The following is a 116,718-nucleotide window of genomic DNA, read 5'->3' on the forward strand; positions in this document are numbered from 1 at the left end:
TGGCCCTCACATCTACAGTTCAGGCTACAGGGCTACGGTGTGGCCCTCACATCTACAGTTCAGGCTACGGGGCTACGGTGTGGCCCTCACATCTACAGTTCAGGCTACAGGGCTACGGTGTGGCCCTCACATCTACAGTTCAGGCTACAGGGCTACGGTGTGGCCCTCACATCTACAGTTCAGGCTACAGGGCTACGGTGTGGCCCTCACATCTACAGTTCAGGCTACGGGGCTACGGTGCGGCCCTCACACCTACAGTTCAGGCTACGGGGCTACGGTGTGGCCCTCACATCTACAGTTCAGGCTACGGGGCTACGGTGTGGCCCTCACATCTACAGTTCAGGCTACAGGGCTACGGTGTGGCCCTCACATCTACAGTTCAGGCTACGGTGAGGCCCTCACATCTACAGTTCAGGCTACGGTGTGGCCCTCACATCTACAGTTCAGGCTACGGTGTGGCCCTCACATCTACAGTTCAGGCTACGGGGCTACGGTGTGGCCCTCACATCTACAGTTCAGGCTACGGTGTGGCCCTCACATCTACAGTTCAGGCTACAGGGCTACGGTGTGGCCCTCACATCTACAGTTCAGGCTACAGGGCTACGGTGTGGCCCTCACATCTACAGTTCAGGCTACGGGGCTACGGTGTGGCCCTCACATCTACAGTTCAGGCTACAGGGCTACGGTGTGGCCCTCACATCTACAGTTCAGGCTACGGGGCTACGGTGTGGCCCTCACATCTACAGTTCAGGCTACAGGGCTACGGTGTGGCCCTCACATCTACAGTTCAGGCTACGGGGCTACGGTGTGGCCCTCACATCTACAGTTCAGGCTACGGGGCTACGGTGTGGCCCTCACATCTACAGTTCAGGCTACGGTGTGGCCCTCACATCTACAGTTCAGGCTACAGGGCTACGGTGTGGCCCTCACATCTACAGTTCAGGCTACAGGGCTACGGTGTGGCCCTCACATCTACAGTTCAGGCTACGGGGCTACGGTGTGGCCCTCACATCTACAGTTCAGGCTACGGGGCTACGGTGTGGCCCTCACATCTACAGTTCAGGCTACGGGGCTGCGGTGTGGCCCTCACATCTACAGTATGTCTCACTCATAGACTGTAGAAAAATATGGACGAAGCGAAGCCATTGGTTTCTATGCAGCGCAAATGGCCCTTTCTACCCCTTGGAATGGGACGTCGCCGTCATAGAATTGTAAAGGCTGCCAACGGTCACGTGCAACGCAGGGATACATGGGAGAATGTGGTCGGAGCCTCCCGAAATACAGCACACGAAGAAGAACACAGCCGGCTGGTATCAGTTTAGTTGGCCACGCCCCCCCCCGCAACTTTTTCATTTATTTTAAAATACATTGGACCACATTTCGACCGAATATGATGGTGATTGAAAGGCAATTTTTAACTAGCGATAGGAACCATACAGTATTCATGAAAATGTTAATTAAGGTTAGAAAACGAAAGGGGAAAATGAATGGGATCCAATGGAGGGCAATTCTTTTTGCGATCGGCCGGGGGGGGGGGAAACGGCGCAACTAGCGGCCAATCATAGGATGTTTTAGTTCCGTATTGGAGTCATTTTAAATCGGCAGAACTATGCCCCTGGTCTCACTGCAGATCCAACCAATATGTCTGAGTCATAGTGTCGGAGACTTAGTCAGTATACCCGTTGTACCCGTCTGTCTGTCTGTGTCCCTGTTATGCCCATATATGAAGATATCTGTATCTGTCAGGCCTTGTCCATTTTATGCCCCTAAATGGCGATTGCTGAGGTCATCAGTATATACCCATATATGGGTTTCTGTGCCCATATATGGAGCTGACTGATTTGTTTGCGCATGATGGCACATTGAGAATACACTCCATATTTGGGTGCAGTTGCATTGGAAACCCCTTATATGGTTATGGCTGAGTCATATAGTGACATGAGGAAACCCCTTATATGGTTATGGCTGAGTCATATAGTGACATGAGGAAACCCCTTATATGGTTATGGCTGAGTCATATAGTGACACATTGGAAACCCCTTATATGGTTATGGCTGAGTCATATAGTGACATGAAACCCCTTATATGGTTATGGCTGAGTCATATAGTGACATGAAACCCCTTATATGGTTATGGCTGAGTCATATAGTGACTGACATGAGCGTGACAACGTTATAAATCCTTAACAAAATATTATCTTTATAATTTAGTGAATGTTGACTAAACATATTTAAACTGATAATAATGATTCATGAACATCCTTTTCTCCAGGGACTATTTTTGGCTCGACTTTTCAAATCAGTCCGCATTTCCGTAGCTGCAAAGGTGATACACCATGAAATTTCACTTTTCCAATTTTAAAACCTTTTTTTGGGGTCCCACTAGCACCTTCTATCCTCACAAAGTCCCATTTCTGACCGTTGTGTCTTTCTCTGGTTTTGAGAAGGCGAAGGTTAAAAGTATCCCACGGGTTCTCAAAACAGGCTGTCCAGATTTGCTGCCGATTGTGACGTCATCACAAAAAAAAAAAATCAAAAAATATTTAAAAAAAAAAAAAATCTTTTTTTCAAAAAGATTTTGGGGGGGGGGGGGGGGGGGGCGCAGTTCAGGCCAAAGGTGGTACTGCAGCTGAAATGCTCTGAGAGCCATTCAAAAATGAGAGAGGCTCTCTATTCAGGAGTGGTAATTTAGCCTCAAACCTTTTGAAAAAAGTTTTTGGGACATAAACAATATGACATAAATACTTTTTAAATGCATGGTGTATCACCTTTAACCACTCATACCCGGTGTCCCTATTTTGGGTACGTCATTACAGACAGGCAGAGAGACAGACAGACAGACAGACAGACAGACAGACAGACAGACAGACAGACAGACAGACGGATCCAATCATTTTGATCCCTATAGATTTCTGATCTTTAGGAGGAGACTAGCAATTTCTGAAGTACATTTTAGATGACTTTTGTGTTTTCCACCCCTGTCAGCCTTCTCACAGCACACTGTGAATCTGTCTTAGTCATGTGCGTAATAGATTTGTGAATTATAGATCCGTTTTCCACACTTAATAATTCATAAAGTGCTGGGCTGGCTGACACACTAAAAGCCAAGAGAAAGTTCAGAAGGTTCAGATCAGAAACTGCAATGTGTGTGTGTGTGTGTGTGTGTGTGTGTGTGTGTGTGTGTGTGTGTGTGTGTCTCAGCAGAGGTGCTCGCAATTTGTGTTACAGGCAGGGACGTGCTGGGCCCCTGATTCAGCCCGGGGAAAAGAGTTGGAGAGGCCCTCATTGCGTGCTATAGAGAGAGATCTCTCTCTGTAGCGCTGCTGCTACTCAAAGATTTGCCAATTCAGATCATGACAAGTGACAAGCCAGTGGGCCAATTACATGAGTTATATTTCGTCGTTGTCGGGTGGAAACCTTGTATGTCCAAAACCGTTCGTTCCTATTTATCATTTAAAAAATGATTTAAACTAGTGAAAACAGACGATCTACAAGCACACAACGCCTCGCGGTGCGAGGCGTTGTGTGCTTGTAGATCTGCTGTTTTCACTACTTTTGTGCAACGGCCTTGTATGATGAAGCAGGGCTTTGCTTTGCGAAAAAAAAAAAACTTGGAGATACAAGGTTTCTGACGGACAGTGACAATTTACTTTGTTGGCCGCCCAGCCCCCAAAATTGAACGAAGGCCGACATTTTATTTTTAATTTTGTCCTAATGGCCGGCCTGGAACGGCCGGGAATGAATTCCCGGCCGTTCGGGAGTTGTCCCGCTTTTCCCAATGGCCAGCACGTCCCTGGTTACAGGCACTGACCACACCTAGACTGAACTAATATGTTGCCTGCACTGCCTTTGGTTTAAGAGATGACTTCCACCTGTGGCCATTGTACAGCAGCAACTTTCTGCACCTCATGGCTTTAGATTGAAATCACCTGGGGGTACAAATGAGACATTCTTCCTTCAAACATCTCTCTCTCTCTCTCTCCCTCTCTCTCTCTCTCTCTCTCTCTCTCTAAATTGTTGTCATGTTATACAGGTTTATGACACAACATGTTGTACATTGTCAGAGTTAGATTAATACTCTGAACTCATGTATATACTTATTTTCTGTGTGTAGGACAATGGCTGCCAACGCAGGGTCCATGCGTATCCTCATCAAGGGAGGGAAGGTGGTTAATGATGACTTCACCCAGGAAGCTGATGTGTACATAGAGAATGGCATCATTCAGCAGGTAGGTGATGCATGCATGCACTGAAACACATGCATGTGCATATTGTACACTAGCATAGATATCGTTACTGTCGGGTGGAAACATCATATGTCCAAAACTGTTACTTCAAATTCAAAAGTAGCAAAAATCTACAAGCTCAAAACGAGTCACGATGCGACGTGTTTTGATCTTGTAGAACTGCTTATTTGTGCTTCTTATCTTTTGTGTGGCATTAATTTACGAAAAAAGTAACATATTTTAAACATGGAGATGAACTTTTTCGGCCCGACCGCGACAATATGCACTGCACACCACACATAAATTTGTGCACACACACACACACGCTCGCATGCACACGCACGCACACACGCTCAAGTTTTCAAAGGCAAGAAAAGTTTATTTATAGCATATTTCAACGAGGCAATTCAGAGTGCTTCACATAAAACATTAAACAATAAGACATGAAGACACATCATAAAATGACATTGGAATACGATCATGATTTAATACAAAACAGAAGAACAAGAGAATAAAACGACACTGAATGGCATTCTCTTTATTCTTCTACAGCACTTAACACACACTATGATATATTTATGTCACTTACATAAAAGAAAAGAAAAGTCATGACACTACGTCATATTAACCTTTCCTTGGGGGTGGACAGATAGTAACGTAACATGCCCATATAAGGGGATAGAGTACATCGCAGTTCAATGATAATGCAAGCAGATCCGAGTGCATTTTCAATACAAAATTCTATCCACAAATCTTGAATGCTCACCACTGTGTATTTACTGTATCAAACGAACAACGTTTCGACCTATGAGGTCTTCAGGTTCATGAAAGGACTTCATGAAGACCTCTTAGTCAGGGCCGTATTAACCATTGGGCCGATGGGGCCCTTGGCTCTCAGGGGCCCTTAGAGGAACTGGGCCACGTGGTCATTGACAACTTCCTAAAGTTAAATGTATAGGTTCATTAAAAATCTAATGTGTGGGCCCCTCCTCTGTTGTCTACAGGTGCTTTCTTTTCCCACAGATGATCATCATGGCTGGGCAGTGCGTGTCGGGAGGGAGGGGAGGTTATGGTGGAGGGTGGGGGGGCCCTAATAGATTATCGTCCAGGGGCCCTCGCAGGGGTTAATCCGTCCCTGCTCTTAGTAGATAATTGCGACCGTAGGTCGCTACTTACTGTAGAAACCACCACAAAGTGTAACTCCCTCCGTCTGTCTGTCACACCTCACACGTCACACTCTTGCCCTGCTCATATCTCCGCAACCGTTGCCCCGATTCATGCCAAATTTTGCACACCCCCGGAGCTCCAGGGACCCCCATGTCCCTGGGGGACCCCCAGATGAAAAAAAATTCCAAAATGTGCAAAAATGACCAAATGACCACCCCAACCGGCCTGCTCACGGGGAATTCCCGGGGACCACCAACTCCTGCTGCTCCACAACGGATGCAAAAGTGGTGGCGCCCCCAGTGGAGGACCCCCTACACTGCAGCTCACATAAAATGCCGTAACTCCGGCTAGGAGCGACCGGGACAGCCGGGGCCGGTACCTATTCGTTCGCCTTGCCGGCGCGGAGACCCCACCCCTCATTTCTCACATGGCCCTCTTCTAGCGCCACCATGAGGCCGATTCTTGCAAAACACTTTTTTGGACACTGCTCCTACAATTTTTGCCCTAAAATCACGCAAATCGGTACACAGTATGTCTCCACTCATCCCATCAACATGAATCTCTCCCATATAGCGCCACCTCCAGGCCGATTTTTAAAAACACATTTTTGGACACTGCTCCTACAGATTTTGCCCTAAAATCACGAAAATCACTACACAGTATGTCTACACTCATGTCATCAACATGGATCAGGAAGATTTTGGCAAAACACATTTTTGCCCTATTTGTGGAGATAAGTGACCTACGGTCGCTTATCTCCCGATTAGGGAGCCTTACTGGTGTGTTGTATTTTGATACCATGCGTGGTGCCCACTTCACAACCGTGCCACTTGTTTGTAAATGAATGTCCTACTTGATCATACCCCCTCATTGATTACGGAGTCCTTGTCTGGTATCGCGACGCCCCAGCCGCCTTAAAGTTAAAGCTTCAAACAGCCCAAAACAAACTAATTAGGGTTGTGCTTGGTCTCCCTCCTCTGACCCACCTTACCGATCATCACCACGAAAGCGTGGGATGGCTCAAAGTAGCTGACAGAGTACAGCATCTTGCAATGGGCCTGGTGTACAAGATACACTACACCTCCAAGATTCCCATGTACCTGACAAACTACTTCATAAAGGTCAAGGATGTTCACGACCACAACACCAGAGGCAGCTCCACGAATCATCATCAACGTAGATTTAACACTAAACAAGGCTCTAACTCGTTCTCCTGCTACACCATCAACATGTGGAACGCCCTTCCTCAAGCCCTAAAGGAGAGCAAATCCCTAGCCTCCTTCAAAATTGGTATGAAAAGTCACCTTCAGACAGCTGCTACCCGTGACTTGTAAATAGACTAAGCCCCCATGCCCCCCCCCCCCCCCTTTTTTTATTATTCTTTTTTCTGCCTTTGTATTTGATGTTATGCTTTTGAAACTGATATTATCCTAGATAAAGTACTATGTTCTATCCGTCTGTCTTTCAATGTTATATGAGATACTTAAAGTGTGGTTCCTGTGGAAATAAGCCTCAGCTTTCTAGGATCTCCTTTTAGTTGACCTTGTACCAGTGATTTGTACTGTCATGAAACTGTACTTTTTTCTATTGCAAACTTCTAATAAATTCTTCAATCAATCAATCAAAAACAGTGTCACACAAAAGCATCAAAGGTAGCAGATAGCTCCAAACAAGCTTGTACATGTGATACTTGTGATACTTCTGCTACATTTGAAATTGAATCCTGAAGCGACGCGTTAGTTTATGCATGACACGGGAGTCGCCCCGCTCAGCTCTGTTCTCATGCCGCCTCATTCTCATATCTGCTGGTCATTACGTCACATGACTGTCATACTCCAATCAAAGCTCTCAATCAGTAGGGAAGGCTCCTTTAAATACGGCTTGCTTTCTCTACCTATGCTTGGTTTCTTTCTTTCAATCTTTTTATTTTTTCATTTTTCAAAAACTGACATGACATGACTCACTTGACTCACCACAATCAACAGTTGACTTTCACATTTGGACTCACATACATATAAACACATAAACAAACATCATCTTCTTTTTACACTCATTGCCTCCCAAAAATTAGATACACAGTCTTTAGGTAAGGGGTTAGAATTTTCGTCCCCCCTTTCATAGTTTCTTAGTTTGCGAAACCCCTCCATATAATATCAGAAGCTTGGTTTCTGAGGCTTCGGAACATTCGCTGCTAGCTGCCTCCTCCACCCCAGCCTCCACCTTGAACGATCAGTCTGGCTAAGCTCAAATACTTGTGATTGTCTGACTATAAGTTACATGTCAATGTATTTTTAAGCTCAAATACTTGTGATTGTCTGACTATAAGTTACATGTCAATGTATTTTTAAGCTCAAATACTGTGATTTTGACTAAGTTACATGTCAATGTATTTTTAAGCTCAAATACTGTGATTTTGACTAAGTTACTTGTCAATGTATTGCTATTATTCTGCTATTGTATCCCTATGGGGGGGGGTATTGCTTTGCGTTCCCTGGTTTTGCTTAGCAAGCTCAAAAAGCTTGCACAACATTCAGGGAACATCTCCGAACGCGGAGCCCTTCAAACGCCAAGATTAACTGTATCCCATTTATGCAATAAATGGTAAAATCTTGACGTGAGTGTTCCTGACTAAAATAATGCTTTCCACGAGACAGAGACGATGTGTAGACCTTTTTGCAGAGCGCTGATGTGTAGCTGCCATAAGGAACACAGAGGATGATTGTGTGTGGCACACCTACAGTAAAGCCCCTATCAGAGTCGGTACCAGCGGTGAAGAGCTATCCACCGCGGTGTAGTCTTTTTGAGTCATAAAACTACAACGTTGCGTCATTCCTCGCGGTGAAGAGATTTCCACCGCGAGTCCCGACACATCTCTCTGTTTTTACTTTCAGACAGATAGGCTCTTCACCCCGTTCACTGATTGGTCGATCTAGACCAGTCAGTCACGGTGAATAGGACTCCACCGTGACTGACTATGATGGACTTCACTTATTTTCTCACTTGGGGTGGAAAGCTTTCCACCTAAAATTTGCGGTGGATAGCTCTTCACCCTGGACTCTGATAGAGGCTTTAGATGGCTGATAATGCATCGTCATGGAAACTCTACTACGCGTGTCATCCGTGGACGGCGTGTGAGAGAGCAGGAAATGAATGGAAGTTCATCTCCGCTGCCGCGCCAATCATTTTGCATTCGCCATGGCAACACGTCCTGCTTTCCCACACTTGTCTCCATGGCAACGGTATCAAATCGTCGTTGTCGGGTGAAAGACCTCGTATGTCCAAAACCGTTCGCTTTGCATTTATCATTTTACAAATGATTTAAACTAGTGAAAACAGCCGATCTATAAGCACACAACGCCTCGCGGCGCGAGGCGTTGTGTGCTTGTAGATCGGCTGTTTTCACTACTCTTGTGCGACAGCCTTTTGGAACTTGGAGATACAAGGTTTCCACCCGACAACGAGGAAATGTTCCATGGCAGGCACATTAAGTGCCGTGTTAAGTACCTCATCAGCCAGCCATTCAGAAAGGATTACTTGAATGGAGGCTGCGGGTTACAATTTCACAATTTACAGTTTACAACTGAAGCATTTAGCGGATACTCTTATCCAGAGCAAATGACATTTAGTGCAAGATTGGAGTAAACCAGTATGTGTCCCAAGCACAGGGTCTGTGACCCATTTTGGGTCGTGGACCACTTTTTGTGGGTGCCAAGTAAATGGCCGTCGAAAGAGATTTTGAAAATATTTTGTGCCAGGGACCCCCATAAGAGAAATTAAAGGTAAAGAGAAAAAAAAGAACTATATTCTGAGAGTACCCATTTTTCATCTTCAATTTTATAGTGTTCCAGTTACAAATCACTTCCAATTGCACTTGTTTAATCTGTATTCTGTGCAAGTTCTCTCTCCTGATTTAAAATAGGTATCCCTACCTGAAAATGCACTTTCTGTTAGCAGGAGAGACATGAAGACTCCTGTTACTGAGCACTCTATAGCAATGATAAAACTATTTAACACTTAGTTTAAGAAGAAAATATGACTTGCCCTACGTTCAAGGCAATACATGCTCCTTCTGACATCCAAACGTCCCAAACCTTCGGGAAGGGAGGTGATATAACTATAAATTCCGAACTTCTGATGGCCAGTCTCAGAACTTTGTCTCAGAAGTCTTCCATCCCCAGATGTCCTGACTCTGCGCTACTGTAGTTCAGAAAGCCTGTCTGAATTGTATTGGCTTTTATGCTGTTCCTCATTTTGTTGGGGATCCCTGGAACCCTCTCAAGGACCCCTGGGTGTCCCCGGGCCCCACGTTGAGAAACAGTGCTTTAAATAACTGTTCACTGTATCACTGACAAATTAACAACTGTCTGTGTTGACATTTGATTATTGAATTGAAACTGAATTGAGCCACTACAGGAATCTCCATTCTGTTCTTTGTACATGTACGTGTGCTGAGTGTGCTCAGCGGCATAGCCACGGGTGGGCCTGACTAGGCCTAGGCCCACCCATTTAATTTTTGTGCCCACCCAAAAATAACAAAAACATTCGCGGTGCGGCACGGCTATCTAGGAAGCAAAGAAAGACACCACAGTTTGATTTGATCATAGCTTAGTCAATTACGAAGCGATTTTCTAAAATTAAGACATCTCCATATTGCTTGGAAAGTCCACTTCCATGGCAAATGACTGTAATATGTCCCCTGTAAACATTTAAATGTTTGCTATTTAAAATAGCTGATGTACAAGCTCACATCTGTGCCCACCCACATGGTGCCAGGCCTCGCCAGTTGCGTGTGCTTCAGATACATACTGTAGATCAGACACATAGATGAGTAGGGCTCGCTGGGTGCTTCAGATACATAGATCAGACACATAGATGAGTAGGGCTCGCTGGGTGCTTCAGATACATAGATCAGACACATAGATGAGTAGGGCTCGCTGGGTGCTTCAGATACATAGATCAGACACATAGATGAGTAGGGCTCGCTGGGTGCTTCAGATACATAGATCAGACACATAGATGAGTAGGGCTCGCTGGGTGCTTCAGATACATAGATCAGACACATATTGGTGCTTCAGATACATAGATCAGATCAGACACATATTGGGTAGGGCTGCTGGGTAACGTGTGCTTCAGATACATAGATCAGACTTCATACTTCATACTTCAGATACATAGATCATACTTCATACTTCATACTTCAGATACATAGATCAGACACATATTGATCAGATACATAGATCAGACACATATTGATCAGATACATAGATCAGACACATATTGATCAGATACATAGATCAGACACATATTGATCAGATACATAGATCAGACACATATTGATCAGATACATAGATCAGACACATATTGATCAGATACATGGATCAGACACATATTGATCAGATACATAGATCAGACACATATTGATCAGATACATAGATCAGACACATATTGATCAGATACATAGATCAGACACATATTGATCAGATACATAGATCAGACACATATTGATCAGATACATAGATCAGACACATATTGATCAGATACATAGATCAGACACATATTGGGTAGGGCTGCTGGGTAACGTGTGCTTCAGATACATAGATCAGACACATATTGATCAGATACATAGATCAGACACATATTGGGTAGGGCTCGCTGGGTAACGTGTGCTTCAGATACATAGATCAGACACATATTGGGTAGGGGCTCGCTGGGTAACGTGTGCTTCAGATACATAGATCAGACACATAGATGAGTAGGGCTCGCTGGGTGCTTCAGATACATAGATCAGACACATATTGGGGTAGGGCTCGCTGGGTGCTTCAGATACATAGATCAGACACATATTGGGTAGGGCTGCTGGTGCTTCAGATACATAGATCAGACACATATTGGGTAGGGCTGCTGGGTAACGGTTTGTTTTTCCAATCCCTGACAGGTGGGGAAAGAGCTGATGATTCCGGGCGGGCGCCAAGGTGATTGACGCGTCGGAAAGCTGGTGTTGCCGGGCGGAATAGACACCAGCGTTCATCTGGAGGACAGCTTCATGAACGCAGCCATTCCAGGAGGACTTCTACAGCGGCACCAAGGTACACGTGTACACACGCACGCACACACACATGCACACACACACACACACACACACACACACACACACACAACCACAGCACACACACGCACAGCACGCAGCGCACGCACGCACGCACACACACACACACACACACACACACACACACACACACACACACACACACACACACACACACACACTGGGAGACAGTGGTCTGTGTTGTGACTGGAGCAGTCAACATGCCTGTGTTAATGTTACTGCATGATAGGAATCCAGAGACAGCTGTCATACACAGAAACACAATCCTCTCCGACCCTCTGCCTCTCTGTCTCTCTGTCTCTCTGTCTCTCTGTCCTCTGTCTCTCTGCCTCTCTGTCGCTCTGTCTTTCTCTCTCTGCTTCTTTCCTCTCTAATGGTTCTAAATGGTACAAGAACTAAGTGGACTACGCCGTGCCATAAAATGATTTTCACCGCTTCTGGATTTGTTTCCATATCGTCGTTGTCGGGTGGAAACCTTGTATGTCCAAAACCGTTTGTTTTGTATTTACCCTTGCGGTGCGAGGCGTTGTGTGCTTGTAGATCGGCTGTTTTCACTACTGTTGTGCGATGGCCATATGATGAAGCAGCCGCAGGGCTTTACTTTGCGAAAAAATGTTCAAATTTGAAACTTAGAGATACAAGGTTTCTGCCGACAGTGACTATATGCTACGGTTTCAGTTAAAGTTCTCCGAACCTAATTTGGGCCCTGCAGAGGGTGGTGTTTCAGATAGAAGAACTCTACATGCACACACACACACACACACACACACACACACACACACACACACACACACACACACACACACACACACACACACACACACACACACACACACACACACACACACACACACACACACACACACACAAACCAATGATCTGATATCATCCTTTTTTTGCCACTTCTTACGCTGGGTGCACAGAGAGCAATACTCTACACTACAGCTGTCACTGCAGTTCTGAATGGGTCACAAAGTGCTTGCTTCCCTCCGAGTCCTAACACACAGTTGTTCCATGTTCGTTTGTCGTGAGGCTATTAGTTAATATCCTGGACTTTGTGTCCCTCGCGACTCAGAGGTGTGGTGTGCGTGTACTCTGTTTGTGTGCATGTGCGTGCATGTGTGTGTACTGTATGTGTGGTCAGTCATTAGCAGAGTTAGAAGGCAGGGTGGTTTCTCGCAGAGGGTCTTGTGTGCTGATGGGGAAGATGTTTTTAGGAAATGTCTTCTGGCACGGGTGTTGACATACAGGCTTTGGTGTAATGGAATGGTTCTCAAAGTGGGGGTCCATGGGAACGCCAGGGTTCCTGTGAGGGGCAGGGCAGGAATTTCAGGGAGGCCATGAAGGCCATGGCCGTCGTTGCCCCTCAGTTTGGCCTTGTGCCCCTCCAAAATATGGCATGCCCTGAGGCCACAGTGGCCTTAATGCCCCAGCCCAGCTGACTGTACCACTTTCTCCTCTGTCTCTGTCTTTTCAATATGTAGACACCAGTGTCTTTCTGGTCATGTAGACACCAGTTGTCTTGTTGAGTCTCCATTTTTTAACCAAATCCAGTATCTTTGATTTGTGCAGGGCTGAGCATCAGATTGTAAATACCCATTTATTTATTTCACAGCAGATATTCTACATACTGTATTAAATGTAACAATTAAATTCAATTAATTCTTTCAATGGACCAATCTAAAAATGGACAACCCTTACAGGTCTGTAACTCTGAGAGTGAACGAAGGGAACCAAATGGACCCGTTACGGGTCCATTTGGTTCCCTTCATTCGTAAGCTCTCAGACTTATTGGGGTCCTTGAAATGAAAAAGCTTTGAGGACAGTGGTGTGACGGAATGCCCAACACAAGAGGGGGTGAGAGAGATGGGGGATGGAGTTCTCTCCATATGCCAGCTACCCCCATCTTCCCTCTACCCCCACCCCCACCCCCACCCCCACCCGCTGACCCCGCTGCCATGACAACTACACCCCCCCACCCCCACCTACACCCCCGACATCCCCCCACTTTCTCAATGTGGAAATCAGAAAGCCCTCTGGTGTGTTGTGGATGTATATGTGTGTGCGTGTGTTGTGTGTGTGTGTGTGTGTGTGCGTGTGTGTGTGCGTGTGCGTTGCGCGTGCATGTGTGTTGTGTGTGTGCGTGTGCGTGCGTGCGTGCTGTGCATGTGCGTGTTTGTGTGTGTGTCTTTGTGGATGCACGCTCCCCATAGACTGTGGTGGTATTGTGCGGTCTCTGTGGCGACCGGGGTTACCGTGGCGATGGCTAATGTGCAATTGTGACAAACTCCTGCCATTCGCATCCTTTCTCTCTCTCTCTCTTTCTCTCTCTCTCTCTCTCTCCATCATTTTGAACACTTTGTTCCCTCTACCAGCTCTCTCCCTCCCTCCCTCCCTCTCTCCCTCCCTCCCTCCCTCCTCCCTCCATCACGGTATAGAGTCCCTGCTGTTCTGTGTCTTCTGGGGCTCCACCATACACCGTACATGCAAACAACCACGTACGTAACATCGGGGGCACATTTTATGTAACGAGATCAAACGGAGCATCGTTGAACCCTGGGCAAAGGAGAGAAGAGAGATGGTGTTGTTTGTCCCACATCATTAGCCCTCCCTCGCCGTGGTATTTATAAGTAATATCACTGGCGAAATGAGTGAATAATGGAATATACTGTAGGTGGAATATTGCTTTTCTTTGCTTTGAGGCTGAAGGTTTGCCTTGTTGTGAAAGATTCGTCTCCCCCTCTGCTTCCCTAGGAGCTCTTGGCACCAAAGACAAAAAACACAATGGTGAATAGAATGGACTCGTTCATTAAAACAAAAACAAAGCAAAACAAAAAGAGCGTTGGTGCTGCTGAACTGTGAACATGTTGTCTTGGCTGAGAGAGGAGAGGCAGTGAGGTGGGGGGGCAGGGGCGTCACAAGGGGGGGGGGGGGGGGGGTGAGACTGAGTTACTAGGGCCCAAGGTGGAGGGGCCCTAGTAACTCTCTTGACATGAAAACGTTTGAGCACCACTGACATAGAAACAAAGGGTGTCTTGCACACATTTTCACCATTTTTCAAAAATAGCAGATCTACAAGCTCGCAGCGCGGCACTCGGTGCTGCAATAGGATGTATGAGAGTGTCTGATAGACTGTAATACAATCAGAGGAGAGTTGCAGAGTAAGCCGTCAGACACAGACATTCACAGGCCTCTCTCTCTCTCTCTCTCTCTCTCTCTCTCTCTCTCTCTCTCTCTCTATCTCTCTATCTCTCTCTCTCTCTCTCTCTCTCTCTCTCTCTCTCTCTCTCTCTCTCTCTCTCTCTATCTATCTCTCTCTCTCTCTCTCTCTCTCTCTCTCTCTCTATCTCTCTATCTCTCTCTCTCTCTCTCTCTCTCTCTCTCTCTCTCTCTCTCTCTCTCTCTCTCTTCTCTCTCTCTCTCTCTCTCCGGCCCTTAGCATACATTTTAGGCCCTACCCGGTCCTAAATGTCGGGTCGGGTTCGGGCATGGTCAGGTTCGGGCAGAATTTGAGAACTCTACTGCTAATTAGACAATTAACAATGCTCCTCTCCCTCTAATTTATGGGATGTACCTAGCGGTACTACTAGCTAATCGCAGACATGCAAAGATTTCAGATATATTCATCTAATGTGACAACAAACCCCAACACCCCAAATCAATCATCATAATCAGTCTGAGCTGTCCTAAGTCAGTCTTTAGCCCCTATGACACAGTTTAGAGTGCCAATATTTGCCAACTATGCACCAAAACTAATATAGCATATAATATAATATATAATATATAATAATATAATATAATATACTGTAACTAATACAGCGCTGTCTTGCAATCACAGTTGCAAGAACAGGTTGCTGAACAAGCATGCTGGGTTTGAAAATACCATGTTTTGGGTGATTTTGGGTACTGAATTGTATTTGTAGGTTCCATCTCATGCAGATGTCACACATGCACACATACAGTAGGTCTGAGGTGTCATTCCTGAGATTACACTGGCACAATCTGCCACCTTTCAGATAGGCATAGCTGTGCACATCTCATCCTAGGCCATCCATTGCTTTTCCGTTTCATGTAGAATGACTGTCAACTTGTGTAGCCATGATGGGACATTACGCCTACCTCTCGAGAGTGAAGGACTTGTAAATTCTAAACTTTGTTCTGTTTTTGGTAAGTTCACAATCTTGTATTTCTGTTTGGCATTATTGTATTTTTTTGTGATTTTTGTTCTGTGTTCCATGCAATAGTTCAGCTATTCAGAAGATGGTCTCAGTGGAGACGCTAGGAGAGGAAGGAGTTTCAGTGGAGACATACGGGTGGGGTCTCGGTGGAAACATTAGGAGGGAAGGAGTCTCATTGGAGACAGAGTGAGGTCTTGGTAGAGACATTAGGAGATAATTCACCAAATTTTGTTCATTACTTGACTTGTGAAGATGGAATCAAATGTGTGTGTGTGTGTGTGTGTGTGTGTGTGTGTGTGTGTGTGTGTGTGTGTGTGTGTGTGTGTGTGTGTGTGTGTGTGTGTGTGTGTGTGTGTGTGTGTGTGTGTGTGTGTGTGTGTGTGTGTGTGTGTGTGTGTGTGTGTGTGTGTGTGTGTGTGTGTGTGTGTGTGTGTGTGTAGTGATTGGGTGTGTGGTTACCAGCTGGTGTGAGTGGACTAAGTGGAGTATGAATGTGAGTGGTGCCAGAATCTTTTCCAATTCTCGCCCTTAGGACGTCTTACTGGTCTATTGATATACTACTGATTCATTCAGAGACCCAATGCAGATATAATGCTATATTATGGGTATGACACCTGAATTCCCGTCCTGGGACCAGAAAGGTTTATTTGATCTTATCTTAAACATTTTCTGCCAGACTATTAATGAAATGTATTCTTGCCCTGGCTGTGACCCCAGGGTCCGTCAAAGGTACCATTATTGTGCCTGGTGGTATAAGAGCTCCTGTCTCCAGATCCAACAGGGCCTCGCTTCATAGCCTGTGTACAGAAAAATAAGAGTTTAATTTAACTCTAAAGCTTCGTACACACCGCCGGCGAATTGGCGAATAGCGAATTAGCGTATAATTCGCCTTTTTTTAAAAACCTTATAAAGTCAATGGAAGCATCCACACCAAACGCGAATTTCGAAAAAGCGAAAAGGCGTCTGTTTTTTATTCGCCCTTGTGTCGAATTTAGCTTACGTTCAAAGGCGAATTCCTCTCTCTCTCTGTATCAAAGTAAGCTCACTCTACTCTATTTCAAGAGAGAGAGAGAGAATGGTGGAGGGACCTTCACGTTACATTGAGGCCGAGGGGAACAGTGTCTTTCTCCTTTTCCGTGTCTCGTCTGCGTGGCTGCTTGGGAAAAGTAGCCTACTCGAATGTCTTATTACTGGTAAAAGCATGGTTTATGTGTTTGTTATTGTAGGCTACTGTATATCTGCAAAAAGACTAATGTTTTAAAATAAATCGCTGGGTATTAAATAGCCTACAATAGGATCCGAAATGAGTGGATTAGAAGGAAAGTACTGGAAATTCGACTCAAGTACAAATACCTACAAGACAAGTACAGGCTACTCAAGTAAATGTAGGCTACTTTTAGTTACTTTACACTGACTTTCTTTTTTTACAGACCGAAACCTGTGACATGTTGTCCCGAAATCCTTTTATTTCCGAGAGACCCGACTATTTAATCATTATTAAAACCCTCTTTCATGTAACTCACTGCAGCCGTGCAGCGTGCGCTGTTAACTGATTGACAGGCAGAAGGAGGCTACCAAGGAATCTATAATATTAAGATCGAAACAAAAGCCAGAGATTAAAAGGAATACTTTTAGGCTATTTTCTAACTACAGAGAGTAAAGTCATGGTTTAACTTGTACGCGGTCGCGGCTGCTTTCTCATCATCCTGGCAGCAGGCTACGCATCACGCATGCATTACGCACGCACCATCTTTTCCCCCTGCTGTTTAAACTGATCCCAGACCAGCATTATCATCTCTCTGTTACACAGCCATTCATCTCGCTGCCTCACGGCTTACAGACCATGATCCTAGGTCAGGCCAGCCTAAACACAGCACACACGTTAAACAGAACTCCAGTTCGTTCCTTATAGCGCACGCCAGCGCGCGCACACACATTGATTGATTGCTTTACAGTTTGCATAAAAAAGCAGAAAGTACACACACAGTACGGGTCCTCTTGGGTCCTCTCGGGTAATACACATAATGATTGACAGCCCCGTATTCCGAGGGTGATGCGGTCATTCCGACCCGGCTATGATAAAACACTGACCGACCCTGTCTACTCTGCCCCGGCCGGAGCTGAGGGGAGGGGAACGGAGAACGCGTGTTGTCCTTTCTCCTGTGGGTATGCACTATGCAGGGCTGCAGGCAGATATCGCCCCCTCGTTTTTAGGCGAATTAAGCGTATATTATACGCATATTCGCGTCGCTTTTTGGTGTGTATGGAAAAGGGCGAATGGCGAATTCTTCGCCTTTTTGGTTCGCTTTTTCACGTCGCTTTCGCTAATTCGCCGGTCTGGACAGAGCTTAAGAGTGTAAAAACAGATATGTGAGGGTCAGAGTTCCAACAGAACAGATCGTTGACTAAGCGTTCTCCCTCTAGGCTCTCTCTCTTCCAGTATACTGCTGTTGCTGTCACCACTGTTACCAATTATGCTGCTGCTGTCACCACCACTGGTACCAGTTAAATCCAACAGATCTCATTGCTCTTATTGTCTCCACCAGCCGAAGGCTTGGGGGAGAGTATGTTTTCCCCTTCGTCCGTCCGTGTGTGCGTCCGTGCGTCCGTCCGTCCTTCCGTGTGTCCTCGCAGTTTGTGTGCAGCTAATCTCAGTCGCCGTTGGCCCGGTCACTGCCAAAGTGAGCACACACATTCCCTGGATGCCAGTCTAGAACCTCTGCCCTAAATTTTTCAAATGGGCCTTTTCTAGCGCCACCTAGTGGCCGATGTTCGCAAAACACATTTCTGTGCACTAATCTTACAGATTTTGTCCAAAAATCCTACAAATTGGTAGGCAGTATCTCGACAGTCATGTGATCAACACAGATCTGTCCGATTTTGCATATTCCTTCCTGATTGGCTAAAATTGGCTTCCAAAGTTTGTAGGATTGAGACGTTTTGAACAAAATGCCTCAAATCCCAAACGCAAAGTGCAATTATCATGAAATCACGCACACACGTTCCCACTAGACTGAGGAAGAAATGCCACTTAATTTTTGAGCGGTGGTCACAACGCTCCTATACGTGGCCGTGTGTGTGGGTCTGTCTGTCTGTTTGTCTGTTTGTCTGTCTGTCTCCGGGTATGTAGCCTGCAGTAACCTTTTCTGACCACACATGTTAAGGGAGGGGCGCTGTTGTTCAGGATAGGCCAGGCATAGGCCAGGCACACTCACACACAAACACACACAGGGGGCACACACACACACACACACACACACACACACACACACACACACACCACCGCTCAGTTCACAAGAGTGTGATTTTTTTTAAATCAGCCTCATGGTGGCGCTATAACAGGCCGATTTGTGGTTTTACCTATAACTCCATCGATCAGTTTCAAACTTTGTAAGCGCACTCCCTAGAGGCTAAGGATAAACCTTTGCCCTGCATTTTTCACATCAGCCTTTTATAGCGCCACCTTTGGGCAGACTTATGTAAAACACATTTTTGGATATTACTCCTTGAGATTTTATCCAAAAATCACGCAAATCGGTACACAGTATCTCTATAGTCATGTGATCAAGTCCGATCCGTCTGATATTTCATATTCCATCCTGATTGGCTAATATTAGCTTCCAAAGTTTGCAGGATTGCTCCGTTTTTGAACAAAATGCTTCAAATCATCAACGCAGCTTGCGATTACCGTGACATTTGCCACACATATTCCCACTACGTCAAGGAACAAATGCTACCTTTTTTCACATTGGCCTGTTATAGCGCCACCAGCAGGTAGAGTTTAGCAAAACACATTTTTGGAACACAATGCTTCAAATCATGCATGCAGCGTCCGATTTCCATGAAAGATCTATGGTGAAGAACACATGCCACCCTTTTTACATTGGCCTATTATACAGTAGCACCACCAGGACACACGGCCTGGTGGAGACCTGTGCTCGGAAGAGCACTGCTTCTAGTTTGGCATCTGTATTCAGCTGCTTGTGTCGATGTTCCTATAATAGTATTGATTGATTGAAGATTTTATTAGAAGTTTGCATAGAAAAAGGTACAGTTTCATGACGGTACAGTTCACTGGTACAAGGTCAACTAAAAGGAGATCCTAGAAAAGACTAAGCTTATTTCCATAGGAAACCATTGAAGTATCTCATATAACATTGAATGACAGACGGATAGAACACAGTACTATGCAGTAGATATAGTAAAAGTAGGTAAATACAGAGAAGGGTCAGGGGAGGCTGGGCTAGGTTTGTTATTGCCAGTTGTGAATGGCTGCCGCATGTAAGTGGTTTTTCAGGGCGATTTTAAAGGATGCTTGGGAACCACACTCCTTTAAGGCCTTCGGTAGGGCATTCCACATTTTGGTGGTATAGCAGAAGAACAAGTTTGACCCTTTGTTTGAGTTTACTTTGGGTTGAGCGTGATCTGTGGCGCTGCCTCTGGTGTTGTAATTGTGGACGTCCTTTACGTTTATAAAGTATTTTGCCAGGTACATGGGTATCTTAGTGGTTTAGTGTATCTAGTACACCAGGCCCATTGCAAGCGTACAAGAAAATATGCTAAGAACACGCTCGTTGCAGTCTAACGGCAATGATTGATCTCCAAAGAGGCCTCCATGATCTGTACAGTTTCATGATGGCAGATTTTTTTAAATGATTGTTTATCACACATGTCTTCAACAGGGGGTCCGGGACCCCTAGGGGTTCCTCAGAGTTACTACAAGGGGTCCTCCAAATCTTTGTCTTTTTTATATTAACCACTTGAAACCTATAGCATCTATATTCTACAAGCTCACAACGCGAGGCGTTGTGAGCTTGTAGATCGTCTATTTTTAGCCAAAGAGCTTTGGTGAAGGGGGAAAAAGAGCAGACTAAGTACAGAATGAAATGTCAAGTTTATTAAGTATTGACGGTTCAAGTAGTTAAATATCTGAAAACCAAAATACACTGATGATTGTGCTGACAAACGATGAAACTATAAGGTTTTGTGTGTCCCTGCTACATCTGTCTCTCAACTAAGGGGTCCCTGGCCTGAAAACGTTGAAGACCCTTGGTTTATCACAATTCGAAGCCTCTTAGTTCTCACTGGGAGGGAGAGCGAGACAGAGACAGAGAGAGTTGCAGATGCAGGGAAGGGAAGGGAAGGGAAGGGAAGGGAAGGGAAGGGAAGGGAAGGGAAGGGAAGGGAAGGGAAGGGAAGGGAAGGGACACGACGGCATGGATGAAAGATGTTCCAGGCAGCTGACAGCTCCTTGCTTCCAGCTTGGCACAGCAAAGCACAGCCTGGCCTCACATCTCCTCTCCTCTCCTCTCCTCTCCTCTCCTCTCCTCTCCTCTCCTCTCTGAGACGTGCACGGAAACAGACGGATGTACCGTGTCCCCACAGCCAGAAAGAAGACTATACTGTCTGTCTGTCTGACTGACTGACTGACTGACTGACTGACTGACTGACTGACTGACTGACTGACTGACTGACTGACCGACTGTCTTTTCACATTGATCTTTATGTCAGTCTTTCCGTGCTTTCAGACTGCTCGCCTGGCAGTATACATTTTAATTAAAGACATGCAGGTAGACAGTGTAAGTTGAGTCAGTAAATTCTCATCACGGCATGTCAGCTGGGTCCATGCACTCAGGGCCGTCACAAGCCATTTTGGTGCCTGACTCACAACAACCCCCCCCCCCCCGCGCGCGAAATGGCCGCGCAATTCGCGGGGTTAGCTGCTCTGCCAAGTTGATATTCCATAGTTGTTGAGCTGGGGAGGGATAAGTTAATCCACATGAGGTGGAAAAATGTTTGATTCTTACTTTGTGAGTGAGTGTCTGTCTGTGAGTGAGTGCAGACTCAGAGTGCATCGCGCCCCCAGATCAAATGGATTGGCTTGGCTCTTCTTTTTATCTGGTGGAAACCAGATCTGTAATCAGGTCATTTTCTTAGACGACCATTGATTACCTCTTCTGGATAGGCTATCCATGTCACATGGTACTGAGCTAAGGGCCAATCGCAGGACAGTACCCCAGGAGCGCCCTTCCAGACAATGGGGGGAAAGAACTGGGCCAATAGCAGTTACCGCTCCTCCAGGCTATGGGGGAAATTAGCTGTTGGAAAAAGTACTCAAATGTTTTACTTAAGTAAAAGTATCGTAAAAGTATCAATACTGCACTGTAGATGTACTCAGTTATAAGTAAAAGTCCAGAATTCTAAATGTACTTGAGTAAAAGTATGAAACTATTGTCATCAAAATGTACTTAAAGTAGCAAAAGTACAGATGCGACAGCAGCGACACGTTGTGAGCTTGTAGATCGGCTATTTTCAAACAGCCTAGGTATGAATTAGGGCTAAAGTGGTTTATGTATGTTTTATAATATGTGTCCGAGGCTGGAGTTTTGTCTTTGTTTTTCGTTTTTTTTTAATTTATACGTCGTGATCTGACTCTCTGAGTCGCTCTCGGGCACACAAAGAAAGACGCAGCAGCAATGATGTCTTCTCGTAATGGAACAGCCGGCGCTAACGCTATACAGCGTATCTCACATCTCAGCCTCTCGTCTGTGGTAAAAAAATAAAACCCCGCCGCTCACGAACGCTTCTTACCTTTTGTGAACATTCTGTCCAAAAAGTAAAGGTCCTATACACTTCTCTCAACTGTTTACCTTTCAAGCGTGGAAGAAAATCCAATCAGCGTGTTGAAATAAAGAGTTTATATCGCTCATTTTGTCAGCCGGTGCATTATTTTCCCCACTATTATTCGTTGTGTCTATACCACGTGACCAGGGGAGGTAGCGTGTCTAAAAACAAAGGACCGGCTGACAAAATGAGCGATATAAACTTTATTTCAACAAGCTGCTTCGATTTTCTTCCACGCTTATGAAGTAAACAGATGAGAGACCGGCATAGGACCTTTACTTTTTGGATATAATGTTCACAAAAGGCAAGAAGCGTTCGAGAACGGCGAGGCTTTATGTTTTACTACAGACGAGAGGCTGAGATGTGAGATACGCTATAGCGTTAGCTTCGCGCTAGCGCTGGCTGTTTATTATGAGAAGCTGCAGCCCATGAACGGACACGTTTCTCCGTTCTGTGTCCGAGCTCCGTTCTGTGTCCGAGCTAGAGTGCCCTAAAAAGTGTGTTTTGCAAGCCCGCCCGCCGCTTCCCACGTTCTTACTACAAAACGTGCTGCAAAAGTGCTCTGTGTTGCTAATGCTCCCAAGAAAGAAAACGTGTAAATCCATTGATCCAAACTGTAGAAGACCGTGCTTCTGCTTTAGCTGTCTGCTTTATAGTCCAGTAATTTTAGGCCAAAATTAGGCTAAACCTAAAACAAATTGCAATAGTAGCAAACTCAACTGATTTTGTATCCTCAATATGTCCTTAGTGAGAGAAAAAAAGTCCCAAGGAATCCCATCAGGGGAAAGTTTTGAAAACGACCTACCTACCTTCACTTACTAAACACTACAGTGTAGTGTATAGTAAGTACTATTGCAATTTGTTTTAGGTTTTTTTCATATAATGACTGGACTATTAGCTGTGTACAGCAGATGCTCCGCAAGCTTCGTAGCCGACGTTAAAGAGTACACTGTAAACACTTTCTTTTGTAATAGACTTTCTTTTACACTGTAAAAACGTTTTCTTTTGTAATACACTATTTTAGTGAAAAATAAAAACTACAAAAAGGAGAAAATGACAGGATGAGCATATACGGAGGGGAGGAGGTAGAAAAGACCACTGGCCACTATTTCTGACATGGCTGCAAGCACTATAGCACAATATATTACCACAGGTCTACTACTAAATTTAGTTTTAAATAATTGTAGTGGAATAAAAGTACATTTGAAGTTGACAGCTATACCACTGTGGGTGTGGTTTGACTTGGGGGGAGTGATTTAGGGGTGTAGGTAAGTACCTATTGTCCCTCCCATGGTAGAATTTTTGAGATATTCAAGTTATAGTTTTGCTGAGCCTTGCACCCCCAATGTTTTGGCTCCAAATCATGGAAAAAGCGTCTCATGCTTTAGTGCTGGATGTGCTGTAATTTGTGCAATGGTGTTTTTATATATATTTATATATATAAATATTTATATGGTTATGAATTAGCAGATTTAGCAGCATTATAGTGGTATGGCCAGCAGAGGGCGATAGAGATAATGGTAGAACATAGGAGCACAACAGTGGTGTTTTGTAGAATAACTAAAAAGTGATACCAGCACAAATTTTAAACTTTCAGCACCAAAGAATGACACCATTTTTATATATGTTTTCAACATATGGGGTGCCAACGTCACAGAGGTGTTCATTGACCCTCTGTCTTACTTTTTATATGTAGCTGTGTTGTGAACACAAAAGCAGAGGGGTACACACAACATGTTTTGTTTCACCCCTAACCCTAACGAATTTATTTGAGAACTATATAGATACTATTTGGCAGACATAAACTAGAATATTCTAAAACATGCATTAAAGACTGTATCCTTATTGCAACTTTATAGTGTTTTTGACCAGCTCTTGCCATTCTCTATCCCACGTTTCCTCACAAGGTGGGAAACGCCACCCGTGTATTACAGTAAACATTAGCCGTGGAGCACGGGCCACGTATGTTGTAAATGGTAAATACTTATCAATTTATTGAAAAGGTTTAGCTACAGTACTTTCACATAAAGCCGACAGTGAATTCTAATATTATGCAACATCGATGATAGGAAACACCACCAGTAACTTCAAATGTGCAATTTATTACAAAGGAACAAATCACCCAAAATACTTCAATAAAAGGCTGAGTGAATCTAAGCAAACAATGTATCGCACAGTTATTTGTAGGCTAGATAAAACCCAACTATGAAAAACAACTATGCAACATTACTTGTCGTCTCTTTCATAATATTGCTCCGTTCACGCCCCACTCATTATCATTATGGATAGACTGTTCAAAGTCCCCGACTTTTCACCACACCATTCCACCAGATTTTATATTGACTGTGTCAATTCTTGTTTCTTTTCTCTCTCATTTTTTGGTGCCCTTTGGCAGCGTCATAGTAGCGGCGGCGCTGCATGCACTCCATTGCTATCTCACCTTGACACACATGCACACGCACACGTGCGAGCATGCACACACACACACACACACACACACGCACGCACGCACGCACGCACGCACGCACGCACGCACACGCACACAATGGCTGATAATCTGCCCTTCTTCACATTTAGGCTACAGACACACATACACATACTGCTCACATGACTGTAGTATCTATGGAAACAGTTAATAGTCAGTCAATCAAACCCAGAGGCAACACCCTGTCTGGAGGAATGACACCGTCTCAGTGACATCACAACTACAGAAGATAAAGGGTGGAATCTACTCACATGTACATTTTCATCCAAAATGTGAATATTTAAATATATTCTATCATGAAAAAAGGCCTTTTAAAGTCTTACAAACCAGTATTTGAGTATATTAGAGAGAGAGAGAGAGAGAGAGATGAAATAAGGCAGAAACAGGCACAACAAGTCATTTCTCAATCTCCCTGTCCTCACATTCAACAAAAGTGTAAAAGATTTCTCCTCTCGATTTCTTCTAAAAAATCTTTATAACACTCAATTCTTGTGACTTTTGCAACGTGTAAACGGGTGCTTGGCCATGTGATTTTAGAGCGAGGGAGAGAGATGGAAGATGGAAGGAGGAATAGGAGGCTTGGGAGGTACGGCAGGCATGTATGAGCAGTAGTCATGGTTACACGCAGTCGCAAGTGCCATCTACCATTTGTGTAAAGCCACGCAGAGGCAACCAGGGGCGTCACACCAAAGTCTGGGCCCTGGGTACAAGGATTCACTGCGGGCCCCCCATGAATGTTAACTATTGAAAAATAGCAGATATACAAGCTCACAGCGCGGCACCGAGTGCCGCGCTGCGAGCTTGTATATCTGCTATTTTTGAAAAATCGTGAAAATGTGTGCAGGAAACTTATGTTTCCATGTCAGTGGTGCTCAAACCTTTTCATGTCAAGGACCCCAAGATGATATGTATTTGGCCACGGGCCCCCATCTAAAAAATGTTCGTTCCAGGGTCCCCCCCAGAAGCAAATGTTCGCTTAAAAAATACATTATATTCAAAGATTTGCACATATTTTCACGACTTTTAAAAAATAGCAGATCTACAAGCTCGCAGCGCGGCACCGAGTGCCACGCTGTGAGCTTGTATATCTGCTATTTTTCAATAGCTAAAGTTACTAGGGCCCCTCCACCTTGGGCCCTAGTAACTCAGTCCCACTTTCCCCCCCTTGTGACGCCCCTGGAGGCAACCACTCCCTCCCTCCCTCTTCATCCATTTTACCTCTCTGTCCTCCTCCTCTCCCTCCTTCTCCTCACTCCTTGTTTCCCCCCCTATGATCCTCCCAGTGTTGATTTCGTCGACTAAAACTGGCGGAAAATGTCCGTCGACTACCTTTTTTCACTGACGGAAACTAAATAGAAACTGAATAAAAACTAAGCTATGATGACTAAAACTAGGACTAAATATATTGACTATTTTGTCAACAAATAAAAACTAGACTAAAATGTTACGGTAGAGACTAGTGGAGAAGAGATCCAGTAGAACTAAAAAGACAAGTCATTTTATGTATGGTTGTACTCGGGTGTTGCACTGCGACGCGTTGTGAGCTTGTAGATCGGCTATTTTGAGAGTTCATCCTAGTGTCTAAAATCTTCCATTACGACGCCATCAAGGCCCGCCAAAAATGTTTTGGCGACAAAATCAACTGTACATTTAGTCGACTAAAATATTATGATATTTAGTCGACTAAAACTAGACTAAAACTAAAACATTTCAGATGACTAAAATATGACTAAAACTAAGTTGCATTTTATTCAAACGACTGCAACTAAAACTAAGTCAAAGATTTCCCTGTCTCAGCTGGCTCATGATCGGTAGATTCTCCCATAGATCTCCGGCTCCCCCTGGCTTAGTGTCCTTTAGCTATAAACACATAAAGTTTATTTTAAACAACTATGAATTGTGCAAATATCTGTGTGCATATCTCAAGAACTATTGCGACCGATTGACTTCAAACTATCACACAGGACCCGGAAGAGTGCGATGCCCGGCGGAAAGCGATTTTCCAGAGCCAGCAATCTGACCAGCATCACCATATACGGGCATATCAGTACTGATGCCCATATATCAGCCTATCGTTGTTGTCGGGTGGAAACCTTGTATGTCCAAGACCGTTTGTTTTGCATTTATCATTTTTAAAATGATTTAAACTAGTGAAAACAGCCGATCTACAAACACACAACGCCTCACACCGCGAGACGTTGTGTGCTTGTAGATCGGCTGTTTTCACTACTTTTGTGCGACGGCCTTGTACGATGAAGCAGGGCTTTACTTTGCGAAAGAACGTACATATTTGAAACTTGGAGATACGAGGTTTCCACCCGACAAACGACGATATACTGATGAGGGATCTTCATATACCACAGGGATCTTCTAACTTGCATCGTTCCCAATTAGGTCTAGTACAAGTAGCACCAGTCTAGTAGTGAAAATGCAATGTGGTGTGTATACCTCATTCTTGAGATCTATTTTAGAACATTTCTAAATGTTCTTTCTTCTCCCTTCTTTCCCTTCCTCCAAACCTTCCTCCCTGCCTCCTTTTTCCTTTAATCCTACCTTCATTCTTGCATTCCTTCCTCCTTCCTTGCTCGTCTATCTATGGTCACTTGGTCAGCATGGAAAATCTAATGCAAATCAACCTCATCTTTGCAAATGATGCCAAGTTGCAGCTTAAGAAATGCTGTCTGTCTTGTGCCATTGGTAACATATTTTATACTGCAAAAGAGTGTGCATAGTAGTATCTCCAATTCATTGTACACTGGACCAGGACACTTCTACAAACTCACTTCACTTCCCTGTATTGTAGCGACACTGTATGTCATGATACTGAATGAGCGCACATAGGAAAGGTATGCAGATGTGTGTATACTGTAAGTGTATTTGTCTATCACATGTCTATCTGTTGCCCTTGTACTTTCTATACAATATGTGTTGGTGGTGCAGTGTAAAATGCAATCGAATAATGGAGTAGTGCGTTTGTTTTAAAAATATATGTACTGTATATTTAAAATGTATACATCAACGACTAGACGCAAACAATTAGATTTTTTTTATAATCAACTGAATCTGATTAATCACATATGCTTATACTTATGCATGTAGATCAGCTATTTGTAGATCTGCTATTCTCGATTAGTTCAGTTAAGTATTGCACCTGTTCTTCAGATGGATTAGTGTGTAATATGGGCTGTGTGTAGGGACTGGAGGGGTGGGACGTGAATAAAGCTGAGAGGGCAAAGATGTATCACTCAATATACAGTATTTTCCGGACTATAAGGCGCACCGGACTATAAGGCGCACTGTCAATGAATGGTCTATTTTCGAACTGTTTTCATATATAAGGCGCACCGGACTATAAGGCGCACATAATAGACGCTACCATTGTGTTATGCATCCAACAGATGGAGCTGTGCTAAAGGGAATGTCAATGAATGATCCATATATAAGGCGCACTAGACTATAAGGCGCACTGTAGTTTTTTGAGAAAATGAAAGGCTTTTAAGTGCGCCTTATAGTCCGGAAAATACGGGTATGTCAACATGAACGCTAGTGGTTCTCCTGACTGTGGCGTGGACACAATCACAAATCCTTGCAGGTCTCATTTGCATGCGATACACACACAACAAGTGCACACTCCCTTCTCTCTGTTATGTTCTCTAATAATCAATCATTCTGTCCCCCCCTCTTTTTCCTCTCGCACACTTCCTTTCCCTCATTCTTCTCTGGCTTGCTAACTTAGAGAATGCAGGGAATGTTAGAGAGGCAGGGCCAGGAATTTCTAAAAGGGCCTTTTGGTGGAAATATTGAAAATAGCCGACCTCCAAGCTCACAACGCGTCGCACTGCGACGCGTTGTGAGCTTGGAGGTCGGCTATTTTCTGTGCTTGACACCACACTGAACTAAGCATGATCAAGTCAATACTGGAGATGTGGCGTAACAGCATGGATTTCTACACAGAGAGGGCAATTCTTTCAACATAAGATGCTGCATTCAAGAGGCATGGAAAGATGAATTTCTTTCACCATAGTAAAAATCAAACCTCGGTTCGAAGTGAAGCGGTGAACTTTTATTCTATGTGTTCTAGAGTTATGAACTCTGTGATCTATACATCTATACAGTTATGGACTCTGTGATCTATTCATTCTTTATATATTCTGAATTCTACATTCTTTATATATTCTGAATGAATATATAAAGAATGAGGGCCAAATTATCATGTGAAGCTTGACCAATCCTCAAAGTATCCATTCATCAGACCGGGAGGGACACTACACACATATTCTGGACATACAGGACAGATAAAACCTGTTTTTTGAAACCTGCTTGAAAACCTGCTTTTTGAAAAAGCCTATTCATTCTGGACTGATATTTTGCACGTACGGGACAGGAAAAACCTGTTCATTCTGGCCTGGAGTGACCATATATGGACATGAGGTGACATGCATTGTGTTTTTGAAAAACCCTGTTCATTCTGGACTGAGATCACCATATATGGTAATTAAACGGACATTCTGTTTTTGAAAAAGCCTGTTCATTCTGGACTAAAATGACCATATATGGGCGTGATACACAGTACACACAAAGCCACTCATTGGAAGCGGTTTTCACCGCTTCAAAAACTGCATCCATGGTCTGGAGAGGGCACTTTTTACAGATGGATGTCGTGCACGTGCCTGATTCTCTTTCTCTCTCTCTCTCTCTCTCTCTCTCTCTCTCTCTCTCTCTCTCTCTCTCTCTCTCTCTCTCTCTCTCTCTCTCTCTCTCATGTCTCTCCTCTCCAGGCGGCTCTGATGGGTGGAACTACCATGGTGGTGTCCCTTGTCCTGCCTGAGCAGCACTGCTCCCTGGTGGACGCCTATGAGCATTGCCGCGCCATGGCTGACGCCAAGGCCTGCTGCGACTACGCTCTGCACGTGGGGGTGACCTGGTGGGGACCCAAGGTAAGGCACGTGGGGGTGACCTGGTGGGGACCCAAGGTAAGGCAGAGGCTACACCTGAATACTAAGCAGGGGAGACAGCAGGCGCTGTGCAGAGGGTAGACAGGCCTGGCAGACTGGAGTGCGCCTGCCTCAAGATTCAGGATTCAGAATATCACAACATAATATCGTCACTGTCGGGCAGAAACCTTGTATCTCCATGTTTCAAATTTGTATGTTTTTTTTTCATAAAGTAATGCCCTGCTTCATATACAAGACTAGTGAAAACAGCAGATCTACAAGCACACAACGCCTCGCACCGCAAGGCGGTGTGTGCTTGTAGATCGGCTGTTTTCACAAGTTTAAATCGTTTTTTAAATGATAAATACAAAACGAACGGTTTTGGAGATTCAAGGTTTCCACACGACAACGACGAGATATACTGCAATATTCATAAAACTGGATATAATACAAATACAAAAAAAAAAGTAGAGAATAGACGGATATGGGTAATAACCATTTGTCCTTGCATTTCAGGCTTGCCTGTCCATATCGGCATAAATTCTCCATTGTTGGGGTGATGTTTTTTCCTTCAGAATCATTTTCTGTGTGCTCAAACACAACAACTGCTGTAATTATGCACTGAACCACCTTCTGAGCTAGTCCCCTATACCAGCAGCAAACAGAAAGGCATTTAGCTTTGATTTATAACAACTGGCAGTTGTAGGTGCATAAAAACGGAACACTGGTACTCTGAGAATGTGACCCATAACACCTAGGATTGTGCAGTGCATCGACTGGTCCCTACACATTATAATTCACTTTGGATAAAAATGCTACTATACAGTATATAAACGCTCCATTTATCATGTATACACAAGCCTCATATGCCAGTTTATTCCTTTGTCCTCTGTACCATTTAGACCTAAGGCCGATTCCTTTGTCCTCTGTACCATTTAGACCTAAGGCCGATTCCTTTGTCCTCTGTACCATTTAGACCTAAGGCCGATTCCTTTGTCCTCTGTACCATTTAGACCTAAGGCTGATTCCTTTGTCCTCTGTACCATTTAGACCTAAGGCCGATTCCTTTGTCCTCTGTACCATTTAGACCTAAGGCTGATTCCTTTGTCCTCTGTACCATTTAGACCTAAGGCCGATTCCTTTGTCCTCTGTACCATTTAGACCTAAGGCCGATTCCTTTGTCCTCTGTACCATTTAGACCTAAGGCCGATTCCTTTGTCCTCTGTACCATTTAGACCTAAGGCCGATTCCTTTGTCCTCTGTGCCATTTAGACCTAAGGCCGATTCCTTTGTCCTCTGTACCATTTAGACCTAAGGCTGATTCCTTTGTCCTCTGTGCCATTTAGACCTAAGGCCGATTCCTTTGTCCTCTGTACCATTTAGACCTAAGGCCCATTCCTTTGTCCTCTGTACCATTTAGACCTAAGGCTGATTCCTTTGTCCTCTGTACCATTTAGACCTAAGGCCCATTCCTTTGTCCTCTGTACCATTTAGACCTAAGGCCGATTCCTTTGTCCTCTGTACCATTTAGACCTAAGGCTGATTCCTTTGTCCTCTGTACCATTTAGACCTAAGGCCGATTCCTTTGTCCTCTGTACCATTTAGACCTAAGGCTGATTCCTTTGTCCTCTGTACCATTTAGACCTAAGGCCGATTCCTTTGTCCTCTGTACCATTTAGACCTAAGGCCGATTCCTTTGTCCTCTGTGCCATTTAGACCTAAGGCTGATTCCTTTGTCCTCTGTACCATTTAGACCTAAGGCCGATTCCTTTGTCCTCTGTACCATTTAGACCTAAGGCTGATTCCTTTGTCCTCTGTACCATTTAGACCTAAGGCCGATTCCTTTGTCCTCTGTACCATTTAGACCTAAGGCCGATTCCTTTGTCCTCTGTGCCATTTAGACCTAAGGCCGATTCCTTTGTCCTCTGTACCATTTAGACCTAAGGCCTTTGTCCTCTGTACCATTTAGACCTAAGGCCGATTCCTTTGTCCTCTGTGCCATTTAGACCTAAGGCTGATTCCTTTGTCCTCTGTACCATTTAGACCTAAGGCTGATTCCTTTGTCCTCTGTACCATTTAGACCTAAGGCCGATTCCTTTGTCCTCTGTACCATTTAGACCTAAGGCCGATTCCTTTGTCCTCTGTGCCATTTAGACCTAAGGCCGATTCCTTTGTCCTCTGTACCATTTAGACCTAAGGCCGATTCCTTTGTCCTCTGTGCCATTTAGACCTAAGGCCGATTCCTTTGTCCTCTGTACCATTTAGACCTAAGGCCGATTCCTTTGTCCTCTGTACCATTTAGACCTAAGGCCGATTCCTTTGTCCTCTGTACCATTTAGACCTAAGGCCGATTCCTTTGTCCTCTGTACCATTTAGACCTAAGGCCGATTCCTTTGTCCTCTGTACCATTTAGACCTAAGGCCGATTCCTTTGTCCTCTGTGCCATTTAGACCTAAGGCCGATTCCTTTGTCCTCTGTGCCATTTAGACCTAAGGCCGATTCTAAAAACATCTCCTAAAACCTAACCTAAGGTTTCTGAAAACCTTCAAATTTGTATAAATAATATGTAAAATAAATTAGGTTGGCATGTATAGCAAATACTAATGTGACACAGAGACACATATCCCGGCCTTAAAGGTAAAAGAATGTCTAGGTAGCACCAGGTCTAAATGGGTTAAAGGTAAAAGAATGTCTAGGTAGCAGCAGGTCTAAATGGGTTAAAGGTAAAAGAATGTCTAGGTAGCAGCAGGTCTAAATGGGTTAAATGAAACAGACTTGTCTTTTATGAGTAATATGTGTAATGACCCAGATTATGGTAGAAACTAGGTTATCTCACACATGCACATTAAACACATCAGGCAGATTCTATGAGTCGCTGTGGTTCATATTAGGTGAAGGGGTCATGACATCATTTGCATACCAGAGGTGTCAGTTCAGCAAAAGCTAAGGTATGGCAACATGACTGGTGTCTTGCTTCGCGTGTGTGCAAGACACCAGTCATGTTGCCATACCTTAGCAAGAAGCATGAGGAATTTTTTATAAGAAGTACATTTTCTCCCTTCCCTGTAGCCAAGGTATGGCAGCTGCCATACCCTGCCATACCCAATTGACGCCTCTGCTGCATACAGCCTGTGGTTTGTACCACCACTGATACTCTGAGTTACTGTACTAATTACTATTTATGCACTTACAGTAGATGTGATTTACTGTACATTTAGAACGCCCACTCTGTTTCTCAGCAGCATACCGTATGCCTTAAGTAATCAGTGATGATGTTGGCATTTTGCAGTCTAGCAGATCTTTTTAGCCTCAGAATGCAAGCTGCCCACGTTATTTACTACAGTAGTATAACGGTGGTTTTCAGTGATCAAGTTGGTAACACTTGCCATGCATCCCATGTCTAAAATTCATTATACATAGAACTACTTATAATGCTTGCTTATATCACTATATAATTATAGTTATACGGCCTTATGAGCAGTTGCATTATAAGTATGCTTATAAGGCATTCCAGACATGGGATGCAAGCGTTACCAAGTCTTTTCTGTTTCTGTTGGCTGTATTTAGAGCTGTTCTGTGCTGCTGAACCTCTCTGAGGTTCACAGTAGTCACCAATGTGAGAGGAATGCTATCATCAGCTGGCCGCTCTCCAAGCTCATTTCATGCCCTATATCACACACACACACACACACACACACACACACACACACACACACACACACACACACACACACACACACACACACACACACACACACACACACACATGTACGCACGCAACCACGCACATATACACACACATACGCACGCATGCACACGCGCACGCACATGCACACAAACCTTTTGCCTCTGTTCATACCTCCTCTCTCTTACCGGTGCAAGACTTGATGGTTGGTCGGATAGGAGAAACATTACGTGAAAATGTACAATGTATACACTCACAACGCGTTGTGAGCTTGTACATTGGCTATGGTCGGCGAAGACATTTGCTGTAGAGGGAGAAAATGAGCGGGCCAAGTATAGACCCCCGGGGTAACCCGATCAACCAAGTATTCAGGGTTTAAGTGGCTAACTGTGATCCTTGAACTCTCTGTGGTGCTGGACCTCAGGTGCGTAACGAGATGGAGACTCTGGTGAGGGAGCACGGGGTGAACTCCTTCCAGATGTCCATGGCTTACAAAGACACCATGATGCTGAAGGACTCTGAGCTGTACCAGACGCTGCAGACCTGCAAGGACATCGGGGCCATCGCACGCGTCCATGCTGAGAACGGCGAGCTGGTCGCAGAGGTACTCACACAGCTGTGCTTGTACTCACGGTAACATGTCATTGGGTCGAACACCCTTTGGATCGACCATCAAACTCTAACCCAAACCCTATCCTAACCTCAGTAAAACTATGCCTAACTCTAACCCTAACCCTAAACCTAACCTCAGTAACAGTGACGCGGGTCATTATCTAACCTGCCGACGCTCGCGGGTGATTATCTAACCTGCCAACGCTGTTCGACCCAACGGGAGTTCGACCTATGGGGCAGTCCCCGTACTCACGCACGCATTGTATATAAATACATTTCTGTTAAGAAGCCATCTAGATAGGCCTCAACTAATTTGGTTTCCAGAAGGACGTACAGTATTTATTTGACTGCACAAGCGAAACGGATGGGGAAAACTTTTCTACTCGTTCTCAGAGCTTCTGGTGGAAGCATTTGAACATTTTGGTGAAATTGTGGGAGCCAACATGTCTGTCTAGAGCAGGAGTCTTCAACGTTTTCAGGCCAAGGACCCCTTAGTTGAGAGAGAGATGAAGCAGGGACCCCCACAACCTTTCCATAGATTCCGTATAGTTTAATTGTTTGACAGCACAATCATCTGTGTATTTTGGATTCATGTCAATTTGTGTTTTCAGATATTTAACCACTTGAACCATCAATACTTAATAAACTTGACCTTTCACTCTGTACTTAGTCTGCTCTTTTTCCCCTCTCACACCAAAGCTCTTTGCCGAAAATAGCCGATCTACAAGCTCAACGCGAGGTGTTGTGAGCTTGTAGATCTGCTATTTTTGGCTAAAGTTCTCAGAATATGGACACTAGGGTTCAGGTGGTTAATATGAAAAAGGAGAAAAAAGCTTTCTATCATACAAAGATTTGGAGGACCCCCTGTAGTAACTCTGAGGACCCCCTGTAGTAACTCTGAGGGCCACGTCCTGATAAGACAAACGCCGATGAGGCAAACACCGATAAACCTCCTTTTGTTATGGTGAAATGTGAGCTCACCTGCATCGCGTTTCATTCCATTCATGCGTTTATCGTGCGCTTGCCCAGGCCTTACGGCCTGGGCATAAATATAACGATTGCATTCACCACGGCTACGTAACTCGCGCTGCGCTCCGCCGGCCGCGCGGCCCTGGCCCGCTCTTCGCGGGCACTCGCGCCTGCGGCGCTCGGGCGTGAAGAGCAGGACCAAGGTCCGCTGGCCTTCGCGCCGCTTGCAATGTCGTGGACAATAACTGTGACATATAACCATTGTATTGCTCAAAATTCTTTATTCATTTCACCATAACAAAAGGAGGCTACTCTGTTGCATTTTTCCTTAACGGGACGGCAGAAGATCACTACGGTAGGAGACCCGGGCAGTACATTTGCGTTTGCCTTATCAGCGTTTGCCTTATCAGCGTTTGCCTTATCAGCGTTTGCCTTATCAGCATTTGACTTAGCGGGATTTCCCCACTCTGAGGACCCCCCAGGGGTCCCGGACCCCCTGTTGAAGAACCATGGTCTAGAGTGACTTTGCACTAGTAGAGGTTAACAATGAATAACGATTTCGTACATGTTTTTGTTTGTGTTCTCAGGGAGCCAAAGAAGCTCTTGATTTGGGCATCAGTGGACCAGAGGGGATTGAGATCAGCCGACCGGAGGAGGTAAAACTATTTTTGAGATGAAGATGAAATATATTCCACAAGGTGTACGATTTATTTATAACTCTGTCTTCTTCACGTCAACAGCTGGAGTCTGAGGCCACTCACAGAGCTGTCACCATCGCCAACAGGGTAGGTGTACCCAGTGCTGGATTTAACACCCATTTAGAATTATTGAATGCTTTAACCAGTGAAAAATAGCAGATATACAAGCTCACAGCGCGGCACCGAGTGCCGCGCTGCGAGCTTGTAGATCTGCTATTTTTGAAAAAGTCGTGAAAATGTGTGCAAATCTTTGAATATATGTATTTTTAAAGCGAACATTTGTAACTCAAATTTTGCTTCTGGGTGGTCCCTGGAACTAAATATTTTGAGATGCGGGTCCGTGGCCAAATACATATCATTTTGGGGGTCCTTCACATGAAAAGGTTTGAGAACCACTGACGTTGTAGTCTCTCAAGAACAGACTAACTGAGCTCCAGTTAAGTGAAAAGGACCTTTTTTTTATGATGGCTAGCCAGATTGCTGACATATAGAAACATAGGTTTTTCAAAAAACCTTACAAAGATTCAAAAGACACTTATAGAATCGGGTCAAAATTCTAATTTTCACGATTTTCTAAAATAGCAGATCTGCAAGTGCTGCGCTGTGAGCTTGTATATCTGCTATTTTTCAACAGTTAAAGCATAACATTATGATAGACAATAATGTGTACCTGTTCTAAATGGGTTAAACAGCCTATCAGTCTGTGGCCACGTGACTTCTTTCACAACGTGATCATACTACAGGTATGATCACGTTAGGGGAACATAAGAAAATGTGCAAAGTAAATCGTTACCAAGAAATGTCTTCACCAATGTGTTTTTAAAGGTGTTTAATAATATGTACTAAAAGGTTGAAATTCAACTCCCGGGGGAAACCTCATAAAAAAAATATTTGTGTTTGTGTCCCATTAATTTACTATACAGGAAGAAAATACGAAAAATAAATATGCTTTAAAGTTATACTATGTAACTTTTTTTTATAAAACATATCTTAAAATTGTCCTAACTATTAAATCGCTAAAGTTTTAGAACCCCCACTCTGTTAATTTCAGCTCCCAAAGCCTTTTCTTTATATGTGTTCTACTGAGCCCTGGTGGCCGTGACCGGGGCTGTTTTTCCCGGCAAAATTACGTCATATGCATCATTCTGTACACGTGTCTCCCTACCGGCCAATCAAAGCCCAGATCATACACTGCTGAGCTCTTCAGGAAGTACACTGCAGTGTTTACACTGGGCTAGGAGTCTAGCATGTAACTCCCCAACCGAGGCTCGTAGAGGGACACGAAAGACCTCTATGGATAGGTCTCGGCGAGGCGAGGCGGACGCGGTGGTCTGAATGCCCGGTCCGCTGCGAAAAACGGCCGAAAAAAGCAGACGCGACCGTGGTTTGCTCTACTGCTACTGACCACTAGTTGAGCAACTTACACAGTATAGCTTTAAGTAGCATGTGAGGGGTCAAACTAGGGGTTTTTCATGATGCTGAATCCATTGCAAGCATTTGTTTTGTATGAAAAACATTCAGTGGGCTACAAATGGCCCCCCAAAACGGTGAAAAGTGATTCATCACTAAACCATCGTTTTGTGGGTCCGATTTTAGCCCAAGGAATGTTTTTCGTGCAAAACAAATGCTTGCAATGGATTCAGCATCATGAAAAACCCCTAGTTTGACCCCTCACATGCTACTTAAAGCAGATTTATTTTGTGTATTTTTTTCCTGTATATTAAATTAATGGGACACAAACACAAATCAGTTTTTTTAAGAGGTTTCCCCCCAGGAGTTGAATTTCAACCTTTTAGTACATATTATTACACACCTTTAGAAACACATTGGTGAAGAGATTTCTTGGTAACGATTTACTTCGCAGATTGGTCAAATATCTTATAAAATCCCCTTACTACTGCCATAGAGTGTGACATACAGTTTGGAGTTAAAAAACACGGACATTTCCACATTTTCTTTTACTGCACGGTTTTTGATTTATGTAGTAAACAATCTACAGTGTGACACTAGTGTCCATATTTTGGACATGTCATTATAGGTGGAATGTTTAAAAAAATAACCACTCTACGAGATCATATGTAAATCTGCTTTTTTTGTTGTTGTGCAAATTGCAAAGAAAATAAGAAATAACAGGATCGTAAAAAATAATGTTGATTGGTGTAGTCTATGTTTTGGCGGTGGTAACTTCTGTGTTTGCCTGCAAAGAGAGGTCCCTGTCGCACTCTATTTAAAGCCCAAATAATAAAACAACAAATGAATAAAACACATGGCTTAATCAGTTATGGATTGCATAAGCAAAAACTAGACAGGTGAATGGACAGACGGATGGATGGATGAATGATGGAATGAAGGAAGGAAGGAATGAACAAAAGCCCTTGTGATTGCAGGCCCATTGCCCAATCTACCTGGTGAATGTATCCAGTATGGCTGCTGGAGACATGATCGCTGCTGCAAAGATGCAAGGTGAGTACAGCACGCTGAGCAGAGAAAAGCTCAATGACACTGAGGATCATAGTGGGGATGATGATGATGATGATGATGATGATGATGATGATGTGATGTGTTATCAGCAGTGTTGCATTGCTGATTCACTGGGGAATTTAAAGAGGTGGTGCCATAGTTTTGTACTTTTTTCTGTTTTTCATGTGTCTAGGAGGTTGAAAGTACTTCATTGTACACCCCCTGGTGTGTTTTTATGAGCAATTATGTATTCTCTTGGTATTTGTTTGCGTCATCACACTACCGGCCAATCACAGCGAGGGTTATACACTGCCGGCCAATCACAGCGCAGAACATACACTGCCGGGCTCTCTGGTGGGTTTAGGAAACACGCCTTCAGGAAGTACACTGCAGTGTTTACACTGGAGGAGTCTAGCATGTAACTTCCCAACCGCTGCTCGTAGAAGGACACGGGAGACCTCATTGAAAGCGTCTCGACGAGGCGAGGCGGACGCGGTGGTCTGACGGCCCGGTCCGCGAGCGAAAAACGGACGAAAAAAGCAAACGCGACCGCGGTTTGCTATACTGCTACAGACCACCAGTTGAGCAACTTACACAGTATAGCTTTCTTTCTGTATACTTTTTTGGAAAAAAATCTTCCTCCTAGTATAATCATAATACCTGATAATCATGTTTTAGAGGGGGGAAAAATCATGGCACCACCTCTTTAATGAGCCCGTTTCTACTACCGCGACGTGAGGCGGGACTATGGCTGCTATGACGCAATCGCCGTTGCGGTCCAAACCGTTAAGCAAACAGCCGTCTGCGACGGGGTCCCACCCCTTTTACTAAATCGCTTTGGTTCCCATGGTGACGCGTCTACGCAGCAGACATTGTAGTAGACGCTACGTGGAAAGCTATAGCTCCTGCCGTAGTAGAGACGGCCGCGACGGCGGCAGGTTGATCTATCGAGCGCTGATTATTTCCGGCTGCCGTTGTCATCTGCCGTTGCAGTACAAAGCTTAAATAGCCTAATGTTTGGGGGGGAGGGGAGGGGTAGCTTAAAGGAGTAGTTGTACATCTCTCTATTTTCCTTTTCTTGCATCTTCCATCCATGGTTCTCTCCTACCCGCCCTCTCCTTCTCCTCCCTTCCCTCTACCCTTCCATCTCCTCCTCTCTCTCTCTGGTTCCAGGTAAGGTGGTCCACGCAGAGACCACGGTGTTAAACCTCTCTCTCTCTCTCTGGTTCCAGGTAAGGTGGTCCACGCAGAGACCACGGTGTTAAACCTCTCTCTCTCTCTCTGGTTCCAGGTAAGGTGGTCCACGCAGAGACCACGGTGGCCCACGCCACGTTGAACGGGATGAGTTATTACCACCAGGACTGGGTCCACGCCGCCGCCCACGTCGTCGTCCCCCCGCTCCGCCTCGACCCCAACACACCCAACTACCTCATGGGTCTACTGGGCAAGTATGTCCTGCACACTGCATGCATAATAACACATGTACACGTTGATTCCTTTATTCATTACAGTATGTATTTGTGCACTATAAATTAAACAAAATGCACCTGGGGTGAAGACCCTGTCCAGACCAACATCTCTGCGGCCTCTCGATTGTGACCATGACCTTTGAGCTTTCCAGCCTAAAACAGGGGAAATCTCGCTTTTTCGACGACCCATCATTTCGACTTAGGGTTAGGGTTAGGTTTTAGTGTTAGGTTTAGGCATAGTTTTACAGAGGGTAGGGTTAGGGTTTGGGTTAGGTTTAGGCATAGTGGTTAACATTCACCAGGTTAGCATTCACCAGCCTCGGCAGGTTAGCATTTCACCAGGTTAACATTCACCCGCGTCGAAAAGATGCTATGTGGAAATGATGACACGCTCCCCCTAAAACAATCATGTCATCATTCAGGATTGAAAACCCTAGTGTTTGCATGGGTGGGCAATTTTATGAAAATCTGTTATGTACTGATGATTGCCTCCAAGGCAGGTTGAAAAAAGAGAGTCATAACAAAAGAAAGTAATGCCAGTCGATAGCATAATATTTAAGGGACGCGCTTGCACCACACACACACGCACACACACACGCATCAGTTGATGCCTGGCACTGCACTACATAGCTACTGCTCAGACTATATTGGGTCAGCACAAATCTGACAGTGCCATCATTGTGCCATCACAGTGCCTCCATTGTGCATGGTGACAAACCTCAACAACAAATCAACCGCGTAGTGAAACACAATCAATGTGGTATTTGGGACACTTGATGCCCCAGCACAAAGTGATCATTCTGGATCTGACAGAATGCGTAGATATCACAGTCGTCAGCGTTTAATATGCACAACTTCACAAGCCAGACATGGCAACATTAGATGCCTGAGGGTGACAGCTACGGAACTACATGACAAAAATGGCATGTAGAAATTAAACTCCTCAGTATTAATTAATCATTTGTAACTCTGAGTGTACAAATGTGACCACATTGACCTTTCTGGGTTCATTTGGTCTTTTTGAGTGTTTCTCGTGGCACTATGAGGTTCTTTTGAGTTTGTTTTTTATTATCTGTTGATCTCCATGGACTGTGGATCAAACACATGGAAATGGCGTGGCTTCAATGTGGATATCTGACTTCACGTGGTCATCCTGTGATGTCAGTCATCTATGACCTTATCTATAATGTAGGACTGTTTTGGGCAAGGAAACCTTTGCCCAAAGACTTCTTATTTGTGGCTAGCCTCACAGTCACACTGTAAAGATCTCCCCCATCGTGTGGTCTGTTGTGTTTTCAGTGACACGCTGAGTGTGGTGGCCTCGGAGCACCGGCCCTTCGGCACCAAGCAGAGAGCTCTGGGTAAGGAGGACTTCACCAAGATCCCCCATGGAGTGGCAGGGGTCCAGGACAGGATGAGTGTCATCTGGGAGAGAGGTGTTGTAAGTACACACACATTATGCTCTCTCTCTCTCTCTCTCTCTCTCTCTCTCTCTCTCACACACACACACACACACACACACACACACACACACACACACACACACACACACGCACACACACTGTTTGCTGCAGATCACCATGACAAGAACCTCCTGCAGATGGCAGTCAGCTTATTCACAATCTCGCTAGCCATCATCAAGGAAAAGGTTGATCCTGGAGCTCAGTTTTAACTCGGGCTCAGTTCGGCTGTACTTGAGAGACTAGCTAATTCGTAATGCTGCCTTATCTTCCTTCTTCCTAGATGCAGATGGTTATTGCCCCCACACAGTTGGAGTGGAATGTAAATCTATGGTGGCCCCACTGGGAAGCTCTTGTTACCTTTCTGATTTGATGTGATTTGATTTATTAGACGTCATGGTTAAAAGACACTTGTTACATGCTTCTCAGGGAAACGTCAGAGATACAGACACAATAAAGTCAGTGACTTCTTTCCATTGTGGTCCTTGGTCTGAGACAGGCAAAACATTTCAACATACTGTATAAAAAACAAGCAGCAACTTAACTTAACCATTTTCACTTAAAGTTTTCAAGAATGGCATTGTGATGTGAGCTTGTAGATCGGCTATGTTTTTCGTTGTCCAGTTTGTTTGAGTGTTGAATGTTTTTTGGACCACAATGAAACAAGCCATTGACCTTTTCGTGTCTCATCCATTTGCCCTTTTGTACGACTTGTACCTCTAAAACCATCAATAAAATATTGACATTCAATCAAAGACTTTCCATTGTTTGCAGATTTTAGAAGATATTCTTGACAATCTTGCCCTACTGTATGTAAACACCACACCTATATAAACAATATACCTTTATAAAAAAAACATACCGATTCATGTCATGTGGCAGGTGTGCTACCTGTTAGTGGCAGGTAACACACTTACTGTTTTTGATCCTCTGATCCGTCCCAACAGGTGGCCGGCAAGATGGACGAGAACCGCTTTGTGGCGGTGACGAGCTCCAACGCAGCAAAGATCTACAACCTGTACCCACGCAAGGGCCGCATCATCGCCGGGGCTGACGCCGACCTGGTGGTCTGGGACCCTGATGCAACAAGGTACCGTATCCAGGGGTGTAGCACCAAATTCTGGGCCCTGGGTACAAGGATTCACTGCGGGCCCCCCATGAATGTTCTTCATAGGGGGAGGGGGGTTTATTATTTTGTGCTTTAACTATTGAAAAATAGCAGATATACAAGCTCACGGTGCCACGCTGCGAGTTTGTAGATCTGCTATTTTTGAAAAATCATGAGTCTTTGAATATATACAGTATGTTACAGTTAGTTTGGGTAACTCAGTTAGACTGGGGTAAGAGCGCTCGTTTTGTATTTCACCACCTGGATCAATTCACTTGATGCCACAAGATGGCGACAACACAGCCATTCACTGTGGCTCACGCTTCACTGTGTTGTCGTTGATGTCACTCATCTGCGTCCCCTCTTTGTTTATCTACTAGCCTAGCTCAGCTGTGTTTAGCCATTAGCTTACTATGCCTAACTCTAACCGTAACCTTAACCTCAGTAAAACTATGCCTAACCCTAACCCTAACTCTAAACCTAACCTCTGTGGGGTGAGGTGCTATCCTGCCGACGCTCCGTTGTCTCCCAGGTGGGCACATCAAAGCGACCGCTTGCTCTGCCTCGCGCCACACAACAAGCGCTACTGGTCTCAATCTAACTGAATCTCAAACTAACTGTGACATATATATGTCACGGTTAGATAGAGAAACTGTTAGATCGAGAAACGGAGCGCTCGTCGTGCGGCGCGGGGTGGAACAAGCGGTCGCTTTGAGCAACAACAACGTGGCGTCGGCAGGAATGATAGCCTCACCCCACGGAGGTTATGGTTAGGGTTAGGGTTAGGGTTAGGCATAGTTTTACTGAGGTTAAGGTTAGGGTTAGGGTTAGAGTAAGGCATAGTAAGCTAATGGCTAAACACAGCCGAGCTGGGCTAGTAAATAAACGAAAGAGAGTCGCAAACGAGTGACGTCAGCGCCTGCACTAGTGAATGGCTGACTGCATGGCTGTTGTCGCCATCTGGTGGTGATTGGTGTGTGGTGAACTACAAAACGAGCGCTCTTACCACAATCTCACTGAGTTACCCAAACTGACTGTAACATATATATACACTTATGTCTGTTTTTCTCTGAAGGACCATCTCTCACAAAACTCAAGTCCAGGGTGGGGACTTCAACCTCTACGAGGGCATGCGTTGCCACGGCGTTCCCCTGGTGACCATCAGCCGTGGGCGTCTGGTGTGTGAGAACGGCGTCTTCATGTGTGCCGAGGGTTCTGGGAAGTTCTATGGCATGCGTACCTTCCCGGATTTCCTCTACAAAAAGATGGTGCAGAGAGAAAAGGTACATAACATTAATGCATTAGTCTACTATGAAAAGGAAAAGGTGTATTCTCTGGTCCCTGAGGGATACTTCGGGATACTAGCTGCTCAGATGGCACTGATGAGCTCCGGGACACTTTGACCTACTATACAACTGCACTATATTAATCTAGCTCTCTCTGAATAATATATCTCATGGCTATTTATCTTACTTTACTTTATTTGTTTATTTAGACGAGACAATGCATATTAATGAACACTACATAAATGCAATGTAAATACACCGGAATTAGCAAGAATGCTAAATTTCATCCGTAGTCATCATTGTCATGTATCTATTGTATCTATCTATCTAACAAGTCTATTTACTAATTGATATATATACTGTACATCTCTCACCTCTCACTTCTTCCCTGTTGTTTTCAGACTCAGGCCTTGAAAGGAGTTGACAGGGACCCTTACTCTGGTGATGTGGCCCTGGTAACTAACTCTCTGAAGAAGGAGCTAGGGCTGGGGCCCATGGACGGAGAAACGCCCACCAAGGCCTCGTCTCAGCGGAGCCATCATGCTGGCCGAGACCTCCACGAGTCCTCCTTCAGCCTCTCAGGTTGGTTTCAGTAACAGGATAAACAATACAATGACTGATTGTGCAAATAAATACATTAAAAATGTGCAAGTTAGTACACTGACCACATGCTTGTTTGCAAGATTAGAAACAAAATGTTTTTACATTAATTAACATTGAACGATAACCATGTCCATTGGCTGTGGCCGTGCGCAAAATACATAATGAGAAAAATGCATTGTAGACAGATGTCATTATTTGTACGGTACACTGTCTGTACAAGTTGTTGAAATTATGCAGTACAGCAATTGTGCAACAGCAATGCAGCAAGCATGTGAAAATTGGACTTTATGTTGGATATTCTTGGATAAATGTATCCTCTTCCTGCAAGACTATCATCTTCTTCCTGCTCCTTATGAAAGTTAATGAATGTTATGTAATCATGTATGTAAAACCATACATTGAATTAATACATGAAATTAAATAAACCTGTGGCTGAACCTGCATGGCAGAATCTTTTTATTATTAGTAATACATTTCTTAGGGCACCCCATAAATATTTTGTTAAATCCGAGGCACCCCTACATTATAATTTTCACTCCCAGCACCTTATATTTATAGCATATCGTCGACGTGTATTTATCATCTATAAAATGTACTAAATTAGTGAATGAAAACAGCCGATCTACAAGCACGATGCGAGGCGTTGTGTGCTTGTAGATGTGTGTAGATGTATGCTTGTAGATGTGTGCTGTTTTCACTAGTTTTGTATGACAGTCTTGTACGATGAAGCACGGCTTTGCTTTACCAAAAGACGTACACATTTGAAACTTGGAGATACGAGGTTTCTGCCCGACAGTGACGATATTTTAGTGATTATGTTGCGAGGAAAACGTTGAGATAATAGCCATTTTGGTTAGAACTGACTGAAAATAACTGTGTACTTCAAGTTTAAAATGATACTAAATATTTGAAAACCCCTGTCTTAGCCCATTAAAACAGAGTAATCATCTGTGTAATTTTTGCGTTGGCTATTATTAGTTTTTGAACATTTTTGAAAAATCTACTAATTTAGAAGGCATTTGTAGAATTGGCCTCAGTATGGGTTTTAATGTGTCTCTTTTTCTCTCAGGCAACCAGGTGGACGACCATGTTCCTAAGAGGTCCTCAGCTCGCATCCTAGCCCCCCCTGGTGGCCGCTCCAGTGGTATCTGGTAACCATGGATACCAGTGCATCTACACTCCGAGCCTCGTTGTTTTGTACATATCTGAACAACCAGGAAAACTGCACTGATTTTCTACCACAGGATTATTAGAGTCAGAGGGGAAATCAAATTCAACGGCTGCTCTTTGATTGGTTGACAGTCTTAAATGATTGGTGATATAATTGGTTGATCAGTGATTTGCCAAAGTGACTTTCCGTGTCAAATTTGTGTCTGATTGGAGCGATTTACCTCGTTTATTATATGAGAGGGGAAGGGCTAATTATGAATTTAAACAACTTGCCAAATTCCAGCTGATCACATAAAGCATAGATGAATTCTACTCATTGTTTTGTCACTTAGTGTCCCTGCAGCAAACATTAACAAGACGGCAAACTTCTGTGACAGGTCAAAACCAGTACAGTTTTTAATGGTCTGAACCGAATCGATGTTGACTGAACTATTTAAACAATTGTAGAAGCTGAATTCAGTTAAATGATATATATCCCCCTTTCACTCACACACACTCGCATATGCAGTACACTGTAGACACCATATCTTTAGTGGAACCACATGTTTCTTATTACCATGCGCACACAACCTGGTTTGTGTGTAGCCTACCCCCTGTGGTTGGTGCTCCTAGTGTATCATGGGTTTTTGACCATGTTTTTATTATCATTTCTTATGGATTAACTTTGCTGTGTGGTGATGAAATCCAACTGCTTCTTTTAACAATCTCGAGACTGTGAGCTTAACACTCCACTATCTAGCTTGAGACAAGACACCACTGTCTCTCACCCGCTCTCACTTCCACCGACTGAGAATACTTACATAGGCCACATTCATTGGAGTTCTGCATGGGAACCTTGGTCTTTAGATTACAAGTCAAGATGTGTGAACCTTTCTGCCTGACATGTTGGAACAGACCACTTGGGACCAAATGAGTTCAACAACTAGTCTTTCACACAAATAACCTGTTTTTTTCCCACCCCCATGTTGTGAAGAAACTCTTCAAGAGAAGTCAGTTCAGTTCAGACTGAAGGACATGAGTGATGTGTTGAAAGATTACAGTGGCGTTACAGAAGTAACTTATTAAGTTACAGAAGTCAGAATAATTCCTCCTGGCTAGCCCAGGCTTAAAGGTATATTCAGTGATTGTATTTCATTCAAATAAAAATACAATTGGTACATTTTCCATTCATTCTCCTCACTAGAATGTGTGCTGACCACATAAGGACTTCCACCATGGCCCGTGTTGCGAGCATAGCTAGATTCGGTTTTCAGAGGTGGCCAGACAGTCCTTGACCAATCAGGGTAGAGTATGGCCGTAGTTATGTTATGATGTTTAGTTATGATGGTCAAAATAAAAGTTTTGAGAACCACAGTCTCTCTAAATTAAGAAGGTCTGCTAAATGCTAAGATTGTAAACTACTGAACTCATAAAATGCCACAGTCTCGTAGTAAATCAGAATCATACGCACATATCCTGAAGCTGGAGACGTAGGCCTACCGATATTCAGTGATTGGGTCTAATGATCAAAACAAGAACATTATAATGGTGTAAAAAAATATATAAAAAACTAAACATTTCCAAGATGACCCATTGACCCCCGGCCACTTTGATTATCACTGAATACACCTTTAAGTATGGGGTTTATGCATTACAGAATTACAGTGAGCTCCACTGCAAAGAATAGCAACAGTTTTTTTGATTGCTGAAAATACTAACTCCCTTTGCAGATACTCTGTACCGACAAATTATTACTATTGTTCAACCGTCCTAATCTTCAACTAATGTGCAAAATGACAGTCTACGGTAAATCTGATTTCAAGCAGGATGCGTTATCCAAATGTACTGTAGGCCTAACTAATGCTAACTTGATTATGTTAATAAGCATTATATGCGTTTTCCTGTGGATTCTGTAATCAGCGAATTGATAAAGGTAAAGGAACAGGGTGCGACGGTGCGTCTCTACAAGGCAGGAAGACTGAACTGCACAGACTGAGAACCATGAACCTCTCCAAACTCTCCATGACTAATGATGTCTCCCATTCCTGTCTAACAGTGTTATATTTATACAATACCATGTCTCCTTATCTGTGTTATATGTTAAGGATTTTATTTTTTAGCTCAAAGAATATCTGTGCCATAATGTGAATCACCTGTGCCACACCAAAACCCTTACACCAGGAGTACTGCGTGGAGATGGGAGGAGTAAAGCCTGTATCATAGTCGGGTCCACGGTGGAAGGCTTTACACCGCGGTGTAGTCTTTTCGAGTCTTTTTGAGTCATGAAACTACAACGTTACGTCATTCCTCACGGTGGAGAGCTTTCCACCGTGAGTCCCAACACATCTCTCTGTTTTTACTATCAGACAGACAGGCTCTACACCCCGTTCACTGATTGGTCGACCTGAACCGGTCTAGACGGGGTAAAGGACTTCACCGTGGGCCGTGACTATGATGGCCTGCACTTATTTTCTGACTTGAGGTTGAAAGCTTTCCACCTCAAATTTGCGGTGGATAGGTCTCCACCGTAGACTCTGATACAGTGAATTCACTGAATTCACTGTGAATTCACTGAATTTCCCCCTTGGGATAATAAAGGTATCTATCATCTATCTATCATACAGGCTTAAGACATCTCTAAGGAGTGCCCACAGGTTTAACAACTGGTGCTGTTTTTTTAATGATTACTTCCTATGGCATTAGTTTATTTTATTGTTGGATGGTTTAGTTGTTTTGAAGGCACTGTGACTGGTCAGTGGCTGTGTGTCCGTACTGACTGGTCAGTGGCTGTGTGTCCGTAGATTCTTGTGTTGAAAAGTGACCCTGTTGAATCTATAAATGGCTGCTTGTTTCTTACCACAAGAATGAGTGCAAACAATAAAACTAAAAAAAAAAGGAAAAAAAGCAAAGTCTTGAGATTGTCTCATTGTGTTGCTTGTTCTATTAAGAAGAGTGCAAGTGTTTATGTGCTCACGGCTGATTCCTATTTCAAGGTTGTTGATTGGGAAATTTAAAAACTATTTAAGAAATGAACTGACATGCTTGGCTAAAGTGACACAAAAATAAAATAAAACAAAATAGTGTAGCAACTAAGCCATAGAAGAAAAATACATATTTTACACATATCTCACAGGAGGCCGGATGAATATTAATGACACCTTCTTTCTCTAGGAATAATAGGCTCTGTACATTAATGTACTCCCAGTTTCCTGTTCCAGTTGATTTTTCCATAGCTTTCTTTGATGGGTTCAGCAGTGGATTTGCATGTGTCATGTGTGTTTCCAGTTCAAACCTGCTACTGAGACAATCAAACAAAGTCGGAAAGGGAAAATGAACTGGAACAAGACACAGGTATGCCATCTTCTAGCTCTGGTCCAGAGCACTATCTAGCCCAGAGGTTTTCAACTGGGGGTCCGGGACCCCCAGGGGGTCCTCAGAGTTACTACAGGGGGTCCTCCAAATCTTTTTATATTAACAACGTGAACCCTAGTGTCCATATTCTGGGAACTTTAGTAGAGATGTGACCGAATATTCGGCGCCGAATATTTTCGGCCGAATAGTGCCAAATATTCGGTTTCGGTTCGGTTTGATTTTACAGCCGAATAATTATTACCGAATAGTACCGAATACCAAATACCGAATATTACCGAATACTGAATACCGAATACTACCGAATAATGTATAGGATATTCAAAAAAAAAAAAAATATATATATATATATATATATATTCTTTTTTTTATAACAATAATTACATTGATATTTCTTTATGATGCAATAATTCAACTCTATGGAATGTTAGTATTTTGAGACATAATTTGTCTTTCATTACAAATTTACTACACAATAGTAAATAAATAATTCTACACAAAAATAAATATGTTATGTGTGCATTCAAAAGTGAGAAATAAATGTTTTATGGAACCATATGGTGATTATTATTTAAGTTTAAGTTTTGCCATAATCATGTCTTTTGCCATAATCAGGTAGCTTTACAACAAAGGTACAGCAATGGTGCAAAAGTTAGTAATACAAAATAAATTATATACATGTATTATTCGGCTATTCGGTATTCGGTTTTCGGCAAAATGTTTCCAATATTCGGTATTCGGTTTCGGCCAAGAATTTTGCTTTCGGCACATCCCTAAACTTTAGCCAAAAATAGCAGATCTACAAGCTCACAACGCCTCGCGCTGCGAGGCGTTGTGAGCTTTTAGATCGGCTATTTTCGGCAAAGAGGTTGTAATGGGGAAAAAGAGCAGACTAAGTACAGAGTGAAAGGTCAAGCACTTACAGGCCTATTTGTGTATACATGTGACCTCACGGTCGCTTATCTCCCGATTAGGGAGTCTAACTGGTTAAGTATTGATGGTTCAAGTGGTTAAATATCTGTAAACACAAATTGACATGAATCCATAATACATAAATTGTGCCGTCAAACGATGAAACTAACCCTATGTATGTGTGTTGGCCTGAAAACGTTGAAGAACCCTGATCTAGCCATCCTCTGATTCTGAAAACTGTCACTTTAATGCACAGAGCTGATATCAAACAAGTGTGAAGCTTCATGGTAGTTCAGGCAGCTAACCAACCAAGGGGCATAGTATCCACTGCCTACAATAGTTTCACCATCCTTTCATGTCATCCCATAGTCTGTTAGTCTTTTCCACTGATCTATCAAATAAAATAAGCCGAAATGTCATAAAACATTTGAATTAACCTGCAGGCACAAGAGAAAGGTAGTTCTGTGACATTTCACAGGTTGGGGTGAGGGAGGGATATTACACAATGGAGTAGAGTGATTGGAAAGTATTTCATTTAAAAACAAACAACTGTGCATTCCTTTCCGGACTAAATGTTGTATTTGGCATCAAGCTTGCTGCTGGGTGTCGCTTGTTCTTCGGTTGCAGCTATCTTTTTTTGCACACACAGCGACACAGGGGTCGTTATGGAGGGGTTCCAGAGAGTCCCCTGTTAAATGATTGATAGATAGATAGATACCTTTATTATCCCACGGGGGAAATTCAGTTGCCCAGAGGCAGCACAGCAGTTAAGGTTACAAGTTACAGAGAAATAAGAAAAAGAAAAAGAGTACTGTAGTGTACAGTCCAAAGAGCAAGCACAAAAAAGATAAATAAAACAAAGTGTCGAAAGCTATTGCAAAAAAAAGAAGAATATATAAAGTGACCACGAAACATTCAACGAATGTTGAATGTTAACTAACTTGTTACTACAAGTTAGTAACCAAATAGACACTTACAGGCTGTGAATATAAGATAGACAGTGTAGCCTACAAATAGATCCAAATTATAGATCCGAGTTATTGTACATGAAGTACTTTGGGGTCCCACCATCCCAGAGATACAAAATATATATGTATTGGGGGTATGTCTGTGGCCTAAATATCAAAATGGGGGTCATGGAAATTCAAATGTTTGAGAATCACTGTTATACAAGAGACATTTCAAGACCAGGACACATACATAAGCACCTAACAAGAGGCAGACAGTCAGAGACAGACAGTCAGCCGAGGACACCTAACCACTAACCCACAGGTTCAAATTAGAGCCAGCATGGCGGTCCCTGGGACCATCTGCTGCACCAAATAACATGTGAAACGACTGCAACTGCGCCGCGCATGCGCGCAGAGGCAGCCACAGGGTCCAGGGGGTTGAACGGCGATCTCGCGCGACTTGCTCGCTTCTGGAACAGTCGACGTACAAGCTCACAGTTGCGTAGCGATGCGACGCATTGTGAGCTTGTAGATCGTCTGTTCCAGAAGCTAAGCAAGGCTCTGTAGCAACGGGCTGGCTTATCATCGCAAACAACGGGACTGACTGCTGATATAAAGGACCATTATTATTATATATCCAGCGACAAGTAAGTAATGTTCATTCAAAACGTACAAAACGTCTATTATATTTATGTACACAGCTTACTTTAGTTTCACGACGCTTAATATTAAGGCTCGGCCGCCGAATAACTGTAATAATGTGGGGAAAAAACGTAGGACTTCAGATAATGATGTCCCATTGCATGGGTGTGTGTGTGGGGGGTGTAGCTGTGTGTGTGTGTGGGGAGGTAGCTGTAGTATATCAAATGCCTCCAGAGGGGGGTAACGTGGGAGAAAATAAGTAGTACCCGTTATCTGGGGTTAAAAAGCCAATAGGCCTACACTGGCAACTTGGCATTACCAGTCATTTCTTCTCTGCTTTAAGCAGCATGTGCCACAGTGCCAGCCAGCCATGTCATATTGGCTGGTTAGCTATAGCTAGCGTGTTGCTAGCATTGGTAACAGGAAAACTCGACCTAAAACAAACTCGTTTCCCAACGGGTCTGTGGCCTTAAGCTAGATGCAGATTGATTGATTGATTGATTGATTGATTGATTGAAGACTATTAGAAGTTTGCATAGGAAAAGGTACAGTTTCATGACGGTACAGTTCACTGGTACAAGGTCTACTAAAAGGAGATCCATGAAAAGACTAAGCTTATTTCCACAGGAAACCATTAAAGTATCTCATATAACATTGAATGACAAACGAATAGAACACAGTACTATGCAGTAGATATGTAACTATGCAGTAGATATGTAAGAATAGACCAAATAGGTCTAATAGAATAGACCAAAATCAAATCTTTGCTTCTGGGTGGTCCCTGGAACAAAATATTTTGCGATGTGGGCCCGTGGCCAAATACATATCATTCTGGGGGTCCTTGACATCATGACAAAGTTTGAGAAACACTGATGGCAACATAAGTTATTTTCAGAAAACTGTTAGGATTTAGAAGACATTTGTAGAATGTGCCTATCAGTGGTTAATTAAGGACCCCCCAAAATGTGTTTTTGGCCGCAGACCCCCATGTCAAAATATTATGTTCCAGGGACCCCCAGAAATCAAAGATTTGATTTTGGTCTATTCTTCATCTAGCCTAAGGCCACAGACCCGTTGGGAAACGAGTTTGGGTCGAGTTTGTTTTAGGTCGAGTTTTCCTGTATTCGCTAGCATTCTCACCATCAGTGGGCATGTCGTACTGTGAGCGGCTGCGGTTCTAACGTCAAAACCACCGATGATGTGTCCCGCATGTTGTTGGGCTGTACCGTACCGTACAGTGTGTACACACAGTTATTGAACCACGGTGCCGGTGGACAATGTTAGGTCTATAATAGTGTTACATGTATGTGACGGTAGAATTGTTGTTGTTGCATAAATCAGATTTCAGCCTAAATGTCATTATGTTAACCGTTAACCTGACGCCAGCGATCTAGACTGTTAACCCCTTGAACCTTTTTACGAACCCTACTACTCCTATTCTGGGACGGACATTGGGTGAAAATAGCCAACCTCACAAGTTGGGAGCCAAAGTAAGATCAGTTATTTTCGGTGAATAGATTTGGTGTGGAGGGGGTTAATTGGGGGAAGGACTGGACCTAATAGACAATCAATAGCCATAGGATAGTATAGTGGAGACCCTATGGGTTCACTTGTGTCGTTAATGCACAATAACTTATTGATAAACCCATTAATGTATATAACCGTTTGTCATGTATGAGAGAGGCCATGTAGATGAAGAACATGTTGTTGTATGAGACATCTGAGAGGAAGGGAGGTACGTAACTATTGATGTCATGTAACAGTTTGAAGGGCTACTCTAAAGAATGTCCAGACTCTGGACCTGCTGAATCAGCTGAATTCACTCATCTCTGGACTCCAGAGATGAGTGAGTTCAGCTGATTGATCTTATTGGGATGGTCCAGCAATAGAATCAGGATCCAGACACCCAGGATGTGTACCAGACCCTACCATCTATGTTGTCTATTGTCTAATGATTATAATAATCGACATTAGTCGTGTCTTACACACAAACAGGCAGGCTTTGTTCGGTCGTAGAACAATACTGTTAAGACAAAGTCACTCTGGGTTAATTTGTGACAGATTACTTTACAAAAGGGGGACTGCCCAAGTGCCCATAAGTCCGAAGGTTCATTAGTCCGAAGGTTCATTAGTCAGAATTTAGTTAGGGTTACTGAGGTTAAGATTAGGGTTAGAGTTAGGCATAGTATTCTTCACAAATTCGGACTAATGAACCTTCGGACTAATGAACCTTCGGACCAATGCCATGGCACCTACAAAAGTAGGCTGTACATTAAGTGTAATACATAAGCCTACTTAATTACCAGTGAATAATTAATAATGAATGAATAATCTGCCTTCCTTTGTGTGTGACACAATCAGGTAATGAAGAAGACAGAACAGCAGGTGGTTACCTACCCAAAGTAACATGTAAAGGTGACAGACATCTATTGCTTACAGTCAAAACCGACTAGCACTCGGGCGCCCATAGCCGAGTGGTTAAGGTGCGTACCACTTATTGGTGATACCTGACAGTGAGTCCCGGGTTCAATTCCCAAAGCCTGGCGGACCTTTGCTGCATGTCACTCCCCCGACTGTCTCTCCCTGTGTCCTGTCTCACTTCACTGTCTGTGTGGATTATTAATGTTGCGCTCTGGGGATAAATTAAGGACTGGCCTTTTCTTTTAAATCCCAACATCCTGTCGAGAGTTTTTAGTCCTCAGGATGTTGGTCTGGTTTGGTGTTTTTCTGTTTTTCTCCCAATCTGAGGCATTCAGCACAAACTGCAGCTGTGTATGGCATACAATGGCATACAATGAGATGCACTGGCGTGCACCAATTGACACAGGAGATTAGCTGAGATAGAGGTTAATGAGCTAGTGAATGGGGGACGGCTGGTGTTACATCTGTGTTGCGTACAGTAGTAACTAACTACTGAAAATCCCTTGAGTAGGGCTTTGAATCCTCTAACTGCTTTAGGGGCAGTGCTGTGTAGACCAGTCTGCTCTCCGACCTCTTTGAGGAAATGCATCTGTTCTGTGCATTACAGAAACAATTCTTAAATGACTAAAGTATGTTCTATAAAGTAAGCTTGAGCAGCAGTATTAATATTATTGGAGTCTTTTATATTGATATATTCCATGTTTTTATCTTCCCCTCCAGGTTTTAGGTGGACCACCACACAACTCAGCCAGCTATAACAAATTAAACGCACCCAACACAAGTAAGTAAAGTGTGTGTGTGTGTGTGTGTGTGTGTGTGTGTGTGTGTGTGTGTGTGTGTGTGTACTGTGTTGATTAATCAACAGTTATCTTAACCCTTTAAGTGCCTATCCCGAACATGTTCGGGATATTCGGGATCAAAAACAATTTTTTATTTGCTATTTTACTTACCCCGAGCTGCTTGGAGCAACGTGGGTGGTCCCGGCTCGCCCAGCGCTCACCAACGAGAGACGCTAGATGCTCCGACGATTTATTCCATTGAAAATGGTTTAAAATAAAGTTTAGAGCCCCCCAAAAAAAACCTCGGTACCGGTACCGGTACCGGGACGTATTCCAGGGTGCCTATCCCGAACATGTCCGGGATATTTAATAAAATGAATTATTTAATCGGAGGCCTCAACGAAGCCCCGGTCTAGACGTCCATCCATGCCCGGGACTTAGACTCGGCCATCGACGGGCCGTATTCGCGCTAACGGCCGCATCGCGCCGCCCACTCCAATAATAAATCACATCTTTAGACAGGATTTTCTCCGGATTGTGTTCCCAGACCCAAAGAAAAAGTTTTTTGCGGCTGAAATAGCTTTAGATCGGGCTTCTAAATGGGTTAGCATTTTGGCTACGTGTCAGCTAGCTTCCTCCGTCACCCATAGCATTGACTGGAGTGAAAACACAAGCCAGTTGGGAGAGGGTCGACGAAAGCTATAAAGAAGGTCTATGGAGAAATTTCTGGCACTCTAGCGCCCCTTGTGGCCGGATGGCACTGTATGAGTTAACAGAGAAAATGATATCTAGCATATACTTTTTCTTTTTGTTTGTTGGTAAATTAATGCCCTACTTCACTAATTAGGAAAATGAAATGTTTCACGAATCATACTGTACAGGGGCCTGGCGTTGATGTTAACCACTTAAACCCCAGCATCCCTATTCTGGGGAAAACGTGACGCAGATCGGCTATTTTCAGCGAAAATATTTTATATAGAGTGAAAACAGAATCTACACTATGTATTATAGAGCCCCAACGTAAGCGGTTAAGGGACAATGAACTCCTCTTTCATGATGCCTCTGCACCCATAGGTGCCAATGACATGCTGTCATACACTCCTGTTTGAGTTCAAATGAGGCCAGTGTGACACAGTTGCGCACGTGACACTGCATGTGTGTGTGTGAGACAGTGAGCGTGGCTTATGATGAGATTAAGCTAAAACATCACATGCCACACTGACATAAGCCAACGCGGCTTGAACTTGTGTTTACATGCCCACAAAGTCCCAGTTATTGGCTTTTATTGGTGTGTTAAAAAAAAACAGCCCTTCTCAGATACTGTGTGTGTGTGTGTGCGCGCGTGTGCGTGTAGAAGGAGGATGGCGGTGAATGTCCACTCCACATCTATGACCATAGAGAACTTGAGTCGTCATGACATGCTGGCCTGGGTCAACGACTCTCTACAGCTCACCTACACCAAGATAGAACAGCTGGGGACAGGTAAAATATGGAAAATAAATATATGAAAATGTCTTTTAACACATCTGGTGCCAACCCCGAGTTTCCCGAGTTTGAAATGGTACTACCGCTGTGCCAACCCCGAGTTTGGGCTGTTTTTGATTTTTTTTTTTTTTTTTTTCAAATTTTATTTTTTTGACCTCCAGAAATGTATTAGGCATGATCGCGATCGCGAAATTGCATGTTTAACCCCCATACCAACCCATTCTTTCAAACATGGCAGCCATGTTTGTTTACATCTGAAGAAAACATAATGGCTGATAAATCATGAATGCCTGAACGGATTTCCAAGCGGATTTTTTTGTTTGAAAGCTGTGAACAGTGTGCACACACATGGTGCATCATCTAGGCATGGGCGTGCACTTTTTACACAATTGCGCAATTACATGGAAGTCTATGGTAACCATGGCAACGTGGGACATTGAAGAGAAAAAATCATAGCAACATAAGTGTTAATAGTCAATATTTAACCACATTAACACTGGCTTTCCTATTATTGGGAATGTCGTATGCATTATTTATTTATGGCAAATGTCGGTGTTGTGCAGCATCAGTTGTTGATCTACCAGCTGTGATGTGATTGTTGCGATGTGATTTCCATCTCCCCAGCTTGTACATTGGCTACTTTTGTCATATTACCATGTCAAGCTTAAGTGAGTAAGTAGTAACACACATGTGTTTGTTACAGGTGGAGCCTACTGCCAGTTCATGGACATGCTGTTTCCCGGGTGCATTTTGTTAAAGAAAGTCAAGTTTAACGCTAAGTTGGAACATGAATACATCCACAATTTCAAAGTGTTACAGGCCTCCTTCAAGAGAATGAATGTGGATAAGGTGAGACCAGATTCTCTCTCACACACACACACACACACACACACACACACACACACACACACACACACACACACACACACACACACACACACACACACACACACACTTCAGTAGTCATAAGCTTTGCACTTCTACTTGGATTGAGTATAAGATTTTTTTTAGTTTTCACCATAGATGTTTTAAATTAAAAAGGTTGCTCCTGGTAGTCTGGAATATTAGTAAAAGTCCATTTGTTTTCATCTGATCCAGAGAGTGATGAATCCATAACCCATTGACTTGCACTTATGTACATCCTAAGCAAATGCTGACAAGAGGCTGATGGCCGCTTCTTTGAAGAAAAAGAAAAATAGTATGGATGAGCTGATTCAGACATAATGCAATTCAATCAAGTGGTGTTAATAGCTAATGTGCAACAGTGGCAACTTTCCAGTTTTCTAGTAGTCATGTCATCTCCCCAACGCGCCTATCAGTTCAGGACTTTGAAACAGAGACATTTGCGTCACATGGTTACTTTTTTCCAAATCTCCAGCCAAGCATCACGCTCCAGTTCACAGCATTACCCCCCGTCTTCGATACATAGCTGGGAGTCGCTTCTGCGCTGCTGCTTCTCATGCTGCAACACATCAAAGTCAAGATATTTTATTGTTTGTATCCGCTTCCCCCACTCTATCTGTCCTGTCTCGTCTCCCTCTCTCTCTATCTCTCGCTCAGATCATCCCTGTGGAGAGACTGGTGAAGGGGAAGTTTCAGGATAACTTTGAGTTCATTCAGTGGTTCAAGAAGTTCTTCGATGCCAACTACGACGGGAAGGAGTACGACCCGCAGCTGATGCGACAGGGCCAGGAGGGAACGCCGCCGCCGCCTCACCCAGGTAATGGACACACACATACACACACACACACACACACACACACACTCACACGCACACACGCAACCGCAGTTTTCCCGGTGAACCTGAGCGCAACGGTGGGGGCGCAGGAGTGTGGGGGACGCACACCACTGATTATTGCCGATGATGGAGAGGTTATAATATAGCTTCATGTGTTGAGAGGCACTCTTGCCGATTTCGGAAGGGACTCGTCGCCAATTGCAAGATATTTAAAAGTTATTTGGGGCCATGAAGATAACCTCTTCTTCTTCCCACTACTAGACTAAGGATTTATATTGTCTGTGTTATTCTTTACAACCACGATTATTCACGTATGGCAAGATCACGGTTCCACTAGTTTTACTTGTAGGCTAGTGTGGGCTTAGAAGCATTTTCAGACGTTAATTTAATGTTTTCTATTTAGCGATTTCCTTTATCCTTATCTAATCTTGTGATAATGCACGCAACTGGCCATAAAGCCTAGTAGGCTTTTCAGAAGTTAATTTAATGTTTTCCATTTAATGATTTCCTTTATCCTCATCTTGCGCTAATGCACGCAACTGTTTTCGCCAGATTTTAAGGTCTTATTTTAGTTGTTTCTCATAAGCTCGCAACCCTCCTTGCCCATCGGCCCCCACCGTTGCGCACAGGTTCCCTGGGAAAACTGCGGTCGCCGCACACACACGATACTTCACTGGCGTGTGAACTCATTCATAAACCCCACTGCTTTCACTTCATTCATTCATGCAACTGCTGCTCCAACCCACTCCCCCCCACCCCCCGTCCCCCCGTCCCCTCAACCCAGGTGAACCCACTTTGCACAAACCCAAAAGACCTTCCTCCTCCCGCCCAGGTAAAATTCCACTCCCGGAATTTGCGTGTGCGTGTGCGTGCTCCTGCAGTACCTCAACGCATTACGTGTTGCCTGACTATGGCAAATGACATGCCCTGTGGAATATTGTGAAATTTGGGCTGCACGTATTGTGTTGATGTCTAGTGTCTCTCTCTCTCTCTCTCTCTCAGTTTCTTACTGTAAAACCTGCTTGTGTGTACTGGGTGGCCCTCACTCTATATGCCATCCCATTCTCCTTATGCGTTTTCTTTCGATAACAATGCAAATAGAAATTTGATGCAAATTTGCATATACTGTACGTAACTCCATTGATCTTGTTTTGTGGTTCAACCAGAAGTGCCTTTGGTTTGTGCTATGGCGTGGGGTGTTTGATTTGGCATGAAGCAATCTTATCTTGTTCAGACTGATCTGATTGATGTGTTTGTTAAAAGTTGAGGTTTAGTGAGGCATGACGACTGCTAGGACAACTGCTTGGATATCAGGGCTCTACAGTTGCTTTATTTTATTTTTATGACAACATTTATGTTTCAAAATGTCTAGATATTCTAGGTCATACGTGGGCAACTGGCGGCCCGGGGGCCACATGCAGCCCTCACCTTCACTTAATGCGGCCCGCAGGTTAATATCGGAATACTGATATATTATTGATTTCAGCTGTTACAATTCCAAACATGCAAACATGACCCGCTTTAATTACTTCAGTCTATATTAGTACCTTAATGACTAGTACTATTCTTTTTTATGCACAATGTATTTGTATTTAAGTTCATAAAGTTAACATAAGAACATAGAAATGCATTGGAAATTAAATAAAAATTTTACTTTTCAGGATTCCAATTCAAAAATATAAAAAAACTATTCGGGAGTCCAATTCAAAAATAGCAAAAAATAGCAGATCTACAAGCTCAAAACACGTCGCACTGCGACGCGCTTTGAGCTTGTAGATCGGCTATTTTTTGTTATTTTTGACTGTATATGCATTGTGGCCCTCTGCAGTGAGTGTGAAAATATAGTGGCCCTCTCCATCATCAAGTTGCCCACCCCTGTTCTAGGTAGATCCCGGATGACCTGCTTGCTGGTCCCTGTAAGGTCTATGTGAGACTGGGCTTATCATTGCAATGCATGAACAAGATATTAATATTGTTAAAAGTGGTTTATTCTGTTTAGTCATGATAGAGTAGTTACCCTCAGTGGTTCCTTCCTTCATTACATTTCATTCAGGATTTAATCCTGCCAGTAGATTTTGCATCAAGCATGTGGAATGAGGTTAAAGACAGTAATGGTCATATAAAACAAAGAAATCACCAGTGGAATCAATTCTAAATCTGGGGCAAGGCTTACTAGAATCAAAGTAATTAAAAAGTACACACAGAAAATGCACAATGGTTTCTGTAAAGGGGAACACACACCGGATGCGGAGGCAGCGCGGAAGCGGCGCGTCAAAACATACGGCTCCATTATTTTCAATGAACTAACCCACACCGGCGGCATCAGACGCGCACAGCCGCGGGTCTGCTGCGTTACCAGCGTTGCTAACATGGTGGGAGAGCCCTACTACATCTTACTGACTGTGTGTGTGTGTGTGTGTGTGTGTGTGTTCTTCCAGCTCCTATGAGGACATCGCCCACAACACCCAAGACTGTCCCCCCGCCCCAGAGGCAAATTAACCCCCAAATCCGCAGGACCATCCCCAATGCCCACGCCCGCAACGGAGGAGATGCAGAGATGTTAGAGCTAAACCAGCAGGTACGGCAAATGAGTCTGTATGGCATCAGTCAAACTGGGAGTGTATATTTTATCGTCATTAATGTTTACCACCATTACACTTCAGGCAAATGTGTTTTAACCCATTTAAACCCGTAAAGCATCCGCATCCCTGCGTGAGCAGCGGCGCGGGGAGCGGAGCGGTGCTTTTTTTAGTTGAGCGCAGTGTTGATTTCGTCGACTAAAACTATGACGAAAACCTTTTGTCGACTGTTTTTTTTCACTGACGAAAACTAAATAAAAACTAAACAAAAACTACGCTGTGATGACTAAAACTAAGACTAAATATATTGACAATTTCGTCAACAAAATAAAAACTAGACTAAAACGTTAGGGAGGGACTAGTGGAGAAGAGAGTAATTTTATGTTTGGTTGCTCTCAGGTGTTGCGTGCTGAAAATAGCCAATCTACAAGGTAAAATTAGACTAAAACTAATACTTTTCAGGTGACTAAATTATGACTAAAACTAAATGACATTTTATTCAAAAGACTATGACTAAAACTAAGTCAAAATTTGCTGTCAAAAACAACACTGGTTGAGCGTGAGCGAGCGAGTTTTAAAATGAGTCTGAGCGGCGGTGGAGCGAGGATTTTCCTCCTCCTCTCCAAGCCGATCCTATTGGGACCGTCTGAACTCTCACGCAGACGGTCACAGTGCAGAGTGAGTCCACCCGGCACCGCGGAGGGGAGAGCAGACAGAGAATTCCCTTGATCAAGATTTCACTCAAGTCAAATGTATCCATCATCATCCACACAAGTAGGCTATGTTTATAATAATAAATAGCCTTGTGTCAGTTAAGTTATGTATCACTACCACCAGCCAGTCGTGCGCGCGAGTGGAGAGAGGCGCATTCGAGAGAGCTGGCAGAGAGCGCTGATTAGGCTGGCAACGGGTCTGGAGGTGAAACAAAGCTATTCATATCACAACCCCATATTTTATGAGGGAATGTTATTTGGCGACTCCATCGTGCCCCCCCCTCCTCACCTCCACGTCCCACGTCCCCGCCACCCACTCGCGTTCGAAAAGCAAAAGCCAAAACATGTTTCCAAACAAGCCATAACCACAGCGTTTTGTCAACATTTTTGGAATGTTTGGATATGCTCTGATTGTTTCTGAAACAGTCATGCGTTTTAACGACAAGAGAATACTCTGATCTGCTCTGGTGCCATCAGAGAGAATTTGAAAACCACCCATAAGCGTGTACCTCCGCACGCGTTACGCCCCCCCGGTGATGCTCCTTAACTCATTCTGTGCCAGATGCCAAAATGGCTCCAAGGTAGCTGTGCCGAGATTTTGTATGTTTTTCTTTACTATGCAATGAAAAAAAAAGATTTTTTTTTATATATTTTTTTCCCCCACAGAAACAGACACAGTTGTTGTGATTCAGTGGCAAAAAGAATTTTGGCAATCGGACAAATGGTTCCAGAGATAGAGCTGTTTGAATGAAAAAAAGTGTCCATCCACTAGAATGGACACGCATGAACACACATTTTCTCAATCAGCTAAATGAGGGAGCGAACACACAAACAGAGAAAAGCATCTCTCTGATCTCAGGTCATTTTGACATCTTTAGAAAAAAGAAAAAAAAAAATTTTTTTTTTCTTTTTTTCTATGTAAAAAACACAAAAACCGTCATAAGCCGTCATTGGCACACAGGGCTATTGGAAAAAAACGGTCATAAGCAGTCATTGGCACAGAATGAGTTAATGTCAGGTGAAAAGAAGATGGTGGCATGACGGATCGGGTATCGGAGGAGACCCGTTGTTGTCTTCACCCTCCCAATGAGTACTATGGGGATTAGCAGGGATGGGTCTAGAGCATGGGGAATGGGGGAATTGGCTTAACTAAATTGGGTATATGGAGGGGATAAAATGTTTTTTTTTATTGTCTTTCATGGGCAGGGTCTCTCTTCTTTGTACTAAATTTGTATGTACCGTGATGGCCTCAGGTCTCGTGCTAATTTGTACCAATGATTACTGTGATGGGAATGGGACTTGGGGTGTCATCAATATGTGTACCTGCCACATTATGACACTGTACTTTAATAAAAAAGATTTGAAAAGAAAGAAAGAAAACCACCCATAAGCAGATTATTGATAAAGTTTACTCAGAAACATCCATGGCCTGGCGGTTACACCCCACGACTGACAGATCCGCAGAGATCTGCACTCCGACAAGCACACTTTTCTAGTGTTCGACCTGCCGCTCCCTGTGTGTGTGTCTGTTCTACTGTTTTATGCTACAATGCTACTATTCTGTGTTTGTGTTTGTGTTATTGCCACTGTGTGTGTGTAGCTGTTGGATCTGAAGCTGACTGTAGACGGCCTGGAGAAGGAGAGAGATTTCTACTTTGGCAAACTGAGAGATATTGAGCTGATCTGTCAGGAACATGAAAGTAGTGAAGTCGGCCCCATACTCAGCAAAATCCTGGACGTACTCTACGCCACAGAGGTAAAACACGTACATCTATACATGCATGCAACAAAAAAAAAGTCTCACTCAAAGTCTGTGCAATATTTATGTGCAATATTGTAAATCTTGTAATAACTCATTAGCAATAATAGTTTGCGATATTGCTGAGGTAAATGTATAGAGCATCGTACAAGTAGCCAGTTCCAGTTATTTGTAAATGTCGTATACTGTATGTTAACATTTTCCCCAAAGTAACTTAAACATTATTGAACTTAGCTTTTTGTTCATTAATCAATCTTTTCTCCATTGACTGGCTAGACTTTACAAATGAATCCACGTCTTTAGAATGCATTAAAGTAGTAGTGGTAGTGTAACTTTGATAAAGCAAATGATATTTACTATATTTGATTACCCATCTCATATCAAGCAAATTTAAGCACACAAATGCAAGTTGAGTTGCATAGCGTTTTGAAATTAATGTCTTCTTTTAAAATCAAATAAACCATCATGCTTTGGAAAAATCATGCCAAGTATGGTGTGAATCACATTCAGTGGGCTAAACATGCAGAACTACCAGTTATGCTTCCTCTAAATGAACACTGGATTTGACTGTGTACATGATTGTCTCGTATCATGTAGTGACGTGACACCTTGACCTTCCTTGGCAGGATGGCTTCGCACCGCCAGAAGATGAGGATGTTGAAGAGGGGGCCAAGGGAGACGAAGAGGAGTACTGAGTACCTCTTATTCTCTCCATCACCATCTCTCCACCTCCCCATCCCCTTCCTCCCTCCCTCCCTCCCTCCCTCTCAGTCTTCCTCGTCTCTCCCTCACCTGCTCATGATTGTCATCCCCCCCTTTCCTTTTATACACCTCTTTGGCTGTCCACATGCACTACAATATGACTTTGTCAACATAAACTCTAGTGGAGGACACCTAATCCAGACCTGCCTGGACGGACCAGAGTTCGGCTATAACTCTATACTTAAAAATCCGTTTTGTGAGCGTTGGCCGTGGCCGTGCTAGTTCAGCCCGGCAAGGCTAACCACCAAGCGCGCTTGTCTGTCTGAGATTAACGGCAATGGAGATGACAGGGTTCTTCCAGCACTGGCAAGCCGGACAGCCAACGGTGCTATCCAACTTTCTGTCTGTCTCATTCACCAGGATTCTCCCCAGTATCTTTTGACTAGAGGTGGTCCTTGGGTGACGTCAACAATTTTATCTATTCAATATCAATTGTAAAGTTGGCTGGTTCAAAATGTAGATTTTTGAGCGTACAGTGACATTGTTCTGCAGTTTGGGGAGAATCCTGCACAGAAACACATTGAACATATCTCATGATGATGACACGTGAACTTTACAGGAAAGAGTTCAGCACACAACTGTGTCACATAAATAGTTATCATTCAGAGGTAACTACACTACTTCGTAAAGTATGTTGTTCTTAACCAAGTTGTCCCACCAGAGAGGATTAAGCTGCTCTGACTGCTTTTTTTTTTTTTACGAGACAGCATGATGTATTTATTTATTTATAGTTTTTCTTGTATTAATCCGCTCTTTACATTTTCACTTTCTGAGATAAACAGGGCTTTGGTTTGGAGGAAATTGATGGTGTTGCACTAACTGTAGCAAAACAAACCAATTGAAACTATCCACAATGCCAACATGCAGTGACTGGCTGCAAGCCAGAAAGATACAGGAAGATGGTATTTTGTATTTTTACATTGTTTTAAATCCTACAGTTTTAATTTTTTATTTTGCATTGAGTGGCTTAATGGCAAAGAGAGACATCAGTGTAAAACGTGTGTAAAATTTATCAGAAAAGGCCAGAGAAATGTCAGTCTTTGTAGCTATATAAATGAACAAATGTAAAAAAAAAAAATGTAAGAAAAGAAAATGAGACTGGTGTTAATGAAATAATGTTTGTTTTCCTTCGAGTTTTAGCTGCTATCTCTATTTTTAAGTTGCCGTATTTAATTGACAGAGTTTTGATATGTTGCTTAGCGTTAAAACGCCACAGCGGCTGCCTAGGACGTAGTGGGTGGTGTGCTTTATTGTGATTGACAGCCAGGCTGGGCTGTTCGGGGCCGGTCGGGAGAGAACACGTCAACATCCATCCTCTCTCACTGTGTCGTCATGGCAGCCATGTTATAAACCTGCATCGTTCAGAGTTGTTGCAGAGATTAAATAAAGGATTGGGGGTCTCAACTCTCAAGCCCAGTTGGAATGAAAGTTGTGTGCTCTTTTCTTCACGGAAGCAAGACTTAACTTCTCAGTGTGGTACTGCATTTTGCCTGGTTTTGTTATGCTAGACTCTGCAGGGGTGGGCAACGTTGATGATGGCGAGGGCCACTATATTTCCACCTTCACTCCAGAGGGCCACATTGCATATTGCTACGTCCAACTTTGTCATTCTAGTATCTCATACAAAAGAAGCAAAAATTGCTGATCTACAAGCTCAATTGGAGCTTGTAGATCGGCTATAATGTATTTTTATTTTTTAATTGGAATCCTGAAATGTATCATTTTGATTTAATTTCACATTTAGTTATATACTCATGTTAACTTTATGAACCTGAATACAAATACATTGGACATAAAAAAATACATTTTAATACTACTATACTATACGTCATTAAGCTACTAGTATAGACTGACGGAATTAAAACAGGTCATGTTTGGAATTGTAACAGCTGGAATCAATAATATATCAGTATTAAGGTATTAACCTGTGGGCTCCATTAAGTGAAGGTGAGGGCCGCATGTGGCCCCCGGGCTGCCAGTTGACCATGTATGTGCTAGAGCAAGATCCTTTCCACTAACCTGTCCAATATGGTAGGTATGGCTACCTACCATATTGCCTACTATCCTGTTACCAAATAACTCATTCTACAAATCTGCGGCCATCTTAGTTTTCTTTTATACATTGTATACATGTACAGTATTTTCTGGACTATAAGGCGCACCTGACTATAAGGCGCACTGTCAATGAATGGTCTATTTTCAAACTGTTTTCATATATAAGGCGCACCTGACTATAAGGCGCACATAATAGACGCTACCGTTGCGTTATGCATCCAACAGATGGAGCTGTGCTAAAGGGAATGTCAATGTCAATGAATGATCCATATATAAGGTGCACTGGACTATAAGGCGCACTGTAGTTTTTTGAGAAAATTAAAGGCTTTTAAGTGCGCCTTATAGTCCGGAAAATACGGTAGGTCATATTCCTTGCAGTAGGGCCTATTTTGCAATTTTTTGTTGGGGCTTCATTTTTAAGAAACCGACAGATTTTTCCCCATATACTGTTAAATTGGAAGAAATCAAATGGTAAATGGTGCATTTATATAGCGCTTTTATCCAAGGCGCTTTACATAGATTGTGCATTACATTCACCCATTCACACACACATTCATACACTGGTGGCGGAGGAAACCATGCAAGGCACCAACCAACCTACTCACTGGGAGCAATTAGGGGTTTCAGAGTCTTGCTCAAGGACCCTTCGACATTAACTCAGGGGGAGCCCGGGATTCGAACTGGGAACTCTTTGAGAACCCTTCGTGCTCTAATAACAGTTTCTCTACCCCTGAGCTATGCCGCCCCCAAATGAAGCATTCGCTGCTTTACCACAAGGTTCCCTTTACTGTGAAGATCTGGATCAGATCTGAGGGCACATACATACAGTATGCTGAGTTTGATTCAGAAGATGTGTGCTTTACTGTGAAGATCTGGATCAGATCTGAGGGCACATACATACAGTATGCTGAGTTTGATTCAGAAGATGTGTGCTTTACTGTGAAGATCTGGATCAGATCTGAGGGCACATGATATGATATGATATGATATAGTACATACATACAGTATGCTGAGTTTGATTCAGAAGATGTGTGCCAGCCAGACATAATTGCTTCATTTGTCCGGCAAGGCAGCCAACAGCGATCTACACCCCTGGAAGGTGACCTCTTTCCCCCAGAGAAAACCTTGCAGTCCAACTCTAATTGGGCCATCAGGGCTGATGATGGAACCCTATAATGTAGGATTTCATAGTCATTCTATTCCGTAACTAATAGAAAATTCCAATATCCTTTTTTTCCTCCCATTTCTTTTTCTCTGGTTGTTTTGGTTAGATCCAAAATGCCTGTCTTGTGTCCACCAATCTCTTTCAATAGGCAAAAAACTATGCTAGAGATGGAAATAGGACAGATTTCAGATTAGGCTTGAGACTGTAAATCAGGTCAAAATATTCGATTTTTTCATTTTTTATTTAGATCGAAAAATGACTATCATTGTTCTGTTTGTCCACTCATCCAATTCAGATTGGATGAGTGGACTTTAATGAAATTATTGACTTGAATTGTCCAATTGTATTTATTTTATTTTATCAGATATTTGTTTTCTGAAAATCTCAATATCTCATTCTACAAATACGTGTCTGCTCTAACAGATCACATCAGGAAATGAGTATATATTGGAAAGCATTGCAGAATGGGTATGAGCACCGTAAATCATAATATTCTTTTGATTATGGCTTATCGGAGTAGAAGAAAACAAGAGGTGGTGGGTGTGAATGGCATCATGTCCTCATCTCAGACACTAACATGGGATCCCTCAAGAGGGTATTTAGGTCCTTTTTGAATTAAATCTTAACTACAGTACATGAAGACATTCTAGACCGTTCCTTTTCAACTCTCCTAGTATCTCATAACAAATCAGAGGTATACAATTATGGAATACTTATGTTGTCCCTCCATCATTCAAAACAGAGTTGAAACTCTTTGTATCTACAGTACTGTAGGTGTCTTTGAAGTTCAGCCAAGGAATAGTTACTGATAGCCTACTATTAGACAATACCTTATCAAACCTAATCAAAGAGTAATATAAATTGCCAAAAAGCCATGCTAAAAATAGAATGCTCTTGAGATATTGGCAGGGGCTCTTGTTCGCCCAGATCTTTCTGATTATGCCTGTCTGCACTGCCTGGAACACTAGCATCCCCAAGTGCTGAAAATAATAAAAGAAACTCACAGAATAAATGTGTTATGTTGATCCAAAAATTCATTTTCATTATTATTATGTGGAAAGATATCAATTAAATTCAAAACAATGTATGTGAAGTAAGTTTCAGAGACAGATGCCTGATTGCCTGGTTCCAACTGTGCTTGAGAAAAGTTTCCATATCCCATTAAACCATCAATTCAACCTGGGAAAAGAAGACTATACTTTATATATATCAATAATTTATTTTTATTTTAACACATTTTTTTTTTATTTCGATTGATTGAATACTTTATGTTTATATGTTTGTATTAATTTGTGTTTATTAGGTTTGCAAAGGTTAACAAAAAGGATAAAGAACACAAAAGGCTTGTTTAAATTGGGGTCCATTTTTTCTCAGTTCATACATTTAAAAAATTCAAATAGTCCAATAAAATGACAAAAAAGGAAGTTTATAACGGTGCAGCATCACAGGGTGGTGTAGTGACGTCAAGCCGACAAGAGGAGACGTGGCACGGGGAAGGCAACGGCTTTTTAAACCATCATCACGGCACGCACGCAGTACGCACACACACACACACACACTGTGTTAACGTTCACCCAACACACACTGTAGGCTGGAGGAAGAAGCAGCAGCCACACACATAACCAAACATCCATCCATATTCCCCTCCTTTAAAAAACGAACAAAAATGGCTTCGAACAGCAACAGTAACGGCTCGTCGGCGGCGGCAGCGACCGGCAAGTGGGAGGTGGTGAAAGGCAACAAGAAGAGCAGCAACCCTGGAGGGGGAAAAGTCAAGTCCGGCGGCGGTGGGGGAGCAAGGAAAGCCCTGACCGAGTCTAACCTGCTGTCCCGACGTAAGTAGGCTAATAATGTCTTCTTAATCTTAGCCCGTCATGTTTCACCCTCAACATCACGACCAGTGAGGTTTTCATAACGCAACGGGTTGAGCTACAAACGTCAGAGTTTAAAAAAATAAAGTGCTTACCCGAGTCTCCTTTTACTCAGAAATGATGCCGTTTAACGATAATTACATGCCGCTCCCGTATTGTTTAATAAAAAGCATTTTTACCCTCTTATCCCCTGCATTTCCCCCTCTAGTGGAAAGTCGCGTCATCGCCGTTCGCTCACTGTAGTGAACGGCGATGATGCGATGACGAGACTCTCCACTAGAGGGGGAAATACAGGGGATAAGAGGGTAAAATTGCTTTTTTATTAAACAATCCGGGAGCGGCATGTAATTATCGTTGAACGGCGTCATTTCTGAGTAAAAGGAGACTCGGGTAAGCACTTTATTTTTGAAATCTGACGTTTTTGTAGCTCAAACCGTTGCATTATGAAAACCTCACTGGTCGCGAGGTTGAGGGGGAAACATGACCGTCATGTATTCAGGGCTAGCTATGACTAATCTGTCACAGTGGATCTCAGGGACCCTGTTGGGGGTCCTTTATGGGGGTCTAAATAGACCCATACAAGTCTGTAACTCTTGACAGTGTACAAATGGAACCAAATGAACCCTAACGGGTCCACTTGGTTCCATTTGTACACTGTCAGAGTTAAGGGGAGACCTAGTTGAAATGTGAACGTTTGGTTTGAGAAACCCTGGGCTAATGTGGCAGCCTGCCTCACCCCTAACTGACGTCCGTCCGTCCGTCCATTCATTCATTTAAAACACGAGAGGAGACGTAATGAACGACAAAATCATTTTAAACACAAAAGAATATACCAAAGTAACCTGATTTAGGCCCGTTTGATTACATGTGTATACTCTTGACTCGAGTTATAGGAATGGATGAAGTACACAACTGTTGTTGGACGTTGCTTTAGCATCCAAGCTGGGGACAGCAACTGCTTCTGTTTTTTAACGGTCAACTTAATCGTCGCTCGACAGGAAAACGACGTCAAGTTCAACCGAAACAAACTTTAACGCTGCTTGTGTCGACACTTCTTTTTTTTTTAAAGAAAATATGTCGTTTTTGTAAAGTGTAAAAATATATTGTGGAGGTTATTATAGGCTCCTTGCTCTCGTGCTAGCTTGATGCTCAGGTTCATTCCACAGGGTAGGCATTCGTTCAGACATCCGTCTGTCTGTCTGTCTGTCTGTCTGTCTGTCTGTCTGTCTGTATGGTTAGCAGCACTACACTGTTACGGTATTTAAATCGAAACTCCAATTTAATAAAGACAACCTTTTAGTGTCTCATCATGTCACAACCTGCCTCCCCTCCTCAAGAAGTGCTAGTAAGTGAAGTAGCTGCTATCTGGTCAGTTAGCATGTGGAGGGGGTTTGCTAGCAGTGTGTCAACAAATGAAACGTCATCACAGTTAGCAATAACGTTAAGATGTCACAGCTATCACTGTAGCCTGTTCTAGTCCAGCTCCAGTCATAATTTCTATTATCATTGTAGTTGTTCTGGGACTGGGAGATAACATTCAACTCCATAAATTGCAGCTGTATCCTAATATTCGAAGAAACACACAATGACAGCTGTCACATTTGTTGCTGAGTGCCTGAGTGGGCCTGCCTGTGCAAGCGACTTGTGTTGTACAGCAGTGTTTCTCAACCTTTTTTCTGCATGGGCACACTTTTCATGTCCCAAGAATCCATGGGCACACCAACAGATAAAGTACTATGTTCTATCCGTCTGTCTTTCAATGTTATATGAGATACTTAAAGTGTGGTTCCTGTGGAAATAAGCCTCGGCTTTCTAGGATCTCCTTTTAGTTGACCTTGTACCAGTGATTTGTACTGTCATGAAACTGTACTTTTTTCTATTGCAAACTTCTAATAAATTCTTCAATCAATCAATCAAAACATAACACGGGGGTGTAAATAGATTCGTCACTGTCGGGAAGAAACCTTGTATTTCCAAGTTTCAAATTTGTACGTTTCTTCGCAAAGTAAAGTCCTGCTTCATCATACAAGGCTGTCGCACAAAAGTAGTGAAAACAGCAGATCTACAAGCTGTAGATCGGTTGTTTTCACTAGTTTAAATCATTTTTAAAATGTTAAATAGGGCACACCAAAGGTCCCCAGGCACAGTGGTTGAAAAACACAACAGAAGAGCGACAAAGAAGAGAGAGAAATAATATATGTTATTGAACAACAGAATCACATTGACAAGTGCAAACTGGCCAAGAGGCAGAAACATTACACAGGCTTGCCAAGTTGCCACATATGAAATATATGTAGGCTGGAGGAGTTGTAGTCACTCACTACCTCAGGCCAGGCCCAGTGCCAGTGGCAACTGCGGGCAGACAGATAAACGGGGTGACTTGGGGTCTTTTGCTTACAACCTCTATATTCAAAAGACAATCAATTCAAGAATTTGTTCCCTCCCTGGTCAGAGAAATCGGGAGGTGGGTGTCAGGCTTAATCGCCTTTAACATTTTCGCCAGGTCTTTTCGCGGGGCACTTTTGCCGTGGAGGAGAGTGTTTTCACCTAACCTATCTGGCCGTTTCACCGCCGTTGAAGAGCCATTTCGCCCACGCTGTCCATGGTTCCATATTACCCTTGTCATTTACATATTATTTTGACTGTGACAGTGGTGTCCAGTGGCGTCAGTTCAGAAAAAGCTAAGGTATGGCAACATGTTGCCATACCTTATCCACAGGGGGGTCCGCTCACTATCCCGACTATCCGCTGTTCCGACGCGTCGGCAGGTTAGTTACTTAGCGTAAGGCAGGTTAGTTATTTAGCGTAAGGCAGGTTAGTTACTTAGCGTCGGCAGGTTAGTTACTGAGGTAAAGTTTTCTGAGGTTAGGTTTAGGGTTGGGGGTAGAGTTAGGGTTAGTTTTATGTTGCCATACCTTAGCTTTTTTTTTACTGACGCCACTGGCACTCTGAGCTGCCCAGTCTGTGCTCTCTGCATACGCATCAGAGAGAAATAACATCGTGCTTTAGGAGGACCGGACTGTGGACTTTTTGCCCTGTGCAAAGCCCTAAATGATTCCAATAGTTTTAACTTCTAATCTGTAGCCTATTAATGTGATTTCTATGGAGTGGCATTGCATAGGATAGCCGTCACCGTTGTTTGACAGGTAACACCACTGGCAAGCAAACATGGACAGTCTGAGGGTAGGCAAAATGGCTCTTCAACAGCGGTGAATCGACCAGACAGGCCTGGTGAAAAGGCTCTCCTCCACGGTGAAAAAGCCACGCGAAAAGACCAAATGCGTGAAGGCGAAAATGTTATAGGCGAAAGTGCTGGTGACCGGGAGGTGCACTCCACACCCCTGTGTAAACGGTGTACTGTGTTAAAGGGCGTTGCTAGATAATTCACTTGGCAAAAGCTAATTCATGATTATAATGATCAGACCTACTATCTCTGTGGCTGATACTTGTTTGTGCACCACCTTTATCAGATAATCAGTTGGTCCAAAGTCTATGTGACTTTTGGCAATAGGGGAGCACGGTTGTGTGTCATAGTCTGGAAGCTTAATAAGGACACAGCAAGGAGTTCAGGGTATTACGTTTAGGCTACAACAACTACAATTTTCACATGCTATGCTTCAGGAAAAGAATATGAACCACACCAAAAATAGGATTTGGGGAGGTGCAGGTCTTTATAAGTTCTCAGGTGGAAGCTGCTATAGCCTATGTGTTTCTTACTGTACATTTAAAAGTGAAAAACATCAGTCAGGGATAGTAAAGTATGATTGAATATTAGTATAAAATAAAGAATATGTGACCAGTTTTGACTGCAAAGAAGCTACTATGAAAGACTTGCACTGTAAAGATAATGGACACGCCGGCTGTGTCCACTGAATCAACTCCTGAACCAACGGCTGTCACCCCTAAGGAAACCTGTTTTTTGTCTCTGTCTCTGCAAGTTCAAGTAGTAAACATTTCTTATGGATTGTTATTTTTGGAGCTCTCAGAGCTTCGTGTGGATTAGCCTATTATAATAGAAAAAAGAGTGAGAATCTCTTGACTGATGGAAAGTTGGCATCGGTCAGATGTTTTGAAAACATCTGACTTGCAAAACAGGCAATGGGAAGAGGAGGACGTATTGGCTTATGCGTGAATCCTAAAGCCACTACCATACAGTTAGGTTCTTGTAAAGGAGCGCTTGTTTTCGGTGGAGATGAGATGACGGAGGCGCACTGTTTCAGGCAACCTTGAGCCATGTGAGACACCGCAGAGCGAGCGGTAGTGAGCGAGTCGCCGCGTCGAGCGTTGCGAAGGTCGCATGCGACGGCGCGCCTCTGTCATGGCTTCGGCACCTCCGCGCGGTCCAAGTGAGCACAACGGAGCGCTCCCTACCTCCGGTTCAGCCAATCACAAGCTTCCGTGGGCAGAGCTTAACTGTGTCATGGTGGGTTTTAGATACACACGGTTCTTACTGTCCTACAGGAGGAGGGATGTGTCTGTTTGTGTCTATAAATGTGAGCCATAAATATGAGCCATTCTAAAAGGTATTCTTCTGCTAGTGTGAGAATCCATACCAGGCCACTCTGCTGGGGGCCACATTGGGTGAACGCCGGCAAACGCCTACTCAAATTACACACACATAGAGAGTAGTCTATCATCACAATGCCAACAGGACGTATTCTAAGGCAAGCTTCCCACCTCACCACACCATTGTAAGAACTTTTATATTTTCTCGCAGATAACCTCCTTGAAAAGTTTAACCTTGTGTCGTGTTTGAGAATGACAGAATGACGATTCATTTCTGGGTGTTATAGCATTCTTCTTTTCACTCCTGCTAACCTTTTTGAGATTGTTATTTTAACTTTGTATACAGTCACACACACACCTCTTATTTGTACCAAAGTACTTATGTGTCACTTTCAGTGTATGTGTATACTCTGATAAATATGCTGTTGGAGACTTTAAAATCTCAAGGTGAACAACGGTCCCAGCTTGCTGTAAAGACATTGTTGCTATGTGAGCAAACAAATAGAGAACCTTACCAGTGTGTTGCACAACAGGCCTCATCTTCAAATGCCATGCGCCATCACACTTAGGGCTGTCACGATATGACATTTTACATGACGATTAATTGACACTCAAATAATTGGCGATTAACGATTTAATTGTGTATTTGTCGTTGATAATTACATTTCTGTTTGGCTTTTAGGCTTTGAAGTTGCATATGGTAGATATGACACATAACCTAAATATACAAATACATTACTGACATATTACTGACAACTTACTACTTAAAAAATAACTTTGATAGTGGAAATAGATGCGACGCGTTGTGAGCTTGTAGATCTGCTATTTCCACTATTTTGGAAATGTTTCAACATTCACGATTATGACGATTATGACAAAATAATTGCGATAATGTCAAATAATCACGATTAGACGATTATGTAATAATTGTGACAGCCCTAATGCCATGCACCATCACACTACAACATACTATGTTCCGGGTCTGGGACCACACTACAGGACACGTTGAGTTGGTTGTATCAAATAGGAAATATCCTATTTGATCACAGTTCTTCAAGATTTCTGGTTATTTTAGGCAAGCGACAAAGTTGTGTGCATCAAGCTAAACTTAAGCCTAGTCGACAACCTCACTTTAAAATCAATCGTTGAATTCCATTCTTGAATTGGATCACACACTCATCAACACATGTGTTGTCTTGTTGGTTGGTGTCAGTCTGTGATGCAACGAACCCTTCTATGCCCCACATGAACTCTGTTTTCTACACTCACGCTCCCCAGATATAGCTTTAGCCATCTCAGCGTATAGAATGACCATGGGACAACTGCTAGTCACTGTCACCCTCTACTCAAGCACGGGGGAGTGAGTTTTCAGGCATGCATACATTCATGCAACGTCATTGGTGTTGCTACGTGAGACCTCCTCAATGATCCTGCTGAACAGTATTAAAGCTGTAATCCGTAACTTGCTTGTCTGCCCGGGTGGGATCTGAACCTTCAACCTGGGCCCCCAACACAAGCACTGGAATTTGGGGAAGGCAAAACATTCCATTTTCATTTGATGCAATACCTCTTGACTACCAGTAGTGGTCCTACCCAACCACTGTCTCTATTCTCTAAATGTCTCGATAGCAGAGCAGGGAGACGAGTCCACATCCAACCTCCACAGTTGTGTTGGTTGTTGTAAACATTTCTATTATCATAACCATACAGACTGATTTAAATGTTTTATTCACACAAAAAGTTATGGATTGCAGCTTTCTGCTCTAAAAGGAGTAGTTCACCCTCAAAATGACTTTTTTCTATTGATTACTCACGACATGGAGACTTGAGTTCAATAATATGTTTTTATATTTGTCGCATTCCTATGGCAATAATTAGATTACAATAAATGTACCCCCATTGATTCCGGATGGGGACCCGAATGCATTTGGGAAAATCAATGGGGGGAAATTTACTATAATAACATTTTTGTCTTGGGAATGCGACAATCACAAAAAAATATTATTGAACTCAAGTCTCCATGTCGTGAGTAATCAATTGAAAAAAAGTCATTTTGGGGTGAACTACTCCTTTAAGAGCAGAAAGCTGCAATCCATAACTTTTTGTGTGTTAACATTTCCCTTTGGTCATTTGGTGGAGCTAAACTGTATTCCTTTTTTAAAGATAAATAAAGATGAGATAAGACCTTTATTGATTCACACAGAGGGCAATTTAATTGTCATAACAGCAACAGCAGTGAGAAGAAAAAGTGAGCGGTAAGGTTAAGTAGGGCTGGCTGGGGAATTAACCGAAACAATAACCTACGTAATCTTAAATCATCAAGACGGTTTTTTTTATATTCTTTTATTCGTATTTTATACATAACAAAATTACATAAAGTTTACTTTAATATTTGCACTGGATCTCTGAATGAGTCGGCATATATTTCAGTAAATATAAATATACACATTGACTACATGAATGAATACTTATCAACAATGACTGAGTATACATATGGATATATGCATGAGGCTATCAACAGTGAATTAATATGATCATACAGTATACTTTATATACTGTATATATATTTCAGTCGTGATGAATATGTACATTTATCAACAGTCTATGTCCTAGTAGTTGATGTGCAAGTGCATAAGAGTCTATAGTATGCACGAGTCGGTATCGTAACGGTCTGAACAGTTATGTTGTCTAAAGTCAGTAACAGACAGTGAACAGTTAAGTGTTGAAGTGTTATCTCAGGCAACATCATTTCATTTAGCCATAGTGGGAGGGCAGAAAAGAGTAGAGGGGGAGGAGAGAGAGAGGCATGGAATGCCAGAGTTAATATGAATGTTCAGGACATGGTTTGGGGGTGGCAAATCTCAAAGCGTGATTCTAGAAGCCCACAAAAAGCTGAAAAAAGCTCTTGCGCTTTTTAAGCTACAAGCAAATGTAGTGTGCTGACATCTTTGTCACGGCCTCATTTTGTTTGTTTTGGCTTGTTTTTTCCAGCACCTCTGAAGACATCAGAGACGGTGTTCGAAGGCTTTGAGAAGATGGCCAAAAAGCAGAACAAGGAGCAGGTACCGCCCTCTGCCGAGTCTCAACAGAAGAAGCCCCCGTCAAACAAGATGCCCAAGAAGAATGTCTCCCCCGGCACCCCCACCCCCACACCTCACAAGAACCTGGAGGAGGCCTTCAAAGCTGTGAGTAATTCTCAAATAGCTGAGGACTTTATTTATTAGTAAAGGTTGGGTCATTGATTGTGTCAGAATAAATGTCATCTGATATAATCCCTGAGTTGGTCGGCTGAACATTCTTCTTTCTATAAAATGGGGGCATAATACGTGTCGAATGTGGGTTTTCAGCTACGTTTTGTTTGTGTCCATGTCCAGTTGATTTACACTAGCATGTCTAATATATGTGGTTAATTCTGCGAATTTCTCAATGAAACGGATGGTGTGTTGAAACTGTGATCAACTGCAAGGATGTTAGGTCAGGTATAAATAAGTTAAGGCTAATGTTTTCAAGTGAAACTTCATTTCTAGAGTACTAACTTACGTATTTCTAAGTGAAAAAGGGTAACAGGTGGGGAATATTTCAAAAAGACTCTCAAAAGACGCACAAATACAGCGATAATGCTGCAAGCAATTTGACAGAAAAGTATCACATGCTGGATCACAGTGTCATCATTGCATAATACACGGCTTTGTCTTTCCTCGGGAAAGTGTTTTCTTCTGGTGTTTCAGTCCGAGTGTATCAAAGGGTGCGTTCGGAAATGCGCACCGGGTGTGTGCTCGGTGTAGTGAGTGCCTAAACCCAACCCTAATCCTAACCCTAACCTCAGTAAAACTATGCCTAACCCTAACCTTAACCTCAGTAAAACTATGCCTAAACCTAACCCTAACCTTAACCTCAGTAAAACTATGCCTAAACCTAACCCTAACCACACCCGGTGCGCATTTCCAAACTCACCCTTTGATACACTCGGACTGAATCACCAGCAAAAAACACTCTCCCGTCTTTCCTCACCATCTCTTAACTGTACCATCTTTTCTCTCCCCCTGTGGCCCTGGGTGTCGTTCTCTCCCCCTGTGGCCCTGGGTGTCCTTCTCCCCCCCCCCCCCCCCTGTGGCCCTGGGTGTCCTTCTCTCTCAGCTGGATGTTGGGGAGCTGAAGCAGCAGTTGGTGCGCAGTCAGGCCTTGTTCCCAGAGAACCCGTCGGTGTGGGTTAAAGACCTGGCAGGATACCTCAACATCAAGCTGAACGCTCCGGACCCCGAGCCCACACTCAGCAGCTACGCTCACGGTCAGCCAGCTTTTTTATTGAGCCGTCCATTTAGCTTTTGCAACACAGTGCCTTCAATCGACATTGTAGTGCAGGGGTCTTCAACGTTTTAAAGCCAGGGACCCCTTAGCTGATAGAGAGATGAAGCAGGGACCCCACAACCCATAGATTCCATATAGTTTTGACAGCACAATCGTCAGTGTATTTTGGATTCATGTCAATTTGTGTTTTCAGATATTTAACCACTTGAACCGTCAATACTTATAAAACTTGTACTTTTCACTCTGTACTTAGTCAGGTCTTTTTCCCCTCTACACCAAACCTCTTTGCCGAAAATAGCCGATCTACAAGCTCACAACGCCTTGCGCTGCTGCGAGGCGTTGTGAGCTTGTAGATCAGCTATTTTTGGCTAAAGTTCTCCCAATATGGACGTAAGGGTTCAAGTGGTTAATATAAATAAGGAGAAAAAAAGTTTCTATCACAAAGATTTGGAGGATCCCCTGTAGTAACTCTGAGGAGCCCCTAGGGGTCCCGGATCCCCTGTTGAAGACACCGGCACTAGTGTAATTGGTGTACTCCCGCGACGTGCATCAAACCCGGGAAGGGACACTAAACTAAAGCCAAACACTGCTACACTCAACCCCCCTTTGATCACGTATCCAGTCCAGTCAAATATGAAATGGTATACAGTACATTTCAACACTCAGTTTCATGTAATATCATATGTCTTTTGTTCCCAGACTACCCATACTGCCTTACAGGAAAAGAACTAAGAAGTGTTATCAAGGGCCTCATGGTGCGATGCAGCGACACTCTGCCAGACTTCTTTGACCACTGTGTGTACACCATGCTCAGGGAGCTGGACAGACAAACAGGTACAGTAGATGGCATTGATTATGTTTGGAGTATAAATTATTGGCTTTTGTGGCTTTGTGTAGGGGGACACTCAATGCCAATGACGTCTCATGACTGCTTTTTTCAATGGGCCCATTTCTTTTTTTTTTTTTAAGATGTCAAAATGACCTGAGATCAGATAGATGCTTTTCTCCGTTTGTGTGTTGGCTCCCTCGTTTAGCTGATTGAGAGACACTTTTTTTTAATTCAAACTGCTCTATCTCTGGAACCATTTGTCTGATTGACAAAATTATTTTTGCCACTGAATCACAACAACTGTGTCTGTTTTTTTTCATTGCATAGTAAAGAAAAACATACAAAATCCTGGCACATCTACCTTGGGGCCATTTTGGCCCTTGGCACAGAAAGAGTTGTTAAGAGTGCATAACATGCACTCGAAAAGCCTTTTGTTTTCCTCTAAACATTTCTGACACTCCTAACAGTGCACACAGAGAGGCACTAGAATGACTCGGTGAAGATGTAACATCACATATTAAGCACAACTTTCATCCCTTTTCTTTTATCTTTATGCAGGAGAGCCACTGCATGGCTACAGACTTTGCATTCAGGCAATCCTACAGGACAAGCCCAGGATAGCCACCCAAAGCCTTCCGGAGGTGAGTTTAGTTTAAGGGCCATTTATAGTTACGTATGGTTGATTTTGTGTACGTTTTTGGGTGAGACAGTACGTACGGTAGTTACGTTGGGTGAGACAGTACGTACGGTAGTTACGTCGACATACATAGTTGCTCTATGCGTTATGTACGTGCCGACCCACTCTCCGCTCCAATTCTGCTCCCGTTGGAGCCGCGCGCCACATGGAGGGGATCTTCTGCACAGCACACACGTGTAAAAACCGAAGCATTTTTAGCCAAAATATGTAGAACCACAGAATTTCTTGACCCGACGACCCGACGTGATGTTTTGTAACAGTCTGGACTGGTTCTGCAGCTGCTGTCTGTCGCAACATTATCGCGGTAAATGCAACTCCGCGAGGGTACAGATTTAACCACCCAGACTGAGTAATAATAACGACACAGTGCACTGCACCCATCTCGCTTTTGGATGAGAGGCGGTGTGAGTGTGTGCGCGTGCGTTTGTGTGTATGTATTCTCATGCCAATGCACAGCCGTTCCTGTGAGGAATGACGTCTTCTTGGTTGCAATGACGTTCCCTTTTTTACCGTTTCTTGCTAAAATTATATTTCTTGTTGGGACACATATAGTTTGTTTCTGAACTGCTGTTATAAGTAATTGTCCTCACTACTGCCACGGTTGACAAAAGTTCGCCACGGCCGGGTAGTTCAAGCGTACGTACGTTTTTATCGGTTTTGATCCGTCAGGTTGAGTGTTGTCCGTAAGGTTACGGAGACAAACAATTACATCCGGACCTACGGAGCAACCGGATTAAATGACTCTCCCCCTCCGTTTCTTGTGTATTTCTGCGGTCCTTATGTATTACTATGCATGGTACTTTAGTTGTATTTCTTTTTTATGTCTCTAGCACTGCTCCACTGCCCTTGACTGCTGCCCTCTCAGTATCGGTGCCTTGTTAAGCAACACATTGTAATGTGGATATTCAGCCCACAACCAAAGTCTGTACTCACTTGAATCAATTTGAATGATCATTCACTGCTAGTAACAAAAAATCCTTCAACATTTTCATTTTTGTCATTGATTAATAGGTTTAGGGATTAGGGATGTATCAGGTCAGCGTGACAAAAATGTAAAATGCAAAGATAGATTGCTTGATTGCTAGTAGTTAATCACCTTACTGTACCATTGTTTTGTTTGTTTGTTTGGGTGGAAAATGATTACATAGATTTATCAAATAATCAAAAAATAAATTGAAAGATGAATCAATAAAAATAATTTATTTTCAGTCCTAATGTTTGCCATTATCTACTTCTGGCTATCAGTTGTTCATCTGCAGTGACCTCTCTAACACTTTGACATTCCTGTCTCCTCTCCCTGTTCATCCCCTGTAGTATCTGGAGTTGTTGAGGTCCGTTCAGAACCGTCCAGCAAAGTGTCTGACCATTATGTGGGCTTTGGGGCAGGCAGGATTTTACGACCTCAGCCAAGGACTACGAGGTGATGCATAACAAATCCTATAGTTCAGGGGTCTTCAACGTTTTCAGGCCAAGGACCCTTTAGTTTGAAGAGAGATGAAGCAGGGACCCCCCACAACCTTTTTCATAGATTCCATATAGTTTCATCGTTTGAACGCACAATCATCAGGGTATTTTGGATGTCAATTAGTGTTTTCAGATATTTAACCACTTGAGCTGTCATTACCTAATAAACTTGACCTTTTACTCTGTACTTAGTCTGCTCTTTTTCCCCTCTACACCAAACTCCTTTGCCGAAAATAGCTGATCTACAAGCTCACAACGCCTCGCGCTGCGAGGCGTTGTGAGCTTGTAGATCTGCTATTTTTGGTAAAAGTTCTCTGAATATGGACACTAGGGTTCAAGTGGTTAATATAAAAAAGGAGTCCTCTGAGGACCCCCTGTTGAAGACCCCTGCTATAATTCTTTCAGGCTTCTGTCTGAATGAATGAACCGATCGCTCTGTCTGTCTGTGTGTCTTTCTTGCTCCCCTCTCCTCCACTTTCCCAACCGCGTTGTGGTGAAAGTGTTCCTGGTGGGTGTTCTGGGTCAAAGTGCTAATGAAATGGGTGCCAAACTCACCCCTGCCAGCCAAACAGCTGCTGCCACATCACTTTACTACATGTCAGCAGCCTTGCTTTTGAAGAGCCCTTGGTGACGACATGAAACCTTCTATGGCAGGGGTCTTCAACGTTTTCAGGCCAAGGACCCCTTCGTGGAGAGAGAGAGAGATGAAGCAGGGACCCCCACAACCTGTTCATAGATTCCATATAGTTTAATCGTTTGACAGCACAATCATCAGTGTATTTTGGATTCATATAAATTTGTGCTCGAGCCGTTGTGAGCTTGTAGATCTGCTATTTTTGGCTAAAGTTCTTAGAATATGGACACTAGGGTTCAGTGAAGTTTCCTATTCAAGATGAACGCAATCTCCTCTCCAACGTTTGGGAAGTCTTTGTGAATAGTGAACATTATCCAAAAGAAACGCTTTCGTTCAGCATTTTTGCTGACTTTCACTGGATCATTTAAATAAATGGGGTTTGAATAAACTTGCACAACAGGAGTGTGGGGCAAAGGAAAGCATGAGCATACACAGCAGCACTGCACCTACTCAATTGAAATGCAGAGAATAATAACCTAACCTGATGGCATGGAGGAGTTTGGTTTGTTCTGACAAAATATTGTTCTTGTTTCAGTGTGGCTGGGTATCATGCTGCCTGTGCTGGGAGTGAAGTCTCTGTCATCCTATGCCATCTCATATCTGGAACGGCTTCTCTTGTAAGTGTCTGTGTTAAACTTAAATCTAGCATTATAGATGAAAATGTTCAGGGAAAAGAAAAAAACATTTTGAATGAAAACATTTAAAATGTGATTCTTCTGTGATCGTAAGTCTGTATCCATATTGGGTTTTGCTTTTGCTTTTTATCCAAGACTTCATGCTAACCTGACCAAGGGATTTGGCATCATGGGACCAAAGGAGTTCTTCCCTCTGCTGGATTTCGCCTTCATGCCCAAGAACGCGCTGTCATCAAGGTAAATGTTAACCAATGCAAACTCTGATGCATCAGTTGTTTCTGTTTAGATGCTTATCACATTACCACTAGTGGGAGAAATATGTAACAAAAATAGGCTAATGTGTTCACTTCCGGCAGAAAGCGTGAAAATTTGCACCTAGGGGTATTTTTGTGCGCCGAATTCAAAAATTGACGGTCCCAAGCACTTTTCCCATGGGATCTGGTGGCTCTAGTTCACTTGCCATACTAGGGAAAAAAGACCCCCCAAAAGATCTTCTTTAAATAGCATGTGAGGGGTCTATCTAGGGGGTTTTCATGATTCTGAATCCATTGCAAGCATTTGTTTTGCACGAAAAACATTCCTTGGGCTAAAAATGGACCCTACACAACTGTGAAAAGTGATGAGTCATGACTCAACACTAAACCATAGTTTTGTGGGGTCCATTTCTTGCCCAAGGAATGTTTTTTGTGCAAAACAAATGCTTGGAATGGATTCAGAATCACGAAAACCCCCTAGATAGACCCCTCACATGCTATTTAAAGAATATTTTTGGGGGGTCCTTTTTTCCCTGTATGGTAAGTGAATTAGAGAAAAGTGAATTTGAGAAAAGTGCTTGGAACCGTCAATTTTTGAATTCAGCACACACAAATACCCCTAGGTGCAAATTTTCACGCTTTCTGCCGGAAGTGAACACCTTTTTCACATATTTCTCCCACTACACTTAAACCCGAGCGCTCTGTCCTTGTTGGCATCAGTCTTTGAAACACAGAGACCGGACACAGCTAAGAGGTTGCTGTGTGCATCGTGAACATCATGAGACATTCTAGTGATGTTACTGTTGTACTGCTTTAGTGATGTTACCGTTGTACTGCTTTTGTTCGGCTGGAATCCAGTCTTTTTCAGGTCATTTCAGGTAATGTACTGTATTATCGTCTTGTGTGTAGCCTCCAGGAGCAGCTAAGACGTCTGTACCCTCGTCTGAAAGTTCTAGCATTCGGGGCCAAGCCTGAGAGCATGTTGCACACCTACCTACCCTCCTTCCTGTCCAGAGCCACCCCACACTGCCCCGAGGACATGAAGAGAGAGGTGAGACTCTGTCTTGTACACATTATCGCAGCCCCAACTGTCAATTATCTTAATAATGATTCAATTACCTTTACGATTAATTAAATAATCGAAAAGCATGTTTATATATCTCTGCTGTCGGGCCGAAAACTCCTAACTCCAAAATGTTAATTTTCGGGAAAATGAGCTCAAGTGGAGTTAGGAGGTTTTGACCGAAGGGCGTTTTACTACTTTTCATTGGTTCAATATTATTTTAACCAACACACAGACGTAAAGGGTGTTCAATAGCACATATTTATGAAAAAAAGAGAGGGCCAAGGGTGGAGTTAGCTGGTTTGGCAGAAAGCGTGGAGTTAGGAGGTTTTGTCCCAAGCACTTTTTACTACTTTCCATTGGTTCAATATTATTTTAACCAACACTCAGATGTAAAGGGTGTTCAATAGCCCTGATTAGCCCTGATTTATGCAAAGAAAACCAAAAACCTCAAAAATGGAGTTAAGAGGTTTTGGCCAGGCAGTGACATAGTGTATATAGCAATGTGAAAACTAAAATATACTGCAATTGATTTTCTATAATCGACTAAATCTATTAGTCTGATTAATCACCTCGAGTTTCTCGAGTGTCAATAATGGAAATAGCCAATCTGCAAGCTCACAATGCTCTGCATACACCCCTATATAAGTGTACACCACTGGCCAGAATCACCAATATACAGTGTTCACTATCTCAAACTGAAGCTATAGCTATTAAAGTATTTTTGACGGCATAGTTAGTGTTTCTGCCGTCAGTGTAAAAGGAAAAGAAGAATTATGTTTAACCTTCTCTCTCCACCCCTCTTCTTCTGTCATTCTTCCAGCTGCTCACCAGTATGACAGAGTGTCTGTGTGTGGATGTTCAGAGTCTGGGAGTGTGGAGGCAGCTGTACACCAAACACTTACCACAGTCCAGGTGGGTTATAGCATTCATTTATCCACAACAATAAAAGATATGCACTCCGCACAGTCAAGAATAAAATGTAATGTGAAGCAATGTGTCGGTCATTTATACCTTCCTCAGGAACGCACCTGCTTAAAAACGTACGTTTTTAATATAGGAGTGTGAAAGATTTTCTAAAAATGGGTGTGCTACGGATCTGCTTCTACATTTTCCGTTAAAAGAACACTCAGGATCTTACAGAGTTTGTAAAGTGTAATTATGATTTCACAATCTGCACTTTCACCTCAGGAATTTGTATATGAAGTAAGAAGTGAATGTGAAACAAATTAACCAAAACCAAATTGTTGCTTGGTTTCCACATCCTTACATTCCTCTCTACCCTTCTCTGTTCCAGCCTACTGTTGAACCATCTACTTAAGTCTTGGAATGTCTTACCACCAAAGGTATGATCCCTGGCTGCTATGAGCGAGTCTGATGCTTTGTGAGGCAAATACAGATGAGGAGGACTTGCAATGTTCTTATGGCGTGTTTCTTCTTGAATATTTTTAGTTGCGCAAGAACCTTCAGGAAACAATCCAGTCATTCAGAGTGACCAACGAGGAGATGAGAGACACTGTAGACTCTCAGGACCTCCAGGAGTGCAACAGCCTATGCCAAGTAAGACCCAACGAACAAACACGGCCATATCCAGATTATCCACTCGAGTAGGGTCAATTCTGTCGTAAAATCAAGCCTGGGTTTTTACTATTTCAAATTGTATTTTGAATATAGATTTGAGCTGATCTTTAGTTTTGAGCCTAATGTGCACAATGCACAATATGAATTAAATTAATTAAATTAATAATATCTTAACTTAATTAAATGTTTGCAGCTGTTAAAGTTGTAAAGTTGTAATTTCAGTCACAGTTGGCTACAAATAGGACTGAATTATTTGACATTGTTTGATACTGATTTATGGGATTCAGTACCCTAAAGTGTGTAAAAAGTTTTTAATTTTTTTCCATTTTCCCCCCTTTTAACCATCTTTACACAATCTTGCAATTTAGCTTTTGTAGCAGATTTAAGCCCGCCGATAGCCCCATACCCATGCCTAGTTACGGAAATTCACCCCGAAATGTCTTCAGACTTATGCAAATATGCAGGGTATTTAGATGGTTGTGTGACTGAATATTGGATTGTACAATTATTGAACCTTTTGTTTATCAATACCCTGTGTGTCTCTCTCTCTCTTTCCAGAATCTTCAGGTGAAAATGCGTGGTCTAGGATTCCCCTGGTCCAGGCTGCTCATGGCTGTGCTGGTGTTCGCCGCAGGTTTCATCGCTCATGACATCAGGTCTCATGGCTCCTTCACAGGTCTGTAATGGGATCTAATAGCTCACAGTCACAACACGACCTGTTGTTGAGATACGTTGTGAGCTTGTAGATTGTGCATCTGCTATTTTCGCCAAATGTTCGTCCCACAATAAGTTCCCTAGGGTTCATGTGGTTAAGGCTAGATTCATTTAGTTATTGATTGGAATATAAAAATCTAAAATGTATGCTCAGATCATTCAGAAGTTTCATAACCTCTTAGTTTTTCACATTTTGGGTGTATATCCAGAGACCTGGCCAAGACATGATAAGACATTTGCTTGTAAGTCATGGATGTTAGTTTGTTGGATATTTGTTTTTCTCAGAATAGACCAAACGAGATTGTGACATGTAACCTTTCACCAACTTGTCTGTCTGCCGTCTCATTGCCAACTAGAAGCAGTGCCCTCCCGAGCACAGGTCTCCCCCATGCCTTCGGCTGGTGGAGACAATAAAGCAGAAAGGCCTATAAGAAATGATTTCCACTGTATGCTGTGACGTTGTCTTGTGCTCTGTGTGACATCATGTGCATGTTGTGCGTTCCAGATTCCACCACAGCCAGGTATCTGCACAGCTCAGGAGTGACAGCTGTGTCCCTGCAGGCCTGGAGCAAGGTGACCCTGTACTCCAAACAAGGATTCAGGTACGTGCTCACAGACATATTGGAGGTCTCAACGTAAGATTCAGTGTCCTTTCCAGTCAGCTTGTCTTTGGCATGCTGCCCACAAACGGTGCTGCTTCCAAGGTAGGAGGGCTGTCTGTGACAACTAGCAACGGTTCAGTTTCTGCTGTGATGGTAAGCAGGCTTTGTTGCAGAGGATGGCTGTTTTTCTTGCCTTTATTGATAGTTCAGTGTAGAGACAGGAAATGAATCTCTGCTGTCGGGCCGAAACCTCCTAACTCCAAGATGTTAATTTTCGGGAAAATGAGCTCAAGTGGAGTTTTTGACCGAAGGGCTTTTTACTACTTTTCATTGGTTCACTATTATTTTAACCAACACACAGACGTAAAGGGTGTTCAATAGCATATATTTATGAATAAAAGAGAGGGCCAAAGGGTGGAGTTAGCTGGTTTGGCAGAAAGTGGGGAGTTAGGACTTAGGAGGTTTTGTCCCAAGCACTTTTTACTACTTTCCATTGGTTCAATATTATTTTAACCAACACTCAGCTGTAAAGGGTGTTCAATAGCCCTGATTTATGCAAAAAAAAAATCAAAAACCTCAAATGCAGTTAAAGGGGAAGACCACCCATTTTCAATATTGAACTATGTCATTAATATACCTTAGGAGTTGTGTGGAAATAGGAATACAGTTCCCCCTCTTCTGTGTTGCCTAGAACTGGAGGATTGATTTTGGGGTTTGTATTGTAAATTACAACTTGATGACATCACACATTGTACTTTAAAATACAAACCCCAAAATCAATCCTCCAGTTCTAGGCAACACAGAAGGGGGGGAACTTTTTTTCTATTTCCACACAACTCCTCTAAGGTATATTAATGACATATTTCAATATTGAAAATGGGTGGTCTTCCCCTTTAAGAGGTTTTGGCCAGACAGTGATGAAATACATTGTGTATGGAAACAGGAGGTGGGGAGAGAGTCGGTGCGTGACATGCACCAATTCCCACATAACAGCCTATATAATACGTGCCTTAGCCACTCGGCTCTCTGTGCCCATTGTGGCAGATGATAGTTTTTGTACCTTTTTTTTTATATTGTTTATTCAGTCGATCCCACTTCTCACAAGACTCGCAAGAAGAAAAACTATCTACTTGCTTGCATTGTAGAGTAAATGAACCCTGTTGAAGGCAGATATATTGCAACTTAATTGCCAATGCATTAGTCAATACAACAATGGCTTTTCGTCCGGTGAGAAAAGGCAGTGCCTTTGGATTTCTCAATTAACTTTTGCCTGCAATAGAGAGGAGTACTTTTCTATCAATTTCTGTTCTAAATGCTAGATTCAAATAGGTGTGTGTGTGTGTGTGTGTGTGTGCGTGTGCGTGTGTGTGCGCGCGTGCTGTCCTCACAGCTGGTTGGAGACGAACACTCCTTACTACTACTCAGAGAGTGTACGTGTGCTGGGTCCGCTCATGGAGCAGGGATTAGAAAAGACCAAGGCCGCTGCCATCTTCATCTCGGAACAAAGCACCCAGCTCATCCTCTGGGTCAGGGAAAACACACCTCTGTTCATAGAATGGGTAAGGAGATGTGTGCACAGGTTGCATTTTGCTAGCACATAACAAAAAACCACCACAAGACACCAATCGTATGTAAAGCACTTAATGAACTCTGTCTGTGAGAGTATTCTATATAAATATAATGTATTTACTTACTTAAATAACCACTGAACCAATTGAACCCTAGCATCTCTATTCTGGGGCTAACATTCAGTGAAAAAGGCAGATCTACAAGCTTGTATAGAACCCTTCAGAATCCAGTCAGTTGGGTATAGTGTATTATACTTTGTCGTATGAAGGTGTCACTCGTGTGGCAAAAATAACAGGTCTGCAAGCTCAAGTGTTGCAATGTCACATGTTGTTCACTTGTAGACGGGCTATTTATTTTTAATGTTTGACATTTATTAAAGGTGTCTATAATGACATGCTCTATCTACATAGAGACACCAGGAAAGTAGTTAAATGGTCTCACTGTCATGGATATACAGTATTACTATTTTCTGTTAACAATTTTGCTGCCATTTTAAACATAGCTGTAGTAAGCAGCTGCCAAATTGTCCTTACCTTTTAACGTGGGCACGCGCACGCATCGTGCACAATCTGTGCGCGACTCATCTAGTAGACGTGTAGACTCGTTGACAGCTTTCGAATAAAAAAAACCCCATTGAAATAGACATATCCGTTGCCACGCTGTATCCCTGCTTATCTGCCAGTGTTTACATGAAAAAACATTGAAAAAAGCCAACTGTGCGCTATGGTAACACATGGACACGTACGCGCACAAAATGCACGATATGTGCGGGGATCATAATCCAGGTGTGTAGAGACTGGATCAAAGTTTCCAAACGCAAAAATCGGATTGAAAAACAAGCTTTCCATCGTCGAGTAGCTTCGCGGCCAGTTACAATGTAAACCAATGGAGGCGGGACTATGGCCCAGGCTCAGACCGGATACGGAAAGCTAGATCCGGTCCAAACGGGAAATACGACCGGATACAGTTAGGGGGCGGGCCTAAAGTCTCCGAAACGGATATATACAGAGATCATACTTTTAATCGTTTCATAATGATTAAAGCTAATTAAATTTCCGGGAACGACGGGCATCGCAGAGAGGTACAGCGGGAAATCCCCGGTTTCAACGGGGATCGCAGAGTATGAGTTAATGTGTTTGCTTGCCTCCCCTGAAGGTGAACACCAACACTCCAGACAGTGTGTGGCAGGTGCTGGAGTACCTGAAGGAGCTGTTGATCCTGCTGCGTGATAACTACATACTGCCTGCGCTGGCGTACACGGCTGAACTGCTGCAGCGGGTGTGGAGCAGCCTACAGGACTCCTGCAAGTCAGTACTCACAAAACATGGCCTTCTGTCAATCTAATTCAGTGTTTCTCAACCTTTTTTCTGCATGGGCACACTTTTCATGTCCCAAGAATCCATGGGCACACCAACATAATACGGGGGTGTAAATATCGTCACTGTCGGGAAGAAACCTTGTATCTCCAAGTTTCAAATGTGTACCTTTCTTCGCAAAGCAAAGCCCTGCTTCATCATACAAGGCTGTCGCACAACAGTAGTGAAAACAGCAGATCTACAAGCACACAACGCCTCGCACCGCGAGGCGTTGTGTGCTTGTAGATCGGCTGTTTTCACTAGTTTAAATCATTTTTAAAATGATAAATACAATACTGGCTTTCAATCAGTTTCAAGGGGCACACTTGACCCTTCTCAGGGGCACACCAAAGGTCCCCAGGCACAGTGGTTGAGAAACACTGATCTAATTCACCCTGGCTTTGCCAGCCTTCTGGTTGTTCTCTGACTGAGCAACCAGCAGGCTATTTCTGCCTTCTTCTGCCCTGGTTCCTGGTTATGGTGGTTTATGTTGAATTTGCTAAAACATGACATGCCCAGTCACTATTACTACACCTGAGATGCTCCTTTTTACTGACGGCAAGTTTAAAATAATACACAGAATATCAATACGAAGAAACTGAAAAACACGTTATTTCAATGGTAGCGGATGGAGAGAAATATGTTTTGTCCAACCAAGAAACGGCAACCAATGGGTGCGAAGAGGGGGCACACAACCATGGGCGGGACTTGACAAAGGGTCAATTCAAAAATAATTTGGGTCACTTTAATTTTGTTTCCAAGCACAACATGCTGTGCGTGTATCTGTCTTTTGATGTGTGTGTGTGTGTGTGTGTGTGTGTGTGTGTGTGTGTGTGTGTGTGTGTGTGTGTGTGTGTGTGTGTGTGTGTGTGTGTGTGTGTGTGTGTGTGTGTGTGTGTGTGTGTGTGTGTGTGTGTGTGTGTGTGTGTGTGTGTGTGTGTGTGTGTGTGTGTGTGTGTGTGTGTGTGTCATTGCAGTGGGGAAGTATCGGTGTCGTGTCTACAGAGCCACGCTGTGAACTTCACCAGCTCAACGTGGCACCTCCTCCAAGACACCACAGCTGCCGTCAAGACCTGGGCACAGGAGCTGTGGACACCAGCATGATCTAAGAGTACAGATGCTCATTGGTCTTACACACAAACACACACACACACACATATACACACACACGTTCCACACACACACACACACACACCCGCCGGCCCAATGTGAGTCTGCCTTCGTCTCTAAGCCGTGACGGGACACCGATGTTCTCGAGTCGAAATAAGCAAGACTCCTAACAAAAACAAAGGACCTCTTTTGTCTTTTTTTTCTTTTTTTTTTTTGGGCAAACTTTTTATCAATCCGCTTGTCATTTTATAGTTGTTTTCTTTTTCTACCAACATATTTTTGTCAGGGTTGGACACAGAGGTCTTCTCTCTCTGTCTCTCTCTCTTCTCTTCTCTCCTCTCCTCTGAGTTTTCTACTGCAAATTTCACCTGTGCTCTTTAAATTCCGGGTTATAGATGTATGTGAATTTATAGAGCGCTTTAGGTTTATAGATGATTTATAAAAGCATTTTTTTATTTATAAATAATTAAAACAAAATGTATTTCTGTGAAAACACGCTGAAGGGCAGCATAAAGACTTAAAGAATATATCCCTCCCAGACTACTTAAAGCAGCTGCAGAGCCTCCTTTTTGTTTGGTCTGCACAACACTTGAGGGTGAGCCAAGTCTCCCCCAGCTTAACCCTAACCGACCAGAAAGACTGATCGGATACAGTATGTTTGTCCGTGTGTGGTTGTTTGTGTTCGAGTCAGGTATGTGCAAAGCCTCCATCAAGCCACTTAAAGGACCCCCCCCCCCCCCCCCCCCAAGCGGACCATTAACAATGCAAAGCCTTCATGAGGCCGTGAAGAAATATGTTGAAGTATGGAGGAGGGGGGGTCACATCCGCTGGCCTGATTGACTCCCTCAGAAGATGATGGGGGGGGGGGGAGAAATAAACAAAACGGAGGCTGGACAGCCGACTGTTTGAGGACGGTCGAGGTGTCTCAGAAATAGGGCTGTCACGATTAATACATAATCGTTTAATCGCAATTATTTTGTCATAATCGTCATAATCGCTTACATGTTGAAAAATGTTCATATTTTCAAACATTTTAAAAATTAGTAGAAATAGCAGCTCGCTTGTAGATCGGCTATTTCCGCTATCGATGTTCTTTTTTTTAAGTATAACGTTGTAAAATATGTCAGTAATTGATTGATAATTTTCAACTACAAAAAACACAATTAAATCGTTAATCGCAATTATTTCATTGTCAATTAATCGTCATGCAAAATGTCATTAATCGTGACAGCCCTAGGGAGGAATAAACAAAACGGTGGCTGGACAGCCACTGAGGACAATGGAGGTGTCTCAGAATGTGAGTGGAGAGGACTCCACCTTGCCCCCTACTGGTCATCCAGTCCCCTCTTCTGATCTCACTTCATCCCTGCTCTTCCTCCTCTTACCTGGAAGCCAGACTGAGCTGAAGAGAGGGGCACCGATGCTGTGGATGATGACTACTACTGCTGCTGCTTCTTTATGGCTAATCTGGGCTTCATACTTGAAGGCTAGTTTGGATCTCTGTGTATAAATGTGTGTGCATGATGGATCTGCATGTTTGTTTTTGGTGATGGGGTAGTAATCAACCTCATGCCCGCCTCCACCTCGTATGCCACAGTGCGACAGTTTAGTTCCTTTTTGCCCCTCCTCCACATGGCAGACCGTCTGCCACAGCAAACCTTTTCAGATCAGCTACATTTCCTGACCCCTTCCTGGTCAAAAAGAGATATGTTTGGACGGATACAGCAATCGTTAATTTGTTTTACGTTGTAATGTAAATGATTTATAATAAAGTATTCAACCCTGTTCAGTGCCTTGGAATCAATGTCATTATATTATCTGTGCTCCTAATCTGTCACAATATGTCTGGAGTTTGACCCACCCACACATCTACTCAAAGAGCAATCAATAATAGAGCTTACTTCAAAACCTTAAGTGTAGTTTGTGCGACACCGCCACCTGGTGTCCAGAATAATAATAAACTATACTTTCAGTTACTGTACACAAATTTGCAATACTATTTTAAAGTACAAAAATGTAAATAACTTAAATGTTTTTGTTTCCCTCTATATAGCATGTCACTTAATGACCATAAAGCGTTTAGCTCAAAGAATGTGGAAGTAGGACTAGTAGGATGCCAAAAGAAAAAGTGGTGGAATAAAGAGGCAACTAATGTGAGCTAAGTGACAATGATTAGAATGTGAAGAGAACAAAGGATAAGATAAAATGTGCACTGAAGTGTGTGTGTGTGTGTGTGTGTGTGTGTGTGTGTGTGTGTGTGTGTGTGTGTGTGTGTGTGTGTGTGTGTGTGTGTGTGTGTGTGTGTGTGTGTGTGTGTGTGTGTGTGTGTGTGTGTGTGTGTGTGTGTGTGTGTGTGTGTGTGTGTGTGTGTGTGTGTGTGTGTGTGTGTGTGTACTTTCCCCTTTTAATCCAAATATGGAGATGACTGATGCACAGATGACTGATGTCATACAGAGGCCCTCACCTACTCTGCAACAAGTAGAGGTGGAAAATACCCAAGTATTTACCATTTTCAGTCATTTTACTTGACAATGCAGCAGCATACTGTAGTTAAAATCACACCTGTGTGAGGTGAGCGGTGGTATCAACACAACATGCGTGCATAGGCCTGTCCTTGTATGGGCCGTTCTGTCTGTGACATCAGTTATCTCCATACATGGAGATCCGTGCTCATACACACATACACACAAAGCCAGACGTAGGAGTGGTTAGCACCACTCAGAAATCGCACCCGTGCGAAGTCAGCGCATGGTATCAAAACCGACGCATCTCCTTGTATGGACCGTTCTGTCAGAGAGAGATCAGCTGTGGTGGTGAAGGCCTCTGCATACCTTCTATGACGTTAGTCTCGTACTAGACATTATGGACATACACACAAAGCCAGACGTAGGAACGGTTAAAATTGCAGCAGCACCAGCGTGAAGTGAGCGGTATCAAACATGACACATGCATATATCCTTGAATGGGCCGTTCTGTCAGTGACATCAGCTGTGGTGATGTCACTCTCTTGTGTGTACCTTCTATGACATTAGTCGCATGCTCATACACACAAAGCCATACATAGGAGCAGTTAGCACCGCTCAAAAAGTGGATTATATTCTTGAGTGGTGTTAACTGCTCCTAAAGGTGAATTTGCGCTTTTGCAGCCGACCCAGTCGTTTTACCTATTTTTAGGTCACGACCGATTTGTATGGGTCACGAGTGACGACTAAAGTCAAAATAAAAAAATATAGATCTATATTTCAAAATGTTTTTTTAATATATATCTTTTTGAAATAATTTTACACACTTTAAAACAAACAAACAAATCTGAGAAATTCCATAAAAAAATAATAAAAATAGAAAAGTAGTGAAAATAGTCGATCTACAAGATCGCAACATGGCGCGAAGCTTCACTATAGTTTGGTTCCCGCCGTCCGGGCAATCTTCTAATCTCTCTCTCTACTACTTGACTGTGACAGGTTGCTTGACCCGGTGACATTCCTAACACTGGGGGCCGGTGTCATCAAGTCCCAAGCCCAGTGGAGGTATTTTATGACTTTTCAGCTGCCTGGAACAGGGACGTGCTGGCCATTGGGAAAAGCGGGACAACTCGCGAACGGCCGGTTCATTCCCGGCCGGTCCAGGCCGGCCATTAGGAAAAAAATCAAAATAAAATGTCGCCTTCGTTCCATTTTGGGGGCTGGGCGGCCAACAAAGTAAATTGTCACTGTCGGGCAGAAACCTTGTATCTCCAAGTTTCAAATTTGTAAATCTTTTCGCAAAGCAAAGCCCTGCTTCATCATACAAGGCCGTCGCACAAAAGTAGTGAAAACAGCAGATCTACAAGCACACAACGCCTCGCGGTGCGAGGCGTTGTGTGCTTGTAGATCGGCTGTTTTCACTAGTTTAAATCATTTTTAAAATGATAAATACAAAACAACCGGTTTTGGACATAAAAGGTTTCCACCCGACAACAACAAAATATAACTCATGTAATTGGCCCACTGGTAGGAACAGAGGCAATAATAGATCCTTCTCTGTTCCTTCCAGCTGTCAGACCGGCCTCATAATCAGCAGCTGCTCTGTTCCTCTTTCCACAGGGAACTGCTGTATTCTTCTGTGAACACTGAAAATAGCCTCTCATTCTCAGATATGAATTCACAAAATGTGGGGAGAATGGCCCAAAACAAAATCACAAAATGATTGGTCTGTTTTGGATGATTTAGCTGCAGACAAAGCACAGACATAGCCTGGTTAATAAACCAGACTGCACAACACCACCCCCTGTTGGTAGTGGTGGTGTTGAACGAAGTGTGTGATAGAGTCTGACGCTTGCAGTCAGGCTAGCACAGACAGGCCCTCTTCTCCCTCCAGATTGGCCCTAGCTCCCCGTCTCCATCTTGTAACCGTGTTTTTCCAGCTCTGCTCTGAGTTGACTGGAGAAGTCATCCTCTACGTTGTCATCGTCCCAGTTGTCCTCCCACACGTGAGCGTCTTCATCTTCGTCCAGCCCTGTCCAGTCCTCAACCGGGAATTCATCAAACTCATCGTCCTCCTCCAATCCCAGATCTACAGGCTGCTTCTTATCTGTCATCCTGACCTTTTCTTCTGCTTTTTCTGGCACAAATAACTAGCTTACCAAGAAAGCAATCGATGAATAAAGGATATCGATTTAACAAGCTCAACAATGGAGAAATGATGCAGGTCGGGGTTAAATAGGCTACCGATGACCTATGACATATACAGTATACACTGAGCCCCGCCCCTTAGTTACTGTTGCTAAGGAAAGGTTTGCATCCGATTTGTGGCAAAAGCTACCAGAGTAGCTCAAAACAGGATATCCCTCACTTGTTATTGGAAAGTGTCAATGAATAATATACTGTTCCTGCACTGATTGAAGAGTAATGTTTAGGTAGCAGCATAATACAGTAGACAATAGAAATTTGATTTTATCTTAACTAACACCAGTACCCTTTACTTAGGCCAATTCAGGATAACTCCATATGTGGCCAATAACATCATTTTGTGACATCACATGCCCATATTTGGACAAACAAAACAAAAAAGTGTTAACCCATTTAGACCTGAGGCCAATTCTAAATCCTGACAATACTAGCAACAACACAAAAATATGTTCCCATCCTGAAGGGTAAAAAAGGAGTTCCTGGGACCATCAGCTTGTTGGAGCAGCTCTGTGTCTGTGTACAGTTAGGATCAGACAGCTGATAAATAGCGGTCAATGTCATAAGCGCATTCCTGAAAAAAAGAAAGAAAACACCCAAAAGAGGTGCTCTGATCAGACCTGCTAAAGGCGGCCAGTCAAGGTGGACACAACTTTTTGTGTGCTTCTTAAAGACGGATGCCGTGATATATTTTCACCTAAAACATGATCATCAGGTATTTTTTTCTCTCAAAAAAGTAAAATTATGTTTTTAAGTTGCCACACCCACCTGTTCATTAAGTATACCTGGTTTTTACCTCAGCACAACCGACGCCCACAGCTGCTGTACGATAAGACGTTTTTCCAGAGTTCTGCCGTGTGCTGCGCGCGCGCGCACACACACACATGCTTTTGAAACTGATATTATCCTAGATAAAGTATGTTCTATCCGTCTGTCTTTCAATGTTATATGAGATACTTAAAGTGTGGTTCCTGTGGAAATAAGCCTCGGCTTTCTAGGATCTCCTTTTAGTTGACCTTGTACCAGTGATTTGTACTGTCATAAAACTGTACTTTTTTCTATTGCAAACTTCTAATAAATTCTTCAATCAATCAAAAAACACACACACGCAGGGGCCTTTTACTCCAAAAGAACCTTGGTTCAAGAACCAGTGCCGTTCAACTTTCTTGGAACCTTGGTTCGTTCTTGCAAACCAGCCGCGAACCGGCTTGCGATGCGATTCCACCAGAGCCATTGTCCCCCAGTTCAGATGGTGGTTCACTGGAAACAACCTTTACGGTTCAGAACCAACTCGGTTCTCGGTGTAAAAGCTCACCTCTGGTTCAACCGTTCATCCCATTGGCGGGAGAAAGAACCTGAACCGGTTGTTTTCCGGTCGAAAAGTGCCCAAATAGGTGCTGCTTAACAGCAACCATAACTGCTTGACACGGCAGTCATAGTTGACTCTCTGAGGAATCTGTCTATAAGGGGAGGGGATGACTTTAGTGTGTCACTAAAGCGGTGTATTTTGATTGGGCCTTTTGACTCAGAGGCTTTCAGCTTTCAGGAAGAAACCAAAAATACACAGGGAAGGCACATTTGCATATTATAACCACACCCAGCCGGGGGTCTATTGGAGTGATGTCAATCTGGCTAGCCATCGTCAAAGAAAAGGTCGGTTTCACTTTCGCAGCAATGCAGAAGTCTGTAATCGAGAGACTAGAGTGATGTTAACTCCATAGACACATACTACAGAAAACAGAAAAAAGTACCAAACTATGGCACCACCTCTTTGAGCCAATTGATGATGTCATCGGCCTTCCTACCAGCAGAGTAGGCTTTGGGTGAGCCCTTTTCTCCCGCCTTGAAGAGCTTGATGGTGGGATATCCACGCACTCCGTATTCGTTGGCCATCTCCATTTCCTTGGTGGCGTCTACCTTGCCCAGGCGGATCTCTGACCCCTCTGCCCTCAGCATTCTGGCCGCCTTGGCGTACTCCGGGGCCAGGCGCTTGCAGTGACCGCACCACGGGGCGTAGAACTCCACCAGGATGTTGGGGTGAGCTTTCAGCGCCGCGTCAAAGTTACTCTTCTTCAGCACCAGGACAACCTCTTCTTCAGTGATGCTCACCGGCCGCCGCAACCTGATGTGTACAAGCCAACAGCTGGCCACAACCAGGATAAGGATTATGAGAAACCTTTTCAACATGATTACCGATTGTTTAATAAACACCCACTGAGATTTTTGGGAATTTATATAGGCCTGCATATAATGACAGTGATATCATAGTGATGATGACGTCCTCAAGTCTAGCATTATGTGCTTGGCTACATGGAGGTGTTGTAGAGCTATTCCTAAATAGTATCGTCACTGTCTGGCCAAAACCTCTTAACTCCATTGTTGAGGTTTTTGACTTTTTGTCATAAACCAGGGCTATTGAACACCCTTTACATCTGATTGTTGGTTAAAACTAGACCAGGTCAACCTGGTTGTGCCAGACCCCCTGTCTGTCATCATCATTTATGACATCATGCCTTTTGTAGGCATGTCATCATCATGTCATCATCATATATACCCTTTATATAGAAAACCCGGACAGACCGACATTTGCTTATGTAGGCCTACCCATTTCATGGGTCTGGCAATAATATTGAACCAATGGAAAGTATTAAAATGTGCTTGGGACAAAGCCTCCTAAGTCCTAACTCCCCACTTTCTGCCAAACCAGCTAACTCCACCTTTGCTTTGGCCCTCTCTTTTATTCATAAATAAGTGCTATTGAACACCCTTTATGTCTGTGTGTTGGTTAAAATAATATTGAACCAATGAAAAGTAGTAAAAAGCCCTTCGGTCAAAAGCTCCTAACTCCACTAGAGCTCATTTTCCCGAAAATTAACATTTTGGAGTTAGGAGGAGGTTTCGGCCCGACAGCAGAGATATAATAAGACTTAATTTGTGTGGTTGCTTTAGGCTCGGTCTGAGATTGTTTTGTCAGCAAACAAAAGTGAACCTGCTTTTTGTTCACCAGAAAAGTAAAGCTTTTGGTCATGCTTCAGTTCACATGACATCACAATATAATAATATACATGGTAAGACAGAATTCAGGGTTGGGTTTTGTCCTTGTTTTACCGGGTTTCTACAGTTTATTCTTTTACCTGAGGTCCTTGTAACCTCGCCTACCAGTCTTTCTGAGAGAAAGCCTGGTTCGTTCACAACAGACCGCTTGGTTTCCGCCTAAAGCGCGGAAACCACTAGAAGAAGCGGCGTCGCTTTGATTTAGCCATAAATTATAACTACCAGGAGAGGATGCTAATATGCGGAGGTTATGTCTCTCCTGGAGTTATAAGCCAGAGTCATATGGCTCTCGCTGGTTGAGCCCCAACGTCCATACTACGCTCAAAACATGTACATATCAATAAGTTGCTCACCGATCCGTCGAAACAGCTTTATATCTACCGGACGGCACACTCGTTGGCATGTGTTAGTCCATATGTTTCTAATAAATTAATGTTTACTAAAACTTCTCCGAGACTCACGTTTCCTCGTCGCCTTCAGAACGCTTCAGAACTACAGAACGTTGGAATACTTCCGCATACAAAAACGTAATGTCCTAGTATGAGCGAATCGCAACGGCGATCAACGTCACGTGATATGTTTGGCCATTTTTACCCAAGCAGTTCAAAAACAAGGAAAGCGATGAGACTCGGTGAAGTTTTAGTAAACATTAATTTATTAGCAACATATGGACTAACACATGCCAACGAGTGTGCCGTCCCCGTCCGGTAGATATAAAGCTGTTTCGACGGATCGGTGAGCAACTTATTGATATGTACATGTTTTGAGCGTAGTATGGACGTTGGGGCTCAACCAGCGAGAGCCATGACTCTGGCTTATAACTCCAGGAGAGACATAACCTCCGCATATTAGCATCCTCTCCTGGTAGTTATAATTTATGGCTAGCTTTGATTTAGTCCCCCTCGTTTGTTTCCCCAATCACTATTAAAATGCTCGAGAAGCCTAGTGTAGTCTTGCCAGTCGCTACGAGTTGGACTAAAAGATGCACATACCAAACGATTTTTTTGAAAGCAAAACTACGCAGCATCAAGGTGTTTATTAGGTAGGCCCTAAAACTATGTCCTTGGGTGCAGGGGAATATTTTGGGTTAAAACTGAATCCGGTTGATAGTTCCGGCCAAAGTGTAGTCCGTCTAGGACTACAACATGACGTAAAGTGGTTTCCGCCCCCGACACCAGATCAAACCCCGTAAAGTGAAGTGATCCCAGACTAGGTCCTTGGGCTGGAATGGACGATCAAGTGCAAGTGCTATGAATGTTCTTCATAGGGGGAGGGAGCTTTTCAAGGCCCCCCCTACCTTGGACCCTAGTAACCCAGAGGCCTAGTAGGACCTACTGATTCTTTTGGGACTGTCCCTGTTTTGTTTCTTTTGTATCCTCTGAGACACAGATGGGGTAGACAAAAATGGTACTATTTAGTGAGGACAAATATGAATGAAATGAACATACAGTATAGGTTGAAAATGGGTAACATCGCCCTTTAAGAATATTCTCTTATACAGTAGGCCTAAATGTAGGCTACAAGAATTTGCCTATTAATAATAGGCTAATTAATCTTAACATTATACGTTTAATTAATGTTGTAAGTATCCAAGTTAAATTAAAGGCTATTGTAATATAAGGATACTTTAATTAAACTTAAAATGTAATGTATTTTTATTTAATTCTAGGTCTACAGATATTTGCAAAAGTGCTCTTAATTATCATGCTTTGCCACAGTGCCATTAATCTGAGTTCCCAGATATTTTCTTCGCCACTAGGGGGCGAAAAACAGTGCCATACACTAGCATTGACTGTATCTTAGCAACCACAAAGCGTCCTCCTAGTCGTAGCAACGGTAAAAATGGACGACAGGGAACAAGTTCGTCCTAAACGTATTTTTGTCAGCAATGTTGACACTTATTCCTCCAGACACATTGCAAAGGTAAAGTAAATATCAAATAGTGACCACTGACAATTATTCTAATTATTAATTGATTATTAGACTATTAATTGATATAAATTCCAACAGTTTTTGTCAACATGTACACCGGGAGAATTGTCCGAGGATGGAGACACGCCAGAGAACACTCCCGGAGAAGAACGCACACCTTATGACCACCACGGGACTTTTCAAATAGTCGGAACCGTCTCTTCTTTCAGCGAAGAAATAAGCAGTTTTCTTCGAGAACAGTATTTAGTGAGTGCAATAATTACTGCAATATATGCAAAAATAATGTAGCCTAATTTATTTTCAATGCACGCACACACAATTCCACAATTTTTGCCCATTTTGCAGTCGACAGAACGAGAGCAGTTACTGGAGCGCCTGGTGCAGTGTGACGCAGTGGTGTATAATATCTCAGAACATGCGACTGAAGAGCACATTGAAGAGGCGACCTGGGCTGTCACTGGTAAGAGCACTGAATGTAGCCTAGGACCATATGAGACAGGCTTGACTGAAACCAGATAGGCCTACTGTAACTGTCTAGGCCAGGGGTCTTCAACGTTTTCAGTCCAAGGACCCCTTATAGGCTCTTAGTCGAGGGAGAGATGAAGCGGGACCCCCACAACCCACAGATACCATATAGTGTCATCGTTTGACAGCACAATCTATTTTGGATTCATGTCAATTTGTGTTTTCAGATATTTAACCACTTGAACCGTCATTACTTAATAAAATTGACCTTTCACTCTGTACTTATAGTCAGGTTTGCTATGTTAAGAAATGTGTATTCGTTGGCTTTTTTTGGAGATTAGTAAAACTATACATTTTTGAAATCTTCAGAGCATGGGGAATCCAAAAATATTTGTTGGCATTTGCACAGACGCCTGCAAAGCCGCCATTTTGGACATTCAAAATGGCCGACATAAAATACACAATTTGTGCTATCTTGGCTTCTAGACATACATAGAAACTTAATTAAACATGCCAATCCTATGTTTTCTGGGTCAAGGAATCGAATGATAAATGATGTGTGTAAAATATTTTGGACCCCCACCCCCTTTTTGGGGGTTATCTATTTTGGGACCTCCCAGAACAGTACGCCAGCCAGTTAATGTCAGAGTTTTATAATATTAGAGTTGTTTTGTAGGTTTTAAAACATCCTGAGTTCATTTATTACACATTTAAAGCAGCCAGAATAACCTTTCTGATGTTTGGACCCCCAGATGGACCCCTGAGCCTATCTCAGTATTCGCTCTCCTGCTCCAGAACAATGGTAAATTAGATCATAACTGAACCATAAAAGTTGTTGTAGCTGGGCTTTGAAAACAAAAATGAGTAGTAGCAAATACCAGGGGTCTTCCACGGGGGTCCGGGACCCCTGGGGGATCCTCAGAGTTACTACAGGGGGCCTGCCAAATCTTGATGGGATCTTTTTTTTGTAACATTTGAAACTTTGAATGTTTTTTTATGTATCCAGGGTTTATGTATTGTACTTTGTTGGTTTATTAGTATTCCCAGTATTATTTATAACATTTTTGTGTTACAGTTATGGTTGATAGCTGTTACAGGGATTGCAATAATGAAAGTATTGCAACTTCTCACTTTGAGTTTGCAGAACAACGTGTCCATTTATTGCCCTGCACTCACACAACACCCCATCGTCACCCCAAAAGCTGCACCCTATCTTCCTAAAGAGCTCATGGTCAATTATGCCCAGAGATTCACTACAATACATGTCCTCCCTAATATTGACAGTGTCCACCATAGCATTTGCAGGGAGGAGTGCAAGGCAGGTTATTGAGCAGCTGCACTGCCCTTGCAACCTGCTTCTTGCAGACACATTTGATGAGCTCAAGTACTTCCTATATTTATGAGATAAAGAGAAGGATCTCAACGGAAATAAGCCTTGCCTTACCCAAGTTTCTGTTTAGTTGACCTTGTATCAGTGAACTGTACTGTCATGTACAACCTCTAACCTCTAATAAATACTTCAATCAATCAACAAAAAAAGGAGCAGGGAGGGCAAGACTCCCATACCCTCCACTCTCTGAATTCCATTTCTTCGATTGATGGAAGCTCAGGGCAATTTTTCAGGTATGACAAAGTAGGCATCTTAATACAATACCTGGGACATGATTTTGAGGAAGTGCACACATATGAAGAGGCTGATACCCTGATTCCTCATCAAGTCCTTGCCTCTGCTGCTTATGGTGCTTTGCAAGACATATGTGTTTGGTCAACCGACACTGATGTCCCCCTGCTGTTACTGAAATTTGCAACAGTCAAAGGTACAAAAAAAAAGAAGAAAAAGGAAATAGATATATTCAAGCAAGTTCAAGTTATTGGATGTCACAAATGTCAAGGGTTCCTTGGCTTACAGTATACAATTTTCTGGTGCCAGTCATTGGAGCATTTTGCATGCCATGTTTACAATTCAAAAGGTCCAACAACAACCCTGCGATTACTCAGATGGGAACTATTTCTGTCATAGTACTTGGAGGGTGAGATGCTACCTCCAACTCATGCTGCACTGCTAACATATATCCCCTTGTCAGCAAGTCACAATGCAGGATGAATCATACCTGACAAATAGCCCTGAGCTTCCACCAATCGAAGAAAATAGGTGGAATTTAGAGAGTGGAGGGTGTGTCCCAGTCAGGGGTATTGCTCTCCCTGCTCAAAAAAGCCTGCCTTTCACTATATGCTATGGTGGAGACTGTGTCAACACTATTAGGTTGGACATTGAAGAGGACAATGATGAAGACGAATAGATCCTGCATTTCTGAAATTACTGTATTGTAGTGAATCTCTTTGGGCATAATTGACCATGGGCTCTTTAAGAAGATAGGGTGAGGGTTCTGGGGTGACAATAACAAAGAGTTGTGTTGTGTTGTAAGTGTGAGTGCATTGCAATAAATGGACACGTTGTTCTGCGGCCTGAAGTGAGAAGTTGCAATACTTTCATTATTGCAATCCCTGCAGTAACAGCTATCAACCATAACACAAATGGTATAAATAATACTGAGAATACTAATAAACCAACAAAGTACAATACATAAACCCAGGCCAGGATACATAAAAAAACATTCAAAGTTTCAAATGTAAAAAAAAAAGATCCCATCAAGATTTGGCAGGCACCCTGTAGTAACTCTGAGGATCCCCCAGGGGTCCCGGACCCCCGTGGAAGACCCCTGGTATGTGCTACAACTAATTTTTGTTTTCAGAGCCCAGCTACAACAATCTTTATGGTTCAGTTATGATCTAATTTAACATTGTTCTGGTGCAGAGCGATTACTGAGATAGGCTCAGGGGTCCATCTGGGGGTCCCATATGAGGAAAGACTCCAACCAAACGTCAGAAAGGTTATTCTGGCTACTTTAAAAGTGTAATAAATGAACTCAGGTTGTTTTAAAACCTACAAAACAACTCTAATATCATGAAAATCTGACATTAACTGGCTGGCGTACTGTTCTGGGAGGTCCCAAAATAGATAACCCCCAGAAAGGGGGTGGGGGTTCAAAATATTTTACACCCATCATTTACTCATTTGATTGCTTGACCCAGAAAACATAGGATTGGCATGTTTAATTAAGTTTCTATGTTGTCTAGAAGCCAAGATAGCACAAATTGTGTATTTTATGTCGGCCATTTTGAACGTCCAAAATGGCGGCTTTACAGGTGTCTGTGCAAATGCCAACAAAGATTTTTGGATTCCCCATGCTCTGAAGATTTCAAAAATGTATAGTTTTACTAATCTCCAAAAAAAGCCAACAAAAATACATAGTGAAACTGACTATTAGTCTGCTCTTTTTCCCCCTCTACACCAAACCTCTTTGCCAAAAATTGAGGCGTTGTGAGCTTGTAGAGTTGCTATTTTTGGCTAAAGTTCTCAGGATATGGATGCTAGGGTTCAAGTGGTTAATATAAAAGAGGAGAAAAAAAGCTTCTATCACACAAAGATTTGAAGGACCCCCTGTAGTAACTCTGAGGACCCCCTAGGGGTCCCGGACCCCCTGTTGAAGACCCCTGGTCTAGGCCCATCTGTGCTGTGGTTTGTTCTCTGCACACCGTAAACCTTTCATACTCACAAGTCTTTCTTTCTTTCTTTCTTTCTTTCTTTCTTTCTTTCAATAAATAAATAGCTCTTCATGCTGAGATGGATAGCTTCAAGTCTCAGAAAATATTCATCCTGGTCTCCACAGTAATGACCTGGGCGTTGACAAAGCCACGAGACCCGGTAAGGCTGAAGCAAAAAAAAAAAAAAAAGTACTTTATACTTTCAACATTGTACATAAATCATATTTCCTCTTCTCAGGATGATGCACTGACAGATGACGATTACAGAAGGAGAAGGCCCCATCGCAACTTCAAAAACCACTGCAATCTGGAGAAACTTGTGCTCAAAATGGGTAGAGCTGTGAGTTGCAGAGAATATATGAGCTGAATTTGGATGCTAAATGTAAAGTTACGCTGTCTGGAACTGAAGCCACCATCTTATCGATTCAATTCATATCGATTCATTTCTATCATTGCTATTTTTTTCCTCACAGAAAAGGTCTAAGCTTGCTGGCTATGTTATAGCTGGTGGTCTTCAGTATGGGAAGGGAGAGAGCCTGTTTCACTATTTTTTCAAGGTAAACATAGTCACCCAATATGATGTGTATTAATACTGCCTATATCATCCTTGTCCATGACTATTTGTCATATATTCTTTATTTACTACTTTTATTTGTATTTCCCCCCCTAGACAGCTTGGTCAATGCAGCTTCCAAAGGTTCCTGTGTTTGCATCATCAGGCACAGATTGCATTCCCATGATCCACGTCTATGACCTTGGAGGGTGATGTTGATAAAGCCTGGTTTCCAAATCTACCTGCAGCTAGGGCTGTCACAATTATTACATCATCGTCTAATTACAATTATTTGACATAATCGCAATTATTTTGTGATAATCGTCATAATCGTTTACATGTTGAAAAATGTTTATTTTATGTTCAAACATTTAAAAAATAGTGGAAATTGCAGATCTACAAGCTCACAACGCGTTGCATCGCAACACATTTTGAGCTTGTAGATCGGCTATTTCCACTATCAATGTTCTTTTTAAAGTGTAAAGTTGTCAAATATGTCCTTAATTTCTTTGTATATTTAAAGGAGCTATAGTCAACGTTTTCATTGTAGGGCCGACACTTTGTTTACATCCTAGTCTATAGACATCCTAGTCTATAGACTAGAATGTAAACAAAGTGTCGGTCTGACAATGGCCAAATGATTATTATTAATGATTATTTTATCATTATTTTACGCTTTTTGTGGTCATTTCTGAATAGAAACACATATATGAAGCTTGTTCTTTTATAAAATATTTTCAAAACATTATTTTTATTTTAGCATCCGTTTTTCAAGAAAAAGTTAACTATAGTTCCTTTAAGTTATGTGTCATATCTGCCATGTGCAACTTCAAAGCCTACAAGCCAAACAGAAATGTAATTGTCAAGGGCAAAAACACAATTAAATCGTTAATCGCAATTATTTGAGTAACAATTCATCGTCATGTAAAATGTCATAATGGTGACAGCCCTACCTGCAGTTCATAATATGTTCCGTGGAATATTGTGCAGTACTGAACTGAATGTCTTGCTCCATCAGAGTGATCCAGAACGTGATTGACCTCAGGCCCAAGTCTCAGTACATCCTGGCTGTGGACGACTCTAAGAACACTTTAGAGGACACTGTGAAGGTAACACCCTAGTAGGACAGTGGGTCTCAAACCTTTTCATGTCAAGGACCCCCAAATGTATACTGTATTTGGCCGTGGACCTCCATACGAACATGTGTTGTGCCACAGGGACCCCCAAAAGAGAACATTTATGTAAAAACAAAGCCAATACTTTTCAAACATTTTCTAAAATAGCCAATGTTCAAGCTCACCGCGTGGCACAGAGTGATACGCTGTGAGCTTGTACATCTGCTATTTTTGAGAATTGCATGGCACTCCAACATTTGACCCTGTTTTTGAATATATCAGCACGAGGTGTTTGTCTGATATGAGCATAGCAACAACAGCTGCAGCTACCGAGTGGTGCTGTTCAGCAATGAATGGACAAAGACACCGCTCACTTCACACTGAGTGTGATTTTTGATTAGCCAACTTATAAATGGATAAGGCGGTTAATGATTGTGATGCTATATTAACTGCTTTTGCTGGGGACCCCCTGCCTGGACTTTAAGCATTATTGCATTATTGTTTGCACACACTAGGCTGATAAAATGAATAATTATACGAGGGGTAAAAATAATCATGTCTTGTTCTGTGAATCTTGCCTCTTGAGGTGATAAGTGCTGTACTTGGACCAGGCAAAATCAGTAAAGTTCCTGAAGCGGAAGCTCGGTTCATGAAGGATTTGAAGGTATGTGATTTGCACTCTTCTCACGCATACAGCATCCAGTATAGTAGAATACTAGTTTGTGTACAAATAAATTGATATGTTGTATGTTTATTGGGAGGCAGTTGTGCAAGTTAACGACTATTTCATAAATAGATTATAGAAATGGATGGCCTCATTTATCGAGTAGCATTTTCCTTGGCGTTATTGAAGATGTCATCTACGTTTTCCATTTCCTTTCTTGTATCTAATCAAATAAAGTAGAAGTGGTATTCAAAGTTTATCTCACACATTCCAGGAGGGAGAGTTGGAGTACCTGAGCATCAACCTTCCCCTGGAGGCTGTCGTCCTGAAAAACTCTTTCAACTTCCCCTGGAAATATGAAGCTGGAATGGTAGAGAACATGACTCACATTGTGAAGGAATACAAAGACTCCAGGCAGCTACTTGTGAGTGTTCCATACAAAAGCCATTTGGAATGCTACAGGAACAAGATTAGTTATTGAAATCCTAAACTCCAAATGTATTCAATCACTGATATTCAGTTTTTGGGGGTTAAAGGAATTCTGTGATGTATACTAAGAAAAGTGCTACGGTAGTTAAAAGATATATATCACAAGTCACAAACTAGATGTCTGGTGGTGTAATGCAGTGGTTCTCAACCTTTTCAAGCCGCGACCCCCAAAATAATCATATTTTAACTGGGGACCCCCCCACCCTACGAGCACAAAGAGTTGAGGCATAACGTTTTGTATAACACGGTTCTATTGTGAAAATCTACATGCTCACAACGCCTCGCAGCGTTGTGAGCATCTGCTATTTTCACAATTTCTGCCTCTGATATTTGACAATTTGGCCAATGTTTTATTTGACATTTTATAGGTATTAAAAAGTCCTTAAATTGTCACGTTAGAAATGTGCAGATACCCTCTATACACTTAAACTCTATGTCAGTTTCTTTACCGTTGAGAGAGAAAACAATTCTGCACATTAAGTTAATCATCTGGGGACCCCCCAAAATAATTTGGGGACCCCCCTGGGGGTCACGACCCACAGGTTGAGAATCACTGGTGTAAATGTTTCTGATTTGTTTCTGTAGCCAATCAGGATGTGCCTCAGTGGACCCCCTGCGGTGGGCAAAACCACAGTTGCTGAGAAGCTCTGCAAGTTTTATCAAGTTCACCACATCAAAGTCAAGGAGGTCATTGAAGAAAGGATCACACAACTGGTCAGTTTAAGTCATCATATTTCATAATATAATGCTTCAAATATGCTTTAATAAGAAACCAACATGTACTGCCACATTGTGGACGTTTCCTCAAGCTATATCTGGTGCAGAAAAGTATTAAATCACAGACTTTTATATAATTTCTGTCAAATATACGAGAGAAATTACAAGTATTTTGGAAACATTGCAATATGTTTGGTATTGGTTTAATGACCTCTAAAAATAGAAAAGACAGATTTTGTGGAATATTTGGTTACCATACATGTCTGATGATGTCTGTATGCCTCAGGAAGAAACCCTGAAAGGTGGTGACCTTGAATTTGACGATGAGGAATCAGTGACTGCTGCACAAGACCAACTGGGAACTATTCGTGCCAGCATGGCAAAGAACGGAGGTGAGCTGTACAGCTACATACAGTAGCAATGAGTCACAGAAAGTAAGGATTTGTGGAGGATTGTTTTGTTTTACAAAATAAATAAAGAATCTATACTTTGGTCCCATATAGGTCGACTTGCTGATCCACTTGCGTTCCACATTTTGCAAGATAAACTGAATTCAGCTCCGTGCAGAAACCAAGGATTCATTCTCGACGGCTTCCCAAAGACTTATGAGCAAGCCAAGTCCATTTTCTCTGGTACGTTTCACATGTATTTGCGTGATTACTTTGTAAATAAGAATGTACATATTAGAGTTCTCAACAGGCCTGAGAATGAAGGCCCGGCCCTAACTGGGCCCTCACTAGGCCGGCCCGAGGCCCTACTCGGCCCGACTAGTTAGCATACATTTTAGGCCCTACCCGGGCCGAAAACGTCGGGTCGGGTTGCGTATCGTCGGGTTTGGAAAGAATTTAGTAATACAATAATTAAAAAATATATCTTTTCATTTTCCATTGAGCCTGAGGCCCTACCCTGGCCCGACTAATTAACATTTTAGGCCCTACCCTACCCTAAATGTGGGGTCGGGTTCGGGTATGGTCATTTCATATGGATATGTGTTTCATTTTGTGTTTGATGCAGATGAAGACATGGAGAGTGAGGATTACAATCCTAAAATACCCACGCACAACAAGAGAATCACTCCAGGTTGAACACACACACACACACACACACACACACACACACACACACACACACACACACACACACACACACACACACATCGTCGTTGTCGGGTGGAAACCTTGTATGTCCAAAACCGTTTGTTTTGTATTTATCATTTTTTAAATGATTTAAACTAGTGTAAACAGACGATCTACAAGCAGACAACGCCTCGCACTGCGAGGCGTGAGGCGTTGTGTGCTTGTAGATCAGCTGTTTTCACTACTTTTGTGCGACGGCCTTGTGTGATAAAGCAGGGCTTTACAAAATTACAAAAAAACAAAATTACAAATTTGAAACTTGGAGATACAAGGTTTCTGCCCGACAGTGACGATATATATAATATAATATATATCCCCATTGAAGACTCTAAGGAAACATTGTTTCATTCTTTGCCTTTGTTTTGCAGAATTAGTTTTCTGCCTCGAGGCCACAGATGACTTCCTCATGGAAAGAGCTCGAGGTTTGCCCCAAACCTTGGCAGAAAAGACACGTTACACCCAGGTGGAATTTGTCGCCCGCCTGGCCAAATACAGAAGTGCCAGTGTCGCTGACGAAACCGTTCTGGACTACTTCGATGAGATGGAGATCCACCCAGAGCACATTGGTACTGCGGGTGTTCAACTGTTTACAGCAGGGGTTTTCAAAGTGGGTGACGGGGCACCCTGGGGTGCTGTGATGCCAGTCCAGGGGTGCCGTGAGATAATTTGATAATACTTGGAATTCATCAATATCACTACATCAATATCACTTCACTATGCTTAGTAAAACAGACCTGATTTGCAATGCACTTGATGAGTTCTTATTCCATCTACGACAACTCTCTTCACCCAAAATAGCAGATCTACAAGCTCACAACGCGTCACGTCACGTTGAGCTTGTAGATCTGCAATTTTTGGTGAACCTTCCCCCCAGAATAGGCATGCTGGGGTTCAAGTAGTTAAACGTCAAGTATAACGCTATTTTCAGTCAGTTCTGAAGGAAACGGATATTTCTCCAATATGATGTAAGATTCAATAAATTAACAGTGCCCTGAGTCAAAAAAAGTTTTAAAACTCCTAGTTTACAGACTATGATGTGTAGACCACCAGCCTGTATCAGATGCAAACGTTTGAATGGGGTTGTTTGCACATGGGGGCGGAAAAAAACCCTCTTTATCTCAGTTGTAAAATTAGGATGCTTATCAAAACGTCCAGCCTCAATTCATGGAGGTGGAATCTGGCTTGGATGAGTATGTGAACACAATTGGTCGTGTTCAGGTGCTCTCTAGCACAGTGGTTCTCAACCTGTGGGTCGGGACCCCCACGGGGTTGCCAAATTATTTTGGGGGGTCCCCAGATGATTAACTTAAAAATTGTTTTCTCACTCAACAGAAAACAAACCAACATAGTTTAAGTCCATAGAGGGGGTCTCCCCATCCTAAAATGACAAGTTGAGGACTTTAATACCAATTAAACTGTCAAATATTAGAGACATAAATTATGAAAATAGCTGATCTACATACTCACAACGCCTTGCGTTGTTTTTTGATTGATTGAAGAATTTATTAGAAGTTTGCAATAGAAAAAAGTACAGTTTCATGACAGTACAAATCACTGGTACAAGGTCAACTAAAAGGAGATCCTAGAAAGCCGAGGCTTATTTCCACAGGAACCACACTTTAAGTATCTCATATAACATTGAAAGACAGACGGATAGAACATAGTACTTTATCTAGGATAATATCAGTTTCAAAAGCATAACATCAAATACAAAAGGCAGAATACAAAGAAAAAGGGGGGGGGAGCATGGGGGCTTAGTCTATTTACAAGTCACGGGTAGCTGCTGTCTGAAGGTGACTTTTCATACCAAATGAGTTTGGTAAGCTTGTGAGGCGTTGTAAGCATGTAGATCGGCTATTTTCAGAATAGAACAGTGTTATACAATATGCAATGTCTCAACTCTTAGAGCTCGTCAGGGTGAGGGGGGGTCCCACCTTAAAATGTTATTATTTTGGGGGGTCCTGGCCTGAAAAGGTTGAGAACCACTGCTCTAGCACCTCCTACAGGCTGGCCAGTGGTGTTCCAGGCAGCTCAGACTCAGTAGACCGCTCACCTTTGAATAGAAAGGTTCTGGGTTTGATCCCAGCCGGGCACTGCCAACTCAGTGTATGAGTAGCACGGGTACAGGGAGCTGATGGTAGGTGTGGCACTTCACCTAAGGCGCAATCCATCTCCCAGGGCATTGTAAAGGGGGTTAGACACCTTCATACAGTAGCTCAGGTGAGCTCAATAAGCCACTCCAACCTACTTAATTACATAGGGCTTGTCTGCTCCCAGAGGTCAACACAGATGACCCCGAGTACACAGAAGTGCTGAAGAGGATCACAGAGGTGGTTGGGCGTCCCAGGAACTACGGCATCGGCCAGAAAGAGCAGGAGGTGGAGAGCCAGAGGCTGGAGGAGGAGAGGCGACACAGACTGGTCCTGGATGCTGCCAGGAAGAAGAACCAGGATGAGGCTGCACTGGCTCAACTAGCTGCTCAGTATGAGGAGTGGGTAAGCAGGGGTCTCGCACCAAATTCTGCATGGGCCCTGCAGGGTACAAGGATTCACTGCGTTATTGTGTGCTTTAACTATTGAAAAATAGCAGATCTACAAGCTCACAGCGCGGCACCGAGTGCCACGCTGCGAGCTTATAGATCTGCTATTTTTGAAAAAACTATGTTTCTATGTCAGTGGTGCTCAAACCTTTTCATGTGAAGGACCCCCAAAATGATATGTATTTGGCCACGGACCCCCATCTCAAAATATGTAGTTCCAGGGACCCCCCAGTAGCAAAATTTGAGTTACAAATGTTCGCTTAAAAATACTCGGTGCCGCGCTGCGAGCTTGTAGATCTGCTATTTTTCAATAGCTAAAGTATAAAATAATTAAGGCCCCTACACCTTGGGCCCTAGTAACTCAGTCCCCCCCCCCCCCCCCCCCCTTGTGATGCCCTTGTGGGTAAGCATGGGAGACACTGCACATGATCACACATGCATCCATATTCACATGGTGGGCAGACATTTTTAGCTTGCCCACCCACCCAGAAAAACAACAACAAAACTTAACAAAAAAGCCCAGGGTTGAGTGCACATTCTTACTTGCATATATCACATAGATACAGTATAGATTATAGAACAAACAAAAATACAATGAGAACTCCTTCCCCTATCCCCCCTCCCCCCATCCTCAAAAAGTTAAAATCGAAATAATCTTTGGTGTTCGTGAATTCAACAAATGAAACAAAGCACTGACAGACTATTTCACTTTCTTTCTTTCTCGGAAAGAAAGAAGTTACTAAAGACATTTCCCACCCTGTTTAGCATAACCCCCCCCCCTCCTTTCCTACAGTGTACATATAGTGTTTTATATTTGTGATGATATGTGAAAGTGTTTTGACTGTACTTGTGCCGTATTACATTTCTGTCTAATAAAATATTGAATCAATCAATCAATAACAATGTGTTCTTAATCTTTTCTAAGGAAAGGAACGTGTCAGAGGTGAAGAGACAGGAGCAGGAGCTGCTGGAGGCTCAGTCCATCCCCCTGAGAAACTATCTGATGAAATATGTGATGCCCTCTCTCTCCGAGGCTATGGTAGAGTGCTGCAAGGTCAAACCAGACGATCCCGTCGACTTTTTGGTACAGTTTTATTATTCTAAATTTAGATGCACTGGCTGATCCCCAAACAAAACATGCAGTATATTATGATGAGTGAATATTAGCATAGCTAGCTGTTATCTAATTCGTTCTTTGACGCCTGTGTTTTGTTTTCACAGGCTGAACATCTTCTGCAGAACAATTCACAAGACTGATATGTATATCCTTTCCCCCAATTTTTTTAACACAAAGACCAAAATGCAAAGAATTATAAAATGTAATCCAAACCAAATCCTTTAAAACAATAATATTGTGAATTAAAGTCATGAATGTAAAGTGTAAAGTCTGAAGTCATACTGTGTAACTTTTTCAAATAAACAAGTTATTACTTATACTGTATAGTCTAACTGGTATATTTTCACGATAACCATTCTAAATACTGTAAAAAAAAAGGGGGAAAAAAACACTTTTTGGGGCATCCTATCCTACTACTTCCACAATCTTTGTGCTGAAAAACTCTATATCTGTAGATTTTATTTTGGTATAAGTTCCCTTTCTGAGACACAGCTAAATTCATCCTTTGTTAGCCTCTTGGTTGGTCCCTGACTGACCAACCAGCAGGCTCTATCTGCCTTGTCCCGCCTTTTTTATGTTGAATTAGCTAAAACATATTTTTGGGAGAAATAAAAACATTTAAAAACATAATGATTCACTATGCTGCCACTGAGCAGCTCCAATTGACTGAAACAAAGTTTGAAATTAGAATTGAGCACACAGAATAACAATATGAAGCAACTGAATTAACATGGCAGTGGATGGAATGTCCCACTGAATGTCCCACCAAGACACAGCAACCAATGGGTGTGGAGAGGGGCAGGACAATGGGCGGGACTTGACAAAGGGTGAATTGGTGTTATCAGCTGCTAAAGTTGGTGTCCCATTAACTATACAGGACACAAATGCATGAATGAATCTGCTTTAAGTAGCATATGAGGGGTCTAACTAGGGGTTTTTCATTATTCTGAATCCATTGCAAGCATGTGTTTTGCGACATCTCGTATGGCCCACGGCATGGACTAGTGTCATCCCCTGTCAGTGTCAAAACCTTCCCATCCAAACAGGTGAGAACTCTTCCAGTCATTGATGCTGATCATGAACAGCTGTGGGACCAGCAGCAAGTCTTTAAAAGCTCTGCCGAGGGCCAGCCAGTCGCTTCTTACTCAGCACTTCTAACTTGTACAGTGGCAGCAATGGGAAGCATTTACAATCTTGTGCTTGTCGTACTGACTCTTTGGTTTGCCCAAGGTAAAGGCTTTTTGGTCTCTTTCTGATGTGCATTTATGCAATTGTAGGTTATCATTGGAAGATTAAATGATTAATCAACGAAATTCTGTCCTGACAGTTTAGAGGCGCATTCATTCTGTGGTTCTTGTTTTTTTTTTTTTCTTTTTTTTTAGAAATTGCATAGAATGAAAAGTAATGGCAAAAACATGGCACCTCATGTATTGGGACAGTATGAATCACCAGAACCAAGGTGTTTTTGATTTATCTATCATGGTTTTATATAGGAAGGAGGTGTGTCTGATAAAATGACGAATCTAATGCTGAATCGAGCAACTCTGCTGCCTAAGCAACGCAGGCATGCTGATACTCATGATATCACTCTGTGATATGACACACACCCTTGTGTAATATTTAAATATTGGATGTCTTGAACTTAATTTGTTTGTTCCACTTTAAAAAGAATCTTACCGTGTGAAAGTGAGCAGTGCTCTCTTTGTAGTCTCGCGTGGCCAGACTGTTGCCTCTGCAATTTGGTCAAATGCTCCCGGCATACAGTCTGGTAAAGGGAAATAGAAACGATGAGTGCGAGATGAAGCGGAAGTGAAGCCCCCTCGTCACTTCCGTTTCAGTCTCACATCGCACACATTTATCATTATATAAATAAAAATCATATAAGCATGTTTAGCTTGCTGCTTAGCAGAAATTACATTTTAAAATATATTTTCTTGAACGGTAATGCAATCCATTACTCGCCGTTAGGGAGCTGCTGTTCCAGAATTGTGGAATAGTTGTCTGGCTACGCGAGACTATCTCTTTGTATGGTAACAAACAAGACACACGTGCATATCTCCATGTATGGGCCGTTCTGTCTAGTCAACATGGAGTTCCGTGCTTTACACAAAAAGCCAGACGTAGGAGCACAGCTCAAAAATGAGTGTCAAGCTTAAGCTGTATTAAAACTCAGAATGTCTTTGTGCCAACAGTGTCCACAAGATCCCATTTAAAACATGATGCCATAACAGGATTTGAAGGTAAAAACAAGGCTATTCTAACTGCTTGCTTGTTATCCCAGTTACTTTGTATAAATGGTGTGTGCCAGCGGCTACGTCATTGTAGTCCTTAGCGGCCATTTCTTGGGTCAAAACACAGGTGTTTCAATTGTTTGATTGCATAGAACTAATGCTATAGTCTAATCAGAACACCTGTGTAAGGCTGTGTTTACCCAAGAAATGGCCGCTCTTATAACTACATTTGGCACACCCTATAAGCACTATGACAAAGATGTCCTACAATCAGATTGGACTTTCTCTCATATAGAGGGCTGTTAATAGAAGTAATTGCAACTTGGAGAATATGGGTACCCTCCATGATAGCTGATAGGTAATCTGGAGAAAGGTAATGCTGTGGCAAGTCTTTAGTTATTGGTTTTCTCATAACTTTCTTTTTTCCCTCCCCCAGTTTCTAAGATGGGAATCGTCCGAACACGTCGGAGCAACACAGGCGACGTGATGGCTGGCGGCAACGTGATGGCTGGTGGCGACGTGAGTGCCAGTGGTGACGTGAAGGCCGGCCAAAATGTGAGTGCCGGTGGCAACGTGATGGCTGGTGGACACGTGATGGCCGGTGACAACGTGATGGCTGGCCTCAATGTGAGTGCCGGTGGCAACGTGATGGCCGGTGACAGCGTGATGGCTGGTGGCAACGTGAAGGCCGGCGGCAACGTGATGACTGGCGACAACTGGATGAGTCTGCCTGACATGACTCAGACCAGCGGCGGACCCCCCATGATGGCTGACATGGGCAACATGACAGAGACCACCAGTGGACCCACCATCACCATGATGGCTGACATGGGCAACATGACAGAGACCACCAGTGGACCCACCATCACCATGATGTCTGACATGGGCAACATGACAGAGACCACCAGTGGACCCACCATCACCATGATGTCTGACATGGGCAACATGACAGAGACCACCAGTGGACCCACCATCACCATGATGTCTGACATGGGCAACATGACTGAGACCACCAGTGGACCCACCATCACCATGATGTCTGACATGGGCAACATGACTGAGACCACCAGTGGACCCACCATCACCATGATGTCTGACATGGGCAACATGACTGAGACCACCAGTGGACCCACCATCACCATGATGTCTGACATGGGCAACATGACTGAGACCACCAGTGGACCCACCATCACCATGATGTCTGACATGGGCAACATGACAGAGACCACCAGTGGACCCACCATCACCATGATGTCTGACATGGGCAACATGACAGAGACCACCAGTGGACCCACCATCACCATGATGTCTGACATGGGCAACATGACAGAGACCACCAGTGGACCCACCATCACCATGATGTCTGACATGGGCAACATGACTGAGACCACCAGTAGACCCACCATCACCATGATGTCTGACATGGGCAACATGACAGAGACCACCAGTGGACCCACCATCACCATGATGTCTGACATGGGCAACATGACAGAGACCACCAGTGGACTCACCATGATGTCTGACATGGGCAACATGACAGAGACCACCAGTGGACCCACCATCACCATGATGTCTGACATGGGCAACATGACAGAGACCACCAGTGGACCCACCATCACCATGATGTCTGACATGGGCAACATGACCCAGACCACCAGCCAACCCACCATGATGGGTGACATGGGCAACGTCACCCAGTCCGGCAGCACATGATGATTGGTGGGCCCAACATGACGATATGCCGGCAACGTGAAGGACATGATGATGTAGTCCAATGGTAGCCAGATAAGTCGCCCCAAACTTTTTTTTTGTTACAGGGACCCCCAGAAGCACAGATTTGATTTTAGTCTAATCTGCATCTAGCTTAAGGCCACAGAACCATTGGGAAACGAGTTTGGGGTGACTTTGAAAGAGGGCGAGTTTTCTGGTATTCAGTCCAACAGTGGCAGCAACATGAGCCAACGCTGGCAATGGAGCATCGCAGTGAGGTGTCGGAAGCAAGCTGGCCATTCATTTTTACCATAGGGTTTTTCATTATCAGCCACAAAGTCGTAGCAATTCAATGTACACTTAACCACTAGGCTGGTGGTTGTAAAATGGTTCTATACTGTATGTTCCTGTAGAACCCCCGAGTATGTATGCAATCACTCTAGTTTTAGTAAAAACACGTTTTAATCAAGATCGCACGGAGAAGAACTGCATTTCCCATACTGCTAAACATGTACATCCGGTGAAATCGACGTCTGTGATTGGTCTAGCTTCTTCTTCTTTCACATATCTTGCGGTTACCGGGGAAGTAGCTACTGCCCCCTGTCTGCCCGGCAGATTATTGCACTTCAGCAGAAATGAAATGTATATGGAAGAAATGAATGGGGAAAACGCTTCCGACACCAGAGTGAAGACGGGGTGGGGCTTCAACTGCGATGCTCTGAGCAATATGGCAGGGTCCAACGGTGGCAGCAACATGAGCTGGTAACGCTGGCAATATGGCTCTGAGTAATATGACCTCAACTTGATCGGATGTTGGCAATAATCCTGTCTATTGGCTTTAATAAAGTTTTGAAACGTAAAATGTTGGTCCTCCTCCTTTCCCTATGTTGACTAACTTGAGACAATTTACCAAGTGTGGGTTCAAGCTGTAACATCTAAATATTCGAGGTTAATTAGTAATTAGCTAGACCCTCAATACTTAGTAAA

The 116,718-nt window shown here is 43.1% G+C and overlaps 5 protein-coding genes across 8 annotated transcripts; 4 read left to right on the forward strand and 1 right to left on the reverse strand.

Moving 5' to 3' along the window:
• Window positions 1–4,117: 4,117 nt before the first annotated feature.
• Window positions 4,118–45,224, forward strand: dpysl5b (dihydropyrimidinase like 5b; the record flags this gene model as incomplete). Its single annotated transcript, XM_080743957.1, is given in 16 exon segments — window positions 4,118–4,228; window positions 11,328–11,354; window positions 11,356–11,374; window positions 11,377–11,450; window positions 11,452–11,478; window positions 29,564–29,722; window positions 33,829–34,008; window positions 35,573–35,641; window positions 35,726–35,770; window positions 38,071–38,146; window positions 39,435–39,591; window positions 40,912–41,053; window positions 42,020–42,162; window positions 43,256–43,463; window positions 43,868–44,048; window positions 45,139–45,224. Coding segments are annotated over 16 exon segments (1,704 nt in total).
• Window positions 45,225–50,963: 5,739 nt separating this feature from the next.
• On the forward strand, window positions 50,964–64,894 carry LOC308300504 (microtubule-associated protein RP/EB family member 3-like). 4 transcript variants are annotated; one of them, XM_080744348.1, is made up of 9 exons: window positions 51,016–51,096; window positions 53,453–53,574; window positions 54,233–54,293; window positions 55,646–55,773; window positions 56,480–56,625; window positions 57,337–57,496; window positions 59,953–60,092; window positions 62,407–62,562; window positions 63,192–64,894. In XM_080744348.1, exons 4-9 carry the CDS (start codon window positions 55,653–55,655, stop codon window positions 63,258–63,260), a joined length of 792 nt encoding a protein of 263 aa, XP_080600474.1. In that variant the 5' UTR covers window positions 51,016–51,096; window positions 53,453–53,574; window positions 54,233–54,293; window positions 55,646–55,652; the 3' UTR covers window positions 63,261–64,894. The 4 variants fall into 4 exon arrangements, with proteins under 4 accessions (XP_080600476.1, XP_080600473.1, XP_080600474.1 ...); XM_080744350.1 differs by lacking the exon at window positions 53,453–53,574 and having other exon boundaries at window positions 50,964–51,096; window positions 63,163–64,894; XM_080744347.1 differs by lacking the exon at window positions 53,453–53,574 and having other exon boundaries at window positions 50,964–51,096.
• Window positions 64,895–68,090: 3,196 nt separating this feature from the next.
• tmem214 (transmembrane protein 214) lies at window positions 68,091–91,524 on the forward strand. The gene is made up of 17 exons (XM_080744351.1): window positions 68,091–68,382; window positions 75,916–76,109; window positions 77,062–77,212; window positions 77,932–78,066; window positions 78,620–78,702; window positions 80,073–80,178; window positions 81,392–81,473; window positions 81,627–81,728; window positions 82,655–82,796; window positions 83,632–83,723; window positions 84,106–84,154; window positions 84,261–84,368; window positions 84,948–85,065; window positions 85,609–85,705; window positions 87,096–87,264; window positions 88,430–88,581; window positions 89,607–91,524. The coding sequence occupies exons 1-17, from the start codon at window positions 68,214–68,216 to the stop codon at window positions 89,731–89,733; spliced, it is 2,076 nt and encodes a 691-aa protein (XP_080600477.1). The 5' UTR covers window positions 68,091–68,213; the 3' UTR covers window positions 89,734–91,524.
• Window positions 91,525–94,102: 2,578 nt separating this feature from the next.
• Window positions 94,103–94,315, reverse strand: LOC308301185 (26S proteasome complex subunit SEM1-like; the record flags this gene model as incomplete). The annotated part of the gene is made up of 1 exon (XM_080745080.1): window positions 94,103–94,315. The coding sequence occupies one exon, from the start codon at window positions 94,313–94,315 to the stop codon at window positions 94,103–94,105; it is 213 nt and encodes a 70-aa protein (XP_080601206.1).
• Window positions 94,316–99,299: 4,984 nt separating this feature from the next.
• Window positions 99,300–112,004, forward strand: LOC308301186 (adenylate kinase 7-like; the record flags this gene model as incomplete). Its single annotated transcript, XM_080745081.1, has 17 exons — window positions 99,300–99,380; window positions 99,735–99,849; window positions 103,526–103,620; window positions 103,699–103,800; window positions 103,934–104,017; window positions 104,131–104,222; window positions 105,032–105,122; window positions 105,715–105,792; window positions 106,067–106,216; window positions 106,867–106,995; window positions 107,285–107,390; window positions 107,502–107,630; window positions 108,013–108,078; window positions 108,503–108,700; window positions 110,412–110,629; window positions 111,599–111,757; window positions 111,895–112,004. 17 exons carry the CDS (start codon window positions 99,300–99,302, stop codon window positions 111,928–111,930), a joined length of 1,929 nt encoding a protein of 642 aa, XP_080601207.1. The 3' UTR covers window positions 111,931–112,004.
• Between the last annotated feature and the right edge of the window lie 4,714 nt (window positions 112,005–116,718).

Source organism: Nannobrachium achirus (assembly GCF_963921795.1).
Source record: "Nannobrachium achirus genome assembly, chromosome: 16".
Taxonomy (NCBI): domain Eukaryota; kingdom Metazoa; phylum Chordata; class Actinopteri; order Myctophiformes; family Myctophidae; genus Nannobrachium; species Nannobrachium achirus.

Excerpts from the sequence above, each read along its gene's own strand:
- LOC308300504 (XM_080744347.1), top strand. The coding sequence starts at position 55,653 with ATGGCGGTGAATGTCCACTCCACATCTATGACCATAGAGAACTTGAGT. Across the intron at positions 56,626-57,336 it reads AGAGAATGAATGTGGATAAG|ATCATCCCTGTGGAGAGACT; the intron begins GTGAGACCAGAT and ends TCTCTCGCTCAG. Across the intron at positions 60,093-62,406 it reads TGTTAGAGCTAAACCAGCAG|CTGTTGGATCTGAAGCTGAC; the intron begins GTACGGCAAATG and ends GTGTGTGTGTAG.
- tmem214 (XM_080744351.1), top strand. The coding sequence starts at position 68,214 with ATGGCTTCGAACAGCAACAGTAACGGCTCGTCGGCGGCGGCAGCGACC. Across the intron at positions 77,213-77,931 it reads ACTCAGCAGCTACGCTCACG|ACTACCCATACTGCCTTACA; the intron begins GTCAGCCAGCTT and ends TTTTGTTCCCAG. Across the intron at positions 84,155-84,260 it reads GGAATGTCTTACCACCAAAG|TTGCGCAAGAACCTTCAGGA; the intron begins GTATGATCCCTG and ends GAATATTTTTAG.